Below are 134,396 nucleotides of genomic sequence, written 5' to 3' on the forward strand. Positions count from 1 at the left end.
TCTTCCTGCCTTTCACGTTGCAATCTCCTTTTCTGTGTCTTGGTTAATCCTTGAGGGCACCATGGAGGAAGTGGCCTTTGTCTTGCCGTCGGGCGTTGGTTCTCTCTTGACTCCATGCGATGCGTGTTAGTATCCCTGCAAAATATGAATTCATCGGGAACCCGCGCATCAGCCATTCTTTCAAGCTCCTCTTGGTTCCTGGGAAAATACTGGACACGGTCACCGAGCCGATCGTGAACGCTAAACCTGCCCCCCAGCCGATCATGAACTGACGCCCTTCCTCTGATCGGCCCATTAAATCGTCGTTCATCATCATGATAACGCCGATCGTTCCTGTCGTACCGATCATAACCGTTGCATTCAGGGCAGTCTCTGACAGTAGGAAGCTTGATATTTTCCTCCCAACAATGGATGAAGAATGGGCAATTCCAATGATCCCTGTGCCGATTCCACTCCTGTCGGCGTCTCTCTTCTTCCCGTTGATAATCTTCCTGCTGGCGCCGGTACCGATCTTCCCGTTGTTGCCATCTCTCTCGAGGCCTTCTATGAGTTATGACAATACCAGATCGAGGAATTCTTCCTGAGCTAGCTCCTTCCTGGACCAAGCCCTTACTTCTTGCATCGGCGGTAGTAACTTGATGCTGAGGATCTACCGATGCACTCTTCTCAGCTGTCTCCGACGTTAAGACCTTAGCCTTCCCCTTAGCATCCAACATGTTCGTCGGGAAAGGATGTTGGTCTATCTTCATCGGCTTCTGGGCTTTGGAACTATCAAACTTGATTCTCCCTGACTCTATGGCCGATTGCAGCTGTTGTCTGAATACTTTGCACTCATTGGTATCATGTGAAGTTGCATTATGCCACTTGCAATACCTCATCCTCTTCAACTCTTCTGCCGACGGGATCACGTGGTTAGGTGACAATTTGATTTGACCTTCCTGAAGTAGAAAGTCAAATATCCTATCGGCCTTGGCGGTGTCAAATGCAAACTTCTCTGGTTCCTTCTGCCCAAAAGGACACGACATCGGCTTCTTGTTTTTTACCCATTCTGCCAAACCGATTACTGGTTCTTCATCGGAATCTGAGCTTGTTGCTTCATCAACAAATGAGACTTTCTTATTCCATGCCCTCTTAGGCTCGAAAGGCTTGATGTCTTGATCGGATATCCTCTGCACCAAGTGACTTAAACTTTCAAACTCCTGAGAGGCATACTTATCCCTGATGTGTGGCAACAAACCCTGGAAAGCCAAATCGGCTAGCTGCCGATCATCCAGAACCAGGCTATAGCATTTATTTTTGACCTCTCGTATCCTCTGCACAAATCCCTCAACCGACTCATCATTACGTTGCCTCAACTTGACCAAGTCGGTGATCTTCTTCTCATGAACCCCCGAGAAGAAGTATCTGTGGAATTGCTTCTCTAGATCGGCCCAAGTAATTACTGAATTGGGAGGCAATGATATGAACCAAGTAAAGGCCGATCCAGACAATGATGATGAAAATAGACGAACCCTTAATTCGTCCCTGTTACCAGCTTCTCCACATTGAATAATGAACCTGTTGACATGCTCCATGGTTGACGTGTCGTCCTGTCCGGAAAACTTTGTAAAATCCGGTACTTTGTACCGATGTGGAAGCGGGATCAAATCATACGCTGGAGGATACGGTGTCCGATAAGAATAAGTGTTGACTTTGGGTTTTATCCCAAATTGTTCCCTCATTACTTCGGCAATCTTATCGGCCCAATAAGCATCGGCATCTTGCCGATGAGGCGGCTGCGGATCCGGCACTTGGTGGCGAACCTCCACGTGTCTGTTTGGGACATGACCTGTATGGAACATCGTATTGGTCACCTGTCCTCCAATCTGCGGACTACCAAACTGCTGTCCACCGATTGGCTGTCCTCCGAGTTGCTGTCCAAAATTTATTGGCTGGTTGGGAATTCCCTGACCTTGGAACCCGGGATAAACCTGCCCTTGCTGGAACCCCGTAGTCTGATAACCCTGCTGGGGCGACTGTGGAAAGGTTTGCTGTCCAAGCCATCCATTATTAGCGTTCATCGGCATAGGTGCTGCCGATGATTGGTAATTGGGTATCGTCTTTGGATTGACATACCCCGACTGGGCCATAGGCCTCTGTTGCATCAGCATTGACTCTGCCGATGCGTTGGGCATCTGGAACATTAGATCTTGAGGATTTCCAGTGTGAGGCCTTGCGGTAGTAGTTGTGGTATACCGAGGACTCTGGTTCACCGGCACATTGGAAGGTGCCGATGTTATAGGAGTTTTGCCCCTCATGTCAGTTATCTGTGATGTTCCTGGAGTCAACTCTGGAGGCATACCATAACCCCACCAGTTGGGAGGAAGAGTTAACCCCGACATTGCCGATGCCAACATATCTGTTGTCAATTTATGCTGCCCAACTGAAATTTGTGGGTTGGTTGCCATCGGCATAGATAGTGCACCAGTAGTCCCCAATGTACTTGGAGGGACGGCAGACTGTGCACTTGCACTCGTCAAGGCAGCCGATGGAGCCGTGACCTCTGGTGCCGTGGGTTGATGATGGGAAGGGCCCACATAATCCGGCGGGATTTGTCCTTCCTTGAAAGTTCTTGCCACGGCGTTGAAAACCGTATTAGACAGTACACCAGCTTGGTTGATCAGCGCTCGATTGATGGCATTCTCAACCATGTCTTGAAGCTTGCCAGGATTAGCGTCAAAGGTGACCTGCCGTGGTGCCGGCAGTGCATCTTTCTGGACCACTTCGCCGCTCCTGTTTATGCTGAAAGATTTCAGGCACTGCTGCTTGAACTCTTCCATGGCTTGGGCAATAGCTTGCTTCTGCTCATCCTTGAGGTTAGCTTCCGTCACGGGGATGACGTTGTCTTGATCGAGGTCAGAGATCGACATGTTGATCTTGATCTTGAATCTGTCCCACTGGGCGTGCCAGAAGATGTGTTGATGCAAAACTGATCTGCAAACACAAAGGGCTAATACCCGATTCAAACGTTAAGGCGTGCCAGCCGATTTGACCTTGCTATCGGCAAAGGTGATAACTCGAATACTTTAGTCCTGACAACAGCGATGCGCCCGGATGTCACGGCTAAGAGGTACTCACGCGGAACTCGAGAACACGCCGAGCTTAAGTCGACGAATTCCTAAGAACTCGTAATAAAAAGAAAAAAGTATGACGAAGTCGTCGAAAAGTAGATGCTGGAATATGAGTAAAAACGTGTGTTTTATTGATTGATAGATATCCTCATTACAAGGTCTTAGGGCTTATATTTATACCCTGCTCAAAGAGCTACGACCAGACACGATTAGAATTCGAATTCCAAATTACACGGAACCCGTATACAAAACGATACGAATATCATAAGGAAATAATAAAACCATCCTTCGTGACAAACCGAAACTCCTCCACATGACAACTGGCAGCTTCCGGACTCCTCCTTCGCGTCATCGGCAATCCCCTTGCCATAGTCATCGGCAGACCCTTTTACTTGGTCATCGGCACCATATCACTGTCTGAGGACTTAGTCACATTCAACCTTTCCCTCATCGGCAACCATCCTTACCAGCAACCCGCATCGTACTGCCACCCTGTCCTGCCATCCTGGACACGTGCCCAAAAATGGTGTCAACACCCTCCTTTCATATGGACATTCGATGAAGAGGTGGATCGCCGTCTCCAGGCTCTTTTCGCATAGTGCACAGAAATAATTGTTCTCCCATCCTCTTAGTTGAAGTCTGGCCGCTATCCACACTCGGTCTTGCAGGAGCAGCCACATGAAGAACTTGCATCGCGACATCGCCTAAGCCTTCCAGATTAGATTTGGGAAATTTGAAAGGACCTACCTGTTGAACTAGATTTCACATGCCGATCATGCTGAATATTGCCCATTGCTTTCCATATGTCCAAATTATCTGATTCTCGTGTTCAGTCGATAAATCCAGATGAAGCGAGTGGATGAGTTGACATACCATGAAGAAGTCTCTTAAGAGATCTGCGCTTAGGTCATGTGCCAGGTCATTGATCCATTTTGCATCAAGCACTGCCTCTCTTACCGATCTTTTCTTTCATCTCCTGTGTTGGAAGAGCAACGAGAAGAGTGATGCAGGTGATCGCCCATCGATCGAACTACACTACTACATAAAAAATTTTACAAGACGATTTAAAATTGGGCTCGGAGGCGGGCAAACTTTTAAACCGCCTCAGTTAATGCCTGGGATTAACCAAGGCGGTCACTTTATTAACCGAGGCGGTCACAGTCAACCGCCTCGCAAAATCGATTTACTGTGACGGTTTTTATAACGTTGTCCGCCTCGATTAATAAATATTAACCGAGGCGGATTTTATAATACAACCGCCTCAGATAATGTATTAACTGAGGCAGTCACGTTATAAAACCCGCCTCGGTTAATAGTGGCCCAGAGCCTAGCCAAGAGGAAGCCCATATCCATTATTGTATCGGGTTCATATATAACCAACACCTAGGGTTACTCATCCATTCACCTCTCCCAGCCCATTCTCCCAGACAACCACGCCGCCGCCTCTCTCCTCTCCAACTCTGGCTCTCTACCACTCTGCGACCATGGCCTCCGCCCCTCTCCCACTCTGCCCCGCTCAACCAGCGCCAGCCCCTCCTCCCTTTCCCGTCAACCACGCCAGCGCGCCTCTCCTCGCTCCGAAGTCCCACCATGACAGCGCACTTGCAACCTCCCATCACACCGGCGGCGGATCCCGAGCGAGTGCGGCGCGACGGCGGCGGCTCGGCCTCACGGGCTCCAGGCGCAAGAGGGCTCGGCCTCGCAGGGCGCGAGTGTGGCGTGGCCGCTTGGTGCGCGGCTTCATTCCTCCATGGTGGAGCAGTGGCAGGCACGGTGGCACGGGTTCGTTCCACCACGACAACACAGCGCCGGAACCCTTCCCTGACCACGGATCCGACAACCTTTTCGACAGCGACGCTCCTTCTCCGACCAGATCCGCGGCACTCCCCTTCTTCCCTAGCCAGATCCGAGCCTGGTGGTGGTGGATCTAGCCAGCACGGGTCTTCGGCGATGGGGCACAATCCCATGGCGACGACGGCGAGTAGGGGCGTCGGCAATGAGGCCCAGATCAGGCCCGGTAGGGCCGTGGGTTTTTTTTCTTTTTTTTGGTTTTTTATTCGCTTTACCGAGGCGGACATCAAACCGCCTCGGAAAAGGTCTCATTTACGGTGACCTTTCATCTAAGGCGGTTGTGATGCCCGCCTCGGTAAATTTTTTATGTAGTAGTGCTAGACAGCCAGGACGAGGCTTTTCTTCTGTTATGTATGGTCACTCTTGTCGCTGCATTAGCAATGTCTGTCTCATCAATTGGGAGCTTCATTCCCACCCATGGCCACATTGTATTGCTCCATGTTAGCCATAGCCACCGTAATCGTAAGGTCCCGTTGAATCTTTCAAGGTCCAAAATCCCGAGCCCTCCAACCTATATTGGCATGGCCACAAAAGGCGAGCCCACTTTGCATTCCCCCTTGTTATCTCGCCATCACCAGCCCAAAGGAAATGTCGTCGTATCTTGTCCAAATCCTGGAGTATTTGTTTTGGAGGCTTGATCGCCGTCAGCATGTAAATTGGGATAGCACTTAAGACCGAATGCACTAGTTCCCTTCTCCCTGCTGGGTTTAGTAGTCGTCCCTGCCACCCTACTAGCCGTTTCCGTGCCTTATCCAAACTTACAAAGTTTTGAACTCTACAATTTTGATCTACAATTTGTCTTCATCCAACTTCACATGAAAAATATAAATTTCTTCAAATGCAAAATAACTTATCATTGTTGGCGGTAACCATGAACCAACAATGTTGCCGTTTACTCTATCACTACTAGCAGTGATACATCATCACCGCTAGTTTCGAAGCTTGTGTGTAGTAGTGTTCGTATCGAGCACCAAACACTCATAAATAGTAAATAACAAAACAGTAAACACACTCATGTCTGTTCGCTGGACTGCCAAATTTGTCAGTCATTCAATAATGTTTTTCTCTCATAACAAATCAGCGAATAGTACTTTCAGTCATGTCTTATCAGCTAAGCAAACAGGTCAACAAAAAGATAATTCGCTTTTGAGCCATTAATAAGCTTGTACCCTACACTCTGTAGGGATTGCAAAATAGTTGTTATAAGTCATTATAGTGACCGATGATCCATCGCTATAACGTTATATCAACCGATGTAACGATCACGAAAAGTGGCGTCAGTATAAATCTATAGAAACCAGCAAGATTTATACTGAGCGATAGTTGAACAATAATATTTATCTATAGAAAAAAATAGCCCGCTATTTTTGTCGCTATAGCCCGAAATAGCTTAAAAAAAATGTGCCGCTATTTGCGTTTATGCACAATTTTACCGTTATTTTGCCGCTAAAGTACGCTAATTACGTTTTATAAATCGATAAATACCTTGGCCTTAGCTCGCTATTTAAAACATAAATTTATACCAACAAGCACATTTCCTATTTGATCTACTCTAAGTGAATCCAGTAGCGTGGCAAGGTGTGCGCGGTGTCATGAAGGTTTCTCGCTTGCATGATTGCACACAGTTTGTACTATTTTTTTCTCTTAATGAAAAAGGGGTGAAGGGCCTGATCAAAAAAAAAAATTATACCAACCAATGGTGTGTTACATTTTTTATGAACCAATGGTTCGAGGATATTAAACTTTTTACCATCCAAGAATTTGTCAATACGAATTAGCCATAGGCGGAACAGGGGGCTAGAAGGGGCCAAGTATCCCCCCCTATGGTCTGAAATTTCTTTATATACTCATGTTTCAGCTGGAGTAGTATTAGGTATTTCAAAGGGAATGATGCGCCTTGCCCCTATGTATCCAAACACTTCTAGACTAGTTCATCGAGGAATTTGCTAAGTCTAGCTAAGTGTTGTGTGGGCCTGTTTTCTTCAGCTTTTGCTAGCTTTTGGTCTGAACCAAAAAACCTACTGAGCAAGTTATTGAAAAAGCTAAAAAATTACTGAGATGTATTTTTCTAGTTTTTGGTATGCGGAGATGCTAAATATATTTATTGCAAATGAAACGCTGACAAACAAAAACCAAATTTTGCTATATATAATAGTAGCTTTTTAGTAAAAAGGCAAAAGTTCCTTCCCTAAAATAGGTATGCTCCCTCCCTCCTCCAGGTTAATTTTTTCTTAAGTTTGACTAGATGTATACAAAAAAAATATTAGTAACATTTATATCTTTAAATAAATTTATTATAAAAATATATTGAACAATTAACCTAATGCTTATATAACATACATATTAATGGTTTCTTTATATAGTTGATCAAGGTTAAAAATATTTGATTTCTTGATAAGTGAGAATAATACTTAATTATGTACAAATTTTTTAAAAAAATCAGTTTAATTTTAAGAGTCACAAGAACATAAAATTATGTTTAGAGCCTTAGGCCTTGTTTAGTTCAGCCTAAAACCTAAAAACTTTTCAAGATTCTCAATCACATCGAATCTTACGACACATACATAGAACATTAAATATAGACAAAAAAACTAATTGCACAGTTTATCTGTAATTTGAGAGACAAATCTTTTGAGTCTAGTTAGTCTAGGATTGGATAATAATTGTTAAATAAAAGTAAAAATGTTACAGTCTATAAAAACTTTTTATCTTGTCAACTAAATAAGGCGTTATTTTGAAAACGGAGAGAATACGATATGTGAACTTGAATAGTTTCCTACTTGAGCACGCAGGACAAACATCATTATTGGTGCCGCGAGCATGGCCAGTATCGTTGGGCCACCCCCATGTGCCACTTGACTAAATCTCAAGAAGATATTGAAAAAACTTATTTACGCACACCTGTTCGTGGCATCACAACAAAAGATTCTTCGCTAGAGTTGCAGATGATTAATTGGGCACGATTAATAACTTGACCGTTGGTTTCACCGCATAAATATTTTCTTTTTGAAACGCACTTGTAAATATTCGAGAAAATAGAAATGATGATGTATGCATGTATTCAGTTAGTATTTACGTTTTTCTTGAAAAGTATTATATTCAATTAGTACAATTTTCTTGAAAGAGGAAACAGTAGGAAATATATATCTTGCTATGGGCTCCCAATCCATAGATGTTTGTTGTTGAAATTTTTATGTTGTTATATTCTTAACTTGAGTTTAGACAATTACAAAGTAAAATTGAAAATCTCATGTTGGTGGGTTTACGTGCGTGCGTGTGTGTGTTCATTTTGGATTAACTTCTTGAATTTGAGTTGACACCTTAATCTAAGCCGATCGAATAAATCCCGTTCAGTTACGCCGGAACTGGCAGCTTCCTGGCGCAGTTTCTAGCTAGTACAAATTTGCAAAGCAATTGTGCGGCTGAGAATCATTCTCATATAATCCGAACGAGCTGAGGCCTAAGGTGAGTAAAAAACACATTGCATGCAACTATATATGCTAGGACTCAGAAAAGGTGGGAGGATGATTCATTAAGAGCATCTCAGGCTACCTCTTTTCTGGTTTAGGTAGCCAGCCATTTTAACACTATCTATTTTTTTCTCTAAACTTTAGCAGCACTGCCTAAACCACAACTTCCAAATTCATTCTACCGGTCTATGACATGTGGCACATGTCATCATCTTTCTCTGCTGCCATCAAGTCGTGAGCCTCCACCTAGGCTCGCCCGTGCCGGAGGGACTCACCTTGAAATAACAGGGATGGCCGGCTACACCTCCTCACTATCGGTCCACTGGTGGGGATATCCGTTCACACCTCCTTCCCACCGCTCTGGTCCGCTATTGGGGATGGCCGCCCGCACCAACACTTGGAAGACTAGACCAGGGGCCGCCGAGAGATGGTCGGGGTTTCGGAGGAGGGCCACAGGAAGAGGGCCAGTGTCGGGGCCGGCCGCGCTAACCTCCGGTGGCTCCCCTACGGTGTCGTGGAGGCTGCCCTGCTATGGATTGGTAGCACCGTGGAGGTTCCGTGTGGCGGATCGAGTGCTCGGGAAGAAAAAGTCAGCGTAGGAAGGAAAAAAAAAAAGATAGGATGGTTTGTTGGACCAACAGATCTAGGTAGTGGAAGGAAAAATTTGTTGAGGCAACAAAAATAGGTTCTCAAGTAGGTACCCCTTTGTCTCTAAAATCTTCAACTCCTAGAATCCATGTCAGTCAAACTTTTTTTAACTTTGACCAATTTTATAGAAAAGAATATCAATATCTATGACATAAAATGAGTATCTTATGAAAATATATTCTATGATAAATCTAATGATATTAATTTGGTACTATAAATCTTAGTATTTTTTCTATAAATTTGGTCAAAGTTTTAAAAGTTTGACTTAGAACTCCGAAGTTGTAACTTTCAGAGACAGAGGGAGTAGCCTATTGGAGTAAATTTTTGCCCTCTACTATATATATATATATATATATATATATATATATATATATATATATATATATATATATATATATATATATATATATTGGGTTTAGGTACTGCTGGAGATACTCTAAGGACGCGCCACTGCTATGATGCGCATAATGAAAATAGTGTCTTATAAATGATCAGGACATGCATATGTCTTGCAGTCTTGTACAGTCACGATTCTTAAAAGGTGCATTTATCGATTGAAAATAGTGTAATGGTACTCTCTTGTGCAATACTTGGCCGTCATAGTACACAACTAACGGCGGCGAGGTGGCAATAAAAATAGATGGAATAGTGAGTGAAGCCGGTAATCACAAGAGTACAAGTATTCTATCCGTTCAAAAGAAGTTCATTTGAAGCAATTCCCGTTCACTTAATTTGACTCCCTGTCGTGTTTTGTCTTTTCTCTTTTGGTTAATCGGAACTCATTGATTCTGCATGCAGCTTGGGCCCTAGCGGCCTGTTCATAGGACCTCTGCAACTATATAAATCTACTATTTACTATGTGATGATTTTTAAATGCTAAAATAAACTTTTTACGAGAAAGCACACAATGTACTCCTACATAACATTAGCATTTATAAAACAAATCCACACTGATATCTAAGGGCCTATTTAAAAGGGCTCTCCTCCAAATTATAGCGTTATTGTGGAGGAGTCGCCGGAGCCCTAAACTGCTTGTAGCTCCTCTATTTTCTCAGTATATGTGGAAAGAAGCTGGACTTTTTTTTGCTAAGCTACAGTACGCAACAAGTGTCAACAGTGTATGCCCTCGCTCTCCCATCCCATTGGATTCGCTTTGAGAAGTGTGCAAACACACATCTCAAAGCAGTTTCGTATTGAGATGTGTGTTTGCACACTTCTCAAAGCGAATCCAATAGGTAGAAGAGTGGTGACACATACCCTCAAGGGTAAAATAAACTTAGCTGAGAGAAGGAGCCGTTGCCACTCGGGCTTATTTAGTTCCACCTGAAATTAAAAAAAAAATTTATCACATCGAATCTTGCGACACATGCATAGAGTATTAAATATAGATAAAAAATATAACTAATTATATAATTTATCTATAATTTGTTACATAAATTTTAATCTTAGTTAATCTATGGTTAGAAATAATTTCGTATACAAATGAGAGTGCTATAGAACGACAAATTTCCACGAGGCAAAGATTCCAGAATAACTGTGACGACGAAGAGATAAGCCTTCGACCGAAGCACGCAAGTGAGGCTTGGAAGAATTTGGGATTATTATTGTGTGTACATTTACAAAGACCGAGCCAATCGCAGACTATACTCCTGTACGACTCCTAAGTGCTTACCATCTGTCGGCGATCGAGCTTCTTGGAACTGAGAAACACTGGTAGTAGTGGGGAAAGCCTTAAAATATGGTGACGTACGGACATTGACCCAGTCCTTTATCGAGGGCAGCAGCATGCATGCAGCAGATCTTTGCTCCTGCTGCTGTGCTAGTAGCTCTGAGCTCCCTGATCCGACAATAGTCTCGAGCTCACGATCTCAATCCTGACGACCTGAGATTACGATCGAGGCCGGCCCGGTGAAAAAGGCCGAATAGTATCGTCTGCCACTAGGAGTTTACTATCACGAGACGAGGCCTTGTTTAGTTCTAAAAAATTTTGTAAAACTTTTCAGATTTTCCGTCACATCGAATCTTTAGACGCATGTATGAAGTATTAAATATAGACAAAAATAAAAATTAATTACACAGTTTAGTCGAAATTGATGAGACGAATCTTTTGAGCCTAGTTAGTCTATGATTGGATAATATTTATCAAATACAAACGAAAATGCTACAGGGTCGATTTTGTAAAATATTTTGGAACTAAACAAGGCCTCGAATGGCAGGTACACTGCTATCTGCTACTCCTAGCCGTCTTCATGGTTGCTGGCTTGCTGCTGCATGCAGCTGGTGGCCGGGAGCCTGGGACGATGATGTATGCCTAGCCCAGGCACAGGGATCCGTACAGTTTTTTTAAAAAAGATCAAGCTCTGTTTGTTTATTGAGCTCGTTTCTGGTGTCATGTCCGTCTCCATGGCAAATGTGCTGTGAGCCTGTGACTGTGAAGACGATCTTGCAGCTTGTAATAATGCCACACACTCTTGTGTCTCACATAGGATTTGAACACAAAAACTCAAGCATTGCCTGTGTACTTTTCCACCACACCTACATAGCACATATGACTATAGATAGGATGTTTTTCTTTTGAGAACTAACCCGTCGAATGACTTTTAGTCGAACTAATAAAACTTAACAGAATCTTCTAACCAGAGATCTCATGGGTAAATACTAATACGAGTAGATAATGAGGTATTTCATAATCCTATTACATGATCTAGATGTACATGAAGTAGAGGAGATTATGGGAAAACGTCAGACCATCGCCTTTAGGAACAGAGGAGCCGGAGTCCGCCTAGCTGGCACCGACCGTCGGTGAGGCACTAGCGAAGATGAAGAAGAGGGCGCAGGGTCGTAGCGCGATGGCGGTGCATCTTTCCGTCACTGCCTGCAACCCTCTAGATCGAATCAGGGTTAGAGATGTGGGAGAGAGTGTTGGCGGCGGCCAACTTCGTGGTGCGTGCCCCGGCTCTCCTCCTCCTTTTATACCGCAGGGTGATAGGGGCCCACCAGCCAATGAACGGCTAGGGCTCCCCAATCAGGAGCGGATCAATCTGCATGGCCGTTGGGCCATGTAGAGGGAGAGATCAACTCTAACACAGGTTAGTATCACCAACCTGTCCTCTAACACTCAAAGAAACTTAGACCAGGATTAATGCTCACATTAGTTTTTAATTAGACCCAATTTTAACCGAGGCTAATGTGTTGAACCAAAAATCCTCACAAACAAGGCCTAAACTAGTCCACCATGGGGCTTCATCTCTTTGCTAGTTCATTCTTGAGTTGGAAGAGAGAAGATATATATGAATTTCATGCTACAGCAACACTACATTGATTTTGCCGGAGAAGCTGAAGCCAGTTGGAGTCACACCAAATAGATTTTTAAGTTGGAGTCACACCAAATAGGGCCTTTGCATTTACTCCACACAGGAAAGTGTTGTGTGCTCCTAGATTCTAACCTAACAACCCGTTTAGGAGGTGTTTAGTTGGGGTGTTAAAGTTTAACAGGTCCTATAGTATTTTTGTTTTATTTGGTAATTATTGTCTAATTATAGGCTAATTAAGCTTAAAAGATTCGTCGTAAAATACTGTCTAGCTATGTTTTTAATTTCGTAAATAATTTATATTTAGTACTCTATACATGTGTTTAATTAAATATTCGATGTGATGAGAGCTAAAGTTTAACTCCCCAAATCAAACACTTGACCTTAATCTTGCAATCATGATGTGTCACAGCTACCTGTGCTGTTTCCGGCGCGCACCTGCACTGGTGGACCTCATTCGGACGAACACTTCGCGGGGTTAGTTGCTTATGTTTGAGGTATATGCATCAATCCTGGTGAAGCGAATGGAGATCGATTGAGAGATCGATAGATAGATCTGCCAATCGATGCAGACAAGATATGCGAAAGCGATAGTAGACAGGGACTCGTGAACATGCAATGTGATCTCTCTCGAAGCAACATATTCTGAGGATGCTGCCAGCGTGGCATGGTATAGGAGTAATAACCATGCATTATTTGCCATCACATTCCATCCAGGAAGCTGCTGTGGCGTGCCATGCCAATTCAATAGTTTTGAATCTCCATATGGGAGCTATACTTCAGGGACATCCTAAAAAAATATGGGAGATACTTATTCCTCTATTTTTCAGAGTTAATTTATTTAATGATTAAAGAGTACCATCTGCATTTCGGCACTATAGAAATTTGTATCGCTGGTGACGTAAGTTTATGGACTCAAAAGTGCATTTGAGAGTTCATTATAGATAGGATGACAATAGGAGTGTATTCTAGTCAATCAAATATGGCGCTTCATTTCTTTTGATCTTGTCCATCAACTCGTTCATTTCTTAAAGAGTACCAGCTGCTGTAACTTTAAGACATATTACTGAGATAAAAGTTTGTAGACAAGTTTGGGCCCACAACTAACAAATTAAAAATGCTTGTAGATAGGTTTCACCCTTCTTTAGAAAAAATACAGCACCGAAAACTCCAATGCTAATATTCATTGGTCTTGTGTGTATTGGTTTTTATTCAGCCTACTCATCATGTGATCCGGATCATCCTAAAAGCATGTTTTTTCTAAGACTTTGCTAATTTGCCTCAAAACAATGTCCCATCTTCGTGTCTTCTCTCGTATTGCCATCTTCATGTCTTATCTTTTGTATTGCATCTTAGGAACCTACTTGAACATATTCTTGATAGACATGTTATAGTCCCAATGACCTTTGTTATCGCTATATCACCAAAATCATAATTTGTGGCCTACCAAAGCCATATTTGGTACACTTCGTCATCCTCATTCATATTTTCCTCTTTGCCTCACACCTCTATATGTGTTTGATACGTGTTTAGTTGAAATCTTAACTTGAACTATATGTTGTATGAAAATGTCATCATTTCATAGATACATGTATATGATATGTGCGTGGTTCCATTAGATTTTTCTATATTATAAAGTGACAATAACAGGTAATTCAAACAAGTATAGAAGTATTTTTTTGGTTTTTTTTTGTAGTGGGAGATGTATGTATTAACAATGTTAGAAAGTGGTTAATTCAGAAATCTATGCTGACTTCACCAATCTCATGATCTGCCGGTCTAGTCTAGTTTTCATCCATACATGTGTTGCATTTGTTCTATGTTTCCCAAAAAAAAAATAAAGGAAAAGAAACCCACGCATTACAAATGAGCAGGTAGATTTTGTTTTGTTGATTTCCTACCTTCTACTAGCTAATGTGCAAAGATAGATCAGGGCCTTGTTTAGTTTCGAAAATTTTTGCGAAATCGACACTGTAACATTTTCGTTTGTATTTGATAAATATTGTCCAATCATGGACTAACTAGGCTCAAAAGATTCGTCTCGTCAATTTCGACCAAACTGTGCAATTAGTTTTTATTTTTGTCTATATTTAATACTTTATGCATGCGTCTAAAGATTCGATGTGACAGAGAATGTGAAAAATTTTGCAAAATTTTCTGGAAACTAAACAAGGCCTAGAGCAAAATTTTGAAAAAAGAACATGTGAGAAATAAATATATATTGGTCATGCGCATTTAACAAAGTGCTGCTCAGAAAATTAATTTTCCTCTTTTTGGCAGTGCCACACCAATTTTCGTATTGGCAATTTGCAAGTCATCAATACAGATAAACAAAAGCAGAGCGTTCCAATAGCTAGTCAACTATACTCCTAGTATACTTCGCACAAACTTTGGAATGTGCCGGATTCCACGCTTGAAACAATTTTTCCATAGATGGTCCCCATGGTGTCGTCTCAGCATCCTGCGCTGCACCTGGTCTCGTTACGTTTATTTACAACGTCTGGTGGAATCTGATCTGGATAGCTTCTGCGCTAGTCCACAAACTGTTCTCGGACTCGAAAGAAACCGACATTCCTTACCACGACATTGACACGACAATATATATTATAGTGGTACAGTATCAGTACATGACACACCGTGAATCCAGCAAAGAACCCCAATCATATATCAACAAGGCATCAACAGATGGACCACCACCAGGCAACGTTTGCTCTCCTGAAAATATACTACTAGTTGCGGTCAAAGCCGCCGCGACTCTGCGCTAGCGTTACGTTAAAGCCGCGCGATGAATCGGGAATTCCAGAGTCAAGTCAGACGATGACCCTTCCCATGTCCATGTAGACAACGCCAGGCTTATCCAAAGTTAAATAAGACGGGACCGGACGGAGGCCCAGGGCTTATCCGTGGGCCGTAGCTGTACTCACTTGGCGCGGGCGCCGCGCTACCGCCATGGCATCACCACCACCAGATCCGCGCGCGCATCGGGCGTCAACAAGACGGGACGGCGAGACGCAGCCCCCCCCTTTGGGACCAGGTGCGCTTGCCCCGCCCCCGCGGCCCATGCGCTTTCAGGTCCGCTGGCAGGCATCGCAGGAGCATGCAGGCCCCCAACCCCAACCCCAAGCGTGACTGTCGCAGCGGCGGCGGTACCGACTGGGGCCTTTTGGGTGGACGGGACCGGGCCGGCGCGCCCCCACCTCTCTCGGCTCTCGGTGCGGGTACTGTCGGCAACGCCTGTCACGGCCTGATTGGACTGGGCTTGAGGAAATGGATAGGTGACCCTTTCTCTTCTTTTTTTTCTTTTTTTTTGGGAGGGCACAGCAATGGATGGATGGGTGCTGGGCACTAACGGCTACCGTCATGCATGCAGCGACCAGCTAGCTAGCAACGTTGGCGATAGAGAGATGGGAGCTAGGACGACGGTGCGTCGCTGCTATAGCTTCGTTCATCCGCTACGGATTAAAGTCTGGAATCATCAGATTGGAGAGAAAAGGGCATTTCAGAGTGGCATGTTCTTGCTTCAATCCAAGCGAAAGGGAACCGGCCGGGGATGTATTGATGCTATAAGCTTCATATTTAAGTCTTGTGTGTGTGTGTGTGTATGTGAGTATATAGTGTATTGATCGCCATCGAAAACAAGCATGGTGTTAACAGCAAAAAGTGATCAATGCGTGTGAAGGACTCCATGCAATGTTCATATATAGTGTCAAGACGATCGAAAAAATTATCTGGACCATCGCATTTGGAGTCAGAAGGACAAAAGAAAGGATTTGGGCTGAGTCTTTCAAGGCCAGCATACCCGGTTTCGTGACGATTTCGCTTTAGGGCCCGTTTACTTAGGCGTTCCTAGCCTGAAATGGCCCGGAATATTTTCAGCCCAGTATAAAATATCAAATGGCTCTAGACCCAAAACGGTTCTAGGCTATTTCAGTCAAAAACACGAACGGACCCTTAAGTGGTCTTGTCTGGCCTGTGCAAGCCCAAGGAAACCAGTTAAGCGAGTTTTTAAATCTGGCTAGGCCGTTTTTTTATTCGAAATTGGTTAAGAGTTTGAATCAGTTTTGGATCATGTTTTTGCAAGAAAAACTTAGAATCAATTGCCACAATGTGCATACCATGTAGGATCAATTGCCCTAACGAACTGGTATGAACCTTTATTGGACAACTTTAAAAGGTTTTAGACCCAAAAATGCAAATTAAAAGTTGATGGACCTAGTCGACACACACATGCAAGTTGACTGAACTAGAGCTCTCTTGGCATTATGAAGTTCCACATACAATTGTTTGTATCCAACAGAGAGGTTTAGCCGATTGAATTAATTTGGATTTGCTAATTCAACATTAAGGACTCTATTAGTATTTAGGGAGTAGCAAGAGTGCATTCACTCTTCTTATTAGACTTGGTTAGGTCAAGTGAGAGTTTGTTCTTGTAATTCCTGGTAAACAACATCAACTAGACAACTTGGTGGTATTGAGAAACTTAGTGATCTCTCAGAGACGATTGTAAATAGTTGTGTGTGATTCACCACGCCGAGTAGCGAAAAATCAACCATAGAGAACATTTAGTTCTTGCACGTATGAAGGGGGGGGGACTAAACACCCTTGCGCAGTGCTCCAACAGGGATGTGGAGAGTGTACACTCTCCAATACCTTGGAAAAATGTCGTCGTGTTCCTAACCTTTCTCGTTTATATTTGTGCAATTACTTTCATGTATTTACATTCTTAGAATTGCAATGCTAGACTAGAGTTGAAACTAGGGCGCAAAACTTTTGGTGATAGAAATGAGCTAAATGATAGGTTTTAATTTTGCAAAAGTTTTATATTAGTCTAATTCACCCCCTCCTCTTGATCCTTTTATAACCAAAGAATTTGCAGTAGGAACACCTAAATCTGTTGAAAAGAGTAGAAGAAAGCATGCTCACTTGTTTCTAATACTGAGAAATGGTGCCTACCAATGTCGCCAGTTACAATGCTTCTTGGAGAAGAGCCAAAGAGGACTGATGAGCAGTGTGGAATATGGAGTGTCTGCCACTGCAACTTGGGGGAGAAGACGAGCAGTTAGGGATGGGGAGTGCGTGGTCTTGGGCCTTGCTCACCTTCGGTTGCTGCCATGGTGCCGCTACAACTAAATGCAGCCACCAAGCCACCGCTGGACCCAACATTTTATTCAACAATGCCACACTTTTGTGAAGAGCAAGAGAGGAGTTAGGGTTAAGGCTATCTCCAACAGCCGTCACCTAAACAACATACCCATTCCAGGATTTGCGTCCTCCATAGGAAAAGAACAAAGCACCCAAAAATGGTCGCCTCCAATAGCAAACCCAATGCAAAAAGGGAGCCCCCGAGCGCCGCCTGCCTCCCTCCCCGCCGAGCACCATACGCCTCCCTCCCGGCTGAGCGCCGGCCACCTTCCTCCCCGCCGAGCCACTGAGCGCCCCCATCCATGGGCCCGCCTAGACGCACTGCGGTCCCGCCTCGTCATCGTCCTCATCATCTACTTCTAGCCTAAACCAGCTGCAGCTCGCGGCCGCCTGCGACCCCCCTTCTTAGCTTCGGTGTGGCGACCCCTAGGTGCTGCTCTCGTCGGACTAGGCTCCGATCGTCCCCTTCTAGTGGGCTCGATGCCTGGGTGGAGAAGCAGAAGGACGAAGAGAGGACCCATGTTTGCGTCACGCATCAACACTAACCCAAAATGTGTGGTTTGTTTGTCTAGTCTGTTGAGGTTGTTTTGGCCAGCAAAAGCACTATGAATAACCCATTTTTAGGTTTAGGTCACTTTGTTAGAGTCAATCTAACTACAAGAGAGGAATTTTTAATATGTCCAAAAAATTGGCCCACAAAGATGAGTGCTGCATTTTGGGCCCATGGGGATGTTTTTGCACATCTAAATTCAAGTCTGTTTAGCATTGTATTTGGGTAAAGCCAACTAACAATGGGCCTGATAACATAGCGACAAAAGAGAAATATCTTAGTGCTAGTGGTGAGGCTTGTGAGCAACTATATCTAGCTATAACTGCAAATTTCGAACCTTACTAAGTACTCCATCTATTCTAAATTATAAGATAGTTTGGTTTCAATAGATTTATTTCTTTAACTATGTATCTAGATATAGTGTATTATAAATATATAATAAAAGCCATATATATAAAAGCTAAAATGCCTTGCAGTTAGAGGGAGTACAAAAAATATAGCAGACAACTTTTTTTGTTACTATCTTTGCTGTAGTACTCAAGACAAACAACCCCCCCCCCCCCAATGAGTCATCATCACAACCACTAAAGGTATATATATGTATATAGACATAGTATATATATATATATATATATATATATATATATATATAAACATATAACAAAAGCTATATGTATATAGAAAAGTTAAAACGTCTTGTAATCCCCCCCAAACCCCACACACATACAGAGTCACCATCACAATTTTTTTTCTAGAACACGACTTCACGTGTATTTCATTAAGGAGGAAAAAGTTTGACAGTAGTACAGCGAAGAGAACCGAAAGAACAACCCCAGCGAGATGCCAGGAAGGTAGAAGAAACGCACGACGAACCACCAACGCGGACTACTCGCTAAGGGAATGCGCGACGACGGCCTCCAAGGCCCTGAACCCTGCCGACACCCACAGCTGCCCCTCCTGGACGATAGAACGGACCACGTCAATGGCGCTGGAGCGGAGGCCTTCGAAGGTCCTCCGGTTTCACTCTTTCCAGATTGACCAAGCGACTAGAAGGACAACGGAGTCAAAACCCCGGCGAAGCGCTCTAGGTAGCAGGCCACGCGAGGACAACCACCAATCGACGAGGGACGAGGGCGCGGCAGGCGGCTGCAGAGGTAGACGGAAGCTGCTAAGCAAACGGTGCCAGACCTCCCTCGCGAAAACACAGCCGAGCAGCAAGTGGTCGGCAGTCTCAACCTCTTGGTCGCAAAGAGCACAGGAGGCATCACCCTGCAGTCCGTGCATGTGCCGCCGATCACTGGTCCATAAGCGACCGCGCAATGCTAACCAAGCGAAGAACTTGACCTTAGGCGGAACCGAAGCCTTCCACAGCTGACGCGCACCAGGCAGAAGCGTGAGGCCATGGAAGAAGGCCTTGTACGCCGAGGAAGAGGAGTAGACCGCGTCAGGCGACCACCGCCACACAAACCGGTCCGGAACGCCTGGCTGCAGAACCACCGTCTCCAGTCGTTCCCAGAGGAGCACGTACTCAACAAGAACGTGCATTGTCAGCGCCCCGGAGATATGGCGCACCCATGCACGCTCTGCCACAGCATCTCTAACGGAGACTGAGAGGGAGCGGCGCCGGATCGCTTTGAACAGATTGGGCGCGAAGTTCTGTATGCGCCCCTCAGGAAGCCACCGATCCGTCCAGAACCTCGCGTGCGCGCCATCCCCCAGCTCGACAGAGGTCGAGGCGGCCATCATCTCGTGAACGATCGAGCCATCATTGGAGGGAAGCTGGGACCAAGCCGGCGCGTTCGGCTGACGCCTCTGCCATTCCCAACGTAAGCGGAGAGCAAAGCCAAGTGTACGAAGGTCCGGCAGCCCCAACCCACCGTAGATGCGAGGCGAACAAACAGAGATCCAGGCCACCTTGCACTTGCCAGCGGCGACCGACTCCGTGCCCACCCAGAGGAAGGCTCGGCGGTGCTTGTCGATATGCCGAATGGCCCATGGGGAGAGCACACAGGTAATCGACACATGCACCGGGATAGCGGACAGTGTGGACTGAGCTAGGGTGAGCCTCCCTGCCGTGGTGATCAGCCCGGCCTTCCACGTGGGGATGCGCAGCGCCACCGCGTCTACGAGGTGCTGCTCGACGGCGCGCGACAGCCTCCCCAAGGACAGAGGCGCTCCCAGGTAGCGACAAGGAAACAGCGATAGTTGACAAGGAAAAACCGCCTGCACTGCAGCTATCTGCTCATCTCAACACCGTATCGGGGAGAGCAAGCATTTGCTGACGTTGGTGAGCAGACCCGAGGCTCCCGCAAACAGCTCCAGGACGGACTTGATGCAAAGAAAATCACTTGCCTCAGGCGCAAGGAAAAGCACGACGTCGTCCGCGTACACGGCGAGGCGGTGCCCAAAGTGCCCACCTGGCAGCGGTGCGAGAAGACCGCGCCGATCAGCCTCCCGGATGAGTGAGCTGAGCACCTCCATCACCAGCACAAAAAGGAGGGGCGAGAGCGGGTCTCCCTGCCTCAATCCCCTGGCATGACAGATCCTCCTGCCTGGGCGTCCATTAACTACTACCTTCGTGCTAGCTGAGGAGAGCATGGCAGACACCCAATCGCGGAAGGCAAGGGGGAAGCCGAGGCGTTCAAGCACCTGGAGCAGGAAAGTCCATGAGATCGAGTCGAATGCTTTGGCGATGTCAATCTTGAGCAAGACGCACGGCCACCTGCCCTTGTGCAGCCACCGACAGTAAAGCTGGACCGAACGAAAATTATCATGGATACGTCGTCCGCGAATGAAAGCCGTCTGGTTGGCGTGCACCACATCATCCATGAACGGAGATAACCTGGAGGCCAGGGCCTTGGAGAAAAGCTTGGAGAAGCTATGCATGAGGCTGATGGGCCGGTAGTCCCGCAGGCCCAGCGCGGCTTCTTTCTTGCGTAGGAGCACCATGGAGGCAGCGTTAATGAGGTAGAAGCTGCGCCAATCCTGGCTCCAGAGCGCCCTGAACGCCTCACAAATATCGTCCTTGATGATCGACCACGTCGCACGGTAGAAGCGGCCCGTGAAGCCGTCCGGCCTAGGCGCCCTGTCCTGCGGCGTGTCAAAGACAGCCCGGGAGATCTCATCAACAGTGAACTCCGCTGCCAACTCTGAGAGGTCGAGGCGAGGCAAATCCAGGCGCTCCAAGTCAATTGTGTGCAAGCGGCGGAAACGAGAACCAAAGATGGCGTTGTAATAGTCGTAAACCGCCAATGATTTTGCCTCCTCCGTCGTGAACAGCACGCCTTCATGCTCAAAGGGGTGGAGGTAGTTTTTGCGCCTCCTGTGACACGCTTGGAGGTGGAAAAAACGTGTGTTTGCGTCCCCTTCACTCAAAAATCTGCAACGTGACTTCTGTCGGGCGATCGTGCGTTGTAAGGAGGCGAGGCCCAACGTCATGGCCTTAAGATCAGCGCGCAGCGATAATTCGACGGGGGACAGGTCCCTGGATTCTTGCGCGACGTTGAGTTCAGAGATCACCACTCGCGCCATTGCTAGCTGCAGCCGCACACTGCCCACCTTGGTGGCCGCCCAGCTCTTGAGAGCATTGGCCACGGCCCTCAGCTTGGCGTCAATCCGCCGACACATGTCTCCCTGAGCTCCAGCCCCATGCCAGGCGAGCGCCACGACCTCCAGGAACCCCTCAACCTTGGGCCAGAACGCCTCGAAACGGAACGTAGGGCGAGCCCATGGTTCGGTGCTCAGCACCAGGACCAAAGGGGCATGATCGGAAGCGTCCGTGGAGCGACAATGCAAGTAGTGGAAGGGGTGTGCCTCAAGCCACGGCACCGTGGCGAAGACTCTGTCGATGCGTTCCATAGTCGGCCTAGCACGTTCGTTGCTCCACGTGAAGCGGCGTCCGTGGAGGTGGAGCTCCTCAATGCTGAGCATGTCAATGGAGCGCCTAAATCTTGACATCATCCTGCGGTTAAGCCTGTCGTTGTTCTTATCCTGCGCCTGGTAGATCAGGTTGAAGTCTCCGCAGATTAACCATGCTCCTAAGCACAACGTGGCCAGACCCTCCAGCTCTTGGAGGAAAGACTCCTTCAGAGCGAGGTCAGACGGCCCGTAGACGGTGGTGAGCCAAAATTCATGCACTTGGTCCGCGGCCAAAGGCAACAGCCAAACAGAAATGCAGGAAGAGGAAATATTGTGTTGTGCAGCCTGCCAGACGTCTTTACGCCAAGCTGCCAGGATCCCTCCCGAAGCCCCTACTGATGGCAAAATCAAGTAATCGAAATCGGCACCCAGCAGCTCACTTAGCATAACATCAGAGAACAGTTGCACTTTTGTTTCCTGGAGGCAGACAACAGAAACGGCCTCCAGAATGACGACATCACGAACACAAACACGGCTGGCACGGCTGTTCAAGCCGCGGACATTCCAGAACAAGAACTTGTTGTCCGACATGGAAAACAGCTGGGCGACGAAGCTGAGGGGCGCGTCTAGGGGTCGAGCACGACACCCGCTACCCGACGGCCGGCTGCCGGGAACAGCTCCCGCATTGCTTCACTCTTGGAGGCCGACAAAGGCTCACGAAACACCCTACGAAACTTGTTGTTGATGTTAGAGTTAGGGGCTTGGGGAGGAGCAGTAGGGGAGCGAACGGGTCTCCATTTCTTGAGCAAGACCTTTCTAGCTTGTGCTTCCGGCTTGGGCTCCCTTAGGTGCGCAGACTGAGCAAGGCGTGAACTACGTCGCGGCATCGGTGCAGCGGACGTGCGGCGCGGGCTGGCGGCACGGGAGACACGACGGATGGGGGACTCCAGCAGCAAGGGAGGGCTGAGAGGCACCCTGAAATCGTCAATGAAGCTTGACAAGGACGGCCGCAGCAGCTCGGCGTCGGTGCACACCGCAGCATCTGAGGCATCCTCGTTGACCCGAGCATCCTGGACAGCAGGTTGGGACGCCACCACGGTGGCGACATCCCCAGACTGAAGCAGCACCGTGCCAGACGTAGGCGCTGAGGCCGCTCCCACTGAAGATGCAGCCTCCGCCAAGCAGCCCTGCGCGCAGGCGTCGGAGGTCCCAGGCCCGCCGAAGGCCAGCTCGCTTTCAACACAGTCCTTGAACCAATCATCGTGGGAGGGGGTAGGGGGCGGGACGCAGCAGCTGCCCCCGTGAAGAAGAATGGGGGCGATGTTGAGAAATGCACCGACGACGCCCGGACAGGTCGGGGTAGAAGGCTCACGGCGAAGAAAAATGGACGGCGAGGGCGCAGACGAACCTGACCCCGTGAGCGTAGCAAGCCGAGCTAGGGTGGAGGGGCAGGGCTCCAACGATCGAGCGCGAGCCTGCAGCACGTCACGGCCCCGAACACCGGGAGCGAGCGGGCAATGGAGATCTCCCACCCGCACAAAGCCGCAAGAGGGGGCGAAGGGGGACGCGCGCTGGTGCAGCTGGAGGCCACCCCCAGCCGGAGCTGGGGCGTCCTCAACCTCGCCGTCCCCAGCGGCATCCCCACCGAACGGCCCATCGGGCGGCACGTCATCGAAAGGAGGTTGCCCGGGCGCCGGGAGCTCCCAGCCACCCGCCTCCTGCTGTACGCCCCTAGGGGAACCTGGAGGTGAGCTGAAGTCTTGAATAGCGACGAGCCGAACCTTGATTAGGTAGAGAAGGCCTGCGAGGTGATCATCCGGTGGCGCGACGCCCCCTAGAACAGGCTCCGGGATGAAGATGAGGTTGCGGTCGACGACGAAGGCTGGGTGCTTGCACCACGCAGTGACAAAGAAATCCCTGTCGTCATCATCCTCGCGGTCCCGCAGCAAGGACTCCTCAATGTTCGCACATGCCGGCCCCAACACAGTCTGAGCCACCTGGACACTCCTCGCGTGTAGAGGAACACGCGAAAGGGCGAGCAAAACCTTGAACTTGAAAGTACCCAAGTGAGCAAGAGTGGTGCGTCGCCAAGGATACCAGACCATTGGAAGAGCCGACGGACGCCTCGAAGCGAGAACACGGTCGCGGTCTGCGCCGTGCTGAAATCGGACGACAAAATCCTCAGGAAAGTGCCGCCGAACATCGAACTCTCCTGCCGTCAACCCGAAATGCTGCACAAGATGGTCGCGGAGCATCGCCGTGGACACTGATGGACGATTACCAGCAACATTGGCCACCAAGGCGAGGCGAAGCGAGTCCTCCGCCGCCTGCACCGCAGGAGACCGCAGAACAACCACCATAGGCGCACGGGGCCTGCGAGGGAGCAGCTCGCCCCCGGAGATCGCCACAGGCCCAGGGGCCGCAACCATGTCCGGGGCCACAACGGCCTCCTGGACAGGGGGGACACCGGGGGGCGGCTCATGGGCGGGTGGTGGAGGCGGCGGAGGTGGCGGTGGCGGCGGCGGAGGAGGTGCCGACTGTCGTTGGGAAGACTCCTCCGGGCTGGGCGCTCTGCAGCAGTGAGGCACAGAAGGCGCACATCCAGACGAGACGGAGCGCCCGGAGACAGTGTCCGCCGAGCCTGAACGTCTCCCCCCAGCGCGCGGTGCTTGAGCTCGGCGAGACGACCCGCGACCGCCACCACGCCCATCCGACGGAGATCTCGGCCGCTTGGCCCCCACGTTGAAGCTGGTAACGGTGAACGGACACGAGGCTGCGTGGTGGCCCTCGGCCCAGCAGTTGTAGCACTTCGCCGGCCACTTGCAAGAAGCCCGGAGGTGGCCGGAGCCGAGGCAATTGAAGCAGAGCCCATTCAGTCCGGGTGGGGCTCGACGGCGAACGAGAGCGACCCAAACGGCGGCTCTTCACTTGGTAGAAACCATCAGCGTCCGGGGAGCCAACGGCGCGTGGCGGGTGCGAGGCTGGGGAGCGGCTATTCACTGGCGACCCCCGCGGCGACTCAGGGTGAGTGCGGCGAGCAGCGGCCATGAAGCCCTCAATCCGCCTGCCTGCCCGGCGGTGGCGGTGTCGGGCGCGGCGACGGGCTCGCCGGCGCTTGGCCCCGGGGGCAGCCTCCTTGCCCCGCTCGGAGAGGGTGGGCGCGGGAGGCGACGGCGATAGCGGGGCCCCAGGCTCGTTAGCCGCACCGTCGTCATCTTCATCCTCCGAGAGCTCGAAGTCGCTGAAGTGGACCCTCTCCCCGCTTCCACGGCTGAGAGCTTCCAGCAGTCCGGCCGGGGAGCCAACCTCCAGCGCCTCCTCAACCTCGTCAGCCCAGCTCCGGCGCGAGCTTGACCCCAGCTCCATGGGAAGCGCCAGATCTGGGCACGGAAGGAGGCGGCGGAGAGGCTCGCGAGGGAAAAACTTACGGTGTAGGAGGGAGCTGAGCGCGAGCAGGCACCAGATCCGTGCAGCGCGAGGGCGGGGGGGGGGGGGCTCAGAGGGGCGGCGGCGAGGCCATCGGAGCCGGGGCGCGGCGGGGCGGCGGAGTCGCTACCCTTCTCAACTCATGCCATCTGTCCAGTACTCACCATCACAATTCACAACCACTAAAGGTCACTTTGTAGATCTCCTCTTTTTCCCCTGATTTTTTGTTGAAATAGGAAATGATTCTCTATGAAAAATGATTCAGTTGCTGAAAGTGATTTTGTATAATGAACTCTGCTGACTGCTGTTGAAGTGGTAATGGTATTAATAAGATGTTAGTGAATCAGCTGGGGATAGCTGTCTTTAAACGGGCCCTAACGTGGAGACCTAATTCCAATGTACGCCGTATCAGTAAAACTGATATTCCGACTGGTACTAAGTTCAATTTCTGAGGCCGTGCTCGGCGATCCACCACCAAGCAATGCCAGAATCTCCTCGGAGTTCTGCCGACCCCAGGGATGCTGGGACACCCTACTCAGCCTGTCTAGCTCTTCCGCGACCTGTCTCATCGACGGCCTCTTGTCGCCGGTCATCTCCAGGCATTGCTTGGCCAGCTCCGCGACCTGCTCGAGCAGCTCGAAGCTCTGCTCGCCCTTCACCTGCTCGTCCAGTATCTCCTCAAGGCGGTCCTCGCCGAGTACCAGGAGGAACTGCGACGACAGGTACTTCTCCTCCTCGAGCTCCTCCAGGTTGAGCGCCTTCCGGCACGTCAGCAGCTCCAGCAGGACGACGCCGAAGCTGTACACGTCGCTCTTGTCCGTCAGCTTGCACGTCCTCATGTACTCGGGGTCCAGGTACCCGCAGGTCCCCTGCACCAGCGTCACGAGCTGTGCCTGGTCTGTCGGCGCCATCGCCGAGGCCCCGAAGTCGGAGACCTTGGCGGTGTAGTCCTCGTCCAGGAGTATGTTGGACGTCTTCACGTCGCCGTGGATGATGGGAGGCGACGCCCACGAGTGCAGGTACGCGAGCGCCTCGGCGGCCTGGTGCGCGATCCTGAGGCGGAGCGCCAACGGGATGCGCGGCGCGCCGCGGCCGCGGTCGCGGTCGCGCCCGCCGTGGATGAGGCGGTACAGGGTGCCGTTGGGGATGTACTTGTACACCAGCATCGGGACCTCCACCTCGAGGCAGCAGCCGTAGAGCTTGACGACGTTCCGGTGGTTGATCTGCGACAGGATGAGCATCTCCTTGCCGAACTCCTTCTTCTGCCGCTCGTTGGCCAGCCGGCACTTCTTGATCGCCACGGCCGTGCCGTCCTTGGTGGTGCCGCGGTACACGGTGCCGTTGCCGCCCTTGCCGATCACGTTGCGCTCGTCGAACTTGTTGGTCGCCGCCTCCAGCTCCTCCTGGGTGAAGAGCGTGAAGGAGAGGCCCTGCCTCGACTTCATCTCCTCGAACAGCAGGAGGCCGCCGTGCTGCTTGAAGTACTCGCTTTTGATCCTGGCGAGCCGCCTCTTCTCGTGGATCATGTAGAGGCAGGTCGCCGTGACGATCAGGACGACAACGCCGCTGGTAACACCTTCAGGAAGAGAGACCCAGACCATTACGTTATCTGCGGTGGTTGGATCATCTATCTATTCAACTTTTAATTAGCGTTCGCCGCAGGGAAGAAGAAAAAAAGGATGCCTACCAATGGCGATCTGCCACCCGATTTGGGTTTTCTTGTCCTCGCACGTTCCATTGTAGGCGTTGCCCGTCGTCTTGTCAGGGCACGCGCAGTAGAATGATCCAATCGTGTTGACACATGTACCCGGAACAGAGCACGGGTAGCTGAATCTTGCATCTTCGCACTCGTTAATATCTGCGAAATCAAACGTTAACTTGGCCTACTACCAATGGCGAATTTAATTTCTTTATTTATGTGACGCGCCAGAGACGAAGACACAGTAGGACTAGGAGGAAGGGAAGAGCACCTTGGCAGCCGTTGAGCAGGTAGGGGTTGCCGTCGTATCCGGCGGAGCAGTTGCAGAGGTATCCCCGGCCCTTGCCGTACTTGGAGTCGATGCACTCGCTGTTGCTACTGACGCAGGCGTACGCCGACGCGTTCCGCTTGGCCTCCTGGCAGGTCTTGTTCCCGATGGCCCAGTCGAGCACGAGCGGCACCTTGCCGTCGTTGTCCGCCATGAACGCGTCGGTGGTGACGAACGTGGTGCGGAAGTCGAAGGCGGCGGCCTCCAGGAGCACGGCGTAGCTGCAGGCGCTGAAGTTGGCGATCCCGGAGGTGTTGAACTTGTCCTCGTACGACACCCAGTACGCGTTGAGGTCGCTGGGGATGGCGGTCTGGCAGCACCCGAAGCCGGCGCAGGAGCCGTTCTCCAGCCGCCGCACGCCGGGGCACATGGCCATGCACCCGGTCATGTACGTGTCGGCGTCCGCGCTGTCGTTGAGCGACCGGATGTAGGCCAGCGAGTTGCAGCCGATGACCGTGAACCGGTTCTGCGCGTCGTTGATGCGGAAGTTGGTGATGGACATGTTGTACCACCAGTTGTGCTGCTCGTTCATCGCCCGCGTCGACGCGTTGTAGCACCACGGGTTGATGATGTTGTAGATGCGCAGCTGCCCCAGGCGCACCGACATGTCCATCACCTCGATCTGGTAGTTGTACAGCCGGAGCCGGCCGTCGTCCGTGCGGTTGCAGGTGAGCACGAACGTCCAGTCCCCCGTCTCGAGGTGGCACCCGGGGCCGACGCCGAACGGGTAGGGGATGTCGATGTCGCCGCACCGCCGCAGGCACGTCGCGCTCGGCTGCATCGCCGCCCCCGCTGCCGCCGCCGCCGGCAGCGCCCAGAGGACCGACGCGGCGAACAGCGCAAGGATCATGGTTCTTGCGGTCTCCCAGCCTCTCGCGGCGGCGTAATTAGGAGGCATGGCCTGGCTGGCAGGAGCGCTGTTAACCTATGGTGAATTGGTGATTACTGATTAGGTTGCTCTCTGAACTAATCGAGAGGCTTTTAATCTGGCCATGCATTCTGCGCTTGTTTTACTTTGAAGAGATCAAAACGCAGGTGTTTTCACTCGCACGCAGGACGAATTGACTTCACTACACGATACCGACAGGTATGTGGCAAATTTCAAAGGAGAGACGCCTCTTTTTCTGATGTGGCGTCGCGGTAGTTGATGCACGTTGATCTTCAGGCTCAAGATACATGAGTGGGCATCGACAGCGATTGATTGATCACTCATCTCCTACTCTGAGATGAGGTACTGGTTTTGTCGTATGAACAAAATCATGGAGGTACTAAGTATTTTGCAAACATTCTAAGACGAAAGCAATAGTAGTACCATCGTCTTCACCAAGGTGCTTTCTTTTTTCACTTTTGGGGGTGGGGGTGGGGGATACTTTGGAGTCTATAGTTGCACTTGTTGACTCCTGAATGGAAGTACACAACTCTTACTCCCTCATATTCCAAATGTTTACAATTTTATTTACTACACACTAATGTCAGTTAGTAAATAAAATTTGGGAAATAAAATTAGTGTGTAGTACTACAATGGAATTATGATTCATTAGTGTGTAGTACTAGGAGTATGCATCTTAGTGTGTGTACTCCATAATTCCATTGTAGTACTACACACTAATGTCAGAACTACTAGGAGTATGCATCTTGTTTATTTACTACACACTAAGCTGTTGTGCACTAATGTCAGTTGACTTTTTGTTAATGGAGTACATATCTACTAGTGCACAACAGCACAAGCATTAACAAACTAGATCAACTGACATTAGTGTGTAGTACTACAATGGAATTATGGAAAAGATGATTCATTGGGCCACAAGATGCATACTACTAGTAGTTCTGTGATGTCTTAATTTAGAGAAAATTTTGGAAAGCTAAACTTAGAGCATCTTCAATATATATGTCTTTCCACCCCCAACAGCTTCTATATATCACATGTACATATTTCAAAAAGTCAGCTCGGAGCTCTCTATTTTTTGTTAGCGAGAAACAAGAATGGAGAATGACAATATTTGAAGATCTAATTAAATAAACTGTTGGAAGACTATTTTCTATCAAATTCTATATTTTCATCAGTACGAAGGATATGAAGAGTTTTTTGGAGGTGCTCTCACGGATATATGTATATTATTATGAAACAGAAAAAATTATCCACATAATTAAAATAGATCTGCAGGTGCATAAAATCTATGTTAAAACAAATTTTATGATCTATGTAGTTAAATTGATATCATGAAAAAAAAAGATAAGTTAATTCAGATATCAATTTTATGATAATTTGCTTTCAGGTGTATGATGTTGCCTTCCAGGAGTTTTTGCTTTGAAAACCAATTGTTTTTTGACACATTTGGATTGGGTTTCTAGAAGCTCTAGTTCTGAACCACTAAATAAACAAATGACAAGTTTGCTAAAGTTAATATGCAATCTAAAATTAGTAACTAAATTCTATTATTTAGCTATTCTATAAAATAGAAAACTTCTTAAAAAAAAGAGATCCACAACAGTTTTACTATTTTATAAAATCAGATAGCTAGTGTTAGTGGTTGGTAGTATATAGCCGCAGGAAATTAAGGGATAACCAACTTTCTATTTTACAAAAACAGATAGCACAATTGTTAGTCTATTTTTTGTTATGTAAATTCTAAAATAGCATCCATAACAAGAATATTCAAGCCGTTAGAATTGCTCTAAGACTTTCACATAAAGTCTAGTTCTAAAAATAATAAGTTTGCATGTTTTTGTAAATATATATATACACACACACTAGAATATATTATAAAAAGTAGAAATATTCTATAGAAAATATGCATATAAAACACTATAAACTTATTTAACCTTAGAAATCTATAAAATTTGTTTTAACATAGATTTTCATGTGTTTATCATAATTACGTGTTATTTTTTAAACAAAACCATTTTAAATTGATATCTGAATTAACTTATCTTCCATATTTTATGGTTTTATTTTTTAAAATTGATATCATAATTAACTACAAGGAAGGTAAATCGAACTTTCATGATAATTCAGATGCTTAAAATGTTTTTTTTTTGCTGTTCCACAAACAATATATGAGATGGCATTCGGCTTATTTATCCTAGCGCCTAGTCAACTGCAGAGTTGGTAGAGGGACAAGCACGGAGCTCTACTGTCTGAACATCCATGATGCTAGCAGACTTGATCCACCACTTTATTCCACCCGCATGTCTGCTCTACTGCATGCGCCCCGGCTGCTTCTTCGCAAACGTTTTGACTATGACCCCTTCATCAGGTTTCTCATCAGAAATTCACATGCTGCCTTCCAGTATGACCCCTGAATCGGACGTGCAAACCAGCGGTGAATTCGACCTGTAAAATACAGGCGCCCGAGAAGTTGTGCAGCCCTAGACTAGTTTTACATGCATGTCAAAATAGGTTTCTAGGGGAGAAAATGAAGGAAGCTTCACCGGCACGTCACCCGTAGTGTCACTGTCGCCGTCTGGACTCTCTGTAGGCAAACAAAACAGCACTTAGGTCTTGTTCAGTTCTAAAATTTTTGCTAAAATGGACATAATAGTATTTTCGTTTTTATTTAACAAATATGTCCAATTATAAACTAACTAGACTCAAAAGATTCGTCTCGTAAATTATATGTATACTATATAATTAGTTATTTTTTAATTTATATTTAATGTTCTATATATATGTCGTAAAATTTAATATGATAAAGAATCTAAAAAATTTTACAAAACTTTTTGAATCTAAACAAGACCCTATCGTGAAGCTGAGGCCTTGTTTAGATCCAAAAGCTTTTTGGATTTTGACATTGTAGCACTTTCGTTTTTATTTGATAAACATTATCTAATCATGGAGCAACTAGGCTTAAAAGATTCGTCTCGTGATTTACATGTAAACTGTACAATTAGTTATTTTTTATCTAGATTTAATTTTCCATACATGTATCATAAGATTCGATGTGATGAGAATCTTGTATGTTTTGAGTTTTTGGGTGTATCTAAAGCATACCATGGCCATCATAAACAACCGTTTGAAAAGCATCAAAATTTCTACGGATTGTCAGGTGCGGCGACGGTTTCTTAAGGCACACGTGGGCGCTGGGTGCTCCGTCAGACGCCGTGACGTCCCCGGTGTCTGACGTGTCTCTGTCTTGAGCTACAGCAACTTTGGACATGGAAACAGCCAAACAGTGAAACAGGGAACCAAAAGCCTCCACGTCCAAGTCGCTATAAGGCTTGTTTAGTTCAACTCGAAATCCAAAAAGTTTTCAAAATTCTTCGTCACGTCGAATCTTGCGGCACATACATGAAGCATTAAATATAGATGAAAACAAAAACTAATTACACAGTTTGTTTGTAAATCACGAGACAAATCTTTTAATCCTAGTTAGTTCATGATTAGGCAATATTTGTGAAATAAAAATAAAAGTGCTACAGTAGCAAAATCCGAAATTTTTTCAGAACTAAAGAAGGCCTAAGAAAAACAAGAAGAAAAAAAGACGACGATGACGACGACGACAAGGAAACTACTCTCTATCCTAAATTATAAGTTATTTTAACAGAGTCAAAATATCTTAAATTTGATCAAAATAACAGAAAAAATTATAAAAATTTACGAGATCAAATAGATATAATATGAAAATATAATTAATGAAGAATATAATAATATTTAGTTGACATCGTAAATATTATTATTTTAATATATAAATTTAATTAAACTTGAGATGTTTTGATTCTTCAAGATTTTTGGAATGACTTACAATTTAGGACCTATTTGGTACAACTCACAACAGCTTCATGAGCTGTTGTGAGTTGTCTTTTTTGCCAAACATTTTTTTCTAAAACAGCTTCATGGGTGAAGCTGTTTTTCTTCACCTCTCACAAAGACATGAGTTGAGATGAAGATGAAAAAAGTAGCTTATTGCACCTCTCTCCCTCATTTCTCTCATCAGGGCCGTGCACGGGGGCGTGCAACCCATGCGACCAAACAGGCCCTCAGATTTTTGGGGGCCTCAAAAACAACAACCTATCAGGTGAGGTCTAATACCCAATAGTCTTAGGTCTTGGGGCAATTAACGTATGTGCATATACTGAGTCCATGACAAGCAATGCAAGCTCGAGTCTGGGTCACCCGTGCCGTAGCTTCTTGTTCCACAGTTCATCTCCGCACGTCTCCATTCATCTGACTCCATAGAGACCTACTCAAACTCGGTGATTCGCTAGGCAAGGGAATCTCAAAGTCCATTGATTTGTGGTAGTGTTGAACCGCCGATGAGCTGATGCATGTGAATTTTGAAATGTCTTCAGTGTGTAACTGTCTCGTACTCTTATATTAGTATACTATATCCTTGAAATTATTTATTGTAATTGTACGTCTTGTACTCCCTTCATTTAAGATACTCTTTTTTTTTTCTAGATATAAGTTTGGCTAAGCACTTAGATATACACATCTATGTACATAATAAAAACAATATACTCTTAAAAAACTAAAAAACATCTTATAGTTCAGAATGGAGAGCGTAGTATAGTTATTGGTAGAATTATTTCTTTTGGTACTTACTTATTATTAAATGCTAAAGATTCATTAGTTCGTGTACACCTATAGTACTGGATATGCAGCATAGGCTATACATTTTTTAGAAAAAGTAATACATTTTAGCTTGTATATATATTATTAGTATTTTATTTTTTAAAATAGGGCCTACTTTAAAGTTTAGAACAGGGTCTTAGATTTTGTCGGCACGGCCCTGTCTCCTATCTATGCAAGAAGTAGTTGGTAAAGTTATTTTACCAAATATTTTTTTGAAAATAGCTTAGCTTCAATTAAAAAGTTACTCATAAAGCTATTTTTCTAAAAAAATAGCTTCACTAGTAAAGTTAAGCTGTGCCAAACAGAGCCTTAGATAGAGAGAATAGCAAAGACCATGCATGGCCCCAGCCACCCAGCCTTTTTGTGCCGATGGGAAGGGAAGGGTTCGGACTTCGGAGGGGAGGAAAAAGAAACTGGGCTAGGAGCTTGTCACGGGCTCACGGCCATGCCATAGGGGATGCGGAGGATGGGCTGGCTGAAAGGACGGACAATGATGGCACTCCTCTGCTTGCGACAAAAGGGCTTCGTTAGGCCCAGTTCCACTGGGTGCGAACACAGTAGTGGGCTACTGAGCCAAAGAGTCCGAGGCACAGCCGGAAAGCCCGCGGTCCCTCAGGATTAAGAATTCCTCAGGATTATCACACTCTCATTCAGCACGGTAACTGGGGCCCTGCCGGTCGGTGCATACGAGTCAAGCTGATGAGCCGCTGTAAGAACTCTGATTAATTCTCTGAATTAGGAGATATTAAACTGAAGTGAACCAATTATTATTATTATTATTATTATTATTATTATTATTATTATTATTATTATTATTATTATTATTATTATTATTATTATTACTATTATTACTATTATTACTACTATTATTACTACTATTATTACTACTATTACTATTACTATTACTATTACTATTACTATTACTATTACTATTACTATTACTATTACTATTACTACTACTACTGGTATATTGCCCGTGCTAACGCCACGGTTTCATTTTAGGAATGCACTTAAAAACAACCATTTTCAACCAAACAACAATATTTTTTTTTCAATTGTTTTTAGTCTCATTCAATTGTATATGCCTATTCATATAATCCGGAATACACTTATACATAAAAAGAAATAATAAAGTCATGTCTCGCATACTACAAATAAGTTCTGAATTGCTTAAGTACATCTTGAAGCTCAGGCTGAATATCCAAAATAGCCCCCCCCCAGTCAAATGCATAAGTTCCGCGCCTGATGGTGACCGCTCACTTTGGAAGGGTGTGTGGTCTTGAGGTACCTCTGAAGGTACACATGTTTGTATGAACGTTGTGTAGAGATATTCTCCCAGCCAAGAAGAATAAGCATATTAGAAAAATTAAACTGAATGCATGCTACTCACTCTGCGGAAGTTAAGTGGATGATAGTTTTCACGCAGTGGTCGAGGGCCCTTAGGCCAGGTGCTTGAGATCAGCCATGAGAGACCATTGGCCGATGCATGATGATTGCCTTCTGAGTAGAACTGGGTCGGATTAGCGCCTCCTACAGCAGAGATTCTCAATAATTAAGTAAGAAATAAACAAAGTGGTAATGATTGAGCAGATAGGAGAAATTGAATGTTGATTGTTCTTTCTTTGAGCAGACAGAGATAAGTTGCTACAACCATTCACATACTGAATAAGCTGACACATGTGACATATATAAACCAGCTAGATATGTAATCAACAAAATTAGTGATGAAAAAGGATACATCTTTCATTTTCCGGCTCTTTCAGCACACTGCTGGAAACTTCCCTATTTTCAAACCTCTTCTTGCATTGAAAGGAGAGTTTTGTGCTTTCTTTAACTAAGAACCACAAAAGGAAGAGATGGAGCAATCACTTAATAATTTTAAAATAGTAACATAAATGTTGCACGTTTCTTTGAAAATTTACCCTCTCCATGTATTATGCAGCGACCTAGACAACAAAATAGAGGAACCACATAATATAAATCAACAATTCTCAGTTAAAATAAAAGATACAACACAAAAAATGGCACTTCGGGGAGTCGCCACCAACATTACCTAAAGCCATACAACCTGCAAAACAAAATAAAACAGAGAATAACCTGAGCATCACTCTAGGTAAGTCTCATATTTTAGAAGAGAGTAACTCCTGTAATGCAGTACATGCTTGTTTATGAACATCCTCGCTGTTGGAGTTGTGGAGCTTGACAATGGCGGGCACAACTAAATTTTTAAAGATGAAAATGACAAGCCTGCTAAATTTTGATATATTTTAGGCTTGAACTTTCTCCTGCCAATGATATTATTTTTATGCATCAGTTTCTCCATTTTTAGGCTTCAACTTGTTTCTATAGCCCGCTTCAATTTTGATTAATTTTGAAACAGAATCCGTACAAAAGAAAACTTACTTAATTAATTTTAGGCTCCAACAAACTGAAGGTTACTCATTTGAGATGTGCTCGTGAACACCACCGGCTATAAGAAACAATACTTATAATTGTTTTTAGTGATATAAACTATAAAGAGCAATTTATGCTTCCATTAATAAAGTGTGCTCTTGGAGCTTGGTACATTTAATAAGAACCTAAAAACATAAGAATATCTTAGACATTAAGCATAGTTATCAAACAAAAAAAAAGATATGTAAAAGTATTAACCCAATATATTCGAAGCAAGAGGAAAGAAACAGCATCAAAGAGTGCAAAATGGAATTAAGACTAATCAATTCACTGATACTAAAAAGTCAATGTTGGTGGGAAACATCATCATCAAACAGGTTTGAATTCCCTCACGCATCCAGCTTCCAAATTGTGGATTAGCTACAAAACAGTCTTAAAATGGCACCTTCAATATCTATCAGTACATAGAAAAACAAGGGCAGCATCTAGATGAACTGTTTTTAGGTAAACACAAAACAGTAAATGGCACCTTCAATATATATTTTTAGGAAATCATGTACAACCGTCATTGCTGATGAATCGAAGTCATCATGACTATTAATAATCTAGATGGGACTGTGTTGAGTAACATTTGGATCATGATTGCCATAGGGCCATATACATGTATGCAAACAAACTACATTTTCTGTGAAAAATTGACGGCTGCAGGTTCCTGTTGGAAGAAGATGCAAGAAGGCATCGGAAAGCTACAATTCCGTCCAAGCAGTCTTAAATTGTAGGCACATAAAAATCCAAGACACAAAAAGATAAGCAACGGTTTAATCATTCAAACTCGCAGGACACTGCATTGGCGAGCTCACCTTGCACTGGGTGTGTGCCGCAGCCCGTGGCACGTTTGGTTCGAGCTCGGCGGGGAGGCCGAGGAAGCCGCCAAAACGGGCGAGGTGAGTGCGAGATTTGCCGCACGTCCATGGGCCGCCCAACCTCGATCCGCATACTGGAGATATACGCTCGTTGAGATGTGGTCCAACCGCACACCGAAGTATCCACCCTCGCATATCTTGCACCTCCAGATGCAGCGTTCATCCCGCCGTGCCTGCGCTCGGGAGCGCACCTGGCCATGGGCCAACGGTGACGTCCCCCACCTCATCCGTTCCCCCGGCGATCTGCGGCGCCTCATCTTCCCCGACCCCGGCGCTGGCGCCTTTGCGCGGCTGCGTCGCACGCCTCAAGCGGACTGGGAGCAGTAGACGAAGAGCCTGTGCTAGACGCGGCGGCCGCCAGCCGAAATCCTAGCCAGTCGTCGACTGGGAGTAAGGAGACGGAGGCCCTCGCCGAGGACGGAGAGAGGCGCTGCGAGGACGGGCGGGCGAGCGGACTGGCGCAGCCGCACGCGTGGTGAATTTGTGTGATGTGTGATTGACACGAGGCTGGGGGTGTGTAAGGTCGTGATCATACTTCTAATCTGGGCCGTTAAATCTGTAGGATAAGTGCTGTGAGTCGTTGATCTTGCAGGTGGGATTTGCCTGGAGAAGATTTCAATTATAGTAGAGATTATTTCACTAAGGCCCAGTTTAGTTTCCATCAACAAAATTGTTTCAAGCTGAGCACTTTTAGCTTTGTAGGTTGCTAGTGCTACTTGCGTACAACATACCAAAATAGCCGAGCGGGAAAGTAAAATATTATTTTCTATGTAATTCAAATAATATAATTGAAAGTATATTTAGAAAGCAACTTGCATTTGTAATTTGGATCAAATGATATATTTAGCATTATGAAAAAAATAGACAAATACAAACATATATTAAGAGCATGTTCGCTTGTTTAAAAAAACATGGTTGAAAGTAATGTTTACTAATTTATTGTGAGAGAAAAATATTATTGAATAATTGATAGATTTAATAGATAATTTAGAGCGAATAATGGGTCTGATCTGCTGAACAACTTTTGAATTGATGTCTTGAGCATATGTTTTGTTGCATGCGTCGGCATTTGCAGAAGGGCCAAATTAGAACAGAAACTAGTGATTTAGGGATTATGGACTACGTCAAAATATGTAACTTTGGAAGGATGAAAACAGAGTCATAGACACAAGAAGGAAGAGAGTATAACATTATTCCTCAAGATCTCCTTTCATAGAAAAATGAGAAAGTGGAAGCTTTGTGTATGTGCATCTAATAATGCAAGATCGATCTCCTTTCACCGGCGTCGTTTGGCTCCTCATCGTAGACTGTTATTGTAAATTAAGCTCACGTTGAATTCTTGTTGTGAGCTTCGAAGTATGTTAATTTCAAAGGACGAAACAGACACTATTATATGTTTTATTTTACACAGTGTTTCACATAAGGGCGCCTTCGAGGCGGACATTATTTTTGCTCGCCACAGTTATTCACGGTCGGCTGAAGCCGGCCAGCCCACTGGACAACCGCCACGGTTAGTTATTAACCGTGGCGGACATTATAAGATAACCGCCACGGTTAATGAGTTATTAACTGTGGCGGGCATTGTAAGGTAACCGCCATGGTTAATAGGCGGTTGCTTATAATGTCCACCACGGTTAAAAAGCTCATTAACCGTGACGGTTATGTTAAAATACCGCCTCGGTTAATGGTTACAACAAAAAAATAATTCATAACTTTTTTCATACAAATTCAGATGAAGACAAACTTTATATCAAAATTGTAGCTCTCGACGTGATCTACAACTTTGTAGTTGAAAAGTTTATAAATTGAAATTGTTTAGGGTCCAAAAATATTATTTTAAGTGTGCAGATTTTGAAATTTAAAATTTATAATTACAAACAATCTCAGATGTTGACATGGTCTATACAAAAGTTACAGTTCTCGATAGAATCTATAACTTTGTAGTTGAAAAGTTTTTAATTTGAATATGTTTAGATTCTCAAACATGTGTTTGAAGGTTATGGATTTTTGAAATTTAAAAATTTGGATTCATAAATGATGTCCGATGCTCACATAGTTAATATCAAAGTTCTAGTGGTTCACATGATCTACATATTTGATATTGACAAGTTTTTGATTTAAAGTCATCTAGAGTCTCAAATATGTATTTCAAATTCACATATTTTAAGTCTCAATTTTTTGATTTTTTTCAAACTATCTCTAATGGCGATATATCTATACCAAAGTTGTAGTACTCGACAAGATTAAAACTTTGTAGTTAAAAGTTTTTTTTCATTTGAGTTTATTTATAGCCAAAATACCCAATGTAAGATTATGAAATATTGATATAAAAAGATAACGTATTATATATATACACAAATGATTGTGTGGTGTAGTAATAGAGGGTGATAGTGTTGATCAGAGGTCTTAGGTTTGATTCTCTAGGGTCGCAAGTCTTTTAGTTTTTTTGTTTTTTTCGCGAACGTTAATCGAGGCGGACATTTTAAGGCAACTGCTATGATAATACCGTGGCGGTTGTCTTAGGTCGTTCGCCACGGTAACTGTGACCTTATGGCCATGACGGTTGTAAAAACCGCCATGGTAAATACAAAACGCCCGGCACAGTTAAGTTTTTTTAGTACTGAGAGTCATAGCCACAAAAAAGAAGAGAGTATAACATTATTTCTCAAGATCTCATTTCATAGGGAAATGTGAAAGTGAAAGCTTTGTGCATGTGCATCTAAGGCTAGTCTCAATATATATTTTATGAGAGTGTCATGCACATTAAATAGGGTGTCACATAAGCAAAATTGCTGATTTGGCAGGGTTATTAAATGAAGGAGTTTCATTAAATAAGAGAGGATTTTCATCCACATGAAACTCATATGACCCCATTACCTAGTTTATAGTCTTGATAACCGTGCAATGAAACTATACATTGAGACTGGCCTGAATTTATGTTTGCAAACACTAGAGCCAGGAAACCAAAAATAGTGGTTGTCCCATGATAAAAATATATTTTTTATATTATACTCTCTCTCTCTCAATATATTTTTTGAGTTATCTTAAGTCAATTTTTTAATTTTAACTAAATTTTTAGATAAAAACGTTAAATTTTATGGTATTAAATTAGTATCATTAAATTTATTATAGAATATACTTTTTGTAAGGTGCTGATAATTTTATGTCATAAAATTAGTTAAATTTTCTAGAATTTGATTTATCTAGGGACGGGGGAGTATAGAGCTTTGTGTATGTGCATGAGGCTTCTTTCCCATACATTCAGAGCCTGTGAACATTTCATTTTATTTTCTTGTGAGTTGTGAAACATTTAAGACAAACCTTTTGATTACACGAGGCCGTGTGACCTGTGGGCCATGAGTCTCAGAGGAAAAGAAACACTGGAGAGTTCCTCAAGTTGCTCCAGCTGCTGCCCCGTCACGTCAAATCTACGATACATGTATAAAATATTAAATATAAATTAAAAAATAATTAATTATATAATTTGTTTATAATCTGTGAGAGAAATTTTTTAATTTTATTATAATTGTACAATAATTATCAAATATAAATAAAAGTGTTATAATATCTATTTTGCAATTTTTTTGCAACTAAATAGGGCAGAACGAAGACTCCGAGACGGCTGCTACATACCCTACGTGGTTTTTTTTGCCCTTAAGGGCATATGCCCTCACTCTCCCACTCATTGAATTCGCTTTGAAAAGTGTACAAACAGACATCTCAAAACAGTTTTGTATTGAGATGTATGTTTACACACTTTTCAAAACGAATTCAATGGGTAAGATAGTGAGGGCACATATCAAAATAAACTTTACCACTACCCTAGTCGACAGCAAAAATGGACGAGGGACGGAGGAGAAAAGGGGATCGGAGCTGGGTGGTCATGTAGCCGGGCCCCTGTATAAAGGTAGCTGCGAAAGCACAGGTGACAGAAAACTCAAGCACGCGACTAAAAAAATAATAGTAATGCCCAAAAGTGAACACCGCCATGATGAAGCATGTATAATTGTTTTTCCGCTGCACGAGTTTTCAGCCAGATGTACATCCACCGAAACGGAGCAGAACAAAGATTGAAAGAATTGTGAGGCCAAGAATATCATCAGCCAATCGATCCAGACGCAACCACCATCTGGCAGGTTCATTTCCTGCCTAAATCTGGGGCAAATTCTGCATGTCGCCGGCCTGCATGAACAGCTTGAGCCAGAAGTCCATGTCGTCGTCGTTGGTCGACGTCACCGACGACGGCGCGCCGCCGAAGGCTGCCTGCATCCCGGAGTCGTCGGAGCTGTCCACCGTCATGGCCAGCGTCTCGGACCAGAAGCTGTCGTCAATCTGGTAGTCCTCCTCCTCCTCCTCCTCCGAGGTGGAGCTGTCCGCGTTGTTCTCCATGGACGAGGCCGCCGAGTAGTCAGTGGTGGTGCTGGTGGTCGACGTGGACAGTGACTGCTCCGGCGACACCGGCACTACGGCGCCGGTCGTCGGTCCCTCGAGCGCCGTCACGGCCGTCGTCTCCGGCTGCTGCTGCTGCTTCTTGGGCTTGCGCTTGGGCGCCTGGCTGGCTGGCTTAGTAGTAGGCTCCAGGCGCTTCTTGAGGTGAGTGTGCCAGACGTTCTTGATCTCGTTGTCCGTCCTCCCCGGCAGCCTGGCAGCAATTGCCGACCATCTGAAAACCATACACAAAACGAGCTGGGTTAGTGCGCATGCTCTTTGATTTCGCCGTAATCGTCTACGAGGCATCAACAAGTGGCTGACTGATGATGACGCGTGGTACGTGTGTGGTAAAATAAACTAATCAATCAAGGTCGTAGGTAGATAAGATAAGCACCTGTTGCCGAGCATTTGGTGGAGCTGGATGATGGCATCCTCCTCCTCCGCGGTGAAGTTGCCGCGCTTGATGTCCGGGCGCAGGTAGTTGATCCATCGGAGGCGGCAGCTCTTGCCGCAGCGGAGCAGGCCCGCCTGCTTGGGCAGCGCGCGCCAGTTGCTGTGGCCATGGCGCTCGATGTGCGCCACCAGGACCCTGTCTTCCTCGGGCGTCCACGGCCCCCGCTTCAGCCCCATCTTCTCGCAGCACGGAGCGCGCCCCATGTCTCGTCTCTCTGCCGACGATTGACCTCCGTCCGAGAGCGTGGCTTGCTAGCTTGCTGGGTCCTGGCGAGGAGACCGAGCTTGCTGCTGTGTCTGTCTGTGAGCTCGATCGGGCTGGCAGCTGGCTACCTCGGCGGAGTGCGGGTGGATGCTGATGCTGTGTGGACTGGGAGAGGGGGGTGGGCTGGGCTATTTATATGGCTCCGGGCCGGGACGAGGGCAAAACCAAACGTGGTCAAAGCAGGGAGCTTCGCAGAAGGCCGGGGAGGTTTTTGGGGCGGAGGGTGACACAAAGAACAGGGGGATGGGAATAGTTTAAGCTACGCCTTTGAATTCGTTCGTTTTTTATCAGTTTGCTTGGATGTTGCTTGTGTCGTTTTTTATTCCTCGGTTTGTTTGTACTTTGTACTGGTAGTACCTTCGTACGCTCCAGCTGCTCTCCAGTCCAGTGTCGGCTTAAAGTATATGGGAACGGATGTGAGCATGTGTTTCCTGTGAGAGGATACCATATCATATAGTATATGATTTTCATCATAACAAAAAGCTCCGTCCGTTGGTTTGGTTGTGACGCCCGAGAGATGCAACAATGAGGTGAACATGACATGTCCATATATATGACAAAACATTGGTTGTCTCTATAGGCCTTGTTTAGTTCTCAAAAATTTTGCAAAATTTTTCAGATTCCCCGTCACATCGAATCTTTAGATGTATGCATATGAAGTATTAAATATAGATAAAAATAAAAACTAATTACACAGTTTGGTCGAAATTGACGAGACGAATCTTTTGAGCCTAGTTAGTCCATGATTGGACAAAATTTGTCAAATACAAACGAAATTGCTACAGTGCTCATTTTGCCAAAAATTTTGGAACTAAACAAGGCCTATATCACGCGTACTTTTTTTTTTGACGGGACGCGTACTTTGTTTGGCCTGAACGGCGTGTGCTCAAAACGATATGTGGGGTCTCATGCTTTTTAATAAGAGGTATAATGTTAAACATTCACGGATAGATTTAGGGCCAGCTAATCGATACCATATTCTCTCATTTGTTCATATTTTAGCATATCATAGTCATATACTAACTTTGCCCTACAAAGAATATCATTCTAGTTTGACAGAAAAGCAAAGTATCCTATATTTGACTAAGTTCATAGAGAAAAATATCAGCTTCATGAGACCAAAACTGAATGTACTGGTTTAGTTTCTTAAATTGATCTCTTATATAAATTTGATTAAATTTAAAGTGGTTTGACTTTGATTTAAGCTATAGTGATATTCTTTCTAATACAGGGTAGTAGTATTTTGTAATCAATATCAAATTGAAATATATATTAGTTGCCCATATATGTATCAAATACACATGATATTAGCTTTAGCTATAGTGATACTTTCTAATACAGGGTAGTGTGATATGCTTGTTCCATCCGTTTTGTACTTTTCATTCTCCTTTGTATCGAACTCTCATGTGTATTTGATATATATTTCATTAATAGTAGATTTGAGCTATGCGTTTATTTAACGCAGAAATTAGTATACTCATTGCTTCTTGTGTAAATGATTATTAGCAATGACATAAATGGATACTTAATTTACAAAAAGAAATGTATATGAGTAACTTTAGATATTTTTATAATTATGGTAATCTAGATGCAAATTTAGGGATCACTTTAGGCTATCTTTCGTAGTGGTAACTTAGAGGCAAATTTAGAGAATTACTTCAAATTACTTTTAGGATAGCTTATATGGATAATTTAAATAAGATTTAGTGATTTCTTTATGCTACTTTTCATAATTATATAGGTGGATAATGCACATATAAATTTATTAGGTGTGGTTAGAGCATCTCCAAAGAATTTCCAAAACCCACTCCCAATCTAGTTTTTTTTGGCAAGATTAAAAAAAACTTCTCTCCAACGACTCCCTATCTTAACTCCCAATCTTTCTGTGCTTGGGAAAATTGACTTAATCGCGTGGATATATACACATGCATCTCCATTGGCCAATCAAGGTGGAAGGACGTGGAGGAAGACTATGGAGTAGGACAGAGTTCTTAATACACAAATGTATAAGAGGCAAAAAAAATATAAATGTGGTTTGGATGATTTAGAAATAGTCTGAGATTTTTATGCAAAATTATCTTCTATGTTTTAGGACTAAATTTTGAAAACTGTTGAAGAAACCCAACAAATGCGCTCCCTAACCACTTGGAAAACTCATTGATTTACCGATTGGCTTTTTTGGAACTACTAGGGATGCACTTACTTTAGACTATCTTTCAAAATGGCACATTGAAAGGTCTTGATTCAATGGTTAATATTGTCACCAACGATTAGAGTATACTAGATTAAGAACTGGGTATTTATTTATTTTTTTAAAAAGAATGGCATCTGGTGGAAACTTCTTCAAAGCCTGAAACACTAGTATAGTCTATCGTGCCGTTGCAGTAAAGCTTACTACGTTGGTGGATCAGTTTCCTACTCTGCTGAGTTGAAAGTTGCAAACATCACACAGGAAATTGTGTTTCAAATTGCAAGCTTCATTTTAAAAGTTAAAAGCTTGAGTTTCCATCTCTACAAAGTCTTGAAGGTGCCGAGGAAAATCACTTGGTCAGTTAATTCAGTGGTGAGCATTAACTAGATAGATGTTGATGGCAACTCAAAACACTTGGAAGAATTGATTGGTTTATTTTTTGACTACAGGGGGCAGATCAAGCCGTTATTTCTATGATTATGCTCACACTGTCAGATAGCAAGAACTTTAGACCGTTTCCTCACGTTGTTGTTTATCCGGAGGACTACTAAAGGCAAATTCCATCGCTGACAATAACCATCCAGCTGATTAGTGGAGCAGTTGGAAGGAGCCGTAACTTTTTACACAGTCTGCATGTACTCCGTAGTGCTTGCTCCAACGTTCTTGATAATAAAAGTCGGAAGAAAAGGGGAGTCAGATTTCGCTCCTTTCTCCTCTGGGGAAAACCAGTTCACAAGACGACGATGTCATAACAACCTTTTTTTTTTTGAGAGGAAGATATCATGCATAGAACTCGATCAATCAGTGCACCCCCATCGTTATCCTGCTTTGACAATTGGTACACACATGCATGCACTTTATCTCTCTGATGAAACAGCGAACGGCTTGGTCGATCGCCAGTGTGATTTGATGCGTAAATGACTTTTCCCGTGATCCCGTCAGCTAATCGCTATTGCCTACTGGGATACTCGTATGACCAGAGTATGGAAACTTTGGACGGGGTCGGACCATCGATCAGTTCAATTGTTTTTCAGGCTGATTTGGTCCCCGGAAAGTCGCGCCGGGGACGAATCGGCGTGCGTTTCTTCTGCCCCCGTCGCCGTCACGGCACGCCGTCGACGAGATCTAGCGCCGCGGGGACCTTGCATTGAACTTCAACTCTCGGCCAGGGGGATGATGACTTGATGAGAACCCCAGCGGTTTCTGCAAGTACGTTTGATTGGTTATTAAGGACACGACTTGGTGTATGGTACTATATATAGAATGCACCATCAGTTGGTTGGCTTGGGTCATATGTGTTTAAAGGTCGAAAATGTAATAGTGCCGCTCATGAGTTATCTATCTGGGTCATATGTGTATCCACATAGAGGACTAAATCATAAGCTCTTTTTAATGTAATATCCTAGTTTGGTTCTTGTCGACGGCAACAACTTTTTGTACATAAACATTATTATTATTATTATTATTATTATTATTATTATTATTATTATTATTATTATTATTATTATTATTATTATTATTATTATTATTATTATTATTCTAATACAATAATACGCACACTCATTTTAGTAATATATTTACAATATAATTTTTTTTGAAAAATTTTCGCGTGGTAAGATCTAGAGTATCTTAATATAAGTATATAAGCATACTCAAATCGATAAACAAGTATGAATACATACACAATGTAGTTTATTGAAGATGAGAGTAACTACACGTACGTGTAGAAAGGAATTTCCATATATATATATATATATATATATATATATATATATGATCGTTGCTAACAATGTGTTAGCTGTTGCATAATGAGATTCTACAAAAAAAAAAGAATACATCATTAGTTGTCACGTTGGATTGACTTGTGTTAGTCTTCATAGACGATGTCAGTGTTACAGCGCAGCTAAAATGTGTAACTCCTCCGTCGATCGAGAAACGCAATACGTACGTACGTGATGATGAATTAACCGGTATGAACGAAAATACAAGTTGATGTATTGCTGATGTCTTCCCGGCGGTGAAGTGCCGCGCAAGGCTTGTCCTGTGACCAGGCCAGCTATTTTGAGATTTTGTTTTTAACTCAGAGTGGTTAACAGCTGCACCACAAAGAAGAGCCCAGTTGCTGCCCGGTACAATTAAGAAATTAACCGACGGTTTGGCTAGTTCAGAGGCGTACAAAGAAAAGCTGCACACTTTCAGATTGGATATGTGATATGATTTATTACTGTGCCAAGTTGATTTTCCCGGACATATGCATCGGCGTCAATCAGAATACGAAAATAAAGTAGTCAGATTAATGTAGACGACGAGATGCCACCAAAGTGTATGGTTAAGTTTGGTTAAATAAGGATTTTTTGGTCAAATATATATACTGGCTACAAGTTCAGAAAGCTAGCCTAAGAGAAATTGCTTGCTGTCAGGTAGTAGATTAAGTAGTTTCAGAGGAATGTATAGTATACCAGGATGATTTAAAAGGACAAAACTTGAATCGTGCAAATCTCTTTTTATTACAAGAATCCATCAGAGTTTATATGGTCAGAGGGGGAACAACAAGTTCATGAGAAGCTTTTGTGGGAGTCCTTGTCCTTGCGTAATGCGTATCTATCAACACGTTTCTGTGAGGCAGGATAAAGGAAATAATTACCCGAAGAAACCTCCCGCTAGATTCGCCGGGAGAACACATCAGCGTATCTCTCACTGTCGAGAACGACGCAGCACGAGCTCCCTCGCGCTCTGCAATACGACATCACCAAATCATTGATTTTAATGGAGAGAAACGAGACGCCTGTGAACCATTGATTTTAACTGCATCCAATACGGAGCGGCAGCCTAGCCTCGATGCACTACTACTGTTTCAGTCAGAGCTACAGGTAAGAAATGCACCTCGCGTCTCGATCGACCGTCGTCTCTACCTCGACCTCGACGGATAAAAGAAGCTCGAGCGATCCAAAGATATATGTCTCTGTCAAATGAGACGAAGTCGGATCGGCGATGGGATGGGATGGCCATGCACGGAGCCAAATGAGAAGTTTCTTAGCTTCTTGCGGCGATTGGTCGTCAAACAGTGGAGCACGCAGACGCAGACAGCGGCGTTGATAGTTTCTTGGGTCAATATTTGGCCAAGCTGAGGTGGCCGTACGTGGGCTGCGACAACAACAAAGCCCCTGGCAGCATCTCTTTGGCTACTCAAATCACTTGGTCAGTTGTTTACTGAATGTAGGGCTAGTACTATACGTACTAAACAAAAGCTTAAGGGTGTTCATTTTGTTCGTTCGTTTCAATATAATATATGAAAACCGGCACAAAATTAAGGACGAGCGAGGGAAACTGAACTGCCATTTTTCACCATGACAAATCTGAAAGTATATGGGACTTCGAGATATGGCCTGAACACTGAAAGAACCGATCGAGCAGAAGTTTCTTTGCATGGAGCAGATGATGATACTGGTCTGTACTCCTGTGCAGCAAGCAGCTCAGCGGTCAAAGTGTCAACGGGCCCTCGTGCGCGGGCCCACCGAGTCAAACCTACTATACTAGGCACGAAGCCTTCTAGCCATGTAATTGGCGGACGCTACCTTATGGTCCTACCTCCCGGCTCCCACTTGCAGTGCAGACTTCAAATACGGACTACTCCGGTGTGCGAGCGTGACCGCTGTCTGCTGTCGCACATGTTCATACTAGTACAAGTGTTGAAGCTTGAAGATGGTCGCACGGTCCGTTTCTTGTACTATGACATTTTGCCATTCTCATAGCTTTTTCGCTGACTCCCTATTCGCTTGGCTGATAAGTAAAAATATTATTCGCTAATTTATTATGAAAAAAAATATTAAATAATTGAATGAAGTAACCAATAATCACAAAACATAGGACAACATTTTTGTCTAGTTATATTGACCTGGCGACGTGGATTACTAGTATCTAATCTCATCCTCATAGGGGAACAAATATGCTATGCTAGCACAAAATAAATCTACTATAGTGAACTTAGATATCATACGGGTTAGGTGACCAACTAACCATCCATTATTGTCGTTAGACTTGTAGCACAGTAAAAAATATTTAGAGCAGAGACTTGTGTAACTCTTACACATTAATGTAGTGAAAGTATGCATATAACGAATGTCCTCATGCTAAATAGCAGACATACATCTGCCTTGCCGATTAATGAAGCATCAACACCTCCACATGTGCGGCGGATAGAACACGCATTCGCCACTGTGCTATCGCACGTGCTAAAGCGACGATTAAAGGTATGAGAAGGCCAAATTTGTATCTAGCTCCTAACCGCATCCTTTCACATATATAGACAATAGTCTTTACTACGTAGTATAGTGTATAGTTGGGAGAGACCTAGGGATGGGATGACGTCATAATATATGTGTTGCAACAAGAGTCATCATAGTAAGCTAAGGTTTTAACCAGATGCATAGTGAAAATGCATACAGGTGCAATGTAAAAAAACTATGGATATGGATGAAAAAATATAACATTAATTGGTAAGTTTACTATAATGGATTAAGAAAACAGAGTATCTTTTGTGCTAAAAATGAACAAAAATAAAACCAAGCAATTTAATATAACTATTCTTAATTAGTCACATAATGTGTTAGTCAATAACTAATGCTTATGTCTCCTAAGCCTCTAGCCGTCTGACAACACAGGATGATGGACTAGCACCCTCTGGTTTTAATATATGACACTGTTGACTTCATCTCAAACTTTGGCCGATCTCTATTTCTACTCTGTTATTTAGTAAAGTGAAAAGAGTACCATGTGATCGGTAATAAAAGGTACTTTTAAGCATGTCTTGCATGTGTTGTTTATTTGCACAAATATTTATAAAAAAAGATGAACAATAAATTATAAAAATAACAATGGTAACCAAATCTATATCACAACTCTCGAGAGGTTCGGTATGGAGATGTGAAACGTGGCTGACTATTTTAAAATAAGGCCTAGCCTAGCCCTGTTTTTGTGCTATGGACATTAAACAGTATAGTAGTTGCTCCTTTGAAGTAGTTTCGTTGCAAAAAAGTTAATGACTCTACTACGTCAACTTACGTAGCTGTATATACGTTGTGTTTTGTGGGTGGTACATCAACTCACAAGCGTACAAAAAAAACAAAAAACAAAAACTAGTGGTACTTCAACTATATATACTCGTTGCCGCCTTCTAAGATCTTTCCTTAGGCGTCCCTATTGTGAGTGATTAGTAGGAGTATTACTTTTATATAAGCGTGGTGTCACTGATCATGCCTGGAGCTAGAGATGTTCAATTTAGGCCTTGTTTACTTCCAAAAAATTTTACAAAATAGGAATAGTAGTACTTTCGTTTGTATTTGACAAATATTGTCCAATTATAGACTAACTAGGCTCAAAAGATTTGTCTTGTCAATTCCGGCCAAACTGTACAATTAGTTTTTATTTTTATCTATATTTAATACTCCATACATAATTCGATGTGACGGAGAATCTGAAAAATTTTGGCCTTACAATGACAGACGAAGTCACGAGATCCTCGTGCGAGGACTGAACTTGCTGTAACTAAACTATAGCTATGCCCTGCATCATCATTTCGTTTTGACCGTCGCCTAAGCGTACTCCATAGAGAGAGGGGGAAAAATAACACAAGTAGACATGTCCGGTTCAGTAGTTCAGTACGGGAAGAAAGTCCAAGGAATCATCAACCTTTCAAAAAAAAAAGGAAATTCCAAGGAACAGGGACCGCAGTCCACGGGTAAACGAAAAGAAATTATGTACTGCAAAGAGCGAGCACGTGTGTTCACACTTGGCATTCTGCAATGGTTTGTTGGGCCACTGTGTTTGCACTATATATTTTTTTCATGGATATGCTATGTCGTTGACTCGTTACGAGAAAAAAATACTGTTTTATAGTTGAAAAGTAGTGCTTATAAGTTTAAGCAAACAGAGCTTGCTATGAGTGTTTCTTTTTGCCTCTGCAAATACTTGAGTGTTTCTTTTTGCCTCTGCAGTTGTAAAAATTCAGCAGGGCACTACGTTTATGGTGGTTGTGGTTTTCATGGACCAACCCTGAACGTCCATGGAATGGCACGAAACTACAGATCGATGTAGTGGATGCAACACTTTTTGCAGCTACAACAAGAGTCATGGTCTGTAATGGGAGAAAAGCTTCCTTCTGGCTCTCTAGTTGGGTAGATGGACAGGCTCCGCCTATCATGTGCCCCCTGCTTTACAATCATAGCAAGCGAAAAAATCGATCAGTAAGAGAAGCGTTGGTTGATGGAGCCTGGGTTTCTGACATAGCTTTTGACCTAACACCGGAACTGCTGCATGAATACTTCAAGCTTTGGAGAGCAATTGAAGCAGAGAACATTAACCTTGCAGACTCAGAAGAAGAAGAAGACAAGATTATCTGGACCTTAGAAAGCTCTGGTGAATAGTTTGAATGGAATATAAGGTCAAGTTTTCCAAACCTGATTTGGAAGGCCTGGGCAACCCCTAACTGTAAGCTTTTCATCTGGCTGCTTCTGCAAGACAGACTTTGGACTTCGCAACGTTTACAACTAAGAGGTTGGATCAACAACTATTTTTGTGCGCTCTGTGAGAGAAACCTAGAGATTGCGCACCATCTTTTCTTTGAATGCCCAGTAGCAAGAAAGGTCTGGTCTCTGGTTGCTGCATGGAGTGGATGTCAGATGTTGCACCCACAACTTTGGCATGAAGATAATGATCTGGAAGTTTGCTTCTCGCAGCTAGTAGAGAATGGAAACAAAATGGGTCACTCCTTGGCAATTCTAACTCTTTGGACCTTATGGAAGGAAAGAAATGCAATTATTTTCAGAAATAGCAGGAGGAATGAGCGGGCATTTTCTTCAAGATAAAAGAGGATTGTTACCTCTGGTCGATTTCAGGGGGCATGCCCTTAAACCTTTGTCAGTTGCTATTGTTCCTTTTATGTAATAGTCCATTGTTTGGTACCAAATGAAACCTCCATGGCCTAGGCCATGGCTGGTCGCGCCCCTCACGCATGTAATCTACTGTTGTGCGGACTCTTTCTTATGATAATCCAAAGCCGGATTACCAGATCTTTTTTTAAAAAAAATACTCAAGTTGTCATGCAATTTTTAGGTTTAAGGAGAGGTCGATTTAGAGAATTGCTACGGCACCGTTGGTCACGAACGGTGGAGCCGAATAGGATAGCTCGCGGTGGAAGCTGACCTAAACGCTGGTGGAAATGAGGTGGGCTTGAGGGTGCATGTGTCCGACAACACTAAAACCTTCTTCCATTTGAAATTAGAGACCGACCCAACTTTGATCAAGTATTTTTTAAAAAAATATTTCAACACCTAAAATACTACTCCCCCCTTCCAAAAATTAATGTAATTCTTGTTTTTCGAGGAGTCTAACAGTTTAAACTTTGACTAAATTTATATTAAAAAAACTACTATCATTCATATGTACCATTAGATTAGTTATAGAATATATTTCATAATAAATTTTATTTTCACGACATAAATGATAAAATTATTTATTATAAACTCGGTCAAACTTAAGTTACTTTGACTAGCATAAATCACATAATTGTATTCTTTTTTGGACGGACGGAGTACATAATAGCACTATCAAGTATCAAGAGATATTTCATTGTGTGTTTAATCAAACTTTTCTGATGTATGGATGTTGGTGTATTTTTATAAACTTCACCAGACTTAAATTTCCTTGTTTTAACTTAAATACAAAGCTAAAGTGACGTATAATTCGGTACCGACGGGGTAGCTTTATTTTGTAACGCCATTGTCAAATTTGAAGCTGCATTAGTGAATACTTCTTCCAATACCATAGTTCTTGTTGTTAACTTAAATTAGATAATATCTTTAAAATATTTAGGGCCTGTTTAGATTGGAAACGAAAATTTTTTGGGTGTCACATCGGATGTGTCGGAAGGATGTCGGGAGGGGTTTTTAGAAACTAATAAAAAAATAAATTACATAGCTCGTCAGGAAACTGTAAGACAAATTTATTAAGCATAATTAATCTGTCATTAGCATATGTGGGTTACTGTAGCACTTAAGGCTAATCATGGAGTAACTAGGCTTAAAAGATTCGTCTCGCGATTCTTAACTAAACTGTGTAATTAGTTTATTTTTTTATCTACATTTAATGTTCCATGCACGTGTCCAAAGATTCGATGGGATGGATGAAAAAATTTTGGGTAGGAAACTAAACAGGGCCTGTATGATTCTTTAAAAAAGACAATAAGACTTAAATATTATATATATATATATATTGCAATTATAATCTAAAACCGTATGAAAGCTACATTTAAGATACTGTGCCCATTGTTCAAAACGACAAACTATGGAACCAGAGGGAGTATTATGCATACGTTTTCCTCTCCAAAACGACAAATAACTATGGAACCGGAGGGAGTAAGAACCTTTATTAACTAGTGCTGTGTTGTCGTCAATTGTTCGTCACCTCGTCGTCATTTGTCGCCATGGAGACTGGAGTCAAGTGTATCATGCCAATACGTTCCTGATTTTTTGCGTTTTCCAAGTGAAAAGCAGGTGGATGAGTGCCAAAATGTATCCAACTTTCCGACATTTAGGATCTCGGGTGACCTTGCTGTCAAAAAGAAAAAGGAGTTTGGAGTAACGGAATGGGAGGCCCAATCTTTTATCTCCCTTCTCCCGTTCCAAAAAGTCTCCTCAACATGCATGCTTAATTGCATGGATGGATACAAAACGATTAGGAAATTAACGGACACCACCTCCACTAGCTAGCAAATGGATCGTAGAAAAAATCGCGCTGCCAGCGTTTCGTAGTGCACGGCTTCTTTTATTTCCAGCGTATTATTACAGTAATGTTCTTTGAGATTGAGACAGACGAGTCCGTAGTGCATTCCTTCATGTACACAGCACCATTAAAGTAGTAGAGAAGCTTCATGACTGAAATTACTGTTCACTTATTTATTGTAAGGAAAAAATATTGTTCTAGTGTATTCGGTAGATAAACTTAAGCTTAAGCAAATAGTACATGGCATAGAAATTTGGACACTAAATTGATGATGCTTTGTTCCTAACACATCATTGAAGACCGAGTGAAACTCCACTGGAAATGTTAATTCGTTTCACCTCTACAAACCGAACGAAACCTAGCATCATAGTAATTCTGGCATACCCGTATTTGGACTTGCATACTCTGCTTTAAATGCATACCCTTGTCCCCGTCTCCTTTTTAAGGCCTTGTTTAGTTCGCAAGATTTTTTGTTTTTGACTACTGTAGCATTTCATTTTTATTTGACAAACATTGTCCAATCACGGAGTAACTAGGCTCAAAAGATTTATCTCATAAAGTACAGGTAAACTGTGCAGTTAGTTTTTTATTTTCGTATATATTTAATGCTCCATGCATGCGACCAAAGATTCGATGTGACGGGAAATCTTGAAATTTTTTGCGAACTAAACAAGGCCTAACTATCATTCTCATTTTCTAAAAAGTCAAACATATTCAAATTTAACAAATATATATTAAAAATATTAATATTTAAGGTGCATACTTAGTATAATTAGATAAATTGCCAAATCTGTTTTTATAATAAATTTATTTTGATATATAAATTCGCTAATTTTCTATAAATTTAGTTAAATTTAAAAAATTGGCATACCGACACTAAAAAAGATAGAGGAAGTATGTTTTTTTTTTTTTGAGAAAAGGAAGTACAGTATGTGGTATTACTCAATTGCCATATGGTATGTCCAGTTCGAGTCCAGTAGGGAAGTGGAGGCGCAGAGGGTGCATAGCATGTCCCGTACCGAGGAGGTCCAGAGGGAGCACGAGCCGAGGTGCCGCCACCTTCTAGGCCCCACTTTGACGACCGACGACCGACGGGGGTGGAGACAGACGACGAAGAGACTTGTAAAGCAGGCCCAAAACTTCTCCGCGACGACCTGCCGACATGGGCTGGGCTTAGCGGCGTGCCGAATCCCTGCGGGCTGCGGCCTTGCGCCACTACCCTCCGGCCACTGGCCTGCAACCTGCTCGCGGCTCGCCTGCTCCTGCTGGTTCCATGGCCTGTTCCGCTGTTCAGTTGCTCCTGTAGTACTGCTCTGCTGGCTGGCGATTGTGACAGACAGGAAGAAACAATGGGACTGGCTTAAGTTTAGATATGGCTTTTTTCGATAAAAGAAGAATTATATTATATGATAGCTAAGTATATTAAATACATTATAGACACTATCAGTTATAAAATAGTACTCATGTTGTGAAAAACACAACTCAAAATTTAACTTGTTAGATGTTTTACAGTATAGATGACCGCACACACAAACACTCGGTAAATAGCATGAGAGCAAATGCCCAACGAACGACAGCCAACATTCCAATAGGCAGAATTGGGAAACTTTTTCTTTCTGTTGTCGTCCCTCTTCTTCTCTCTGCCACCGAAGGATGAGAAAGACTAATATGAAAATTATTCTCCCGAGTCCTTCATTGTGGTTAGATCTAACCACAACAAAACGGAGAAGAGATCGGAGAGAATTATTTTATGGTGGTGACATCATCTTCGTCTTGATGTCGCCCTCTGGAAATAAAAGTCTCTATGTCGTCATGTTGATGAAAATGCTGACATCGAAGTTGTCACCCTCACCTTCAACGGAGCCACCACAGAGAATACTATTCCATCTCTCCCCTTCACCATCACCCTAGAGAGGAGAAGGAGAAGATAAAACTCCAATACCAAAAAATTTGGTATCGAGGAACACTAATTGTAACTTCGATCTACTAGAGAAAAACTTATTAAAAAAAATGGTGTCAGTTATTCCGTAATGGAGATCTCTTCTCATTTTTTTTTAAAAAAAAATCCACACTGAGGCGAAAAGGATATCACTTATGATTTTTCATTTTATCACAATTTCTTATGAATGCCATTGTCTACATTCTAACAATTGCATTGCAATTTACAATTATTGATGTCTTAGGGCATCAGAGGACTGTGGCATCTTTTTTGAAAAAAGGTGATATTTTAAAATTTTTATGTAGAATTGAAAATGGCATCGAAAGTGATGTGAAATTGTGAAGACATAACATTTTGGTTGTCGGACGCTTTTTTTGGTGTTTTTTTATTAATAATGTCATGCTTTATTGCTTGAGCATTATGAATTGTCACTATTTGTGTTTTTTGTTATATTTATTAATTAGTGCATGTGTAGCAAAAATTCTAGCCTTATATTATTTAGCACCTCTCTTATATTACTTCTAGATCTGCCACTGTCTAAAACTTTGGAGGATGATCCTCTTACTTTAAACAAATCTAAACTAGCATAATCATCCGTGCAAATAGCACGAATGCTAGCTCTTTTTAGTGTGATATTTGTGCTGTTACTTGATTTTTATGATAGTTGTTGCCTCTACATGTGTTCTTGCTACATCAATCAGAATTATCTTTTTATAGCTATGGTTAACTAATTTCTTGGCTTAAATCTCCCTCTCATTCATTTTCCCCACTCTTATCCCTCAGATGTGCAATATTTGCCGACACCAAATCACCTAACATTTTTTTCTCTAGTGAATCTATTTCTTCACAAAATCATTGTTCAAACATTGCATGGACTACTGTGTTCCATGACCCTTTCGTAAATTTAGATTTCTAGACCATCCTGCACCCTTTCCTTGAGAATCCATGGTCTACTTTTTTTTTCTAAAATATTTATGGATTCATTGTAATGCTATACACATGCCTACCAGGAGTCATTGTTGGTCGGGTTTATCACAATGCTATACACCTTTCCTTGAGGATCCATAGTGTGCTTTTTTGGCTAAAATATTTTAAAAAAGTTTCATCTAGGTCTATTTCTCCTAAAAAAAACCTTGTGTGTATGTGAGTGAGCAAGTGAGCCAAATAAAACTTTATTAAAAGAAAAAGAAAGAAGGGAGAAGAAATCGAAACTAGGCCGCACTTCATACAGTAGAGACTTAATTCTCAGTAGGCTTTCCGCCTCATCCAATCACTTTTGGGCCGCTAGCTATGGACTCGTTCCACAGGTAGCGGCCGGATCGGAGCCGAAAAACATATGTGGCCTGACACGAAACAAGGCCCATGTGAGAATGAACGGACGACTGGAATCCTCAAGCGAGGGAATTCATAGCGTCGTCCGTGACGTCAGCGAGCCGTGACGTCAGCGAGAAGAGGTTCCCGTTCCGCTGGGCTGGCTTATGGACTCGTGCCAGGCCTGCGGTATGCAAGGCGGGGCCCGCCGGTGTGGTTATATGCTACCGTGTGGCCGGCGCGTGTTTCCTGGAAGGACGACGCAGCTCGCAGAGGTGCGGTCAGCGTCCGTCCGAGCCCGGTGGCAGCGCAACGACCGGGCGTCAACACGCGCCGAAAATCTTGTCCGGTCAGGGGACGTGGCGAACTGGCACTGGCCTGCTCGTGTAAATTTCGTCGAAATGACAAAAGCGAGATGCCGCATCCGGGGCGAGAGGATTTGGGCTGCCGGCGCGATCTCTCTGCCTGCCTGATGGCTAACGTCGTGGTGCGTGCGGCCAAGCGTGGAAAATCTGGCTTTTTAGCGACGCAGCCAAGGTTGTACTACTACCGACTAGAAAGAAATTCTTTGTTTCGAACCCAATCTTTAGGAAATGAAGATCGAGTAGACCGATTCAATATATAGTAATGTTAAGAGGCAGATTTGCTTATGTACGTGATACGAAGACACGCAGCTTCACACCCGAGCGTACGCTGATCTCCTTCATGCACGCAAGTCTGAAAAAAAGGGACACGGGTTTAATTATCCAGCAGTTCCGTGCATGGCGATCGCGTTCTAGACGACCTCCTGGACTTTATATATCAGCCGAAGAAAATCTCATCATTGCATTCATCACTCGAGGACGCTAAATTTCAACGGATTGAATTTGACACGCACAGATTTTTCTTATACATTCCGTCAGCATTATTGACTCGACGACATTGACAGAGAGACGTACGATCGAGACGCCATCTCGCTATCTTGCAACTGGCTACCAACTTGCTTATCGGAGTCTCCGCACTAGTTATTAAGGCTTAATCTGTTTGAACTTATCTACCGAATATTTTTTTTCTAATAATAAATAGTGAGTAGTATTTTTAATCATAACGTTTCAAACAAACGAATAAACTTTAAGACTGAAATATGACAGCGTGCAAATAATAATGATGAATTTCGTCAAAGGATCCGACAACTTGTTCCGTGTGTTTGCTGCATGCTATGCCGGATAGTTCTAGCACGTACTCCTCCTCGTAGGCTGCTACGCATGCTTTTGTCAAAGGCAGCGCGCTGCGAGCATTCATCGATCACACCAGGACGGACTACTTTGCTATTTTTCTTTCTTATAACAAACTAAAGTAATTAACAATATTTTCTGTCAGATATGGTTCCTTAGCTAAGCGAACAGCGCGGTATAGCAATGACCACATAACTCGAAGATGCTTTGGGATATGCTGCCCCAAAGTCTGAAAACGTAGCAGCCATGTGCGTGATTTGAATTCAATTGCCGAATCAATCGTCTCTTATCAAAAAAAGGGGGAATAATCATTGGCATCTTCGCTACCTGTTGCGCCGGCTCCCAGAAAACCGGCTCGTCTGATTCCGGTTTTTTCTCCGTGCGTGGCTCGCAAGTCAATCGGTACAGCTGACCGGAGGAACACCACCCAAAGCCATAATCGGCCAGCCAAACGGACCTCGCCGAGACACCGACGCTGCATCGTGCGTCGTTCTCACGCGACCGCTGGCAGCATGCGTGATAGTGTGTCACGACTGGTTTGGCGTCACGTCTGACGTCAGCTGGAGAGGGGGCCCAGTCGTGGTGATACGTTGAAACTCCCGGACTCATATAAGCCGTCAGGCACGGCACATGGTACGTACTGTATGATAGTAGTATTATATACTAATAATATAAGATTGTTAATCGCTTATCTTGCTTTACTTGGTCGTCGTTTGTTTCAAATTTGTACAACTGACCGGAGGAATGCATGGGACGTTGGAATTCTCCATTGACTTCACGATTACCCAATACGCATATAAGAAGGCCTTGTTTAGTTCCGAAAAGTTTGTAGCACTTTCGTTTGTTTGTGACAAATATTATCTAATTATAGACTAACTAGGATAAAAAGATTCGTTTCCTGATTTTCAGCTAAACTGTGTAATTAGTTTTTGTTTTCGTCTATATTTAATGTTTCATGCATGTACCACAAGATTCGATGTGACGGGGAATCTTGAAAACTTTTTGGTTTTCAGGGTGAACTAAACAAGGCCGAAGTTAAGAACTTTTTTTTTTTGTCCTGGCGGTTTTTTTATTTCTCTCCGACTTTTTGGGTGCTCCGTGCTTGTTGCGTTGAGCTTTCTTGACCACTGCAGTGCACGTGCCACGTGAGCTGACCATTGAGGCAACATGAAACTGAAAAAATACTGTAACCATCAGATTTCCTCTTGCCCACGTAGCAGTAACCAGAAATGTCTTACACCTTGTTTAGATACATCCAAAAACCCAAAACTTTACAAGATTTTCCATCACATCGGCACATGCATGGAACATTAAATATAGATAAAAAAGATAACTAATTACACAGTTTACCTGTAAATTACGAAACGAATCTTTTAAGCCTAGTTGCTCTATGATTGGATAATGTTTGTCAAATAAAAACGAAAATGCTATAATGTCAAAATCCAAAAAAAATTTGGATCTAAACAATACATCATTGCAAGGCAGAGTGCATCATGGATGATATCAGAGATGTAAAGATATCAAGGCACAGTCATCCAGAAGGTGGAGAAATATTCTAGTACAACTACAGTTTGTTTTTAGAGGCTTTATCATTTGTTTGAACGCAACTATACTACTCAGGTCTTATAGATCCAAATTTTTTTAGATTTTGACACTATAGTACTTTCGTTTTTATTTGACAAACATTGTTTAATAATGGAGTAACTAGGCTCAAAAGATTCGTCTCGTGATTTACAGACAAAATATGCAATTAGTTTTTGTTTTTATCTAGTGCTGCAAGATTCGATGTGATAGGGAATTTTGAAAAAAATTTGGTTTTAGGGGTGATCTAAACAAGGCCTCATTAGACAGTGCTTTTAAACATCAGTAGAATTGGACTACTAATTGCTAATGGAAGCATCATTTTGGAGCGCTAAAATCAAATGTCGCCCATAAAAAAACAAATGGAGTGAGTGTATATACTGTTTTTGTTTAATCTTTCTACTACTGAGTATATATCATTGTTTTTTAACAAATAAATAATATATTCATTATGAACAAGATATATGTGGGCTTTATCTAAAGACAGGGACGGATCTGGCCCAAAAAATAATTGATGTCACCTCTAATATGGACTATCATGTATCAACTTCACATATGAACATCAATTTGCAATGAAAATCATAGGAAATCATTATTGTCTGAATGGGGTTGGCTCCGCCCGTGTCTATAGTCATAGATTTTTTTGCGCCAAAAGAATAGCAAAATAATTAAATGAAAGTTCCGACTATAAAAATAAAACTTATACTCCATCTGTTTTTATTTACATGTTGTATTAGGTCTATTCTAAGTCAAATATTTATATCTTTTGACCATTTTTAAAAAAGTATGTATAGTTTTTTTAAAGCACCATTTGGTGCAGCCTTCACAGGAGGCAGGTGCAGGATGGTGGACCGAACACCCCCGCGCGCCGTTCCTCCCTTGGAGCCTTCACCACTGGCCCACATGTCCATCTACAAAAAATTATACAGGTTCATGACATAAAATTTATGTTTTTAGATTCACTATGATAAATACTTTCATAGTCTATAATTTTTATGTTCTGAAACTATAAGAGTATTTTAAAATATATGGTCTAAGATAGTAATGTTTGATGTAGGACAAAGATAACATGACATGTAAAAAAGAACAGAGGAAGTAACAAAAAGACGATAGTTGCGAATTTGCACAGCTTCCATAGAATGATTTGTCTATGTTTGAAGATTTGTCTATGTTCGAAAGAATCGAAGCTACTTTCATTTACTATGAATCATGTCTTAGGACCAACAGAAACCACTATGCTTTTACAAAACCTCGTATATAAAACCATGGGAACAACCGTTGTGAAAGATAAATAACTCAGTTTTATATGTTTTTATAACCAACTGCAATTGCCAAACAACAACTTAACTAAATTAAGCTTCATCGATAAATACAAAATTCACAACAAGAAGATGACAGTTGTATTTGCATTTTGTAACATTGCTTGGCTTCTGGACAGTGATATGTGCATTTTTTTAAAAAGAGTAGAGACTACTCTCATTTATTTATGAGTTATTGTAGAGGAATTTTACAACATATAATCACCTTATTTTGCAAAACCTAGTGGCCCAAAACAATGATAACAGCACTTCAAAAGCAGAACAGCTCAGGTAGACCTTTTTTATAATCCTTGCTGGGTCCTAAAGAATCTTGATTCGAGTTTTTTTTTTTAAAAAAAAGGCATAGAATGGGACCCACAGTAAAGAAATCAGTATTATGGAAATATCATGATTATAAGTCCAGTTGAGAGATATAAAATTAGTACTAGACAGCGCAACCTTTCTTTGTTAGGAGTAGCTATGATGAGTCCGGTGGTACTCCACTCCACTTGCTCAATAATAAAGCCATATCCCGCCGTACGGGCCCAAAAACCAAAACCGGGCACGGCGCGATAGCCGGATCATCCACGCGGCCGGCCTATATAGCCACGTCTGCATATCAAAACGGCCCCGTCCCCGTCCCCTTCCCGTCACGTCACCGTCTGATCCTAACGCGAAAAGCGACGGCCGCTCACAGCCCCCAGGGGCGATCCCGTCATTTTTGTGGCCGCGCGTCGGGAGCGCTGCCCAGCTGCCCCGACGCGACTGGCCGGAGCCGCGAGGACAGCGACGCGCAGGCCCGCGATTGGTTGGCGCGGGTGGTCACCGTACTAACTTTGGCCGTCCGGAAAAACCCCTCCCGGGGAAACCGCGGTCGCGAAACGTTGTTCTCGCGGAGGCGTTAAAAAGTGACGGACTGACGGTACAGTTGGCGTTGCTCAAAAAAAAAAAAAAGACGGTACAGTTGGCGGGGTCTCTGGTTTCTGGTGGGGTAGCAGGCTGCTTATCGTTTCGTTATCGACGATCACCAGTCAGGCTTGTTTAGTTCCTAAAAATTTTCAAGATTTTTCGTCGTATCGTACCTTGTAGTATACATGGAGCATTCAATATAGATAAAAAAATTAATTACACAGTTTATCTATAATTTATAAGACGAATCTTTTGAGCCTGGTGACTCCATAATTGGACAATGTTTGTCAAATAAAAACGAAATTGCTATAGCAATCAAAAACCAAAAATTTTACAAACTAAACAATGTCGGCCTTGTTTACTTCCAAATTTTTTTGCAAAATAGGAATAGTAGCACTTTCGTTTGTATTTGACAAATATTGTCCAATTATGGCCTAACTAGGCTCAAAAGATTCGTCTCGTCAATTTCGACCAAACTGTGCAATTAGTTTTTATTTTCGTCTATATTTAGTACTTCATGCATGCGTCTAAAGATTCGATATGACGATAAATCTGAAATATTTTACAAAATTTTTGCAAACTAAACAAGGCCTCGGTCATTCTCCCGGCCGTGGGCCCCACTGAAGAGTGGCGGTGGCGGAGCCGTGGAGGTGGGGGATAGTGGGGCCCACACAGAATTGAAAGCCGTCTGCGTCTAGGTGGCATCCTTGCGCCCATCATGCACTGCACCCTGATTGAGAGGTGGCTACAGATCAGGACACCAAACCAAGTGGGCTGATAAACAAGTTTGCTTTTGTTAGCAGACAACAATGTCTTTAGCTATCTCTTTCAAAAAAAAACAATGTCTTTAGCTACCTAATTAGGTTCTTTCCAGCTCTACATCTAACAGCTCCTTGGGGACACCTTCAGTCCATCCATTAGGATATGCTCTTATCTTATCCAAGGAAATCACAAGGCTCTGCAACCTATCTCTAGCAGAGCCGTTTGGGACAAGGAAGTTTTATAAACACACAGGATTGTAGAGAAATTTCAGCGCTCGAGAAGTATTGCTACTCCTTTTCTTTTCTACAAAAACAAAACAAAACAAAACTATCGCAGAGGTATAGTTAGTATTTCGTTAGCCAATACTGCAAGGTGACTGTAATAACGTTTTCATATATATATTGCTGCTTTACCGAACAAAACTGCAGTGAAAGGAGGGGATCCATGAGCTTTTGACGGGAGGTGAATGCATTTTTCCACGCATGATGTTTGGTTTTCCTTGATGGAACCATCTTTTGGTGAATCGGACGGCACCATTTATTTTGGGAGCCCCCAATTACTTTTGCGTTATCCGAACTTAAATTATATATGTGGTGCATAATTGGTGGTAGCTAGTGGTTGCCCACGCATCAGAAAACACTGCTCGTGCTTGTGCTTTGTGCAGTTGTGCCTCAACAAATTCCTCTGCTGGGGCAAACTGTACTCGACAACCTCTCCATTATGAAAGCAGCCCCCACAATCTAATCAACTTCTGGTCGTGACAAGGTCACGTTTGGCGATCAAGTCCCTCGCTTGTTGATTTATTTATTCATGCATTTATTCGCTTATTTCTTGAACTTAAGATAAAAGTTCTCGATCTTGAACCTTATTATTCCCTGCCAAGAACTCGCACTTGCCAAATTATTGTTTTCCAGGTTAACACAAGGGGAAAATAATCTAATTGCAGAGCAAGGAATCCAGCCGAACTAAACCACCTCGGACCAACCAAAGCTTACCATTTCGACCCGAGAGCACGCAACACAAAGCAAACGCTCCTGACCATAATCCCGATTATACCCCCGTTTCAGAATATGCTCCTCTTTCGCAAATCCATTTTTCTTTTGTGAGACCAGGCCCTTCTGTAAAAAAAAGATAAGTCTTGACATATGAGTTTATTATGACAAGGAAGTAGTACGATTTTGAAATCTAACTATAGCCGATCACGTGATAACATTTTCTCCCCTAATGCCTCTGTGTATTTATTGTTTTTGGCCAACTTCTTCCATGTTTTTTAGCAAATTGATGATGTTCTATATAATTTATTTATAATTAGTTAATCGTGCAGTTCTTTTTTTTGCGACACAAATGGGATTCATTCACTGTTAAGCACCGGGATTACAATCAGAGACTAGGAGTGTTGCCACACAAGTCGATGTTTGTTGCCACCACCCGACTTGTGACTCCTTCGTCACCTGCTTAGCCAGAGAATGAGCTACTCTATTACAGTTTCTACTAATTGATGAGAATTTAAAATCTAGAAACACTGAACTCAACTCCCGGATCTCTTCCAGAATAGGCCTGATGCTTGATCGTTGATTGTCTCCTGCTTGCCATAGCTTCAGTAACTCCTGACTGTCAGTTTTCAGCCAGAGCCGCTGTGCCCCCACCTGTCTTGCTAACAATAATCCATACTCAGAGCATCGAGACAATGACCATACCATTTGGCGCCTCCTCGAACAAAGTCACCAGCTTCATCCCGTATCACCGCTCCCGTTGCGCCCTGCCACTGGGCTTCATAGAAAGCTCCATCCGCATTGCATTTCAGCCAACCTACAGGCGGGCATTCCCAGCGTTGGGTATGGCCTCCCTTCACTGAACTTGTTTCTGCTCCATCCACCGTGGCTGACATATTCCACAGATCATAAGCCAAATCCATGGCCCATCTTACAGCTTGACTGGTTAATCGTACAGTTCATGTCATCGCTTTTCCACCAGATATGTGGTAGTATATTTTTACTCATCCTATTCAAGACCTATATGATTCTTCACTAAATTTATTCTGCATATCAAACCGGCCTATATATCTGACATATCAAGCATAATGAGTTGCTAATTAAAACACTCTTGACAGGGAGTAACTCTTATGAACAGTGCTATGAGTACTGCGTTTTTTTTTTCCTTTGACAAGTCTGCTATTTGAACTCTTTTGAAGTCATGCCAAATAGTACTACTCCGTAGGAGGAAGAGAGTAATCACGAGGGCATAACCGGAATGAGAGAAAAGCACTACTGTTCGCTCGCGGCCCCAGTCCAGCCGGATCCGAATATTCCGCCAGGCCATTGCTCCCACTAGTGTCTTTAAATAGGCCACCGCCCCTCCTCCGATCGAGAGTAACCCAAACAACACAGAGGAATTACTGAAGTATGAGTGCGGAGCTGAAGAGGGACTACGAGATAGGCGCGGAGATCGGTCGCGGCCGCTTCGGGGTGGTCCACCGCTGCACGTCCCGCGCCACCGGCGAGGCGTTCGCCGTCAAGTCCGTGGACCGGTCGCAGCTGGCCGACGACCTGGACCGCGAGCTCGCGGAGCTGGAGCCCAAGCTGGCGCAGCTCGCCGGCGCGGGCAACCCCGGCGTGGTGCAGACGCACGCGGTGTACGAGGACGAGACGTGGACCCACACGGTGATGGACCTGTGCGCGGGCCCGGACCTGCTCGAGTGGGTGCGCCTCCGCCGCGGCGCGCCTGTGCCGGAGCCCCTGGCGGCCGCCATCGTCGCGCAGGTCGCCCAGGCGCTCGCGCTCTGCCACCGCCGCGGCGTCGCCCACCGCGACGTAAAGCCCGACAACATCCTCATCGACACCGCCCCCGCAGGGAGCGACGACGGCGAGGACGAGGAAGAGGACAGCGGCGAGGCCGAGGAGGCCGAGACGGCGCCGCGCGCGCGGCTGGCGGACTTCGGGTCGGCGGCGTGGGTGGGCGCCGGTGGGCTGGGCCGCGCGGAAGGCCTGGTGGGGACGCCCCACTACGTGGCGCCCGAGGTGGTGGGCGGCGGCGAGTACGGCGCGAAGGCGGACGTGTGGAGCGCCGGCGTGGTGATGTACGCGCTGCTCTCCGGCGGCGCGCTCCCGTTCGGCGGCGAGACCGCGGCGGAGGTGCTAGCGGCCGTGCTGCGGGGCAGCGTCCGGTTCCCGCCCAGGCTGTTCAGCGGGGTGTCCCCCGCGGCCAAGGACCTGTTGAGGCGCATGATCTGCCGCGACGAGTGGCGGAGGTTCACCGCCGAGCAAGTCCTCGGTGAGTCATCTTCTGTTCCCGCACACAAACCTGGCTCGCTCTTGTTCTCCGTTGATTTTTCGCTTGGTTTAGATTGAATTAATACAGATTTCTAACGAATCTGGCGCTCGTGATAATGCAGCTCACCCGTGGATCGTGAGCGGCGGAGGAGCACGGGCAATCGAGCGGCCAACCTGAGGATGAGGAGGGCATACCATACCAGCAGAGGAGGAGACCATATGGCGGGCGGACGTGTATTGCCGTAGAGACACAGACACGGCAAGGAATCCCGACGTCGTTATGTATACGGTTTTGTATGTATGTATGTATGTACGTACGGACCAGAGAGTAGTAGAGTACGGTAGCTGCTGCCGAATGATGAGTAGCATCATCGATTCCGCGCTGTGTAGGCGCAGCAGAGCAGATCGATCGGCAAAGAAGCTTGTATAGGCTTCTGGTTTTCCTTACTTCCGGGTTTTTGGGATGCTCTTTACCTAGCAGTGCAGAGCACCCTTTTTTGGATGTGCCTGGTAAGTGGTAGCTGGATGTATATACACTGACCGTCTTGTACAAATGGAGTGGAGTTGGATAAATAAATAAAATCGAGCCTTTGTACTTCCACTATACGTATCTTTTTATTACGTTCATTCGTTCACCATGCCTTGATGATACTCTCTAGTGTGGAAAAAACATTTCAGTTCATCAGGGAACAAACCCGCTCGAGCTGGAGGGTGTACAATAATTTGAAAGGTTCTAGAAACGGACAGCACATCACTAGAGTGGTATGAGCTGTGCTCTTACGTAATCCCTCCCAAGGATGCATCCATGGGATGTGTACAGGTCGAAGTAGTTTAAATTTGACTGAATTTACAGTGAATAATATTATTATTTATGTTTTTAGTATGTTTATTAAAAAACATATTTATTTATAGCATTATAAATATTAGTACTCCCAAAAAATTGATGAAACTTAAATTTGTCTAGAAGATTTTATTTTTTGGGGGGACGGATGTAGCACATCCATTTGCTTTGTCGAAGCCTCAGGCCGTGACTGGTCTTCCATCTCTAACCAGCCACAATCTATCCACTCGTGCTGCTACATCTATAATACGGGCTCAGTTCTTTTTCCACACTCATTTTTTCAAGTGTCCAAAGTTCCTTTTTCCCTCCCTTGAATGACTGATGGAAAGATCCATCCCATATACGTATAACCTGATAAGGCCTTGTTTAGTTGATCCCGAAATCTAAAAAGTTTTCAAGATTCTCCGTCACATCGAATCTTACGGCACATGCATGAAGCATTAAATATAGACGAAAACAAAACTAATTACATAGTTTGTCTGTAAATCACGAGATGAATCTTTTGATCCTAGTTAGCTTATAATTAGACAATATTTGTCAAATAAAAATAAAAGTGCTATAATAGCGAAATTCAAAATTTTTTGACAACTGAACAAGACCTAGCAGGCAATTTCCTGCCCTTTTTCCGGCTCCACGACCAGGACCCACGACCTTTTTTCACCGCCCCCCCCCCCCCCCCCCCCCCCCCCCCCCGCGTCCGTCCCCCCGGGCCCTCCCCTCCATGCTTTTTCTCCGTTCGCTTCAAAAAGAAAAACGAGATTCGAGCGCGCGTCTGCGCGTGCGACCCGTCAGCGTATCACGTTTTGCGTGCACGGCTGCACGCGGACTCGCCCCGTCCCGTCCAGGCCGCATGAACGAGACCGCGGAGCCTCGGCATATTCCGCGGTTTATTCCTCGCCCCCGTCTTCCCCGTCCGAACGCACCCGACGTCGCTTTCCCCCGTGGTCGTTCGTTTTGCTTGCCTCGCAAGGAAAAAAAATCGATGCCGCGCGCCCAAGCCCTGGGAAGGAAACCGGTTGCGCGACGCGTGCCGCGTGCGTGCGTGGGGGGGGGGGGTCCGTCGGAGGCACGCGAAGACGGGCAGCAGGTCCATGGAAGGGGGGACGTGGCGCGGCTCGGTTCCTTCGACGGCGCCCGTGCCCGTCTCTCGTCCGCGTCGCCGTTTTCGCTTTGGCGTTATATAAGCAGTTGGCTCGTCCTGATAGGCCCCTCGCCTTATTTGTCTGGGGTGGGGCACTGGGCACTGGGCACTCTCTTGTGCAGCTGTGGCCCCCATTGCGCCTTGCGTCCGCGATCGGCTTCCGTCCCCTTGCTTCCAGGCATCCTTGCGCACTGCCTGGATTCATCAGTGGAACATGCCGAGCACTCAACTGCCTCCACCGTCCACCCGTCCTCAATCAGTTATAAAACGATATAGTACAGTAACTATTGTAAATTGGAGCAGCAGTTTTGGGGGAGTGTAACTGTAAGAGGTCAAACCGGGAACAGTGGATCATGATGAATGATGCAGGCCCATGACTATGAGCCGTGGCAGCGTGACCCCTCCCTGACCACTTGTCCGGCTTGTTACTTTATTTGGCTTCCATTCGATAAAACTCAAGTGTAGTATTGTTTTTCTTTTTGCATGTTTAGGAATCTTTGAATCTCAGAAGATGCTGTCGTCCGATGATTTTTTTTTCTTAAAAAAAAAAGAAAGTATTTGCGCCGTCGTGTTATCAGCTGCGCTGCTACAGGGAAAAGAGATTCCAAACTGTTGCTTTGATCAGTACCGCCGAGTGCGAGCCCACGTGCATAGCGTCAGATTCCATGTTACCACAACGCACCGTGTGCTTTGGCCGGATACAGCAACCTCTGCCTGCGCAGACTCTGGGCCAGCCAATAATAATAATTTCGTAAACAACAGGCGGTGAGTAGGTTACCGATCCTTTTCGATCGGCAGCGAATTGAAGCCAATAATTCCACCAAAAAATGTTGTTACATTCTCCACCATCACTTATTGTTAGCTAGAGCGTCAGGTTGTTGAGAGACGCTATACCACTATCAACAATCGGGTGCTGCATCCATCAGTTGTGCTTGTGTGGGGACATTGGGGTTCAAATCACCCTCGCTCGTCGATCCAGTAACAGCTCGACAGCTTCACGGCGCGCGGAAAGCCTGTGATCGACATGATTAACCTTGAATGAGTGCCTTCTGGGCAGGGCATTCTCATCCCTTTGGGATTTGGGTTTGGGAGTTTCGTTCTCAGCTGGACGCTACATCTCAATCAATCAGTGTGGACTGAGTGAGATGGAGACCATTATAGCATTATTATTACTATTCAGAAAGTAACGTGCGAGACGGCGAACTGCTTCGGACCACGCGTGTAACTACTGTTTCTGATAAGCTGATGGTAACTCCGGATTCCAAGTCATGGTTTCAAGCGGAGGCGACGGACAGAAAGAGCGAGCAGGGACGTACTAGGACGGGAGGTCCACCGGACACGCCACGTGCGCATGCGTCGCAACGTGCAAGCCCCTGCGGCCGGCACGCGGTGGTGTCGGCTTGTCGCCGAGGTGGATACGATCGAATCGAATCTGTGTGCACTCGACTGCACGGCAAGGGTCGAGTCGAGTGCGCGCGCCGGACGAGCTACCTGTACGGTGCCTGCGTGACGGCGTCGTCGCCTTTTCTGCTAGGCGCTTTCCGGTAGGTTGTCGACTGTCTTCCGATTCCTTGGGCTTTCATTTCAGTGCCTCCTTATCAGCTTATCCATCCGACCATCCCTAACACGAACGGAGGTGGTGTTTTTTTTTTAATTTTATGTAATGTAAGAAAAAAAAGGGCCATTACGGTTTCTATTCCATGCCAGTGACTGGATCGGATTAGGATGGTTGTCTCTCTCTAGTCTACCAGAGCAGCAAGTCTGGAGTAGCGTCGAGCCGTCGACGTCGGTGGTGTTTACGGTACGTAGGGGGCCACAGGCCAGGTGGACCAGCACTATCGTCCCGCTGTCGTGTGGCTCCTGATCCTGAGCATGATGGGCACTGGGCACATGATGAAACAAGAGGAAGATCCAAATCGTTAGTACACGTCCGAGTACTAGTAGTTGGCTGATTTTGCAAAATCGACACTGTAGCACTTTTGTTTGTATTTGACAAAAATTGTCCAATCATGGACTAACTAGGCTCAAAAGATTCGTCTCGTCAATTTCGACCAAACTGTGCAATTAGTTTTTATTTTCATCTATATTTAATACTCTATGCATGCGTCTAAAGATTCGATGTGACGGAAAATCTGAAAAATTTTGCAAAATTTTTTAGAACTAAACAAGGCCTGGTGTGACGAAGTGGAACTCAAACTGCTTGATGGCGACCGAATAGCGAGCTACTACTAGTGGCGGCCTGCGGCGGGAGTATCGCTGTTGTTTGTCGATGAAACTCGATCACACGCGCGGCGCGCGCCTGCAAGTAGACCTATATACGGACTGTAGGCGTTCTGTGCACGTGTCAGTTCCCTCAGTCACTATTACTCACTGCTGTAGAACAAATGTGTGGCCTCGCGCCTCTGCAGTCGTCGGTGAAGCACCATCGTGCTGGTGTGCTGCGCTACACAAACACAAGTGAGCAGAACAGACGTCCTGAGTCCCGACAAACTCTTCCAATGGTGGATCGGTGTGTGTGGTGGTGCCTATCGAGAAAGGCCTTGTTTAGTTCACTCTGAAAACTAAAAAGTTTTCAAAATTCCACGTCACATCGAATCTGGTAGTATATGCATGAAACATTAAATATAGACGAAAACAAAAACTAATTACACAGTTTAGCTATAAATTACGAGACGAATCTTTTGATCCTAATTAGTCTATGATTGGATAATATTTGTCACAAACAAACGAAAGTGCTACAGTACCGAAAACTTTTCACTTTTCGGAAGTAAACAAGACCAAAGTGTGTTGTGTTGGTGGTGCCTGGTGTGCGTCCGTCCTTCCATCCACCCATAAGGCCATAACCACGCGTGTGGTGTGCCTGTTTGTTGAGTTCGATTCGCCATTGCCGCGGTGGAATGCAACCACACTGCTACTTCTCGCTGAGATTGCAGCTGTGCGTAGAAATCTAAGCGGACATAATGCTAGCTAGGTCACACCAGAACAGAAAGGAAGTTCAATTCGGTGCCTGCACCTCAGGTAACCACGGTTCGCTCTTTACACGACCAGCCACGTTACGTTCGTTGGAAGTCAGGCGCAGTGCTTCTCCTCATCATCATCACACATTTCTACTCACCTCTGAGCGCCAAAGCAGACGAGACAAAGTGAGCACGACCACCCCTAAAGCCTTTTGATGTGTGATCGATGTGACGGCTAATTTTGTTCCCCCAAAATAAAAAGATGTGACGGCTAATATATTGCGTTGCTGGCCCTAGAAAATCTCAGAAGCCAGCATTCCCCCAGGTTGTCATCGGTGAAGCATTGCTAATGTTCCACGTCGTTGTCACTTTGGCATTGGCAAACACGATCGATCGTTCCTTGTGATTAACGACGGGCGGGCGGTGATGCTTTTTGTACACGAGATTTGTACTGACATTAACCAGGGACGACAGCCGAATCGAGCACACGGTCAGGTGCAACTCCAGCCCAGGAAAGTAGCGGACTGCCGAATCGATCGGATACTCTGAGCTGAGCTGTGAAATTGCACCAAAGGTAGCTGGGCTAATGACATGGAACTGAGAAAATTCAGCAATAGAAAGACTGGCACTGCTTGATCGGAACTCTGCTATGCTACAGGCCTAGAAATGATGCAGGGCCAGTGACTCTTCGCTACTCAGGCCTTGTTTAGTTCCGAAAAGATTTCGGTTCCGTAGCACTTTCGTTTGTTTATGGTAAATATTATCTAATTATAGACTAACTAGGCTCAAAAGATTCATCTCGCGATTTACAGACAAACTGTGTAATTAGTTTTTGTTTTCATCTATATCTAATGCTTCATGCATATGGCTAAAGATTCGATGTGACAGGAAATCTTGAAAAGTTTTTGGATTTCGGGGTGAACTAAACAAGGCCTCAATGGCACACAGTTTCCTTTTGCACGAGATAATCCTCGCAAACAAACTACAAGCCTAATGATGAACATCATTTATATATACACACACACATATAAGCACAAGGCCAATAATATTCAATGGCACACACAACTCTCATTCATGAAAAAAAAAACACTAAGTTTGGTAAATGGATTGTTCGATGACTGCAACACAACAATTCATAGGGAAACAGCCAAGCAAGTCGTATTCAAAGATGGGCCTTCTACTTAGGCAAGGCTGGTGTTACCTTGTTAGCCTGCTAGAAACCCAAAGATCTTCTACTTAGGCCAAGGCTGGTGCGTCCTTGCTAGCCTGATATGATAGAAACAAAAGCAAAATGCGATCAAGAGCATTGCAAGCATCAGCGAAGCAACAGACTATGGTGGCAAAACATGCCTTATACAGCGTCAAAGACGACGTTCATAGTTGCAGGACAAATATCACGGCAAAAATATTGGCCGGATCGGAAGAAAAGCCTCGGGAGAATACAGGGTGTGTACACACCGAACCACGCAGTGGTTAAGAATAAGTGTGCCTATAACAGTCCACCTCTCATAACGTGCCTCAGTTTTCGCACTAGTTGAAGTCAGGCTTCTCCGGGTAAGTACAGCCTGGGCGCTGGATGATAACATTCGCGGCATAGCAACCAGCCCTCACGGAATCTTCAATGCTCTTGCCCTGAGCCAACTGTGAGAGGAAGCCTCCAACGAAAGCATCACCTAGGAGAAAGGAGGATTGCTTATCAGGAACAGAAAATATAATGTAAAGAAGCCTTAGTCCAAATCCATTTGCTGGCCATTTTTAATTTTAAGTTGCAGTACTAGTGTTGTAGAAGCCTTGTACCACATATTTTCCCCATTTATTGCAGGTTACCAGAACATACTGAGTCACAACATGACAATTGAGTATATAGACTATGGGGTATTTTAAATTAATTAGTCACAGAGAACACAAAAGAAGATAGATGAGTTGATTGCAAGCATGGGGGGAAAAACATATCCTACGGGGCCTACATTATGTTTTCATAAAATGCTTTAATAGCTAGCATTGTTTGGAACATTTTTTAGAGAACAAAGCAACATTTGAGGAAAAAAAGTCAGAAATAGAGAAACTCTTTTGAACCAAAAACGTAAATTAACTCTTATAACACTAAAGATATATGTACCTGCGCCGTTGGTGTCAACAAGCTTCTCCTTGGGCAATAGGATCACAGGGAATGTTTTCACCTATTATCAACATAATAGTTAGCACATCATACTCAAAAGCTTGTACAAAAACACTTAAGATGGCAGATATCAATTTTTCATACAAAGATAAAAGAAAAACTACAGATGCAAAAATCCTTGGGGAAGCAAATAACCACTGGGCAATCAACTTAGTTTCCAAAAGGGCATCAAAGATCCCAAGAGAAACCATAAGATCAAGGATATGTTTGTTACAGAAAGGGGGTGGAAAAAGATTGTAAGCAAACATGTACAGAAGGAATTTATCCTGTTTTGTTGCATGTCCAACAGGCAAAAGCATGCATATTTGACAAAAAAAATGGTGCAAAAAAATAAATTTTGACCTAGCTTATAATAAATAGTATTAGCATTTATCTCTCTATAAATAAATTTATTATGAAAATATATTTTATAACTAATCAAACTAATCTAATGGTATTTATTTTGTATGAACAATGTTTGTACGTTTTTATATAAATTTAGTCAAAGTTCAGACTGTTTGACTCCTCAAACTCCGAGAACTGCATTCTTTTGTGGATGGAGGTAGTAAATATCTGATTGAAACTAGCTTCTCAGCCTATGTCAAGTTGTCACTTAACGACTAAAATATCACATATATCATGTTATAAAGCATCAAATTAAACTAATAAAAGCATATACCTTCCCGTCCTCAGCAACAACCACTGGGTCGGCACCTTGAGTAATCACAGCAATCCTCTTTTGCTTGCCAGAAGCCAAAGGAAGTTGAGAGATCTTCAAAGCAATCTCCTCAATATTCTCAGTCTACAATTTATCACAGGTAATTAATCAGCAACACAATTATCAAAGGCAAATATTACAGGTGTAGAAGAATTAATCCGTAATCACCTCCCATCCTCGGACTTTGGCGAAGATCTTTGCCTCAGTTTCATTGCCGAAGATGTAGTCAGCATATCTATATTGGTAATAAGTAGCAACCATATATTAAAAAAAAAAATATTTAGACTCCATAAAATGCATGGACAGCAAAGCACATCAGTAGGCCCTTCATGCTTACAACAGAAGTTTAATTAAGTCTGGAAGAATAGCATGTTGAATACATAGGAAAATGTCTTGACTAGGATAGGCACTGCTTTCTGTTTTTTCACTGAGTAGCTATATGCAGCCTTGAATGAAGTTCAACAGTGAGCATCGTGTTACAGAATATAAGACTTACGGGAGGACCTTCTCTTGGGCATCACGGAAAAACTCACAGATGAAGGGAGCAGAGAGGTTCATCAGGAACACCTGAAAATAGCATGGTCAACCAAACTAAACAACAACTTCAAAGGGCACTTTCATATTAATATGAATTTACCTTGTTATTTGCTGCAGCATGCTCAGCAACTAGCTGGATAGAATCAGGCGACACCGTAAGGAAAAATCCAGCAATGTAGATGTATTTTGCCTTCTCAACTGTCATCAAGAATATTATATTTGTCAGGTAAAGAAAACTAGTACCGCTTAAGATAAATAGAGATCAAATAAAGGTGATCAATCAGTCAGGGACAACATATTCAGTGCTAAAATTTTTGCTAACCACAAATCAACTCTGTTCATGCAGATTATTTTCACCCAACATAAAATGTAATGATTCATTTCTGTGGTGCAACTTAAAAATAGAGTACAAACCATCTACCATATTCTCCACGTAAACGGATAAAAGTAAACTAGCTGTGCTATTTGCTAGAGTACTCTGAAACATGTGAAACCTACTGTTGCTCAACTGATATTTTGTGATCATTAAAGTAGTGCGTGTTCTTCTTAAAGTTCACACAGTATTGAGCAACTTTAGAACTTCTAACGAAACATTACATAAATCTTCCCAAGAAACTAAAGAAATGGTTTTACCAAAAACAAAACAAGTGGTTAAAATATATATTATACCTAGTGCCCAGTTCTCTGGTTTCTTTAGATGCTCAGATTTGTAACAGTTTGCCGCCGACAGATTTGCAATCAATGACCTGATTACACAAGGAAATAACTGATTATTGCAGAAGAAATTGCTGGCAATCAAAATTTTTGTGAAATGCAATGATACAAAAAAAAAACTTGAATTCATTGACACAACAGATGATACTAGGATAAAATTTGATCTGACTACTTCAAGCATTATTCTAGTGTACTGAAATGCTTTTGGGAAAAAGTATGGAACAAAATCCAACACTTTCCTGAAAATTTTATACAGTTGTGTATGTCATGGCAAGGAACAACAAAAAGGCAAAAAAAAAAGGTACAATCCCTGATCTAGTTTTGATGCAGTAAGTAGCGATAGAATGAACAATGGAAAACAAAACACATAAAGTAGTCAAATATGTTTACACTAACCTATATCAACTTGTTTAGCATGATCTTCAAAGATAGAGAATTACTGTGCCAAAGTTGGTCAACAGACAAAATTATAAACTCAAACTACACATGCTAGTGATGATGCAATCAAAGATGATCCTTAGCAACTTGAGCACTGAGCTTACAGAGGGTAAAAGAGCATATAAAATGACATGAAAATACATTATCATAATTATGCAATAGTCCTATTTAATAGTCACTAAACAGTGAACACAATGCAAAACAACACCAACAGCAGAAGTTATGCAACAAAAGTGGTATTTAGACAACAAACCTTTCACCACCAACAACACATACAGCACATGTGCCAGTAGGAGCAGTCTCATCCTCGTAGTAATGAGCCTGAGTGAGTATGCGACAACATCAAGGCCGCATTATTAGTCAATTAACCAATGATCAGAACATTACTGTCTAAAATAGCATGAAGAAGATGAGATTAACAACTAACAGTAACTCCTGCAGCTTGAGCATTTTTCTTCATCTCCTCACCAAACTTGTCCTTTCCAATGCATCCCATGTAACTTGTTGCACCAGGAGTTTGAAGCATCCACTGAAAACAATGACATACCATCAACGAAACAGGTGCAGCTACACTTTTTGGTTATTCAGATTTCAGTAGATTATAAAGGCCTGTTTGGATGATGTAGTTCTAGAAAACTGTGGCGCCATGAAACTGTGGTTTTATAATCCAATGAGATACAAAACCATGGTTTAGAAAAGAAGAGTCTAAGAGACGAGTTTCTAAAACTCCAAAAAGACTATGGTTCTGACAAAACCATGGTTTTAGAAACTACAAGGCATCCAAACACCCAGAAGCTTTTGAAAACCAAAGTAATTTGCAAAACTGTAGTATTTATCCGATACTCCAAAAATACTTTGTCTCCAAACGCGGATTAAGAGCTTACTTGGGCAACCCTGATAGAGTTTTGGGTGGCTCCTGTAATAAGAATGAAAATAATGAAGATACAAACAATCAGAGGAGTCACCTAGTTGTACAATTTATGGACAGCATTATTACATATACATGTTATAAGAAACATTACCTCCAGCAATATATTCAACATTGCTCTTGCTAGCCAACTCATCATACCTGTCAAAGAAACCCACCTTATTATTAGATAAACAGCATGCAACAAGACACAGTATTAGAACACGAACATGTCTTCTCAGTAAAGTTGAAGTGTGCAGCTTGCAGTTCAAACAGACAACAACTCAAAGTTCAAGCATCAGTGATACATCATACATATACTTACATAGGCAAGTGCTTCTCCTCAGCGAGAATGGCATTGTTCAGCTTGATGTCATACCTAAACAGGATGAGAGAAGTATGTCAGTATCACGTCACAATTACAGCACCCAGCTCTAAGCAGAGTATAATAATAATAATCAAGCATCATGGCATTGAGGTCACCAACTGTAGATCCCTTGAAATTTGGAGATCTAGAATGATAAAGCGTAAATTGGACGGGAAAAGCAATGAATTGCGGCGCGGCGACAACGCCCGCGGATCGCTGTGATGTTTCATCAATTAAACAATTTCGGATCAGTGTCCGGTACTCCGGAATCCCATGCAGACGTCCGCCTTTCGCTGCACGTGCATGCATCTAAGATTAAGCTACAGGCAAAACGGTATCGTTTCCGTCGCGGATCTGATGACTAAACCACCGAAAGCAACCAAACCAACCACTACGACTAGGAGTAGCTAAATTCCTTTAAACAGATCAGACGGAGAGAGGAGGGAGACGACCGCTTACTTTGCCAGGAAGGCGTCGTCGACGACGGCGGAGATGTCGAGGAGGGGGTTGCCCATCCCCAGGAGCACGCCCTCGGTCGCCGCCATTTCCTCTCTTCTCCCCTGCACACGAACGAAGCGGCGGCGGAGGTGACTGAGATCTGAGGCTTGTGTTTGGGCGGGGCGAGGGCTCGAGTTCGTGTGGTGTGGTGTGGTGGGCGAGATGAAGTGGTTGATTGGTGCGGCGGGGGTTTTAGTTGTTGGGCTCGACCAAACCCCGGATGGCCCACCTGTCACCCTCCTCGTGTTCGGCGGGGGTTGGTGGACGTGCGGGCGTGTGGAACAGTAGGGACCCCTTGCCTCCTACCAGTACGCTGGATGATCCTACATGATTTCTATGACATGTGGGCGCGTCTGCCTCTATTGGTTGGGTGCGTTCGGCGCTGGGTGTACAGCACAGAGTTGGTGGACGATGCGTGGGTCCTTCTCGCCCACCAACCGCATTGACATAACTTGAGATCAGCCTCGGCCTTGTTTACTTCCAAAATTTTTTGCAAAATAGGAATAGTAGCACTTCGTTTGTATTTGACAAATATTGTTCAATTATAGACTAACTAGGCTCAAAAGATTCGTCTCGTCAATTTCGACCAAATTGTACAATTAGTTTTTATTTTTATCTATATTTAATACTTCATGCATACATCTAAAGATTCGATGTGACGGATAATCTGAAAAATTTTGCAAAATTTTTGGGAACTAAACAAGGCCTACTCCTACCGCCCCGCTCGTCGCCCCGCCCGAATCCAATACCCGATCAAATCAAATCGTTAATTTAAATTGAAAAAATACCAAATCAAATCAGATAAAATCGAAAGAATACAGGTCAAATATGCAGGATATCATCGTACCACCCCGCTCTGCTTAGCTCACCTCAATTTTTTTTTTGCCTTGGTCCTCAAAATCAGAATCAGATATCAACTCAAATTATTCTAAATCCGAAATGAAAAATAAAATATCAAACCAAATCAAATGAAAAAAATACAAGCCACCGATGGTTTTGGCGGTGCTGAGGAAGCTGAAGTTTCCGCTCGATGTGGACAATTGCCTCTTGTTGCAGCTAAACTCAAATTCGACCTCGCGTGGCGGTGCTGAGGAAGCTGAAGTCTCCGCTCAATGTGGACAACTGCCTCTTGTTGCAGCTGAACTCAAATTCGACCTCGCGCCGCCCACACGAGAGCTTGTGGATCGCTAGGCTCAGGTCTAGCACCACCATAAAAAAATAAGAGCAGGTACAATATCAGTCTGATTCGTTTACCATGTCAGCCATATGCACTTAAAAGAGAAGAGAGAAAGCTATACTTTATATTGGTTTCATAGATAAGATGTTTTCTTTATACAAAGGTTAACTCTTCTCTTTCTATCCTTATATATTGCATAAAAAATTATTTAGACTATTCATGACTTGGCTAGCTTTATAGACTAGTTTTATTGAGCTTGTTCTAAAATATGCTCTCGCACATGACTCGATCTTGTCCTAAACCCAAGACCTGTGGGGCAAAAAATGCAGCCGTGCAGGATCGTGGAAACCCATGGAGTACTTAGCAAACAATTGCGCCTTGTTGCAATCAATATGAAATGGAACGATTCTGTATGACTGGAGGAAGATGGAGACAACTTTATATTTCCTACTCCCTCCGTTCCAAATTATAAGTCATTCCAAGAATCTTGGAGAGTCAAAGTATTTTCAAGTTTGACCAAAAATATAGAGAGAAATATAAAGATTTATATCATAAAATAGGTACACTATGAAAATATAACTAACAAAGAATGTAATGATACTTAGTTGGTACCAAAAATGTTATTATTTTGCTATATAAATTTGGTCAAACTTGAAAAACTTTGACTCTCCAAGATTCTTGGAATGACTTATAATTTGGGACGGAGGGAGTATATAACTAGACTTATATATTTCTTAATATGTTTATCTAAGCCATGTACGTAAAATTAGTGATCCCCATGCAACACCCTTTATATAAAAATTAGAAGTCATTTAGAATATAATTGTGCTTACCAAGGTATCTTTAATTAGGTGGTATTTGCTCTTATTAAATAGGGTTGCGGGTATCTCGTTCTCGTGTACAAGAATCATTTTAGTCAAACTGGTTAGGGTGCGAATGGACGGCGCGCGTGCTAGAGGTAATCGCATCGAAAGGAAGCCTCTATAGCGTGATTGCGTGAACGATATCCTTGGCCAAACCCAGCCTCGATTTCAGAACGACTTCTAGAATCGAGTTTTATTGAGGGAGTATATATATATATATATATATATATATAGCACACGAAAAAGGGTGAAAAGGCTCACAGCTTTGCGGCCCAATCACAAAAATTGGGCCATACGTGAGGGCCTAATCGGCACGTAGTTAACATGATCCTACCCAAGTAGCCCCAGTGGCCCAGCAAAATAGTAGCGTGATCTAATTTTGATCACTTGATCAGTGCGCAAGCTGCTATGGATTGTTTTTTTCTTTTTCTTCACGACCGTACCCAAAACTCTACTACCTCTTACCTGCACCCATGAAACCAGGCGGTCCACCGCGCAGGGCGTGCGGGAGGGCGCGGGCACACGGCACAGACTCGCCTTCATTCCAGCGGTGCACTGCATGCACGCGGCATGCGGCGCGGGGTGGGGGCTGGCCGGCTCGGAGGCGAGAGGATGCTCCGCTGGTGCTCACCGCTAGCAAGAGAGAGGACACTGGCGCAGGCATGCACGGAGTTCAATTTTTTTTATAATCAGGCTCTGTTTAGGCATTTTTAAGTTCCAAAATATTTTGAAAAATTGACACTACAACACTTTCGTTTGTATATGACAAATATTATCTAATTATCTTTCTCTAATATTTAAAGATGAAAATTTCAGTCTGCCCGGTGGTTTTATCCGTTCATCCGTTCACCTATATACTACCGGTGGTTTTATCCGTAGCCTCAAATTTCGTCTGGACTCAAATTTCGTCTGGCCTCCCTAACATCCGAATAGGATACAAATACAAAACATGTGATTTTTTAAATTAAAATCCGAAACATTAGAGTCCCCTCATCGTGGACCGGACAGAGGAACAAATAGAGAGGCACAAGAGGAGTAGAGTACCAAATCGAGACCATCACCACTGAGAATGAATCAAAAACACCATATCGATCCAAAAACAAGTTAATCCATACACGAATCGATCGAGGAGAAAATTAAAGAAATATAATCGAAACAAGAAAATCAGATAAAGCATCAAAGAGGGTCATGCTTCTAGGGCGCCTGCATCGCCAGTCAGGTCCGCCTGTGCCGCCAGCTTGGCGTTGGGCTTAAAAGATTCGTCTCACAAATTACAGGTAAATTGAGTAATTAGTTTTTTATTTATATCTAATGTTTCATGCATGTACCGAAAGATTTGATGTGACGGGAAATATGAAAAGTTTTGCAAATTTTTTGGGGAACTAAACAAGGCCTTAGTTAACATAAATTTTTTTTCGTTCCATCATATCGAATATTTATACATGTATGAACATTAAATATAAATTAAAAAATAAATATATAGTTTGTATTTGTTTTGCGAGACAAATCTTTTAAACCTAAGACTATATTTACTTGTCTTATAAGTTGTACTTTTTTCTATCAGCCAACAGTGTTTACACAATAAATTAGTGAACAATACTTTTCGCCATGACTTTTCAGACAAACGAATAAGCTCTAAGTAGTTTAAAATTGGACACTAATTGCTATAGTTACAAATATGCTACAGTATCAAAAAAAAATTCTTTTGATGAATTAAATAAGGAAACTTTTCACATCATCACATTAAATGTTTGAACACATATACGAAGCACTAAATATAGATTAAAAAACAAAAAATTGGACAATTTATTGTATTCTACAATATGAATTTTTGAAGTCTAAGGCCATCTTCAGTGGGAGTTTCATGATCCAGTTTTCAACACACCAATATTTCTGCACAGTTTCCAAAAATATGAATACGTTGAAAACTGGGTCATGAAACTCCCACTGAGGATGGTCTAACAAGGTCATATTTAGTTTCTAAATTTTTTCTTAGACATATATATATATGGAGCATTAAATATAGATAAAAAATAATTAATTACACAGTTTACATATAAAAGTAAATGTTTTAAGTCTAATTAGTCCATAATTAGATACTAATTGCCAAATAAAATGAAAATACTATAGTAACCAAATAAAAAAATTGGAAACAAGGCCTACTCTGTAATGACACTGCCAATGCTAGAAATTACATGTAGTTTCTATATTTATTAATTTCCATAGACACTACATATAGCAATCATGGTCTTAATGGTCTTAATGGATAATTTTTACAGAATGTTTTTTTATCCAATTACATTCATTCTCTCTCCATTCTCAACCAATCACATCACTTCAGGCATGGTTTCTACGATTTTTGTTCTATCTCTTCAATAACTATCTTGCCATATTAGCAAAATACTTAGATAACAATATAATTGATGTTTGTAGAAATTATGATAGTTTATTTATTAGGAGTGTGCTAAGCCACAGCAGACACCATCGCCGCCCTTTGCTCTCCTTCGAAATTCATGAGAACTCGGACATGAGCGGCGAGCAACCGCGGTCAAATGGCCTGCAACCATGGCTGAGGTCATAAGCAAACCGTCGCCGTGGGACGTGAGATCGTCGAAAAACGTCCACCAGTAAGCACTTGCAAGTTGCATTCGGTGTCACGGCCGCCATTGTTGCCGACTTGCCACTGCCAAGCTCAGGAGCAACTGTGTCTCTGCCCTTCTTCTTCACGTGTCTCTCTTGACTCTTGTTTAGACCTCACTTCGATGTCGCACACCTCCCCTATGTGCAGTTTTGTGGGAGCTTCGCCGAGTTGTCGGGAACGCCAAGCTTGCCAGCCATTGACGTCACTTTACACTGCCGCCAATTCCACCTCTCTGTGAGCAGCCCACCTCGGACCTTCACCCTTTCTCTGTACAATGTCGTGGTATATTCCTAATGCTCCTGGGCTGTTCACAGCCCCGGCCCTTCCGTTATCGGTGACAGGCTCGCCGATGAAGCCTCGCCGCCGTCTCGTTTTGTGCTGCTGCGTGGAACTGTGCTCGTAAGACGCGTCCTGCAATCATCCTGCGTCCTACGCATGCATTGATGCTCGATGGCTATGCCGTGGCACACGCAAACCTGCCGCTCGCCTCCTTTGGTCGCGCGCCGCCGCGTCGTTGCTGGTGTACTGCGCTCGCGATAGCCACACTGCGCGTGCTATACCTGTAGGAGTACGGTACGGAGTACATGACAAACAGATTACGACCTTACAGTGCCCTACTTTAGCTGCAGCTATCGGTCTCTCTTTGACGATGTTCGGGCTGGGTCCTGGGTAAACTTGAGCATGCAGCCCGTGGGCTTTAGGCACGGCCCAAAGCACGGTGTTACGGCCTGGCCCGAGCACGGCACGGCCCAGTTGGCAAACGTGCCCGTGCTGGCCCACGGCACGCAGCAGGCCGTGCTTGGGCCGTTGCCTCGGCCCGCCGGGCGGCACGGCTGAAAGATCCTTGTTTGGTTTTGGTAATTGAGTGACAACTTAGGTGGACTACTAGTGTTAATGTGAGATACACAGGAGACTAGTCCACAGGTTATTATATGATGATAGAGGAGCTCATTGCATATGAGACATGATATGGAGTCATGTGACCAAGGAGGAGAAGATCAAGATGAGGCTTGGCTTGATGGACCGGTTGCAAGAGTGAAGGGCAAGTCGGAGGCTTTGAAGCGAGGGACCGCGTGTGACGGTGAAGCTTGAGCAAGACTTGGCGCCGATGGACCGAGTCAACGGTAAAGAGCAAGTGAGGTCAAGATCGATGAACCAATACGGTCACGTGATGATATGAAGTGGATCATATCATTTGGTGATTGATTGGTGCATGTGTTGCATCAACATTGGAGGAGATGGAATGGAAAGCGCAAGGCAAAGGTATAACCTAGGGCATTTCCATTTCACCGGTCATAGGTGTGTAGAGAAGTTTATGACCGGATTTAGGATAGATGGCCGTACTATCAAGAGGGGCAAACTTGTTTGCATATCGGTCATCTAGTGCCACTTGAGCGATCTAACCTTGCATACGTGTTAGGATCGAGTGGCGTGGCAAGTTTGAGAGGCTAACTCCTTTGGGAAAATGTTTGTGAAAATACTAACACACATGCACTTGGTGGTGTACACTTGTTGGTGTTGGCACACTTTGCAAAGGAGGTAGTGTTCCTAGGGTTGAGAGAGGTGTGGGTTTCTCTCTCCCTCCCGCCTCGCAAGCTCGGCGGGATTCGGCGCTTTTGAGAAAATTAAGTGCATATTTTCTATTGCGCCGGTGGGAAATTTGGAGAAGTCGTGGGAGTGGACGCTGGTGTGGGCAGCACCGGACGCTGGTCCAGAGCGTCCGGTGTGGTGACTGTGGCGCAGATGTGCACCGGACGCACCGGAGTGAGTCCGGTGCTCAGCGTCCGGTGTGCAGGCGGTTTGGCGACCCTCTCTGCGCTTGAGTCCGGTGAGCACCGGACGCTCAGGGTGTGTCCGGTGGCTTGAGTCCGGTGACCGTGCGACTTTGCGGAGCTCTCTGTGCACGAGTCCGGTGAGCACCGGACGCGTCCGGTGTGACGCTGTAGAGCGTCCGGTGGTGCTGTGCAGGCGCGCGTGCGCAGTAGCCGTTGGCGGCAACGGTCGAGTTCAAACGGCTAGTGACACGTGGCTGACGCCTGAGCACCGGACGCTGGGAGTTGAGCGTCCGGTGGCTCCCTGTGAGCGTCCGGTGCCCACGTGTTTTGCCTAGTGAAGGGGTAACGGCTAGTTTAGCCCTTGGGGCTATAAATAGAAGTGGTGGCCGGCCTTGGCTGGTGCTGAGCACCCTTGGGACTTAGTGTCCATGCTTGGGGAGTGCTAGTGAAGTCTCTAACTCACATATACTTGATATTGATCATCCGATTGTGTGAGTGAGCAATTCTAGTGCGTTGCATTGAGAGATTGCATCGAGTGGCACTAGGTGTTCGTGTTGCAAGCCGGTGGTGCTTGTTACTCTTGGAGGTTGCCACCTCCTAGACGGCTTGGTGGCTTGTGACTCCGTTGAAGCACGCAAGGAGATTGTGCGGTGCTCCGGAGAAGAGATTGTGAGGGGTACGGTGCTCACCCCGCGGGGATCGCGAAGAGCAACTCTAGTTGAGCGAGACGTGAAGAGCGACAAGTGGTCCGGCCGGGTCAAGTACTAGAGCTTGTGGTAAGCACTCCACGTGGGAGAGTGTGACTTGCGGGTCACCACTAGCAAGAGGACCGGCGGCAACCTTGGAGCTTGTCTCAACGGGGACGTAGCTTGGTGGCAACCAAGTGAACCTCGGGAGAAAATCATCGTGTCAACTTTGTTCTTCCCGTTGGTTTGCAAGTCCCTAACACAAGCTTGTATTTACCTTCATATTCTTATGCTTGTGTAGTTGCTCTTGTAATTAGTTAGCTTGTGTAGCTTGCTAGTTACCTTCTTGCTTGTGTAGCTAGAAGTAGTTCCCTTGAGTGACTAATTTGGTTTGTGTAACCTTGTTAGTCACATTGCTTAGTTTGTGTAGCTAAGTAAGTTGTGCTCTCTAATTTGGCATTAGTTGCCTTGTTATTGAGCTTGCTAGTGAGCTTAGGCTTTGTGCGCTTTGCCTCACTAGTTTGTGTAGGAGCTCCCCCGTTTTGCAAAGTACTAGTTGCATAGGTTTGTGTGACCTTGCTCCTAGAATTGGTTAGGTGAGCTCTTGCTAAGGTAGCACCTTGCTTGCTTGTTTAGGATCTTTTCAAGGTGCTTGAGAACTTAGATAAAGGGGTGTAGTCTTGGCTAGACCGATAGTTTTAATTCCACATTTGTTTTCGGTTAGCCGGCGTAATAACTTTTAGAAAGGACTATTCACCCCCCCCTCTAGTCCGCCATCTCGACCCTTCAAGTGGTATCGAAGCTAGGTCTCTCATTTGTGGTCTTCACCGACCCGAGAGGATGGCGGCTTATGGGCTAGATGTTGAGTGTCCACACATTTTTGATGGCACACACTTTGCACAGTGGAGAAATTGGATGACATGCAATTTTAAGTTTATCTCTCCTCAAATGTGGTGGATGGTAGATGTAGGCCTTTCTCATGTGTTGGATGAAGAAAATCTAACTCAAGCACATGAGAAATGTCTACATCTCGACTACCAAGCTATTAACATCTTCTATTCATCCATGAAAGATAACATATTTGGTGAGATCATGGATCTGAAGTCAGCTCATGAGATTTGGAGTTATCTCAATGAGAAATATGGGGCGATCACCAAAGAAGATGTTGTGCCAAAGATGGATGCACGTGAGGATGTTGAGCATGACCACAACAAGGTGGTTGTGGAGGATTGCTCCACCTCATGGTCAAGTAAGGATGAAGATGATGGCTATGAGAGTGATGCTTCTACAAGCTCATCCACTTTATCACATTCCTCCATGTCTCACGGTGACGGCAAGGTATCTATTGGAGGTGTGATTGTTGATTGTGATGATCCAAATTTTGAGCTTGTATATAGACTCGCCAAAGCTTTAAGAAATGAGATGGCTAAAACAAATAAATTGAAAAATGAAAACTCATTTCTAAAGACCATATGTGAACAACAAAAGCATCTACTTTATGTTACTACTTGTTCACATGAGGAGCTAAAATTGGTTCATGAGGAACTTTGTGTTGCTCATGACAACTTGGTAAAAGATCATGCTTTTCTCACTAAGAAGCTTTCTAATGAAGAAATTAAAACTAGTGACAGCTCATCACTTGGGTCAAATGATCAATCACATATTGTTACTCACCCTTGTGATGTAGGCAAGAAGCATGTATCCACCTCTTGTGATGATTTATTATCTATGTCATGTTCTTCACATATAGATGCTTGTTCTACTTCTTTGTCTTGTGAGACTAACCTTTTGAAGGAGAACAATGAGCTCAATGAACAAGTGAAGAAATTGAGCAACAAGCTAGAGAGGTGCTATAATTCAAAAGTCACCTTTGAGCATATATTGAAGACTCAAAGAATCTATGGTGACAAATGTGGCCTTGGCTTCAAGGAGAAGATGACAAAGGGAAAAAGAAAGCAAGAAAAGAGAAAGCTTTCTCATTTCATGTGCTACCGGTGCCATGAAGTGGGACATCTTGCTAATGGTTGCCCAAACAAAGAGAAGCTCAAGAAGATGAAAGAAGAAGAAAGGCTCAAACATATCAAGTGCTTCAAGTGCCGCACTTGGGGTCATTTCACCTCAATATGCCCAACCAAGCAATTGGTGAAGCAACAAGAAGTGCCTCGACCAAAGCCACAAGTGGAGCAAGAAAAGAAGCCCCAAGCTCAAGTCAAGATCTACCATGTAGATGGTGGTGACATGGGGATGATGAAGAAGAAGACAAGAAGGGGAGGTAGACAATCAAGATCATTAAAAGACCTCTCCCACATCAAATGCTTTGAGTGCAAGAATGATGGACACTTTGCCTCGAAGTGTCCAACCAAGCTTGAGAAGAAGGCTCAAGCAACTCTCAAGAGGCAAGGCAATGAGAAGCAGCACACGAGCAAGGAAGAAAAGACTCAATCAAAGAGAAGTTGCTACTTATGCCGGGAAAGGGGACACATGGCTTATTCATGTCCCCTAGGTAATAATTCTAAGCCTATTTCAATTGATGATAATACTATGCTTAGAAAGGATGGTAATGGTACCTCAATGGTTGCTATTGCAAAACATCCCGCTACTCATACTAAGGCATTGCCTAAGTATGTTGCACCTAACTTGAGAGGACCCAAACTAGTTTGGGTACCATCAAAAAGTGGATGATTGTGTGTAGGTACCATCGGCATTGGAGACTTGATTCAATTGATCCTATAATTATTCATCATATGGTTGAGTCAAGTAGTGAAGCCTAGTGCATATCCAAACCCAATGCCATGACAAGATAGTGAAGTCCAAGTGTGCTACAACATACAAGTGTCATATTCAAGTTGTGGTGATTTATTGTATCATTTGATGGCTTACAAATACATGAGTTAAAGCTTGCAAATTAGATGATCATGAGCTAACCAAGGTATATCTTTGTTGATCACATTCATTTGGAAGCATATGAGTTGATTGAATTGGATAAATATGCAATGTTGCTTGCTATAAGATGATCGAATGGATTAAATGATTAGTAATCAAGTTTGGATTGATTTGAGTTGAATAAGTTCATAAGATAACATTTAGTAAGTGGATTGAATGGACATATGTATTGTGAAAGTATGCAATCAAGTTGATTTCAAGTTTGATTCAATTTGAACAAGTATAGCTCAATTGCTTGAAATCTGTCCATTTTTGAAAAGAAAACCTGAGCTAGCTGAGATGAAGTCTGAGTTTAAGTGATCAAATCTATTTGGAATGCCTTGAAATTTGGTATGCATGCTGTACAAGTATCATAGAAGATGCTGTAGAAATTTCTTGAGAATTGGATAAGGGATACTTCGGTTTGGAGTGGATCTTATCAGCTATAGTGCAGCAAATTTCAGCATGTGGCAGTGGTGGAAAAATTGAAATCTGGTAGCAATCCAGAAGTCAAATGAAGCTTAAATTTTTACAGCTGCTATACGACTTAGTGAATCACATCTCCACTAGATTTGGTAGTATTTGGATCTGTACATTGTGAGATATGAGTTACTCTTTGAAAGGTACAGAATCTGCCAGAAAAGTGACAAATATTGGATTGATCTAGAGTCACTTCAATTGAAAGGTCCTCAAAGTTGGAAATGATTATAAGTGTTTGAGGCACCTATGTTTGGTTTTGAATTGATCTATAAGCATGACAATTAATGAGTACAAGGTCATTTGATTGTGGAATGTACTTGATGTACACATTTAGTACTCAAGATTAAAGATCAAGATCAAACTCAAGATGAAGATAAAGTTTAAGTTCTAGTGACTATTGGAGATCATTTAGTAGAAAGAAAAGGACTTAAAGAATGATTCATGGTTACTCATCATATTAAGTCCATCACTTGAATCAATCAATCAAAGTAACTCAAGTAAGTATCAATGATGGTTCTTTGGAGAGAGGTCACTTCTCCCTATGTGAGGGGCGTGCCGCCCGAGGAGTGGGTAAACCAAGTGTGGTGCTTGGAAGGCTAACATGGAAGTGGTGATCTAAAGGACATTTGAGATGCTTAGTTGAAGCAATCAAAAGGATTGATCAAGAAAGCAAGCAACAACCCAAAAAGAGAGCTAGTCATGCTATTTCAAGTGATATTCTTAGTAGTTCTCTCATGCAAGCAATGATCAAAAAAAATGAAGCAAGCCAACCACAACAAGATAGTACACTTGATCAATAAGTGGTTCTCCATTCATATGGGTGAAGATTTGATCTATCAATTGGCATTTATAATTGGTCTTCACCAAGCTTATAGTTGGACTTCACATTGCTATATGGAGCTAAATTGGAATCTTATTGACTATCCTCTACTCCAAGATAGCAAAGGTATCATTGTAATGTGCATGATCATTTCATCCCTTACTAGTATGCGGTTAGTGCATATAGTACATGCTTAATAGGATCATGCATGACAAATAAAAAGTTTTAAATTCATAGCCTACCACTATTGCTTGAATGATTAGTTGATCTAGTGGTATGTATATGAGTTTGTTCAAGAAATAGTGAACCCAAGTACTTGATCTATTTTGGATTGCTAACAAGTGACAAGTACAACATTGGCAAGATAACCCTTAATGTGAGGTGTGAAAAAGCTTGTCATTGGTTCAAATCGGACTTGGAAGCTTAGGCAAATCAACATAGTTCAAGTCTATAATTAGAAGCTCATGATGATTAGAGTACAAGAACAAGACAACAATGAAGATGGATATCTAGACTCCAATGTTTCTTCAAGTGATATCCTACAATGGTACTCATGATGATGATAGCAAATGTTCAAGATAGCAAACAAGTGGTTCCATACTAGAAGACCTTAATTGGTAGAAGAATCCCATATGGTATCGGACAAGATATTTCAAGTGATATCACATTTATACATATGGTATCTATCATACAAGAAGGTGGTTCCACAAGTGATCCTCAACTTTAAGTGATCATCAAGCGAAGCAAGTTCCCTCGCCAACAAGATTGACAAGTGAATGACCCATGCTATGACATAGGGGGAGTGCCCCACCAAATGGTATCAAGGTCAAAGATCCTATGTGGTATCTCAAGAGCAATTCATGTAATGTCATTCCAACACATGGTGATGTCCATAAAAATGCAAGATTCAAGCGTCAACCATCTATCCCAATGTAATCCTTTGTCACAATGAGATTCACACTTTTTCAATTGGTATCAATTCATTTAATTGGTATCACACCTTTTATGGAAATTGATGACAAAGGGGGAGAAGTTGGAACAAAGATATAATCATGGGATAAGTTGAACAACAAAAGATATGTTTCAAAGGGGAGAAATCAAAGATGAACATGGACAAGGGAGCAACATTAAAAGAAAAGATGATGGATCAAAATTCTTGGACAAAAGAGAAGCACACAAGTAGGGGGAGCAAGCTCATGAACATTGATTGTTTGCATTTGATTTGTGCATTTTCATGTGCTTTCTTGCATTGCATAAGTGTTTAAATTCAATATGCATGCTTGTGTGGTGTATGCTAGTTATAGAACTTGATTGATGATATGATAACTAGCATGCATAGGTTGGTAGCTAGACTTGTGTTCTTCAAGTAAAGACTAGTGTTTTTGTTGTCTAGCTACACATGGTGCTAAGGATGGTGTACAATTGAATGCTTCAAACGCTATCGAATTTGGTATCGAGCTACAAAGGTTTATTCTATACACCTTAGCACTTAGTAGGGTTTTGTGGTGCTTATCCAAATCTTGACATAGGGCTTAAATGTTGGATAAGTAGCATAAAATCCAAAACAAGTTAGCAATTTACACTTGTGTGAAGTGCTAGCTTGAAAAAGCTTTAATTTCCATATCTTTGTAGAGTTGTCATCAATTACCAAAAAGGGGGAGATTGAAAGATCCTTGTTTGGTTTTGGTAATTGAGTGACAACTTAGGTGGACTAATAGTGTTTATGTGAGATACACAGGAGACTAGTCCACAGGTTATTATATGATGATAGAGGAGCTCATTGCATATGAGACATGATATGGAGTCATGTGACCAAGGTGGAGAAGATCAAGATGAGGCTTGGCTTGATGGACCAGTTGCAAGAGTGAAGGGCAAGTCGGAGGCTTTGAAGCGAGGGACCGCGTGTGACGGTGAAGCTTGAGCAAGACTTGGCGCCGATGGACCGAGGCAACGGTAAAAAGCAAGTGAGGTCAAGATCGATGAACCAATACGGTCACGTGATGATATGAAGTGGATCATATCATTTGGTGATTGATTGGTGCATGTGTTGCATCAACATTGGAGGAGATGGAATGGAAAGCGCAAGGCAAAGGTATAACCTAGGGCATTTCCATTTCACCGGTCATAGGTGTGTAGAGAAGTTTATGACCGGATTTAGGATAGATGGCCGTACTATCAAGAGGGGCAAACTTGTTTGCATATCGGTCATCTAGTGCCACTTGAGCGATCTAACCTTGCATACGTGTTAGGATCGAGTGGCGTGGCAAGTTTGAGAGGCTAACTCCTTTGGGAAAATGTTTGTGAAAATGCTAACACACATGCACTTGGTGGTGTACACTTGTTGGTGTTGGCACACTTTGCAAAGGAGGTAGTGTTCCTAGGGTTGAGAGAGGTGTGGGTTTCTCTCTCCCTCCCGCCTCGCAAGCTCGGCGGGATTCGGCGCTTTTGAGAAAATTAAGTGCATATTTTATATTGCGCCGGTGGGAAATTTGGAGAAGTCGTGGGAGTGGACGCTGGTGTTGGCAGCACCGGACGCTAGTCCAGAGCGTCCGGTGTGGTGACTGTGGCGCAGATGTGCACCGGACGCACCGGAGTGAGTCCGGTGCTCAGCGTCCGATGTGCAGGCGGTTTGGCGACCCTCTCTGCGCTTGAGTCCGGTGAGCACCGGACGCTCAGGGTGCGTCCGGTGGCTTGAGTCCGGTGACCGTGCGACTTTGCGGAGCTCTCTGCGCACGAGTCCGGTGAGCACCGGACGCGTCCGGTGTGACGCTGTAGAGCGTCCGGTGGTGCTGTGTAGGCGCGCGTGCGCAGTAGCCGTTGGCGGCAACGGTCGAGTTCAAACGGCTAGTGACACGTGGCTGACGCCTGAGCACCGGACGCTGGGAGTTGAGCGTCCGGTGGCTCCCTGTGAGCGTCCGGTGCCCACGTGTTTTGCCCAGTGAAGGGGTAACGGCTAGTTTAGCCCTTGGGGCTATAAATAGAAGTGGTGGCTGGCCTTGGCTGGTGCTGAGCACCCTTGGGACTTAGTGTCCATGCTTGGGGAGTGCTAGTGAAGCCTCTAACTCACATATACTTGATATTGATCATCCGATTGTGTGAGTGAGCAATTCTAGTGCGTTGCATTGAGAGATTGCATCGAGTGGCACTAGGTGTTCGTGTTGCAAGCCAGTGGTGCTTGTTACTCTTGGAGGTTGCCACCTCCTAGACGGCTTGGTGGCTTGTGACTCCGTCGAAGCACGCAAGGAGATTGTGCGGTGCTCCGGAGAAGAGATTGTGAGGGGTACGGTGCTCACCCCGCGGGGATCGCGAAGAGCAACTCTAGTTGAGCGAGACGTGAAGTGCGACAAGTGGTCCGGCCTGGTCAAGTACTAGAGCTTGTGGTAAGCACTCCACGTGGGAGAGTGTGACTTGCGGGTCACCACTAGCAAGAGGACCGGCGGCAACCTTGGAGCTTGTCTCAACGGGGACGTAGCTTGGTGGCAACCAAGTGAACCTCGGGAGAAAATCATCGTGTCAACTTTGTTCTTCCCGTTGGTTTGCAAGTCCCTAACACAAGCTTGTATTTACCTTCATATTCTTGTGCTTGTGTAGTTGCTCTTGTAATTAGTTAGCTTGTGTAGCTTGCTAGTTACCTTCTTGCTTGTGTAGCTAGAAGTAGTTCCCTTGCGTGACTAATTTGGTTTGTGTAACCTTGTTAGTCACATTGCTTAGTTTGTGTAGCTAAGTAAGTTGTGCTCTCTAATTTGGCATTAGTTGCCTTGTTATTGAGCTTGCTAGTGAGCTTAGGCTTTGTGCGCTTTGCCTCACTAGTTTGTGTAGGAGCTCCCCCGTTTTGCAAAGTACTAGTTGCATAGGTTTGTGTGACCTTGCTCCTAGAATTGGTTAGGTGAGCTCTTGCTAAGGTAGCACCTTGCTTGCTTGTTTAGGATCTTTTCAAGGTGCTAGAGAACTTAGATAGAGGGGTGTAGTCTTGGCTAGACCGATAGTTTTAATTCCGCATTTGTTTTCGGTTAGCCGGCGTAATAACTTTTAGAAAGGACTATTCACCCCCCCTCTAGTCCGCCATCTCGACCCTTCAACGGCACGGCCCGTAAATCAACGGGAGGCACGGCACGGCCCGGTGGCGAGGGGAGGCCGGCCGATCGGGAGGGGAGGGATATATAAGCCCCCGTCGCAGCGCCCCGGTGCCCCCCCAAACCCTAATCCCCATTCGCATTCGGCTCTCGCGCGGCGCCCCCTAGACTTCCAGTCTTCCACCCTCCCCTCGCGCTGCACACCCGAAACCCTAATCCCCTCACCGGCTTCCTCACGTCACCTTTCACCACCGGCCGGCGGCCGTCGCCTGCCTCCGTCATCGTCCTGCACTCCGTCTTGGCATCCACTGCCAGATCTCCACCGACGGGCGACGGATCTTGAGATCTTGGCCGCCTGCCTCCGTCGTCGTCTACTACCGGATCTTGGAGATCCCGGTGTTAGGGTTCTTTGTCCCGGTCCCTCTCGCCATCTCCACCGACGGATCTTGAGATCTCTTGTCTCCCTCCTCTGCTATTTGACGAGTTTCTTCTCTGTTTGTCTGTTTCTTTTCTGTTTCTCTTTTTTTTGGTTTGGTACTCTATTTCGACCGCTCGTTTCTTCTCTGTTTCTCCGCTCGTTTCTTCTCTGTTTCTCCGGTCGTCTCGGTTTGGTGCTATTGCCACTGCTCGTTTCTTCTCCGATTCTCCAGCGCCGGGCTCTGTCTTCGTGCAGGCAAGTCCCACTTCCCAAACCCTAAGTAGTTTACCCTAACCCTAGATCTACTAGGCCTTGTCATAAACCTAACCCTAACCCTTGTTCTTTCTGTGTATGTTTGTAGGTCGTCGGTGTGTAGCTGGTGCCGCAGTTGACGTCGAGGAACGGTGCCGAGAAGAGGTGAGGTGGGGTGGTCATGGCCAGCGTTGATGGCGATGGTGTCGATGGGCCAACCATCAACGACGAGCTCAGGGCAATGGGCCAAATCCCTGATGACCAAGACGACATGGGAGATGCAGATGTTGCTGCCCTCTTGTTTGGGGCAGCGCCTGGTGCTGCTCCAATTGCTGATGGGGCAGCGCCTGGTGCTCCCGATGCTGCTGCGGCCCTGCTCCTAGCGATGCAGCTTCTCTAGCATCGTCCACCACCGGCAGTAAGCGCCGATCTCCTGTCTGGGCTGACTTTGATGAAGTCAGGGAGACGGTTGATGGTGAACTGCTTGTTATTGCAGTTTGCAAGCTCTGTAAGTCTCGTTTATCTGGTACTTTTGCGCATGGCACTGGACATTTACTTAGACATCACAAATCATGCAAGAAGAAATGTGATAATGCTAATCTGATTCAAAGTAGGCTTGCTTTAAACCCTGATGGATCATATAGAAACTGGGAATATAAACCAGAAGTTGCTAGGGAGGAGCTTTGTCATTTGATTGCTAGATTAGATCTGCCTTTATCTATTGCTGATTGTGATGCTTGGGATGAGTACATTACGCGTGGTCACAATCCTAGATATAAGAGAGTCTCTAGATTTACCACCTCTAGAGATCTGGCTAAGCTTTACAATGAAAAACTGCATCACCTTAAAAATGAGATTTTTCCTGGTGTGTCTTCTATTTGTTTGACATCTGATATATGGTCTGGTAATCCTAAGGAAGATTATATAACTGTTGTTGCTCATTATATTACTGCTGGTTGGGAACTTAAAAAATCTATCATCGGTTTTAAACTGATTGAAGTGAGTCATAATGGTACTAACATTGCTGAACGTATCTCTGGTGTGCTTAGAGATTGGGGCTTGCTTAACAAAGTTTTTGCTGTTAGCCTTGATAATGCTTCTGCTAATACAACAGCTATGCTTGCTTTGAAATCTATGCTTGGTGGTTACTTAGGCCATGATGTTGATCCCTTAGATTATACTAAGAAGATATATCATGTTGTGCATCAGCGCTGTGCTTGTCATATAATTAATTTGATTGTTAAATCTGGTTTGAAAAGGCTTAAACCGTACATAGAAGTTTTTAGAACTGCTATTAACTGTCTAAATTCATCTAATCATCGCATTGCTCTATTCAAGAACTACTGCCTTGCTAAGGATATGTGGCCTCGTAAATTTTGTTTGGATATGGATGTTAGATGGAACTCTACCTATCTTATGCTTAAACATCTGCTGCCATATAGATCTGCCTTTACTGTGTTCATCAATACTCAATGTGGCTATCAATTGTTGAATGATCAACACTGGTACATTGCTGAAAAGGTGTTAGAGTTTCTTGAATTGTTCTATGATTCAACTGTTATACTTTTTGGTGTTTATTACCCCACTAGTCATTTGATACTGCATCACATACTTGAGATTGCTGGCCATCTGCATGACTATGAACATGATAATAATCTTGCTGCTGTTGTTGTGCCAATGAAGGCTAAATTTCTTAAGTGGAGATGTTGATATGCTGCAAAGACACTGTGGAGATGTTGATATGCTGCAAAGACTGGGAGCTTGGCCAAGAGAAAGGACAACACACTGTGGAGGACAAAGAGTTGGAAGACTATTTCAAGAACCAGTTTCTTGATGATGAAGCTGGTGGTTCTGCTGCTTGAGAATTATTCTTACAGAATCTAGAGTTAGAGTGTTATTGTGACTTGTGAGGCAGTGAGAGTGAGTCTGAGACATTTGATACTTGGTTTGTAATAACTTTGAACAATGGAACCTTTTAATTGAATGAGCTGGCCGTACTCTTTTCCTTTCTAGCGTTTCATCTCACGAGGTATGAGTTTTACCTAGAAAGGTTTTTAATGAGGCGGCATTGCACGAACAGCTCAAATATTTAATCATCTTGAAATTTAATTTTTTTGCTTTTAAATTTATATCTATCATCATTGGGGTTTTTATTTATTATGGGCCACGGGCTGGCCCGATACATATTCGGGTCACGTGCTCTTCGGGCTGGCACGGCCCGTAAATCGGCCCACGTGCCGTGCCTGGGCCGACCATTGGGCACGAAGTACTGTACAAGCACGGCTGCCGCCGTGCCACTCGGGCCTGTGCCCTATCGGGCCGTGCCTTGCACGGGCCCGTGCCATGCCGGGTCGTGCCAGCCCGTTGCTCATCTTTAGTCCTGGGTCAAGGCGCTCTTGAAAAAGAAACATTTGTTTTTAAGTCTTGTTTAGTTGCTGCTAAAATCTATTTTTTAGTATTGTAGTACATTTATAATTAGGGAAAAATGGCTACCGGACATGCAAAGTGGTGACCATTGCTGGAAGACACTTTTTCATGTAACACTCACCACCAAAACAATTGCCATTTGTAAACCATAAGGCCAACGGCTATGAAATTTTAACAGCAACAAGATACGATAGTTATCTACAAATCATCTAATACTCACTTCCATAGAAAATCTCGTTAAGGACACGAAATCATGTCCACCAGCAAATCATGGCTGTTAAGGTTGCTGGTGGACATGATTTCATGTCCTTAACAAGATTTTCTATGGAAGTGAGTATTAGATGATTTGTAGATAACTATCATATCTTGTTGCTGTCAAAATTTCATACCCATTGGCCTTATGGTTTACAAATGGCAACTATTTTGGTGGTGATTGTTACATGAAAAAGTGTCTTTCAGCTAATGCGCGCCACTTTGCATGTCCGGTAGCCAAATGCGCCTTATAATTATGGTATTATGAACTAATTAGACTTAAATAAATTCATCTCGCGATTTATAACCAAACCATGTAATTCGTTTTTTTTTGTTTATATTTAATGTTTCATACATGTATCCAAAAATTCGATGTGATGAGTGAAAAATTTTTAGATAGAGAACTAAGATCTTATTTAGTTCCATACCTAAATTTTTTTCATCCATTACATCGAATCTCTAGACATATGTATAGAGTATTAAATATAGATGAAAACAAAAACTAATTGCACAGTTTGCCTGTAAACTGCGAGATAAATCTTTTAAATCTAATTAGTCCATGATCAAACACTAATTGTAAAAAAACAAAAATGCTACAGTAGCTAAATCAAAAATCTTTTCGGGACTAAACAAGACCTAAAGAAAGCTGCCTTGTTTAGAATAAAAACTTTTTGGATTTAAACATTGTAGCACTTTCATTTCTATTTGGTAATTATTGTTCAATCATGAAGTAACTAGGGCCTTGTTTAGTTTGGGAAAAATTTTGGATTTCGCTACTGTAGCACTTTCGTTTGTTTGTGGCAAATATTATTCAATCATAGACTAACTAGGATCAAAAGATTTGTCTCGCGATTTACACGTAAACTGCGTAATTAGTTTTTATTTTCGTCTATATTTAATGCTTCATGCATGTGCCGCAATATTTGATGTGACGGGGAATCTTGAAAACTTTTAGAAACTAAACAAGGCCTAGGTTTAAAAGATTTATCTCATAAATTATAGATAGATTGTGCAATTAGTTTTTTTCTATATTTAACTGTAAGTGCATCTAGCCCTTTAGTGGGTTATGGTGAATTGAATGACAACACAATTAAAGGTCTAACAAGTTTGCTAAGTGTATCAAAGGGTCAACAAGAAAGCAAACTTGATGGTATTTCACACAATGTTCAAATGAAGACCAAAGTTGTGTGTTGGTGTAAACTGAATCTTGATTGATATCAACACTCATACCAAGAAGATATTCAAACAAGAATCACAATATTGAAGAAACAGTTTTTCAATGGATGCTTAATATGATGTGACTTGAGTATGGCTTGATAGAGTGAAGATAGCAAGGAAAAGGCTTCGAGGGACTAAGCGAAGGTGAAGGTCAAGCAATGGCTTGTAGACCGAGGTACCATGGCTAAGGTGAAGAAGAGAGTACTTGCATTGAGTCGAGGTACAAATTAAGCTATGAGGAGTCATATTGTGTTGAGGATCAAATCTTTTATCAAAAGTGACTTGAAGTCATGGATTGAACTCATATATGTTGAAATGATTCAAGTCACATGCTCAAGCTATATTTACTCAAAGAGAGAAGCCAAAGTTAATTGCATCCTTGATGAAGTGATATTGAGAAGAAGTGGCATATGAAGATATTGAAGACTCAAGTGGTTAAATTGGTTATATACTTTTGACCTTGAGTTTAGGATTTGCCGCACTATAAAGAGGGATGCAAATTTAGTTGGTTTGAGGAAGGTAGAGTGCTCAAGTATTAAAATTAAATCAAAAGAGAGACACTCTAACACTTGCACGCACGAACTTCTAGGAAATTTCTTCTCTGCCAGGGTGACCCGGTAGTACCAACCCTTCCACCGGTGTACCGGCAATGGTCAGTTGTACCGACAAAAGCCCGGTGGTCTCGCAAATCATAGAGACTTCTTACCGTTAGATCTGAGGTAGCCGGTGGTACCGGTGGTTGCCCCGGTAGTACCGGCAGTTGTTCTAGACCTATGTATAAATAGCTTTCCCCTCATTCTAACCATTGGCTCAGTCTTCCACTCGACCAAACCTTCAGCCAAGGCACCTCTCTAGTTCCCCAAAGCCACTCTCTTGTATCCCCTTTGCTCCTAACTTCAAATCTTGCAAGGGATTGAGTGAGAGAAGGATTCTTGGTGAGAGAAACATCAAAGCAAAGCTTGAGCACTTGATTTCTTCGTCAAGCTGGTTGGATTTGTGTTTGTTACTCTTGGAGCAAGGCTCCTAGCCGGCTAGGCGTTGCCCGTAGAGCTTCCTACTCATGTGGTAGCCTCAGGAGGTTTGTAATCACTCAAATCATCTAGTGAAATCACCCCTCATCTCAAGGGATTGCTCTCTGGACTTGAGAACGAGGATAGGGTTAAAAGAGACCCGAAAAGCCTGTGTGGCTTCCTCAACAACGTGGACATAGGCAAGCCTTGGTGGCGAGCTGAACCACAAGATAAATATCTTGTCTTGCTGTGGAGGTAGCATCGACTACCCTTGTTCTTTGTGTTCTTTGTGTTCTTCCTATCTACCCCCGTTCATAGGTGAACAAGGGTCGATCTACGTTTTGAAGAAGAACCAAGCTAAGGGAACTTCAACATCACCCTCTACTACATCTAGGAGAGTGGGGTAACTCTCAGATCTGGAATCAAAACTCAAAATACTTTGATTTTGTAGCTCTCTTAGGGCGTCGGTAGTACTAGTTGTCTTACACCAGTAGTACCGGCCCAAACTGTCGGTGGTACCGACAGGCATTTAACTTCCGCAACTTGAGTTTTGAGTTTCAGGTTTTTTTAGATACGCCTATTCACCCCCCTCTAAGCGACATCAAGGTCCTTACAAGTGGTATCAAAGCTAGGCTCTCAACTTTGGGCTTAACCGCCTTGAGAGACGATGTCGACAAGTGAGGAGGTATCTCTAGAACTTCTACTTTTAGATGGTTAAAATTATGCATCTTGGTCCGCTAGTGTGCTTGATGTTTTTAGGGCCATGGGTCCTCATATCGAGCGGATTGTAGATGTGAGCATTTCACCTCCTAGTGATGATTTAGACTATCTATCTAGAGAGGAAGTGAAATGCTTACAACACAATGCTCAAGCTACCAATATCTTATTTAGTGCTTTGAGTGAAGATTTTTTTGGTACCGTCATATTTGGAGATGGTGAACCACTTATGGATGCTCATCTTATTTGGACTACACTCAAAGAAAGATATGACAAGTCCATATATGATGAGAAGTATCCCTCATTGGAAAAAACACTTGAGGAGTGCTCAACTTCACCAACAAGTGACAAGCCTCAAGTGATTCCGTCAAATGGTCAAAGTGATCATGTCACATCCACTTCCTCATCAACATATGACCCATCAGAAAGTGATGAAATGGTTGGCGAGAATAATGTTTTTACATGTAGTACTTCTACTTCCTCTTGTTCTTGTGAGACTAACATTTTGAAGGAAGAAGAAGATTATGATCGATGGAGGCCAAATGATGAATCCACCTCACCAAGAAGCTCAACTGTCTATGCCACTTCTCATCTGGGTCTCATGGCTAAGAAAGAGAAGAATGTGGCATGTGAGAGTGAAAGTGAAAGTGAGAGTGAGAGTGAAGATGAAAGTGATGATGATGAGATCGATCAACATCTTGCACGCCTAAGCAAGAAAGACAAGTTGATGGTGCCCAAGCTCATAGAGAAAATTGAAGATCAAGAAGAAAAACTCCATGAGCAAGATGAGTTTGTCATAAAAAAGATCAAATGCTTGGAGAAATTGACCAAAGAGCATGAAAAGCTTAAGTGCTCTCATGCTAGTTTGGTCAAAAGGTATGAAAACTTGTCAATTGAGCAAACTCATACTATTAACTCTCTATCTTGTGTTGCTCAATTAGAAGATGAGAATGATATGCTCAAGGACAAAGTGGAGAGTCTCACCAGCAAGAATGAGACTTTGCAAGAAAGTCATGATGAGCTCTTGTGCTCTCATGAGAAGCTTGTTGATTCTCATCTCATGCTAGAAATAGCTCATGAGGTTGTGGTAACATCGGTAAAATCATATCAACCTCACACTCGCAAGTGCACATACACACAAGTTCCATATATTTTATCATGTGCTAACAATTGTTGCTCTCAAGCAAGTCAACCTTTCGTTGAGCATGTACTTGTAGAAACTTGTGATGACTCCATTACAAAAGAAAATGAAGAACTCAAGGAAGAGGTTGAGAGGCTAAGAAGGGATTTGATTCAATGGAAGAGTAAGCGCAATGCTCAACCATCTCAAGATAACCGTGAAGACATGGTGAAGAAGCTTGAGAAGGGATCAACCGATGCATGCATCAAGCTCCATCTAGAAGGCCACAAGTCAAACAATGGCAAAGTCAAGGGACAAGCTAGAAATGTGCAGTCTGTCCAAAATGCAGCAGTTGTGCTCAAGGCTGTGAGGGTTCAAGAATGTGGCAGTGCCGCATCCCAGTGCGGTGGTGCTACACCTAGACAGAACAGGAAAGTCCCCAAGGTCACAAAGGTGCAATTTCAACCAAAGAAGACTCTCATCACTTGCTTCAAGTGCAAGAAAGAGGGTCACCATCTTAGAGATTGCACTTTGAAGAAAGAAGAGAAGGGCATGAGCAAGATCCAAGAGAAGAACAAAATGGCTCATGTCAAGTGCTCCAACATGGGACACAATGTCTCTATGTGTTCCAACATGGCTGGTGACCAAGCAACACTTCCAAACATGAAGATAAGAAGAAGCAAGAGGAAGTGTTATGGATGTAATAAGAAGGGTCATGAAATTGCATTATGCCCCTACATGAAGGATGAAGGCTTGGCATCATCAAGTAAGAGGCTTGTCAACAAGGTAGCAAACAAGAAGCAAGATAAGAATATGTCTTGCAAGAACAAACACTGCATTTGCTACACTTGTCGAGGAAAGGGACATCTAAGTATGGATTGTCCCATGGGTAACACTCACAAGCCCAACTCATCAATTGATTCAAATATGCTTAGGAGGCCCAAAAATGACACTTGTGCTAGAAAGGTGATTGGTTCACCAAGTGCTAGCACAAAGGCCATTTGGGTGCCTAAGTCTCTTGTGACTAACCATGATGGACCCAACATAGCTTGGGTACCAAATTGTGCTTGATGAGTGTTGTAGGTACTTAAAGGTGATATGATGCTTCGGGGTGCTTGAGCAAGTTAACTGAAAATATTCACTCAAGCTATCAACCAATTCATATTGTTTCTTCTTATATGGTTGACCCGAAGATAAATTAATGAAATTATTTCAAACTCCATATTCACCTTGGTACCTAGCACATAACCCTTGCTAGCTAGCCATTTGACTTGTGTAGTCTCTGATAGTTCACAAGTATGTGTGTATTTGTGAATTATCAAGAGTGGCTAGAGTATTTCAAGTTAAATGAATCATTTGCCATATGATGCTTTTAATGGCTCTCTAGTAGAGCAAGATCTTGTTTATGCTGTAGGTAATGAGGAATCATCTTATGAGGTAATCAAGAAAATTGCCACTGGTGATATGAGTAACAGTGATAAGGATATCCTCAAGCTGCTGCTGCACCTAATTCCGGTGACACCTTAGAGCAGTAGTGTCGCCCCTATATAGATAGCAGCAGGTGACATCAGTCCAAGACATGGATGAAGCCTACAACATGATGATAAACAAAGTCAAGATAAAGAGACCATCTCATCCATTATATCTCAAGAAGGGTGAAAATTTATGAGAAGAGGTTGTGCTTGGCTTAATTGAATAATTCACAAGTTTGAAGGTTACTTTTCACCTAAAGTGAGATGTTACTGCTAGAGGTCATATTGATCAAAAAAAATCTGAATTTGAATAAAATCAAGTTTGAGGTTGAATTGGATGAGCTATATTAGAATAATTCACAAGATGACAAGTACTGATAAGAGGACTGAATGGAAATTGCATCTTGTGAGTATTCTCAACCAAATCCACCTCAAGATTGGACAAGAAGCAAAGAAAAATTGTGAAATATTAAATCTGTCTAGAAATTTGAAAATCTGAATTGGCTGCCTTCAAGCATGGATTTGGAAGTCCAAACACTGATGAATTGATCTGAAACATTATGAGCATGACACACATATCTGATACTTGTTTCTGTATAGTTTACATGAAGATTGGTTAAGAAGAAAATCAGTTTTGAGTTGAAGTCTGTCAGCTTCAGCATTGCAGATTCAGACCATAGCAGTTTTGGTAGAAAATTATTTTGACTGATCCAATGGAGTCCAAATGAGATGAAATTTATACAGAAGTTAGAGGACTCATAGATAAAGACCTCTACCAAATTTCATACATATTAGGCTAGTGGTCTGAGAGATATGAATTCTTATCTGAGGATGACAGAACCTGAAAACTGACTGTTTGGAATTGGATTACAGTGTAACAACAAGATTCAGTTGGCTCTCAAGTTGGTCATGAAAGATTTATTAAAAATGAGCAGCATCAGTTTGGATAAAGGAGTTTCATTGGAAGAAGAGAACTCATACAAGGATCCAAACAAGTTGCAATCAGATTACAAGCAGTAGCAAATAATTGCAATTAGTTGTTACAAGAATTCAAATGCAGTCTGTTAGAAACAAGAGCTAAGATCAGTTGAAACTTGATGAAACTAGTTGGCTTCAGCAGTGACAAGTAGCAAAAATGAGTTACAATCAGATGATACTAGCTGAAATCAATTGGAAGCAACTCAAACTAGCTGAAACTAATTAAATTACAGCAGCCTGAAGGAGTTTGAAACCAGTTGGAATGCAGTGTAAACTTCTCCCTTGGCCTCATGGTATTGATATGCATGAGTGTACTCTATGTACTCTTGTATGCACATATTAAGAGGGAGTTTAGACTATATCTTATGAGACTATTGGTTTCTTTCAAGTGTATGTTGTGCAGTCCCACACAATGGAAAAAGGAAGATGGATGATTCCAATGGATTCTCTTAGCACTTCACAACTATTCTAGGATCTTGGTTTTTATAAACCAAGTGCTCCCAGCATAATGTTGAATGCCCCAATCCTTAGTGGAACTGGATTTGAATGAGTTGGAGAAAAGAAATAAAAAATGGGCTTTCTTTGCGATTTCTTCTCTCTCGAGCTCATCAAGTGTTCATGAACCATTCCATTGATCACCCAGGATCTTGTCAACAAAGAGTGGTAACTCCTAGTTCACAATTTGCAAATTTCATCTCGCGATTTATAACCAAACCATGTAATTCGTTTTTTTGTTTATATTTAATGTTTCATACATGTATCCAAAAATTCGATGTGATGAGTGAAAAATTTTTAGATAGGGAACTAAGGTCTTATTTAGTTCCATACCTAAATTTTTTTTCATCCATTACATCAAATCTCTAGACATATGTATAGAGTATTAAATATAGACGAAAACAAAAACTAATTGCACAGTTTGCCTGTAAACTGCGAGATAAATCTTTTAAATCTAATTAGTCCATGATCAAACACTAATTGTAAAAAAACGAAAATGCTACAGTAGCTAAATCAAAAATCTTTTCGGGACTAAACAAGACCTAAAGAAAGCTGCCTTGTTTAGATTAAAAACTTTTTGGATTTAAACATTGTAGCACTTTCATTTCTATTTGGTAATTATTGTTCAATCATGAAGTAACTAGGGCCTTGTTTAGTTTGGGAAAAATTTTGGATTTCGCTACTGTAGCACTTTCGTTTGTTTGTGGCAAATATTATTCAATCATAGACTAACTAGGATCAAAAGATTTGTCTCGCGATTTATAGGTAAACTGCGTAATTAGTTTTTGTTTTCGTCTATATTTAATGCTTCATGCATGTGCCGCAAGATTCGATGTGACGGGAATCTTGAAAACTTTTGGAAACTAAACAAGGCCTAGGTTTAAAAGATTTATCTCATAAATTATAGATAGATTGTGCAATTAGTTTTTTTCTATATTTAATTGTAAGTGCATCTAGCCCTTTAGTGGGTTTTGGTGAATTGAATGACAACACGATTAAAGGTCTAACAAGTTTGCTAAGTGTATCAAAGGGTCAATAAGAAAGCAAACTTGATGGTATTTCACACAATGTTCAAATGAAGACCAAAGTTGTGTGTTGGTGTAAACTGAATCTTGATTGATATCAACACTCATACCAAGAAGATATTCAAGCAAGAATCACAATATTGAAGAAATAGTTTTTAAATGGATGTTTAACATGATATGACTTGAGTATGGCTTGATAGAGTGAAGATAGCAAGGAAAAGGCTTCGAGGGACTAAGCGAAGGTGAAGGTCAAGCAATGGCTTGTAGACCGAGGTACCATGGCTAAGGTGAAGAAGAGAGTACTTGCATTTAGTCGAGGTACTAATTAAGCTATGAGGAGTCATATTGTGTTGAGGATCAAATCTTTTATCAAAAGTGACTTGAAGTCATGGATTGAACTCATATATGTTGAAATGATTCAAGTCACATGCTCAAGCTATATTTACTCAAAGAGAGAAGCCAAAGTTAATTGCATCCTTGATGAAGTGATATTGAGAAGAAGTGGCATATGAAGATATTGAAGACTCAAGTGGTTAAATTGGTTATATACTTTTGACCTTGAGTTTAGGATTTGCCGCACTATAAAGAGGGATGCAAATTTAGTTGGTTTGAGGAAGGTAGAGTGCTCAAGTATTAAAACTAAATCAAAAGAGAGATACTCTAACACTTGCACGCACGAACTTCTAGGAAATTTCTTCTCTGCCAGGGTGATCCGGTAGTACCAACCCTTCCACCGGTGTACCGGCAATGGTCGGTAGTACCGACAAAAGCCCGGTGGTACCGGTAGGCTTATTTCTCGCAAATCATAGAGACTTCTTACCGTTAGATCTGAGATAGCCGGTGGTACCGGTGGTTGCCCCGGTAGTACCGGCAGTTGTTCTAGACCTATGTATAAATAGCTTTCCCCTCATTCTAACCGTTGGCTCACTCTTCCACTCGACCAAACCTTCACCCAAGGCACCTCTCTAGCTCCCCAAAGCCACTCTCTTGTATCCCCTTTGCTCCTAACTTCAAATCTTACAAGGGATTGAGTGAGAGAAGGATTCTTGGTGAGAGAAACATCAAAGCAAAGCTTGAGCACTTGATTTCTTCGTCAAGCCGGTTGGATTTGTGTTTGATACTCTTGGAGCAAGGCTCCTAGCCGGCTAGGCGTTGCCCGTAGAGCTTCCTACTCATGTGGTAGCCTCGGGAGGTTTGTAATCACTCAAATCATCTAGTGAAATCACCCCTCATCTCAAGGGATTGCTCTCTTGACTTGAGAACGGAGATAGGGTTGAAAGAGACCCGAAAAGCCTGTGTGGCTTCCTCAACAACGTGGACATAGGCAAGCCTTGGTGGCGAGCTGAACCACGGGATAAATATCTTGTCTTGCTGTGGAGGTAGCATCGCCTACCCTTGTTCATGTGTTCTTTGTGTTCTTCCTATCTACCCTCGTTCATAGGTGAACAAGGGTCGATCTACGTTTTGAAGAAGAACCAAGCCAAGGGAACTTCAACATCACCCTCTACTACATCTAGGAGAGTGGGGTAACTCTCAGATCTGGAATCAAAACTCAAAATACTTTGATTTTGTAGCTCTCTTAGGGCGTCGGTAGTACCAACAGTTGCGTCGGTAGTACTGGTTGTCTTACACCAGTAGTACCAGCCCAAACTGTCGGTGGTACCGAAAGACATTTAACTTCCGCAACTTGAGTTTTTAGTTTCAGGTTTTTTTTAGATACGCCTATTCACCCCTCCTCTAGGCGACATCAAGGTCCTTACATTAATGCTCCATGTATATGTCGCAAGATTGGATGTGACAGAATATTTTGAAAAGTTTTAAGGCCTTGTTTAATTTATGAGAATTTTTATACATGCATAGAGCATTAAATATAGACTAAAAAATAACTAATTGCACAGTTTAATTGCAAGATGAATCTTTTGAGTCTACTTGCTTCGTGATTGGATAATATTTATCAAGTATAAACGAAAGTACTATAGTGTCTATTTTACAATTTTTTATAACTAAGGCCTTGTTTAGTTCACCCACAAACCAAAAACTTTTCAAGATTCCTCGTCACATCGAGTCTTGCGGTACTTGCATGGAGCACTAAATATAGGCAAAAATAAAAACTAATTGCACAATTTATCTATAAATCGCGAGATGAATCTTTTAAGCCTAGTTACTCCATGATTGGACAATGTTTGTCAAATAAAAACAAATGTGCTACAGTTCCGAAAACTAAAAACTTTTAGGAACTATAAGGCCTTGTTTATTTGAAGAGGGAAAAAATTTTTGGTGTCACATCGGATGTTTCGTAGGATATCAGAAGAGGTGTTCGGATACTAATAAAAAAACTAATTACATAACTCAGTTGGAAATTGTGAAATGAATTTATTAAGCTTAATTAATCTAACATTAGCATATGTAGGTTACTGTAGCACTTAAGACTAATCATGGATAAATTAGGCTTAAAAGATTTATCTCGTGATTTCCAACTAAACTGTGTAATTAGTTTATTTTTTATCTATATTTAATATTTCATGTATGCATCTAAACATTTGATATAATGGATGAAAACTTTTAGGTTGGAAACTAAATAAGGCCTAAACAAGACCTTGGTTTTTGGGTGCAACCAAGGCTATCTCCAATAGGATATTCATTTGGGAAATCAAATCTAAAATAGTTCTTCAACACGATATCTATAGCCTTCAACAAAGTATCTATACGGAAGATACATTTTAAGTATCAGAAGAGGCATAACTCAAACTTGAATAACTTTTTTCTCGAGATCTATTTGCAGAGTATCGTACCATTATAAATAAATGAATAAGTCTTATATTTTAGATGAGAATTGTTGGAAACAGTGCGCCTAGACCTCCGGCGACCTGACAGTAGGCACGTTGCGTCCACGCCACCGTAGCAGACTTGTGCAGTTAAATCAATCGCAAAATTTTATGGCATTATTCGTCACATTGAATCTTTAGACACATACATGAAGTATTAAATATAGACAAAAATAAAATTAATTATACAGTTTGGTCGAAATTGACGAGACGAATCTTTTGAGTCTAGTTAGTCCATGATTGGACAATATTTGTCAAATACAAACGAAAAAGCTACAGTGTCAATTTTGCAAAATATTTTAGAACTAAACAAGGCCTATATAGACCAAAGTCTTGTTTAGTTTTTATCAAAACTTAAACTTATGACACATATATAAAATATTAAATATATATGAAAATAAAAACTAATTATATAATTTATCTATAATTTGCGAGATAAATTTTTTAAAACTAGTTAGTTTATAATTTGACAATAATTATTAAATATAAACGAAATTAATACAATATTCAAAATTCAAAAATTTTGCCAGCTGGGCCCAGCGTCGTGTGAACCAGCACTGGACAGTATTTCGAGCGATTTCAGTGCCAGGGTCCACGTTGACGTGACCTTCATTATCATAAAAGCCCGACTAGTATTTCAGAGCGATTTCAGTGCCAGGGCCCGAAGCGCACCGCGCACGACACGACGCTCGCGTTTCCGGTTCCGAGAACCCGCCGCCCCCAGTACTCCTCCCCTACTCACCACTGCGATTCCTCCTCCTGCTAAAGCAAAAGCAAAACCGCCGCTCGCTCCGCGTCGTCTCCGTCCAAAACCCTCATTCGATCCCCGTTCTCTGGCCGCGCGGCACGGGAGCTCCCTCTTCGGCGGCGACCCCGATTCGGTGTCACTCAGGTGCGGCGACGCTCCACTTGTAGTTGTAGGTGAGCTGGCGAATGCGGTTATTTCTTTTGTATAATGTTATAAAGTAAGTTGCTTCTCGTTCTAGTAGCGGAGGAGCGGTTTAGGGGGACTAACGTTTGAGGTATTTGAGCCATCGGTGCCGCAGCCATGGTTTTTAGCGGTGGGGTTTTTGCCTAGGCAAGTGGTTTGGATGGGTTTTTATGTGGTACGTGCAGGCTCTGGGAGTTTTGGTTGCGTGGGTTTTATTTGGTAATGTTCAGCCGTTAGCTGGGTGTGAATGAAAAGATTCTCGTTTTTTTGAAATCCGGAGAATTTACTGGACCGCGCTTTCAATTTTCAATTCAGTGTGGAGTAACTTTTTGTTACTGCTGTTGTGATCGCGAGCGCCTTGATTTTAGTGTGAGTTTCAATTTTTGTCGGATTACTTCTAAGTTCTAAGTAGTGAACTATCTAAGGCTGACCTCGGTTTATCCAGTGATCGTTTTTCTTGATAAAGCATTCCAAGTGGAAGATGCTGCCCAAATATGTCTTATACTCCCTTGTAGGGGTATTTTATCTTCGAGCTGGCCTTCAGAGTTAGTCTTTGATTATAATCTTCGCACAACATAATGTCATTATAGGTAGCAAACAGATATAGTTTAAAAACACTTTTGAAATATGTAGTTTTTTTATAATAAACGTATACTTATAGTTTCACAAACGGATGGCCAAAAATATACAACCTTTTAGTTCAGGAATTCTTTTAGTATAACTCAAGTACAGTCAAGCATCCAGACCATCCAATGCATTTATGAGCTTTTCATCCGTGTGATTTTAAAACTTGGATCTTGATTTGTATTCAAATGGTTGTACATGTAGCAGTATTCTTTCACTTTTGCAAAACAAATTACGCCTTATATTTTCTAACAGAGGGACAGGACAGGAGTACTTCCTCAATCCACAAATCTAACGACTTACGTGCTTCTTAGGACAAACTAAGCAAGGAGGGAAAAATCTCATGCCACGTGAGGCCAACTCCTTACTGTCCAACTCTTGATTGGCTACTTATCAATTCTTATATTTGTAGACGGATGGAGTATCTATGATCTGCTCATGTAGACACTACACATCACACTATAACACCACTGTTACAGCTGGACCATAACAATAAATTATCTTCTCACACAAGAAATTGCTTAATGCCACTGACACTATTCTACATACAGAGCACAATGCAAAAATTTCCTTGCTTCTTGATTGGATTTATGCATTTCAACAATGTATCTCTTCTTTCAACTCCTCCCCACCTTGGCACTAATCCTATTTAAAGTATTTATCATGTAATAGATGCTATGTACATTGTTGGCCAGGACTCATTTGGTTTGTGGTTCGCTGTATTGCGGAATAGCCCAACTGCATTAGAAGGCATGAAGGTGCCAATCTTGTTCACTTTTTTCTCACATTAAATGCTATTCAACAATTTTGACCCTGTACACCACCAGTTCACATGAATTGCTTGATCTTCTCAGATGATTAGATTCCCTGTATCGACATTGATGTAGTACTTGGCATCCTCATGTTCTGAAGTTTCAAAATGGTCTTACAGTCAATGGGCGCATTTTATAGTCTAAAAAAGGCTTCTGTTTTGTGTTTTCTTATGTGGTCCTTGTGCCGCAAATGTTGTTTTTGTGCATCCATGCCTTTCCTGTGCATCAAATCCTATTTCATTCATCGCACACTCTTCATGTTAACAAAGTAACTAAATTACATGGTACATATCAACCATTTCATGCCACACTTCATAGATATATGATTTTTAGTTATGTAATGTTAACTCCATGGCAATAAGCAATTAAGCACACTACGAGCATACTTTAGAACCGGATACATTTAGCTTCTGCATTTTTTTCCCCATTTTGGTTTCCATGTATCACATTTTCTGCACCTCATACTCTTTTCATGAACTCCTAGATAGTCCCTCTGTCCTTGATAAATCAATTTCCAAAGTTATCTTAAGTCAAACTTTTCTATGTTTGACCAAATTTATAGAAAAAATATAAATATTTGTGATGCCAAATGATCACATTATAAAAATATAGTTTATGGTGTATCTAATGATACTAATTTGGTGCCATAAATCTTAGCGCTCTTTTCTACAAATTCGGTCAAACTTAAAAAAGTTTGACTTAAGACAACTCTAGGAATTGATTTATTCCGGGGCAGAGGGAGGTTCTGCTGAAAAGTTATTGCTGAAAATTCTGATAGTATTACAATTGTTGATTAAGGTGCCATAGTTATGCTTTTAGTGTTTGAAGTATAGAAATGTATCTGTGATTTGTCATCTTGTTATTCCACCTTTGTTTGGCCTTGTTAGAAGGGTATGCCAATTTTATGTTTTTGTTTATTTGTATCATTGAATTTACTCTCCCTGGACAGGGAATTGTGGAATAGCACACAATATTTTTCTTCTTTAACTGGAGCAGTGGATCCATAGTGACACCACCTGGACATGACATCTCTAGGCATATATCCATTAAAAGCAATCTAAACTGACTAGAGAATATTATATTTGCATTGCCTTGAATGTGGATTGGAATTGATTGAAGTAGTTTGTTTTGACTTACTTCGTTTAGTATAAACACTAATAATACTTTTCTCATGGGAATCAGTCGAGGAATCGAGGTCCTTCAATTTTTTAAGTGTCTTATAAACATAGAAGTCGAAAGCACTGAGTTCATAACAATACGCATGATAGGCTAGGGGTAGCATCAATTGAGAAAAGTTTGTTCAACACTAGTTGAGCTGGTCTGGTCATGTTCATTGTCCAATGGAGACCTCTAGAGGTACCCGTGCATATCGGATTTCTAAGGCGTGTTGATATTTGATAGGGAGGATTTGGCTGAATGGACATGGGAGGTGGCATTAAAATGGGATTTGAAAGAGTGGAAAATGATGGAAATCACTCCCTCTCTCTTAGTGTTTATCACAAACACACACTAGCTTTTCTCTCTGGTGAGAAAGAAAGTGTGTGTTTGTGACAAACACTCAAGAGAGGAGTGATTTCCAACAGAATATCCATGTACTTGAAGCATGAATACTTGAATAGCTTTAGATCCCCTCATGTATATAGTCTTTTTCTCTCTTTCTTTTACGTTTTCGGGGCGGCTCATGTGGGTTTGAGCTCTATCCTACCCCAACTTGCTTGGGACTTCAATGCTTGTTCTTGTTGTTGTCTTAAATATAGAAGTTTTATAATTATAAGTGTATTGAATTCTTTTACACTCATGTTAAAGAATGTTGTTAGCAGTTTTTTCTCAGCTAATAAAAGGAAATCTGATATTTAAATGATTGGTTTATAATGTGTCTTCCTACCATTGACGTCTGTGCTGTTTGCATTTCTTTCTGTCTAGGAGAAATATTGGCCAGTTTACCAGTGCTTATACTTTGAAGTGAGGTGCATACCAAAACAGAATGAACCAAACTGGCGGGGAAATCTTGTTCATGGCAACAGCATAGCTTGCCTATTCCAGCTGAGATTACATGGGTAACAATGAAACCTGCAAGAAATCACATGAACAAGAAGAAGATAAAACATCATCCGACCTTGAACTAGAAGAAGGTGAGTTTAGGAGGGATGAGCCATTTGGATTAGAAAACCTTATCCACAAGGGTATGGTTGTAAGTGTTCACAAGTTGGGTTCATCCACAAAGGCGAGGGTCAGTACATGGCAATCAACTTCACCTGAAAGAGGTTCCCATCAAGGAGACACTTCAATGAAGAGTCAACTTGTTAATGTGATTCAATCAACTTGTCATAGAATATATTCTGAGAAACACAGCCAGAGCTATTCTCCATCTTCCCCTATTAGGTCAAAAGAAAGGCATGAGAAATGGATGTGCAACTGCTTTAGTTACCGTGATTATCATCAAGTACTGAAAAAGATCGAGAAAGTTTGTTCAGAAAGGCTTGGTAACCAATTGTTACATCAGAGTAAAGACCGCAAGGAATTCAATACTTTAATAAAGGAAGAAGAATTGAAATTCTTCAAAAAACATGCTTGCTCTTATAGAGTTCACTATGAGCGTGTCATACCAACAGCAAGCTATCACAGGATGAAGCTACCAAAGCTATTTTTCAGCATTTTGATTAAGGTTTTCCATAAATATATGCGATCTCAGCTTATAAAATTTGTGAGAAGACAAATAAATGATAGGAACAAAGAGAAGAGAATAAGAGAACGCTGGATATTTGAGGCTTCAGCTGGCTACCTTAAGAAAACGTTTGATGGAACATCCTTGACATGTTCTGGATTCGAGATGGAGAAATCAGAGTGTCATGTGAATGCTTATTCTGAAGGCGAACAAGAGGTCAAATTTTTGGACATGCAATCTCTAACTACTGAAATTGAAGCAATTGCTTCTAGTAAAGAACTTGAAGAAACCGTTACAGATAAGGACAGTGATATTTTTCAGCCAGAGCCAATTATAGAAAACTTACAATCACCAATAGGGACAAATGGAGGTGCAAAGGATGGGTTATCTGTTGATGCAACTGAAGGCTTAGTAGATAGTATGTCTTCACGTTTCAATTATGCACCCACTGAGTTCAGTGAAAATGTTGGGACGCAAGGTTTTGTTTCCTCACCACCGCAAAATGAGGAAGGAAGTGTGGAGAGATCCTGTTCTCGGTTTGTCACTGATAAAACATTGATACTTTCTAAGGCAGTGGCAGCTGATTTAGGAAATGAGCCTCCAGTTAGAAAGAAGCAAAGGTGCATGAATCCTGATGATGATGCATTAGAAGGCTCTTGTTCTGGGTCCCAGAGAAATTGGCCACATGAGTCTGACTCTAATATTCATGAAACAGCATTGCACGATGAGGTATTTAGCTCATACTCAATTTTTTCATTACTGTATAACAATTAAATTTATTGTGGTCTGGAAGAAATTATCATTAACATGGACAATCAGTGGCAAGAACTTTACCTTTTTCTTTTGCGCAAAAAAACATTGTTTTCATTATATAGCTCGATTGAGAAGTCATGTTTCGATCATAGCGTGATTTGCAGGTGACAAATCATTCTTATGAATTGAAGCTGAATCATCTGACAAGATCTCAATGTTATCATGTTTTTTGGTTTTCAAATGTTATTTCAGTGAAGGCACAAATTATCAGTAGGATCTGACTGTGACAGTCATTCTTGGAACTGGACTTATTCCAGCTTAATACCAATGGAAGAAATCATAATCTAACATCCTTTGACATAATTTCTTTGCAGGAGGAACCTCAAGCTGAAAGGCTGCCTTCAGCTACTGTGAATCAAATGGAACAGGCTGATGTTGCAGCTAATAAGGAAGTATCTAGTGGTGCGATCTCTTCCTTTGGCCAAGTCACTGAACAGCATAACATCACTGCAACTTCAGCAACATTAGTCCAACCGTCAACACAACTGCAACTTTACGATCTAACTTGTCAAAATGTTGCTCATCCGTGTCAAGAATCTGGTGTGAATACTTGTTCAATAAGCACTGGATTAGACAACCATGAGACATTAAATATTCAGCAGCAATCAGCCAACCAGACAAGCTCCATGGTTGAGCATATGCCTGAAAATGGACTCCAGTCAGTTCCAGTTACCAATGGGTGTAGGCAATTGCTTATGTCTAGTAATCGCACCTCTCCACCTGTTCGAGTTACCAAGCAGCAAATTGCCACCTCTCCACCTGTCCAAGTTATCGAGCAGCAAAATGCCTCTAATTCATCCTTATTAACTCCACATGAAAGACAACAATATGGTCCCCAGACTTGTCAAACTGTTGCTCATCAGGATCAACCAGTTGGCACAAATAGTTTTCCAGCACAAGCTTGGTTAGACAGCCCTGGATCATCAAATGTTCAGCAGCAGTCAAACAACCAGACAACAACAGGCTCCACTTCTGGACAATATATGCCTGAAAGTGGTCCTCAATCAGATCCATTAACAATTGAAATGAGTCGGCTGCTTCTGATGCATGATCTGATGACCAAGAAACATATATCTAAGGTTACTTTCTTAAACCCCTCTACTGCTGTCTGGTTTTCCTTATGCTCTTCAAATCCTAAATGGCACAGTGACATTGGAAGCCTTGTGGTGCTATTATCTAATCAACATCTCTACTTGAATTTGGTCAGAGGCAAAAAATTATCTTGGAGTGTGAAAAGGAGCTGGCTGAATGCAAACGGAAGTTTGACGAAAAGTTCCATAATTTAGAGATGGAAACACTGCAGAAAAAGAAGCATATTGCGATCCTCGAGGACAAAATATGTAAGCAACAGATGTTAGGGGAGACATTCCAGGTTCTACACAAGGCCTCTGCTGGAGTTGCTTCAGGCAGTCAGAGAGGTACACATTACTTGCGATCATAGCTCTTTCTTAATGTAATAAAAACGTCTTGCACACTACTATTTACATGAATTGTGGCTTTAATCTGCTGCCAAAGTGCCATCCTTCAGAGATTGGCATAAGTTTGTCGTTTGCCCCATCCACTTAAATAACATATATAATTATGATTAATCAGCACCATCTTTTTATTAACTACAAATCTTATAGTCACCTGATTTTATGGAGGAATAAGATCAAGTGTATTGTTCACTAAGATCTATTGATAATCAATAATGATGAATGCTAGCAAATTAGGGGAAGCGTACATGTTGCTAGGGCATATAATTGGTTTGGTGGCAACCCTGCATTTTGGTGGAATAATCAAAGCTGGGCATTGGTAACATGTTTTGGTGGAGTTGGAGAACTAAACACCTTTTTGCAGAGAAGCACACGTGTTCACAACACATGATTAGTCTAAAATGTCTCCAGAAGATTTCTGGGAAATGTTTCATGGAAAAACTGAAACAAGTAGTAAGCCTTTGAGGAACTGTTACTCTGTAACTTGAGCGTATGTATATTAACTTATTAAGGATGCTGTGCTGTTTGTTTTTTATTTTGCTAATGATTATAGGTCACCATTTAAAAATAAACTTGTAATGTTAGTATAAACAAATGGCACATGAGAGGATTTGAAGCTTTTCTTCAAGGATCCAATATTCGCTTCTCTGGTTGGTGCTGCGGCACCATCAAAGGCGTTCCATTCCAAGGGGTTCTTGCAAGACCTCAATAGTCTGATCATCTTAGTTGCTTGGGAATTGTGGAAGCACCAAAATGTTTGTGTTTTTGAAGGTGCTAGGCCTAGCATAGAGGTGCTGCTTCCAGTGGCGGAGCCAGGATTTTTGATTGGGGTATGCCGAACAAAAAAAATTTTATATACAAACCGGCAAAATTTATTTAGTAAATTGATAGAATTTCATAAAAAATATCCAAGTCGGTACACAACTATTAAGGCCTTATTTAGTTGCAAAAAAAATTACAAAATAGACACTATAGCATTTTCGTTTGTATTTGATAAATATTGTCCAACCATAGACTAACTAGGCTCAAAAGATTCGTCTCGCAAATTACAGGCAAACTGTGCAATTAGTTATTTTTTTATCTATATTCAATGCTCCATACATGTGCCGCAAGATTCGATGTGAGGAGCAATTTGAAAATAATTTGTAAAATTTTTAGAAGTAAACAAGGCCTAAATGGTATAAGTCGTGCGTCCATCGTGCATTTGGAAGGAGCAGAGGAGAGCAGGTGCGAGACCAAAGGGAGTAGAGTTTTTTTATCAAGGCCTTATTTAGTTCTGAAAAGTTTTTGAATTTAGCTACTGTAGCATTTTCATTTTATTAGACAATTAGTATCCAATTATGGATTAATTAGGCTTAAAAGATTTGTCTCACAATTTACAACCAAACTATACAATTAGTTTTTGTTTTCGTCTGTATGTGTCTAAAGATTCGATGTAATAGGTGAAAAATTGTTAGATATGAAATTTACATGTATAGTTTTTGGGCTGGATCTAGGGTATGCCATGCCATACCCGTGCCACCCACTGGATCCGCCCATGGCTGCTTCAATCTGTGGCCAATGAGAGTAACTTATGGTGTATGGCAGGAGCCTCGGCCTTACATGAGTTCCTTGCTAGGTCGTTGGTTTTGGATCCCTAGGCCCTTGGTTGTTTGAGTCTGCTGGTCGTGTTTCCCTAGTTTATCTGACTAAACCTCGTGGGGGTGCCTGGGAAGGGGTTTCTTAGTCCCCTCCCTTTTGTATCTTTTATTCTTCATAATGAAATGACACACAACTCTCCCGCATAGATCGCGGGGAAAAAAAACTGTTCTTGCTAATGAACTAGAGGAAATCCACAATTTGTGCCAATTAAAATTTTGTTCTACAGTATGACACTTGGGCGAAGCTGAAGATAAAATATCTGAATTTTTTCGGTGGCATATAAAAATTTCCATAAACCACATGTCTTGTGCTTAGCTGGCTTATTGGAGGAATGGAACTTAGTTTACAGAGGCAATCTTCAACATCTCCAATTGCTTGAATTTGTTGCCTAACTACTCTAGCCTCTCTATCGCCCTTACGACCCTCCATACAACTATTTTTTTATCAACTCAAAAGAATAGGCGGGAAAAATTTGCACCTTTTCCTTTTGAAAATATGTGATTCTTCCAGAAACTGTTTGACATTTCATCTTGATGCGGCAAAGAAGTCTCATTTTATAGGCACCCCTTCATGGCACTAGCAAAGTGCAACACTGGAATCCCACATCAAGCCAAAGGGTAGTCACAAAAAAAAATCAAGCCAAAGGGTGCAGTTGGCATTTTGGTTGTTTTTTTATAGACTATTTTTGTATGTAGTTAGAAACTTCCTTTGGAATTAGTATTGCATAATGTTTTGACTCTTGATTGAAATAGTTTTGATAATGAATTAGACTCGTTGCATAGCAAAAGCATCGTCAAATCACATCTCCTTTTCATTGATTCACTTGCATCTTATGATAATATCATGTACATTGTCCTAGCCTGGAAGCCTGTGTTCTTATCAGTCATTTTCTGTTGGTTTGAATAACAGATCAATTTTGTTCATACCTGTGTCATATATATATATATATATATAAAGAAGTTCATACCTGTTGATGTGTTCTCACTTTGTATCAGGTGCTCCCTGGAGAACTACAGCAGAGGCGAATCAACCATCATGGCAGCGTGGTTTGGGGTTTCCTGAATCAGCAACCACGTACCAGTCACCACAACCTTCTGCGCAACCATCCACAAACAACTTCCTTGGACTGCCTTTTATGACCACCCCACAGGCTGTTGCTAACACTTTGGGCGGATCTGCCACTAACTTAACAACGCATGCTCCAAGTGGTGTCATGGGCACTGGAATTCCATACCCAACGCAAATGCACGCTCCAAGTGGTGTCATGGGCACTGGAATTCCATACCATGCACGTCTGCTTCCGCCGGATCTCCAAGCCTTTGTAAATCAGATGCCACCTTCCCGTGCTGCTGCTGCTGCAAGATACAATAGGTAGCTGCAGCTATGATTGCTCTTATGAGCACTTAGCCAGATACAATAGGTAGCTCCATGCAACCTGACTTCAGCTGACTTAGAAGTCATCAGTAATGTCTCCTCCGGGACCTTGACCAGAGGGCAGTCGAACTGATTGTTGTTGGCTTTGTGGCGCTGTTCACCAGATTGACATCTCTACTGAAAATTCAAAACATGCATTCTGAACTAGTGTCTGCCTTGTGGAGTTCAGTTGTACTGAGACTGAGAAGCCAACTGTGCTTTTGAACCTTGTTTTGTGGGGGCTGATGATGTTGGTTCGGTACTTTGTTTCTCACTAGTTACTGCCTGATCACCGCGTCGTCTGTTGCTGATTATACTCTGCATTTTGTGAAAACAGTTTCGAAAGCACGAACTAGCGAAATCCGTCGCTCCGTTGTGCCAGACTGCCAGTGCTTCGCATGAGAAGTTCATTCCAGACACTCATGTTCTGTACAAATTCTGAACAAACAGCGCTGATAGTCTGAATGTGAGGCCCTGTTCGATTCTCTTTGTTAAATTTTAGCCAATTAAACTTTAGTCATTTTATAAGAAATTTACAAACACACTGACTAAAAAGAGCTAAAATATTTTAGTCTTACTAGGCATTCAAAAATAGCTAAAATAATTTTAACTGGCTAAAATTTAGCAAGGAGAACCTAAACAGTGAGTATCCTTGGTGGGAATCTGGAGTTGTAAATTATAAGGTAGTTATTGCCAGAGTTCTATTTGCCGTCTTCTGAACAAGAAGCATCTTCAGAATGTGAGTTTTAACTCGACGTCCCCCAGGGGAAGCAGGGATCCGGAGACGTCGTGAAACCCGTCCCCTTCTGCCGATTGGCGATTGCCATGCCGTGCCGTCCTTTTCCGTCCGACCGTCGTCCCAGCGCCAGCAGGGCACAGCCGGCACGAGCACGACAACGTTAGACTGGACGCACGTCGCGTCGTTCTTGCAGCCAAAGGTTTGTTTATCGGTCAGTTCGTTAAACAAAAGGAGTTTATTTATGGGCCTGAACGAGCCGTTGCGGTTTGGTGGCTTGATTGGCCCTTAATTGGGCCTTGGCCGTGGCCTTTGCAGAAATATCCGTTCCTTTGGTTGGGCCTTGGCCGTTGCAGGGTACGCACGCACATGAATTGATGCTGCCGGCTCCGGCCGCCGGGCACGGCCACGGCGACGGGCGGAAGGCCAGTTGTCGGCTGCCAATGTCTGCCCACGAGTCCACGACAGGGAGCGGATGGCGACAAGGCGTACGTGCTACGTCGTCGTCGTCGTCGTCCAAGGTAACCGAACTGGATCTCCAGCACGCGCACGTTGATCTGCTGGCGCGCCGGCCGGTCGGTCGGTCGTCATCCGCGCCAGGATCCCTGGGACTGGGAGTGGCCCAGGCAGCGCCTCCATTCCATTAATGGCCTCGCGCTGCAATGCAATGCAATGCATCGCGATCGCCACTACTACCCGAGAAACTCCAGTGCTCGGCACTCGATCCACCGCTGCAACGTGCAGCTAGCAGCTCAGCCTCAGTGTGGGTAGGTAAAGGGAGAGGGGGGGGGGGGGGGGGGGGGGGGGGGGGTAGTTGCCTGAGCTAGCTGTGCGCCCGAGCACCCTCCCTGCTTCCCCTCCCCAGACCTCAGCTAACCCCAGGAATTCTTTCGAGAGGTGACGATGCGGACCCAAGCGTGGAATCTCTGCTGTCTGCATCGGCCGGTCACTGGGCCTGCCCGGGGACGATTAATTGTTGCGTACGTACGTACTGTATTCTTTGGTTATGTTTCCACACGCCACTCGCATCGTCGCAGCACAGCAGGCAGACGATGGCGATTGGGGGTTTGGTGGCCGTCGATAGACGTCTAGTATTTTTATTTTTATTTGACAAATATTATCTAAGGACTAACTAGGCTCAAAAGATTTATCTCGTAATTTACAGGCAAACTGTGCAATTAATTTTTATTTTCGGCTTCATGCATGTGCTCTAAGATTTGATGTGACGGAAAATCTTGAAAATTTTTTAGTTTTCGGACGAACTAAACAAGCCGCAATAAAACACCGGCGCCTCTGGAGCCCTGATGGACACTGTGTCATGCATCATCACTGCCTGTGGCAGGTAGCAGCGGCAGATAGAGGTTTCACAAGGGCGAAAACCCACTCGTTGTTATGCCTACGGTCCACTGTGACACTTCTTCAAAGCACCCGTCATCTTTAGGTGCTAGCTGATGATGATGCATGAGCTCACATGTTTACGACCGATCAGATCATCCATTGCTTAATCAGGAGGCTAGCTAGCTAGGGGACCTTGGCAACTTTCCTTGCCATGGCATCACGAACGTGACGTACACGTACGTACGTGTTAATCCCGGGCCACTATTTCTCGAGTTCCTCCAAATGCGTGTAGAAACTTTCCGACGGCAAAGTCGTAGTACGTCCAGTATCTTTTCTAATTTCTAGCTACCTCCTCTGTCAGAGCCATCGCACCGCACAATCGCAAGTGGTTCGAGGCCGAGCCGCCGTCGAGGAGGTCGCCCGGCCTGAATTCTGTTGCTCGGTCTGTTCATCGTCATCAATTGCCTTGCCGTGCCAGCCTTCATCAGTCTAACGGGCGTTCGGCTCAGCTATATCAGAAAGCGATGTCCAGGCTACTTATAGACTTTTTTTTTTGAGCAAACTGGCTACTCGACTTTCTTATCATGTCAATTCCTTTACACCAACCGTACTCCAGCTACTCCATTTCACCAATCAATATAGCTGTCAATTCCTTTGCACCAGATAGCAGCCAAGAAATAAAAGGAAAAATAATTGATATCCGACCATGTATATTTTTTTACACCAGATAGCATAGTAGGGTTCAAAAGGCTTGTTCTTGGTCAAACCGCCTTGCTCAAAACTCTAAACGAAGTGAGCTGAAATTTTTTATAGGGTCTGTTCAGAGCAGATTGGGTCAACGCTTTTCTGTGGAAATGTTCTTGTGACCTTATCTGAATAATTCTTGGTGGGAAGGCGGCAAGGGAGCATGGAGGCACGTACGCACGCCTGGACATCATGGTTGGGACTTGGGACGAACGATGTGTATGTGCACGGCTGCCTACTGGTTTCTCTGTCGCAGGGGACTAGTAGTTGGAACTAACTTTCAGCGACAGTTCAGCAATAGCAATCTGATCCAATCATCCAACTTTAGCCAGGTCAACCAGACATCCCCTTCTCACCAGCCTTACCAGATAGATAGATTATATATATAACATATATATAATTAGTGGGTCCTGCGCTGCTGCGCAACGGACTAGCCGCTAGCGTTAGTTCTTGTTTGGTACATGAAAGGAACACATGCCTGACTTAGCAGCTCTGCTCATCAGCCTATGTGGTTCGTCAGGAACATAGCCGGAAGCAAGAATTCAGCTGTCCTTCTCTGCTTAATGGCGTTCATTGTATTGGGGATTACCATCCTGCCTTGCGGCAAGATTAAGGCATAATGATGCATGTTACCAACACGATTGGTGGTTAGTTGCATATGGCAGCTAATTAAGGACACATATGCATGCTGTACCTAACAGTTGAACATGTTAATATTAATATTTCTTTCTGCACCGACCAATTCAATATTTTTTGGGCCACTGAACATGCTGTTGGCATCCTTTCTTCCTCTCATGAAAATAAATGAGAGTACATTATACGCACAAGCACAAGGTTGGTAGTGCTATACCACTTGTTTGCCGTCTCACAAGGAGCAATACTGAACTGGCAGTTTGCTATGCTAGTCAAAACATAAACATAAGCGCTCGTACATGTATACAAATCCATGATTCTTTTGTCAACCGTCTTTTATATAAGTAAAAGATTATTCGAAATTCTCTTCTTAAATAAATGTTTTTTTTTATTTTGGCGCCACTTGGTCAGAAAATCCTGCATATGGATGGACGGCACAACTGCACATGCTTTCAGCCTGCACTTTTTGGTCTTCGGTTTGAAAGAACACAAACCGGGTGTGGCCTTACCGCCGAGCATCAAACCATTAGCTCCTCCGTAAGTGCACGGCTTATCTGCACGTTCCGTCAACCATCGACTCTCTCAGGTATGATGAATCCGGAGAGAGAAATTTAATCACATGCCCAGACCTTTTTTTTTGCGAGTAAATCACATGCCTAGACTTTGACAGGCTGATTACTTTGTCTGTTGCACATGATTGACTTTTTAGATAATGAAAGTATCTGGCTTTATCCTTATTGAAGCGGAGTTAGACCAATTTATTACAAGTTACTTAACAACTCTGGATAAAAAGAGATTCTTATGAGAAAAAAACTCAAAATCCAATTCTAAACAAAGAAGGCCATCCATAGGATGCAAAGAGACTTATTGCTACGGTCCCCAAAGTTTGACAAGTCTCCACCACAAGCGCTTGTTGAACCTCACATCGTTATAATTGGGTCCAGAACCGAAGCCAATGGATGCCCCGAATAACACCTTAAAAAGAGAATTGAGTCCATAATTATCAAAAACAACTTTAATGTCCCTTGTTATCTAGATTGACCATAAAATGGCCCTCGCACCAATCAGTAAGAGTGATTGAAAATTCTATCTTTCCAAGAGTACCATCCAATAAAACAAGTTAGGGGCATTTGAAATTCTATCTTTCCAAGAGTTCCATCCAATAAACAAGTTATGGGCATTTCAAGGTGGCTTAATTCTAACACCATATGAATTGCTCTCCATAAAAACATGGGATGTGAGCAATCAAAAGAAGAGATCTCTACTACATAAATCTTATTCTAGATGGGCATTTTTGGTTAATGGAGACGGACAAAGCATAAGCATCCGCCAAAAAACATATATTAATGTAGCTTTGTGGAGGCGGGTACTTCGTTGTTAATAACCAACCATAATAACTTAATAAGGCACCCACCTCTGATAATGGATTAGCGAAGGCGGTCCTTTTTAATATGCCCGCCTCTATTAATTATTTTCAATCTATCTATTTTCGCAATTTAACCCACACATCTCGGTTAATAGATTAATGGAGACGGCCGCCTTGAATTAATGGAGCATTAACAAAGGTAGAGGCCTTATGTTGGCTGCCTTTGTTAATGATTAACGCAGGCAGGTGCTTGGCCACTGGCCCTGCCATGGACTAACGTAGGCGGCTGCCGTCTATGCATACATGTGTTAATTTTAGGGTAGTGCCTTGTGAAATCATTTGTATAGTAGTGGATGTTGGATGGTTTCAGTTTGCTACAAAAACAACCAAACCTATCTCCATTCCAATCCTCTTTGCCAAGTTATCCTTGGTGAGAATAACCCCTCTTTAAAGAACCAAATAAATATTTTATCTTTAAGGGGATCTTAAGTCGCCAAACTACTTGTGATACTTTTAAGCCATTACTGATTAGAAGTTGTACATCGAGTTAACTGTGAATAAACCCTTTTATACAAACTCCAAACAAAACTATCAATATCCTATTGCGGATTAATATTGGCCATCCTTGCTACTAGGTGTGGTTCCATTCTAGTAACTTGTTTCCCACTAATGCCCTTCTAAACTCAACATTAAGTGGAACTAGGCTTATTAGGTCTACAACCTTTGCTTGTTTTCTATAAACAATGTTGAATAAGTTGGATATTAGGATTAGTGGTTAGTTCCTTAACCAAATATCTTCCTAGAATCTGATTTGGTTACCATCGTTTAACCTGAAAGTTCCCAAACTCAAGAAAGTTTTTTTACACTCATGAGACCCATCCACAAATGAGAGTCTCTAGTTTTTTTCTATAACTGTGACAAAGTCTTATCTTTAATATATTTGTTCCTTAATAAGTCCTGCCAACTACTATGTTCATTGCTTAATTTAAAAAGCCATTTGCTCAAGAGATACTTATTTTGTAAATCCAAATTCATAATTCCTACCCGTATTCTTTGAATTGGCATAAAAGAGGCCATCGGACTGCTCTATATTTTTTTTTTTTTTGTGATTGTCATTTTGCCAAAAAAAAATCTTGATGTGTAATACTCTATCTTATTCAAGACACCTCTAGGAATTTCAAATAAATAAAGTGTAAACATTATATTGGAAGGCTTGATAACACAGAATTAATCAGTACTAATCTACCTTCATTGATAATTGCTTGCCTTTCCAACTACGTGAGTCTATTTTTTTTGTATTCGTTCTTCTACTTTCTTTCGGTCTTTGTTATTTAGCTTTCGATAAATCATTGGGAGACCAAGGTACCGGAAAAGATAATCGCCTAATTTGCAGCTAAAAAGATAGGGTTGGGCGTCAAGGTGGGTGGGTGCGGGGGTAAAGGCCGTCTGGCTCACCGCACAACAACATTTTGCATAGTTTTGGACCTTAAGAGTGCCTAATGCAAAAACTTTACAAGGCTAGGTTTTGCTATTTCTTTCCAATGATGTTTAGATCCATTTTGCAAAAAAAAATGGTCTAAAACATCAAAATTTTGACAAAATGGAGGAACTAAATAGGCCGCTAACATTTTTTGCCCAACCCCTTAAGTATCGGCGAGGGTGTCTAATCTTAGCCCAACTTTACAAGGCATCTCCAAGGGCTTTCCATTCTCAGCTTTGCATTTAAGAGGATTTGCAAAGTTGCAAATGAGTTTGCAAAGTTCCTAAAGGAGGGATCTCCAACCGTTTTGCATTCTCATCAAGTCCTTTCCCGAAATTTTTTCCCACGCGCCATCCGGCCAAAAAATTTCGCGCGCAGTGCCAGATCGCAGTCCGTGTTCGCGCCATCGTAGATCGCAGTCCGTCGTTCCAGTGCCCATCGTTCCTCGCAGTCCGTCGTTCCAGTGCCCATCGCCCCCGTCGCCCATCGTTCGTCGCCCATCCCCAAACTCGCCCAGGCCAGTCGGGCGATCGCCGCCAGTCCACCGATCATCGCCCGACTCGCCCAGTCCGCTACTCGCCCAGGCCAGATCGGGCGATCGCCCAGGGCCAGTCCGCCGATCGTCAGGCAGGCGATCGCCCACTCCACTTCGTTCGTTTGTGCAAGATGGCGTCCAGGTTACCAGAGAACAACCTCGTTGCACGGCGCATCGCAAAGGTTTCATCTTCGTACCCGAATATATTGATCCAATTCATGTTTACTTTGTTCTATGTTCTGAGCTGCACAATTTATCGTAGTTGAGGGCTTCTAGATCGCGTCTCCGAAAGGAATTGGATGACGATTCTTCGGAGGACAAGGAGTACGACATGTTCGTAGCTGCTGCGATTGTGCGCACTTTTTTGCACAAGAGCAAACGAGTTCATGGTGGTTCGGTCCCTGGCCATGCTGTAATTTTTCGCGATAGAGAAGGCGGCCACCGGAGGATGTATCAAGATTACCTGGCGGATAATCCGACGTATGGAGACGTTTTATTCCGTCGGAGGTTGGCATTCTTTGACATTTTACATTAATTCATATTGTTCTTTTTTTTTCGAGGTGTTGAACTTTTGTTTGTTTTATTCATATTCAGAATGAGCAAGCCTCTTTTCCGACGCATCATGGACGCGGTTGAAGAACATGATCATTACTTTGTGCAGAAAAGGGATGCAGCTGGCGTGCTTGGTCTGAGTTGTTTCCAGAAAGTCACTGCTGCACTTCGTATGCTCACATATGGGGTTTCTGCTGATGCTACAGATGAGTATGTTCGTATTGGCGAAAGCACTGCACTTGAGAGTCTTTGTAAGTTCGTTAGAGCAGTTGTAGAAATATTTTAAGCGGAATACCTGAGACACCCCACTGATGCGGACGTAGCAAGCTTGCTAGCGGTGAATGAGAAAAGAGGTTTCCCAGGCATGTTAGGGTCTATAGATTGTATGCACTGGGAATGGAAGAATTGTCCTATGTCATCACAGGGGCAGTACAAGGGGCATGAGAACAGACCAACTATAATTTTAGAAGCTGTTGCATCGTATGACCTTTGGTGCTGGCATGCTTTTTTCGGGATGCCTGGATCTCATAATGATATCAACGTTCTTCACCGGTCTCCTCTGTTCGACAACCTGGCTGAAGGGAGAGCTCCTGAGGTGAACTATTCCATTAATGGCCATGATTATAAGATGGGGTACTTGCTCGCAGATGGTATTTACCCCCATTGGGCGACTTTAGTGAAGACCATCTCATCACCTATGTGGAACAAGCAGAAATATTTTGCAACAGCACAAGAAGCAGCGAGGAAGGATGTTGAAAGGTTTTTTGGGGTCTTGCAGGCAAGGTTTCCCATCATTAGACAGCCAGGTCGCATCTGGGACAGGGAGACACTAGCGTTGATCATGAGGGCTTGTGTTATCATGCACAATATGATTGTTGAAGACGAAAGAGTTCTGGACCCAGACGAGCGGTTCCCGGATGTTGGTGAGAATGTGCAACCTTCTCATGGCACGCCCACTCGCACGCTAGCTGAATTTATTGAAGCCCATAAACAAATAAGAGACAAACCAACACACTTTCAGTTGAAAGAAGATCTCATTGAGCACCTATGGAACCGTCATCCTGATTTATACCCCATGGAACCAGCATCTTGAATTAGATTTATATTGCTAGCATATTTTGTCAAAGTGTGTAATGATCGGCACAATTTAGTTTCATATTTATATTGCTATCATATTTTACTGTAACAACTCCGAAAGCGTACCATGTCTTGAATTGTCTTTCCACTAGCATTCCTACGAAGAATCTTGTCGTAAGCCGAACAGAACTTGTTGACTTCCTTCTGAATAGTCATCCACCTATGCATAAGTGAATTGTCTGTCCTCTCAGAGTCGGTTTTTTTGTTTGCATCAAAGAATGCACGAACTCGACCCCAAAATGTTGCAAGTCTTTGATTGGCCCCGTGAATAGGATCTTTGCTAACTTGCAACCAAGCTGCACATATTACTTTATCTTCCTCTTGATCAAATTTTTTGGACCTATGAACATGGCCACCACGACGGGGAGCTCGAACTTTGGTTGCCGGCACTTTCAAAACATCATGCGATTCAATACGACTATCAGAACCATTGGATTGGGTTTGTGAGTTTGTTGGAAAGGTCATTTCATCAGTAAGATGAGCATCAGAATCTCCTGTTAGAATGCCCGCATAGTATTCGATTCCATCCATTTGATTGAAACTACAACAAATTGCAGCAAACTTTTACAACAATATACATATGAGATAAAAAATTCAGCAAACTTTTAGAACAAAATATGACATAAAACATGGCCATCTATCCGACAACTCTACAAATCATGCCTTCGTCGCCGGCCATCTAAAACCCTAGGCCGCCATGAATTATCCTCCGAGCCCGCCATGACCACCCCACATCCGGCCATACCATCTGTCCTCGTCTCTACCGGCCACGTTCACCCCCCCCCCCCCAAGAAGGCACAAAATCTCCAAACCCGCCCATCCCCAAACCCTAGAAACAATGGCGGCCAAAATACAGGAATCGACCTGGACTAGATTGGAATCCATGGAGACATACAGGAACCGAGCTGGAGTACCTGGGAGATGCGGCGGCGGAGGGAGGGAGGGGCCGCACGAAGACTTGCGTCGCGATGAAGATGTTGTGTGGCGGCGGCGAAGGGAGCTGTCGCGCGATGAAGAAGCCGAGCGATGAAGAAGCCGCGCGATGAAGAAGTCGTGTGGCGGCAGCGGAGGGAGATCGGGGGGGGGGGGGGGGGGAGAGATAAATCGCGCGGGAGTCATTTGGCGCGCCGAGTCGGGCAACCGCGATGCCGCCCAAAATATTTCGCGCGAGGGGACCGAGCGGCTACGTGGCGGACCGAATTCCTTGCGAATCCCAAATGCAAAGCCTTGAGGAGGTTTGCATATATGCAAAGTTTCCACCTCTATTTGCAAACCTTACCAAATTGCAAACCTCATTTGCAAAGCCATTGGAGAGGTGTTTTCTACTCTTTTTTGCAAATTGGGCAATGCAAAGTTGATTTGCAAAGTCCTTGGAGATGCTCTAAGGGAGTTCTTGTCAAAAAAAAAACGATCTAAGGGAGTTTGACTATCATGGACCTAGGTCCAAACCTTTTTAACCATGCATATCTGATTAACTAGTATAGTACACTACTATTTGTGTTACTTGCTGAAGCGTCCAGGCGACGAATCAGTTTGTAGCTAGTCAGAGTATTATCTATGTCTCTGAAGAGACTAGTCAGAGTATTATCATTGTATATGTCACTGAAGCTTAGCTGGAATGGAAGTGTCTGCCTCAAAACCTGGTCAGAAGAAAGGGCCATGTTGGTTCGGTAACATAACATTGACCGTCAGGCAGTCTGCCTGCGTTAGCTCACTGACCAGACCACCACTTCTTGTAATCCACCCGCAAGTGACGAAGCTGGCTGGGGTTGGTAGGTAGGTAGGTAGGCTCGGTGGTTTACAGTTGTGTTGCTTTCACTGAGAGTGTTTCGTGCAGAGTAGAATCAAGTTCGTGGCCTGATTTGATCAACGGACGCATGCAGAAGACAGACGAACACCGGAACACGGACGGGTTCACTTTCACTCCCATGCTCATCAGATTTGCTCGTGACGATGCAGCATTCGGGGGCCGTGCGTGGTAGGTAAGAGGAAAGCAGGTTTCGATCTGTGTTAGGTAGCCTTCTCATCTGCTGCTAATTTCGTGGCCTTTAGTTATTGGCTTCAGAAAGGTACTTGTTCCAGCAGCGGAGCCCCACTGCAACAAACTAACAGACAGGGACCAAGATTAGTATGAGTACTTCAGTACAGTACCACACTCTATTTCAGGCCTTGTTTAGTGCACTCCAAAAACCAAAAACTTTTCAAGATTTTCTGTCACATCGAATCTTGTGGCATATGCATGGAGTATTAAATATAGACGAAAACAAAACTAATTGCACAATCTGTAAATCACGAGATGAATCTTTTGAGCGTAGTTAGTCCACGATTAGACAATATTTGTCAAATAAAAACGAAAATGATACAGTACCGAAATCAAAAAAAATTTCGAAACTAAACAAGGCCTCAGACACAGTGCCATTTCTGGCCCTAGTTTATGCTTGAGGAAGCTACTAATAATTATTCTGCAAGGCCAAATAAACGGATTGCAATATTAGTACCACACCGCTAGCGAACATCTCAGAGATATAAAAAAAGGGACAACAACCTAACTGAAATATGATTTCAGGCGAGGCTCAGTTGCCCCTCATGTCGCACGCACCATTTTAGTATGCGCACTGACAACTCCACAACACCAGCATACAGTAGCAGTGATCGGAAGAACAGGGGCGGACATCATTTTCCCGGTCAAGTTGCTGGCCTGCTTTGATCACAACCCGAGCGATTTGGAATGCCCTAGTACAGTAGTGCTGCTGGCCAACTGCAATCCTTTCTTGTCCCAGGCGGTAGGTAGGAGTGGCGACTGGCGACCTCATGGCAAAGCAATCTGCCGTGCGTTCTGCTCCCCCACCATGAGCTAAGCCATCATCAGCACAACGGTAGGCGGCTTATTTAAGCAAGGGCATTTTGCCACTACAGCAAGTTAACAACAATATCATTTAAGCAAGGGCCTTTTTTTGGTCTTAAATGTTTTTTTTTTATTTTTTCAAAAGTGACATCCTACTTCCCCTGAATTAGCAAAATGGGGCTCCTCTCTGGGACTGGCAGCGATGATCAACTGGTTGGTACTAGCGCAATATCCACAAGATGAGACAGTAGGTGAGCATTCTATTAGGATACTTAGAAGAAGGAATTGAGTGGTTCACCCCAAAATACAACAGTATATAGGATCTTAGAAAACGCTGTCTGCCATGGCATGCACATCGCAGGCGGTGACAGGGCAGCTACACAAAGAAGAAAGAACAACGCCACACACACATACGGATCGATCAATCACAACCAAAAGTCAACAACGAAGAAACGACGACACGCACGATCTGGACATACACGGTGTACAAGTTTTATTTTTCATGTATTTTCCTCCTCTTCTTCTTCTCCTCCTCCTCCGGCCATGCACGGATGGCGGCGGCGTCTTAGTTGACGACGTTGATGGGCAGCGGCTTGCCGTCCCACTCCTTGAGGCACTCTAGCATAGGGTCGACGAGCTTGCCCTGGTTGATGCCGTTGAACACCTTGGTGCACTCCTCGCCGGGGGACTTGAGCTTCTCGCCCGTCAGGAACACGCAGCCGAGCTCCTCGCGGACGAAGCGGTACAGCGGGAACGACCGGCTGTCCGCGATCCGGTTCGCCACGGGGGCGGTGCCCTCGGCGACGGCGACGCGGGCGGCCTCCACCTCCCGTGGCAGCACCGCGCGGAGCTCCTCCTCGAACTTGGTGATCTTGGAGAACACGGAGGGCTCCCGCTCCGCGTCGCCGCTGCTGAGCGCGTGGTCCACCAGCACGGCGCGCAGCTTCGTCATCAGCGGCAGGCTGGCGCTGGCCGGGTCCTCCGCGTACGTGAACACGCCCTCGCGGTCGATGGCGGTGATGAGCTCCTTCTCGCTGAATCGCGCGCTGGAGAGGTCGCCCGACGGGTTCATGGTCAGCACCTTCTTCGCCACCTGCGTCACCGTGTTCTTCACCGACGTCTTGATGTTCTCCTCGAGGTGGCGCAGGTCGATGGCCTGGCACAGCGCCACGATGTAGGTGGACGACATGAGCTTCAGGATGTCGATGGCCTCCGCGGTCTTCCTGGCGGAGACGAGGCCCAGGGAGTTGACGTCCTGGTTGTGCTGCTCCGCGCTCTGGACGTGGTTGGTGATGGGGTTGCCAAGGTACTGGAGCTCAGAGCAGTAGGAGGCCATGGCGATCTCCGTGCCCTTGAACCCGTAGTCCAGGCTGGGGTTGCGGCTGCCGGCGAGGTTGGAGGTGAGCCCGTTGTTGTAGAACTCGTTGACCAGCTCGGAGAACTGCGCGAACATGAGCTTGCCGATGTTGGCGATGGCGAGGCGGGCGTTGTCCATGGAGACACCGATGGGCGTGCCCTGGAAGTTGCCGCCGTGCAGCGCCTTGCCACGGTGGACGTCGATGACCGGGTTGTCGTTGACGGAGTTGACCTCGCGCTCGATGGACTTGGTGGCGGCGCGGAGGACCTCGATCTGGGGGCCAAGCCACTGCGGCGACGTGCGGAGCGCGTACCTGTCCTGCTTCGGCTTCAGCAGCGGGTCCAGCTCGTTCACCTTCTTGGCGTGCTTCATGAAGGCGCTGCCGTCCAGGATGTGCTCCATGATGGCGGCGGCCTCGATGGAGCCCGGGTGGTGCTTGAGCTTGTGGGTGAGGTGGTCGGTGTACTCGGGCTTGCCGTTCATCACCTCGCAGAAGATGGCGGACAGGACCTCGGACAGGACGGCGAGGACGTTGGCGTCGTACATCACGGTGGCCGCGAGCGCGGAGCCCACGGAGGTGCCGTTGACGATGGCCAGACCTTCCTTGGGGTTGAGCTTGAAGAAGCCGCCCTCGATGCCGGCGATCTTGAACGCCTCGGCGGCGTCCACCTTCCTCCCGTCGACGGTGGTGGCCTGCGCGTTGGGGCGGCCCGTGATGAGGCCGGCAATGTAGGAGAGCGGGACGAGGTCTCCCGACGCGGTGATGGTGCCCCGGAGCGGCAGGCACGGGCTGACCCCGGTGTTGAGCAGCTTGGTGATGGCCTCCAGGATCTCGAAGCGGATGCCCGAGTAGCCCTGGAGGAGGGTGTTGATGCGCACCAGCATCGCCGCGCGGACGACCTCCGACGGCAGCGTGTGGCCATCGCTGCCGGTGCCGAAGATCCCGGCGTTGAGATGCCTGCAGGGGAGGGGGAGGACATGGGTCAGTCTTTTCAGTGTGACAGCATCGACAAATGGCGACAGAATTCGTTACTGAACACGGCCTGACAGCACAAGCTGCAGGTTGACAGTTGCTATTTTTTGTGAACGTTGAAAACAAAAGAGTCAGGGCTGAACACGGCCTAGTTTTAAAATTTGCGTTTGGTGTGTGTACATAATGCCTGGTGCAGACTGTGCAATACTTGTAGTTTCGTGTCCAGAAATTTGAGAAAAAACAAAAGACGTCTGGATCTACTAGGTGTTTTTTTTTGGAGAATACTGCATATGCACATGTGACATGACAAGTGTAGACAGATGTTGAATACTACTGTATACTTTTGTTCTCTTTTAATGTCACATCCATATATTGGTACAGTTTCTCCGACTTTTCCCCGTGACCCGTCCCACATGACATGACTAGAAACCTCGGCCGGATCTCCAGGCTCCCTGCTGACTTGTCGCACGCCGCCGGCGGCCGGCCTGCAGGCTAGGAGGAAGCCGTTTTCCCGGCAGTGTGCCATGGTCATGCCATCCGGCAGGGCCGTGCCCGGCGGCGCATGACCGGTACGCATGTGAGCGGCGTGCATGCGCCTTCCTCCTTCTAGACTCTAGCTCCTGGCGAGTGCAAGGCACGCAACCGTTGCGCTGGGAGCCTGGGACGACAGTTTTAGCAAAAAAAAGATGCAGATCTGGAATTCTGGGATCTGGGTCACCGGTTACCTCGGTGGTACGATCGGTCTCTAATTTGATGAAGCCTATGTTATGTACTGTCTGGTCCACTTAGAGTTATTAGCTGCTAGCCATTCAGCAGTATCAGCTAAATTTACCAGCCATAGTGAACAGTATTTTTAGCCACGGCCAAGCCAACAAGCTAAACTACTCCAGTACAGTTGCGAGGTGTGTGCTTCGGAATTGAACGCGAGGACTGTTGTGTTGGCGGGTGGGTGAAGAGTGCACTGATCTGCTCCCGTTTTTGCCTTCCATGGCTCTCATGACTGAAGCAGCACAGCAACCTCGTGATTCTCTCACGAGGCAAAAGCACAACCAGCACCGGTGACGCAAAGAATCCTAACGTACTCCTGCTTTATTTAACTGGCGTGTGGGCCCCAAGTGGAGCGTGGGGCCCATTCGTTCACCGTAATCGTCTTCTACATCCCAGTTAGGCAGTAGTGACCCAGTCCCAGGCTAGCCGGGACCAGATCACCAACAATTAACAGATCTGATCTAGCATCACTATGGCTAATTATACACAGCAAAGAAGAGTAATGATGATGATGCCGCCGGAGCCGGACACGGTTTGGTTACCTGAGCAGCTCGACCTGGAGCGCGGGCCCGTCCTTGGTGCGGCGGTGGGAGGTGCCGCCGAACCCCGTGGTGACGCCGTAGATGTCGCCGCCGTGGGCGATGCAGTCGAGGATCCACTCGCTGCTGGCCTTGACGCGGGGGCGGGCCTCCTCGTCGAGCTCGACGGCGACGCCCGACGCGTCCTTGGCGGACGCGACGGCGGCCACCTGGCCGACGCGGAGCGTGGAGCCCTCGATCTTCACCACGGGCTGCCGCGCCTGCGCCACCATGCGCTTCACCTCGTCCAGGTGGCTGCCGGACAGCTCCGCCGCCGCCGCGCCCCAGTTCAGCGGGTCGCTCTCCACGATGGCGCCGTTGCCCGCCATTGCCGTGGTTTTTGCTGTGGTGTGGTTGCGGGCGGGAGGTGGACTGCTGGTGGTGCCGGTGGACCGGTGGAGAATTGAAGAAGAAGAGCAGGAGGAGTTGGCGTGCTCTTCTTGGAGGGAAACGGCGGGGGAGGCCGCGCTTAAATAGGGGGCCGGGGACGGGCACGACGGGTGGGCGGGTTTAGGTGAGGGTGAGCCCAGCAGCTCTGCTCTGCTCTGTAGTGGGATGGTTGGTGAACGATGGGGTGGATGTGGATCTCAGAGTAAAATGACTTTCTGACTTTTTTTTGTTTCGATGTTTATATTGTTAATTGTCCTTTTAATATGTTTTCAATTTTTTTAATTGGCTTCCTCTATCCACCTGGAATTCTACCTACTACTACTCCTCTCTGTTGACAAAGAGCGGAGGGGGCTTCAAGACTTCCACCGAGAGAAGAGAGAGGAGGTACGGATGGGGGCGGAGGGTTGGAGGCTGGACAAACAAACGCCACCAACCCTGAAAACGAAAACCGGGCTACTCACCAGTGGAAAAAACCGCGGTGGTTGGCGCGGGGGGGGGGGGGGGGGGGGGGGGCAATTATTGCAGATTTTTTTTAAAAAAAAACTTAGAGAAAAATTGTTTAATGCCATTAGAATCTATAACATTTTCTTATGTGCCACTGGAACTTATATAAGATTCTACTTCTTTATCATTGAACTATATTATCCTCTCTCTTATTTATGCCATTACCGTCATTTTATCCCAAAAAAGGTGACTAACACAGTCAAAACATACGTGAATACCAGCTAAGTCTTTCTGTACACTAGATTCCTTCGGTCACAAAGAAAATAAAGCCTCTCCTAAAAAAAGAAAAAACAAACTTCTTGTAGATCAGTCAGCGTCGCCGCATCCGTGCGAACAAGCGCCTACCCGCTGGCGAGCCTGCCCTCGCCCTCGACGTCATGGCTCCTCTTACTGTCGCGGATCCTAGAGGCCCACCTTCGCGACCTCTATCCGTGGCGGGCACAGCTCCTCTGGCCGCTTTGTTCGCTTGGCTGATAAGCTATGGCTGAAAGTATTGTTCATTGGTTTGTTGTGAGAGAAAAACACTGGTGATTGGTGAATGGTTGCCAGATTCGGCAGATAAGATCAAGCGAACAAAACAGGGTCATACTTGCGTTATGTGATATTGATAGCAAGGGTACAATTGTAATTTGCTTTTTCTCCTCTAACAGCCAAAAACGATATAAGTTTCAATTTCAATGGCGAAGAGATATTCTCATTATTGCGTGTGCCAGTCGTAAGAAATCACCCGGGTCCCCGTTCGGGTTCCGTTCCGTCTCTGTGGGCGGCTCGGCCTGAGGCCATCAGACAGTCAGACGCACGCTGGGCTGGCTGGCAACCCCATCGCCGTGGTATGTTAAATCCGTTTCGGCAGTTGGGCTGTCTGTCTGGCTGGCCTGCTCCTGCTCCTGCTCCGAGGCTCCAAGTCGCAACAGCCCTGAGGACATGTGGCGACCGGCGCTGCGGTTTTTGTTTTTCAATCATCATCCACAGATCCACGCGCTGCTGAGTGCTGACCGTGTCAGCCAGGGCCAGGAGGACACAGGCCGTCGTGCACGGGCGCCGTCGGCTCCCGAGGTCGTCCCATGTGGGAGAAGGCGAGCAGGAACCGGACAGACCTCGGTGATTCACCGTCAGAAACCTGGGAAGCAACAACGTTATCCAGACAAATCTCCGGTCAGCATTTCCTTTCTATTCTTTTGTTTGTATGGGACGGCGGCAGGCGTTACAGAAAAAACCTTGGGTGCAAACTGTGGAACAATTTTGATCACAAGGTACAAATGCGACATATGTTTAGCTTAACCGTTAGCCCGTTACTATTAGAGCAACTCCAAAAGAAAAACTAAAAATATATGTCGAATTCTATAATTTAGCTATTTTGTAAAATAGAAGACTTTTTTTTTAAAAAAAAATTGGAGCGCTGTGACTGCTTATCTAAAATCCCTTCTCCATATTTAAAATCAGGCATATCATCACTTTTTTTTTGTGATATTAGATCGAGCGCTGCACTAGTCTGACGGCTTTCTTCGCACGACAATTGGCGAGCGGCTGTAGTTTGCTTTCTTTAGCAAGCAAGAAGTCCAGGATAGATTACTTGTTATTTTAGAACACCAAATACAGTATCTGTTGCAGCACTATTTCTTGTGAGATATCTAAAATTTGGCTTTATTGTACAATAGCTTTTCTCTTGGAGTTGCTCTTAAGAGTCTATTTGGATGAGCTAAGATTACCTATTAGTTAGACTAAAAATTAGCTAAGGTTAGCTGATCCACGCCTGCTAAGTGGTGAGTGGTGACCGTGTCAGCCAGCCAGGAAGACAGGCCGTGCACGGCCGCACGGGCGCCGTCCGGTCTCGAGGTCGTCCCATGTGGGAGAAAGAACGTACTAAGGTCTTGTTTGGATGTTGTCGGATTCACCTCAATCCATATGTGTTGGAGTGGATTGGGGTGGAATTTAGTTCAAGTTTCACTCAAACCACTCCAACACATGTGGATTGATGTGAATACGACTACATCCAAACAATGCCTAAGCAGGAACGGACAGAGCTCGATCATCACCGTCAGATACGTGCGGGAAGCAACAACTTTTATCCTGACAAATTTCCCGTCAGCATTCCATCCTATTCTTTGCTTGTACTATATGGGACGGTGGCACGCACGTTAGAAAAACCTGGGGTGCAAACCATCACGACAATTTTGATCTCACCGTACAAATGCAGCTATATGTTGAGCTTAGCCGTTAGCTAGCGTCTTTTTTTTTCAAAAACCTGCAACTACCGAAAAAGGGGCATTAAGAAACATATATGATGTATATCCCTTTTGGAATATGTATATTGCACAACTGTTGTGTTGATGTCATATGACATTTATCTGCTACTTTAGTTTACGTACATATCTAAAATACTTCACAAGGTTTGTGTTAAAAAGTGTTGCCGGTATTATGTCAAACTTGTAGGTAGCAAACGTATTATCCCTCTTTTGTTCATTCTACAACGTTTGATTC

At 43.7% G+C, this 134,396-nt stretch overlaps 8 protein-coding genes across 10 annotated transcripts; 4 read left to right on the forward strand and 4 right to left on the reverse strand.

Annotated features, from left to right (window-relative positions):
• Positions 25,669-28,521, reverse strand: LOC8066163 (wall-associated receptor kinase 5). Its single transcript, XM_002454151.2, has 3 exons — positions 27,337-28,521; positions 27,054-27,224; positions 25,669-26,942 (listed from the first exon to the last, which is right to left on the reverse strand). The coding sequence occupies exons 1-3, from the start codon at positions 28,289-28,291 to the stop codon at positions 25,741-25,743; spliced, it is 2,328 nt and encodes a 775-aa protein (XP_002454196.2). The 5' UTR covers positions 28,292-28,521; the 3' UTR covers positions 25,669-25,740.
• On the reverse strand, positions 40,220-42,022 carry LOC8066164 (transcription factor MYB4). The gene is made up of 2 exons (XM_002454152.2): positions 41,108-42,022; positions 40,220-40,945 (listed from the first exon to the last, which is right to left on the reverse strand). The coding sequence occupies exons 1-2, from the start codon at positions 41,368-41,370 to the stop codon at positions 40,432-40,434; spliced, it is 777 nt and encodes a 258-aa protein (XP_002454197.1). The 5' UTR covers positions 41,371-42,022; the 3' UTR covers positions 40,220-40,431.
• On the forward strand, positions 63,763-65,287 carry LOC8066165 (phosphoenolpyruvate carboxylase kinase 2). The gene is made up of 2 exons (XM_002452431.2): positions 63,763-64,684; positions 64,806-65,287. Exons 1-2 carry the CDS (start codon positions 63,817-63,819, stop codon positions 64,859-64,861), a joined length of 924 nt encoding a protein of 307 aa, XP_002452476.1. The 5' UTR covers positions 63,763-63,816; the 3' UTR covers positions 64,862-65,287.
• LOC110434493 (adenosine kinase 2-like) lies at positions 70,915-76,148 on the reverse strand. The gene is made up of 13 exons (XM_021458630.1): positions 75,921-76,148; positions 75,420-75,473; positions 75,210-75,256; positions 75,072-75,103; positions 74,615-74,716; positions 74,441-74,508; positions 73,705-73,781; positions 73,136-73,233; positions 72,995-73,065; positions 72,667-72,733; positions 72,460-72,582; positions 71,742-71,802; positions 70,915-71,295 (listed from the first exon to the last, which is right to left on the reverse strand). Exons 1-13 carry the CDS (start codon positions 76,004-76,006, stop codon positions 71,153-71,155), a joined length of 1,029 nt encoding a protein of 342 aa, XP_021314305.1. The 5' UTR covers positions 76,007-76,148; the 3' UTR covers positions 70,915-71,152.
• Positions 106,276-116,256, forward strand: LOC8073980. 3 transcript variants are annotated; one of them, XM_021458615.1, is made up of 5 exons: positions 106,276-106,526; positions 109,896-111,366; positions 111,765-112,529; positions 112,658-112,868; positions 115,562-116,256. In XM_021458615.1, exons 2-5 carry the CDS (start codon positions 110,026-110,028, stop codon positions 115,939-115,941), a joined length of 2,697 nt encoding a protein of 898 aa, XP_021314290.1. In that variant the 5' UTR covers positions 106,276-106,526; positions 109,896-110,025; the 3' UTR covers positions 115,942-116,256. The 3 variants fall into 3 exon arrangements, with proteins under 3 accessions (XP_021314290.1, XP_021314289.1, XP_021314291.1); XM_021458614.1 differs by having other exon boundaries at positions 106,276-106,497; XM_021458616.1 differs by lacking the exon at positions 106,276-106,526 and adding an exon at positions 107,648-107,918.
• LOC110434830 lies at positions 122,943-123,649 on the forward strand. The gene is made up of 3 exons (XM_021459571.1): positions 122,943-122,993; positions 123,074-123,144; positions 123,406-123,649. Exons 1-3 carry the CDS (start codon positions 122,943-122,945, stop codon positions 123,647-123,649), a joined length of 366 nt encoding a protein of 121 aa, XP_021315246.1.
• Positions 123,590-124,456, forward strand: LOC110434831. Its single transcript, XM_021459572.1, has one exon. The coding sequence runs from the start codon at positions 123,728-123,730 to the stop codon at positions 124,454-124,456; it is 729 nt and encodes a 242-aa protein (XP_021315247.1). The 5' UTR covers positions 123,590-123,727.
• LOC8074774 (phenylalanine ammonia-lyase) lies at positions 127,588-131,480 on the reverse strand. Its single transcript, XM_002454153.2, has 2 exons — positions 130,986-131,480; positions 127,588-129,660 (listed from the first exon to the last, which is right to left on the reverse strand). Exons 1-2 carry the CDS (start codon positions 131,348-131,350, stop codon positions 127,911-127,913), a joined length of 2,115 nt encoding a protein of 704 aa, XP_002454198.1. The 5' UTR covers positions 131,351-131,480; the 3' UTR covers positions 127,588-127,910.

This window comes from Sorghum bicolor, chromosome 4 (genome assembly GCF_000003195.3).
Source record: "Sorghum bicolor cultivar BTx623 chromosome 4, Sorghum_bicolor_NCBIv3, whole genome shotgun sequence".
In the NCBI taxonomy this organism is placed as follows: Eukaryota; Viridiplantae; Streptophyta; class Magnoliopsida; order Poales; family Poaceae; genus Sorghum; species Sorghum bicolor.

Coding starts and splice junctions, on each gene's coding strand:
- LOC8066163 (XM_002454151.2), bottom strand. CDS start 28,291: ATGCCTCCTAATTACGCCGCCGCGAGAGGCTGGGAGACCGCAAGAACC. Junction 27,225..27,336: donor CCTGCTCAACGGCTGCCAAG/GTGCTCTTCCCT, acceptor TTGATTTCGCAG/ATATTAACGAGTGCGAAGAT. Junction 26,943..27,053: donor CGGGTGGCAGATCGCCATTG/GTAGGCATCCTT, acceptor CTCTTCCTGAAG/GTGTTACCAGCGGCGTTGTC.
- LOC8066164 (XM_002454152.2), bottom strand. CDS start 41,370: ATGGGGCGCGCTCCGTGCTGCGAGAAGATGGGGCTGAAGCGGGGGCCG. Junction 40,946..41,107: donor CACCAAATGCTCGGCAACAG/GTGCTTATCTTA, acceptor TATGGTTTTCAG/ATGGTCGGCAATTGCTGCCA.
- LOC8066165 (XM_002452431.2), top strand. CDS start 63,817: ATGAGTGCGGAGCTGAAGAGGGACTACGAGATAGGCGCGGAGATCGGT. Junction 64,685..64,805: donor CACCGCCGAGCAAGTCCTCG/GTGAGTCATCTT, acceptor GTGATAATGCAG/CTCACCCGTGGATCGTGAGC.
- LOC110434493 (XM_021458630.1), bottom strand. CDS start 76,006: ATGGCGGCGACCGAGGGCGTGCTCCTGGGGATGGGCAACCCCCTCCTC. Junction 73,234..73,704: donor ACCAGAGAACTGGGCACTAG/GTATAATATATA, acceptor TCTTGATGACAG/TTGAGAAGGCAAAATACATC. Junction 71,296..71,741: donor TGTTGACACCAACGGCGCAG/GTACATATATCT, acceptor CCTTTCTCCTAG/GTGATGCTTTCGTTGGAGGC.
- LOC8073980 (XM_021458615.1), top strand. CDS start 110,026: ATGGGTAACAATGAAACCTGCAAGAAATCACATGAACAAGAAGAAGAT. Junction 112,530..112,657: donor CCAAGAAACATATATCTAAG/GTTACTTTCTTA, acceptor GAATTTGGTCAG/AGGCAAAAAATTATCTTGGA. Junction 112,869..115,561: donor TGCTTCAGGCAGTCAGAGAG/GTACACATTACT, acceptor ACTTTGTATCAG/GTGCTCCCTGGAGAACTACA.
- LOC110434830 (XM_021459571.1), top strand. CDS start 122,943: ATGGCGTCCAGGTTACCAGAGAACAACCTCGTTGCACGGCGCATCGCA. Junction 122,994..123,073: donor TTGCACGGCGCATCGCAAAG/GTTTCATCTTCG, acceptor AATTTATCGTAG/TTGAGGGCTTCTAGATCGCG. Junction 123,145..123,405: donor GAGGACAAGGAGTACGACAT/GTTCGTAGCTGC, acceptor ATTCATATTCAG/AATGAGCAAGCCTCTTTTCC.
- LOC110434831 (XM_021459572.1), top strand. CDS start 123,728: ATGTTAGGGTCTATAGATTGTATGCACTGGGAATGGAAGAATTGTCCT.
- LOC8074774 (XM_002454153.2), bottom strand. CDS start 131,350: ATGGCGGGCAACGGCGCCATCGTGGAGAGCGACCCGCTGAACTGGGGC. Junction 129,661..130,985: donor CTCCAGGTCGAGCTGCTCAG/GTAACCAAACCG, acceptor CCTCCCCTGCAG/GCATCTCAACGCCGGGATCT.